The sequence below is a fragment of the Equus przewalskii genome, chromosome 2, assembly GCF_037783145.1.
Source record: "Equus przewalskii isolate Varuska chromosome 2, EquPr2, whole genome shotgun sequence".
NCBI lineage: Eukaryota > Metazoa > Chordata > Mammalia > Perissodactyla > Equidae > Equus > Equus przewalskii.
In genome coordinates, this window is record NC_091832.1 from 29,117,696 (window position 1) to 29,249,471 (window position 131,776).

Genomic DNA, 131,776 nt, shown 5'->3' on the forward strand with positions numbered 1-131,776 from the left:
CCATTCTGCAGAAGGAAGGAGACTTAGGACCAGCTGGCCAAAGCCCAGGAACTGTCCCTGAAACAAGAGTCACAGAGTCCCCATGTTGAAGCAGGGATCATCTGGTCAAACTCTTTCATTTTACCTATGGGGGAACTGAACGCATAGAGAATAAAGTGACTTCTCACACATACACTCCCACACATACCCCATTTCTCAAAGCGATGAAGCTTTGGAGTCAGATTACACAGGAAAGGAGTCAAAGTAGGAGAATTCCCTCCTGTTTATTGGCCATACCTTCTGCCCTGCCCCCAACCATATCGAGGGGCCCAATCCCTTGGAAGAGCTTCAGAGATGGGAAGAGAAGGTGGGATGAGGACGCAGAGCTCCAGGCTCAGTGGCCACACTCCTTCCAGACAGTAGCTGTGTCCTACATGGGTTCCATCTTCACCTCCAGCCTCTCTGGTCCCTAACAAGAGGACAGACTACTTGCCTCTCCCTAACTCTTCCTCCAACCCACCCTTCCCTCAGGCATCTAAACTAGAGGCCAAGGGCTAGAGTTGGGAGAGCTGTCTGGGTAGGATTTAACCCAGCATCCAGCCTATCACCATCAGAAGAAATATAGGAATCCAGATTCCTGCAGGAAAGAAAGAAATCATTATAAAACAGGATTAGGAGGCTCTGGGAGCCTGGGAAACTTTTTAGGCTTAGATATTCCACTTTGGGGGATTATTTAGTAATCCATTCCTGCATTCCTTCAACAAAGCTATCCTGGGACTGACTGTGCCAGTCCCTCGGTTAGATTAGGGGCGAGGCAGATGGAGATACAGAGATGAAATGCACTCTCTAGGGGCTGGCCCAGTGGCACAGCGGTTAAGTGCACACGTTCCACGCCAGTTTGGATCCCGGGTGCAGACATGGCACCGCTTGACAAGCCATGCTCTGGTAGGCATCCCACATAGAAAGTAGAGGAAGATGGGCACGGATGTGAGCTCAGGGCCAGTCTTCCTCAGCAAAAAGGTGAGGATTGGCAGATGTTAGCTCAGGGCTAATCTTCCTCAAAAAAATAAAATAAAATGTAAAAAAAAAAAAAAGAAATGCACTCTCTAGTTCAATGTGGACCCCACTCAATCCCCCTCACTTGCTGTTACCTGCCTGGCCTGTATCTTGAAATTTCAGTCCCTACTCTAATTTATTTCTGGATAGTCTCGGGTTCTGATGAGGTATAAAACTCTATGACTGACAACCACTCCACAATGACAACTCTGCCGTGTACTGCCAAGGAAGCTGAGACTCTGAGAGGGTAACTGACTTCTCCTAAGTCATAGAGTTGAGCAGAGACAGGATCCAAGACCAGCACCTGCCAGAACCCAATGTGCACCTGCAGACCCTGGAGCAACCACCAGAACTTCATCACAGCGATCCTGTGTACCAACCTGCCAAACTCCTGCTGCTGGAGGCATTGGACTCTAAAACCACATAGAAAGAAAAATTGAGCTTGAGGAGCCATCCTGACAGGACAAGGCCAGCATGTTCCCATCATTTCAAGATTGGGCAAAAGCGCTGACCACTTGTTGAAGCTGGGACTCAGAAGGGTGTGATGACGAACCTTCTGCCTCTAATAAGAATGGACTTACTAAGGAGATAGGTTTTCCCATGAGGGTTGGAGTTTTGGAGGACTGTCATGGAAGAAAGAAGGGAGAGACTGTTCAGACCAGCAAGGAGGATTTACAAAGGCAGGCTGTCACAAGGGACAAACAGACTGGGAGAAGAGTGAGCTGGTGTGGCAGGAAAGGTGGGAGGAGAGAAGCAGAGACAACTCAGACCAGAAGTTTAATAAGTTTAATAAGTCAGAAAGGACCGGGTGAGGGGAGGGGACCTCTCCTGAGCAGACGGGGAGTCCAGGGAAAGCCAAGGGGGAGCCGAGGAGGATATGGGCTTGGGGAGGAGACTTGGATTTAGGAAAGAATGTGAGGGCATGAAGGGAGGAGGGGGCTCAGTGAAGGGTCGGGGTCTCTGAGCAGGTCAGTGGGAGGCTCTGGAAGACAAGTCAGGGAGGCCCCCAAATGATCCAGTTACCGCTTATTCGGATGGGCCCGAACACCATCCAGAGGGCTCTGTTCTCCATGCCCTCCTGCTCTCGGATCTCCCAGGCTCGATTCCTCCCGGGCGGACTCTTCTGACTACAGGTCTGTGGGGACACGAGCATAAGGGTGACAAGACCCCCGACCTCGGGCGGGCCTATGCAGGAGGCCCCAGGTAGATGCAGGCCGTTCACCAAGATCCCGCCCTTTAGGTCAACCCCAGCCTCCTCACCCCCACAAGCCACGCCCCCGGCAGGTTAGGCCAATCCCCCGCACCGCTGTCCCCCAGGTACCGCCTTAGTCCCGCCCCCAGGATGCCGGCATTGCCGGGAGGTGGCTCGCCGGCGCGGCACCCCGGAGCTGCCCGGCAGGCACAGGCTGCGGCGACGGGCGTGGGCCCCCGGGGCTGCCCGCTCACCGGCTGGCACGGGCGCCCCGCCCGCTTGTCGCTCAGAGTCACTCGGCCGTGCAGGTAGAGCGTATCGCTGGTCAAGAAGCGGAACAGGTTGAAGGCCGGCGTCACCTCTAGAGAGACCCCGTTGGCCCCCAGGCCCTGGAGCAGCTGGCTGCTGACTGGGCAGCTGTGGGGAGAGGCAGCGTCGTCAACTGTTAGGAGCCCCGGCTCGGGGCCACGGTGTGGATGGACAAACAGTGATTTCCCCCTTTCTGCTTGTCCTGTATGGGTGTAGATGCTGGGTTTCGCGCTGGGAACTTTACTTGCATTATTTCATTTCATCCTCAGATCAATCCTAGAAGGAAGACAATACTTTCCCTCCCTTCTTTCCCCTTTCTTCTCTTCCTTTTTTTTTTCTTTTAACATCTTTTCTCTTCCTCTTTCTTTTCCTTTCTTCTCCTTCCCCTCCTCCTCCTCACTATTATTATTTTGACAGTGTGGTGCTAGTAAATTCAAGGTGAGATGACCTTTTATTTTTCTTCACTTTCATTTTATTTTTTTCTTTTTCTAAGTCTCTTTCCTTTCAATAAAGTTTGTTTCCTTTTTTTTTTTTAAGATTTTATTTTTCCTTTTTTCTCCCAAAGCCCCCCAGTACATAGTTGTGTATTTTTAGTTGTTGGTCCTTCTCGTTGTGGCATGAGGGATGCTGCTTCAGGATGGCTTGATGAGCAGTGCCATGTCCACGCCCAGGATCTGAACTGATGAAACCCTGGGCCACTGAACCAGAGCACATGAACTTAACCACTTGGCCACCGGCCTGGTCCCTAAAGTTTATTTCTTGACTGAGCCTAGTTTATCAGTGATTCCTTATTAGCAATAACTGTTCCAAATTGAAAAAGGAAAACTCAGTTACCGGTGACAATGTAGGGATTGATGGCAAACCGTGACAGACATGGAAAATTCTGAGCTAAAGGATTCAGAGCTAAGGGTCTGAACTGTCCACACTATTGTCACAGTAACTTTTTTTGAGATGACAATAACCTAAATGTAACTCTTTCACTATAACTGGTAATATTTGGATAGGCCTGTGGTGTAGGGTCCACGGGCAGAAAGAAATTCTTACTGTTACATAGGCTCCTTTCTAGGTGCTTAGGAGAATTAGGGAACATGAGTGAATAAAACAGAGCAAAACCTCCTATTCTCTTGTGGGTGAGGGGAGACGGACAATAACTAACTTAAAAATAAATGATCTTGTGTGATACAGTGTACAGTTAGGAGGTGATAAGTACATAGAAGAAAGGAATCGGGATCTAGAGTGGATGAATGGAACATAGTTTGCAATTTTAAATAGCATGGGTGGGGTGGGCTTCATTGAAATGGTGACATTTTAGCAACGACTTAAAGGAGATGAGAGTTTTCCATGTGAGTGTCAGGGAGTTGTGGGTTCCAGGAACAGAAACCAGCCAATGCAAAAACCTAAGGGACAGCAAATTACTTTCCCACCAAGTTACCTGTCCACACAGATGCTGCCTCCTGTAGGTATTAGGGAATTACCTCTCTGATCTCTGCCTCTTGTACTCTTCAAATCCCATTTAGCCTTTTTACCCCAGGGCCTTTATTCCAGGGCTCAAGTTCACCATCAATAAGTCCATTCTAGTTTCCCCCTTGATGGACCCTTTCTTTTTTAAAAATGAGGAAACTGAGTCTCAGAGAGGTTAAGTCAGGTGCCCAAGTTTCTTCAGGTAGCAGCCTGGCTCCATACCCTTAATCAGTAGGTTCTATTTCCTCCTGACAAAGGAGGAATTACATGCTAGGGCGGATTTGGTGGTGTTTCAGAACCTGGACTCTGGACCATGAATAGATCAACAGCGTGTCTGGTTAAGTCATTTACACTCTCTGAACCCCTCTTTAATCCCCTCATCTATACAGTGGAGGAAATAATACTTCAGAAGGTTGTTTTCAAAAATAAATGAGGCAATTAATGATTCACTGTGCTCTGTGAAGACTTGTTGTTAACATTAATCAAATACAACCTAGAAGTCAGGAGACCCAGCTACTTCCTTAGACGGTGAGCTGTTGAGGGTAAGGACTTAGTCTTACTTATTTCTATGTCTCCGGCACTTAGCAAGGTTTGCCACTTACCAACTATGTGAACTGAGCCTCAGTTTCTCCATCTATAAAATGGGAATAAACATATAACACTCATACAGTGTGTTGTGAGGCTTAAATGAGTTAATATATGTGAAGTGATTCGAACAGTGCCACGCATGGAGTAAATGCTATGTCGGAATTAGCTGTGATTAGCTATTAAATGTAATGCATGTCAAATGTATAACATAGTGTATAGCACTCAGAAATGTTAGTTTTTGTTTTTTACTTTTATCATTGTAGACCCTCAATAATTGTTTGAGGAAAGAAAAAAAGGAATGAATGTCATTTATTGGCTGTAATCTTGGACAGGTGTTAATCCCCCTGTACCTTAATTTACTCATCTGCAAAATGGGAGTGATAATAATACTTGCATTAATTCAATAAACATTCACCCAGCATGTACCTTCTCCCAGTGCTTAGGTACCATGGATACAGAGAGGAGTGACAGGATCTGTGCACATGGGTACAAAAGCACCTGGCACAAGCCACAGTCCAAAAGATAATATGGCACTGGCAGGATGTTACTGAGGCCTTATAGACACTTACCTCTCCTTCACAAAGTGGTAGGTGTCCTTAACAGTACCCATCCTGGAGATGTTGGAGCTGGCAAAGACCTCATTGGCCACAAGGGCAAATCTGTCTGGATCACTGCTTGTGGCTCTGAGGACCACGTAGAGAGGCTTGCCAAGGGGAGCTGGTCTGTTCCCAAGTGGAGATGAGAGCTGAGGGTCCGTGAAGATGCCCAGGATGACGATGGTGTCCCCAGTGCCTGGAACATGGATGGTGATATATCTGGAAAGGGATAGGAGTTAGACCCTCACCACAACACCCTAGAGGGAGGGACACTCACTCACCTTCTGCCTTGCACCCAAGGTCACGAGCACTGGTAGCCATAGAGAATAAGGGGAGGAGAGGAGCAAATCTGCTAACCTGCCTCCGGGACCTCCTAAAAAGTGAGGGCCCACCTCACTGATCCCCAGACCTAGCGCCCTTGAAGCCATCCAAGCCATCCTACTCCATTTATATAAGCAATCCATAATGAATTGTGTCATAGAAACATCTTTTTTCTTCCACTAATGCTTTGAGTCTCAGTCTAAGAGGTACCTATGATTAGTGGGGTGAGCATGGGGAGGCCAACATCCTGAGGGTTTTGACCACTTTTGCCTGGATTTGAGGTAGCACTAGGAACTCAGGAGTTTCCGCAGGGCCCAGCCTGAGAGGGAGATAGAGCAGAACTGACAGGAAGGAGACCACTGGGTAAGGGTCGCTCTGGCTGACATTCACCACCAGAGGATACGTGCAGCTTAAGCACAGCATCGTCAAGTCAGTATTGGTGAAGCCAGGGAGAACCTGCAGAAGCTGCACCTCCAGAGAATAAAGGGCGTGGCTGCTGTTGGTCTAGAAAAGACAGGGAGGGGCCGTTACCCTCAGATCTCCAGGGGAAACCTTCGCCCATACTTGTTGGCTGCAAGTGGTTTATTTAAAAGCAATGGCTAAAGTTTACTAAGCATGGGCTGTATGCCAGGTGCCGTTGCCTAACCACAACTTTCTGAGGAAGATTCTGTTATTAGTCCCATTTTACAGAAGAGCGAACTGGGGCTTAGAAAGTTAAAAGATGCCCAGAGCAAGTACAAGAGCCAGAATTCAACATCTCTCTGATTCCAGAGCCCGTGTTCTTAACCTCTGTGCCAGTGGTTCTCAAATTTCAGTGTACATCTTAGAATCCCTTGGAAAAAAAATAAAAGAGTAAGCATTGGGGTGCTTCTTAAAAGTGCCACGTCCTGATCCCTAGCCCAAGATTTGGATATCTTTTTGGTATTTTATTGTTTCCTCAGGATCTTTTAAAAGAATCAAAAGATTTGTTGCTGTAAATAAAGCACTTTATTAAAAAGAACACTGATAGAGATTTCTAGGGGCATAGCCATGGACTTACCTATCGCATGTTGAAACTGCCAACTCTGTTCCAGGACCTAAGCAAGAGACCCCATGAAGCTCTGTGTGGCAAAACTAGAGATAACGGTAAACACTGAAAGGAACTAAATCACCCTTTTAGGACAAACTCTAGTTTTCAAACTGAGCCTGTGGGACCCAGGGCCTCCTTAAAGGGGCGTAACCGCCCACTTAGGTGTTGGGGGGACAGCTAACCCAGTGAGGCGATCTTCTTCCTCCCCCATTCAGTCAAAACAGCTCTGTTTTTCTATGTTTATGTTTATATTCGGCTTTTGTGTAAGCTCTCTTCCAAAGAAAGGAGGCAGCAGCACTGGTGAGTAGTCAGGAGCACAAACCAGCTCTGTTAAGAGCTAGCTGTGATACTTGGGAAAATCTCTCAACTTCTCTGAGCCTAAGATTGCTCATCTCTAAAATGGGAACTTCACAGGACTATTGTGAAAATTTAATGAGATGATGCATGCAAAAAAGATTTTGACGCATGGCACATGGTAAGAAATTAATAAATATTGGTTTTGGTTGTGGTTATTTTTTTTTTTTAAAGATTTTATTTTTTCCTTTTTCTCCCCAAAGCCCCCCGGTACATAGTTGTGTATTCTTCATTGTGGGTTCTTCTAGCTGTGGCATGTGGGACGCTGCCTCAGCGTGTCTGATGTGCAGTGCCATGTCCGCGCCCAGGATTCGAACCAACGAAACACTGGGCCACCTGCAGTGGAGCGCGCAAACTTAACCACTCGGCCACGGGGCCAGCCCCAATGGTTGTGATTATTTTAAAGGGTTCTGTGGCTGACAGATTTGGAAACCAATATCCCAGTCCATCAAACATGGCACCATCTATAAGGGCAGTCCCAGTCTGATGGGGTACAACATGGTCTTTTCCCCCAAAAAAAGACTGGTTTGATGGCGAAGACTTGACTCCATTCTGGAGAATTATTCCTCAGTCAGATGGAAATGGTCGCTGAGGCCAATCGCTCATTTCCCAGGCCCCCCACACCACCACTTATCCCCTCTTCCTATCAGGTGGTCCCCCCAGCTTGCTTACAGAGAGGTGGAGTCCACAAGTTGACCTCCTTCTTCTCCATTCTGAAGACCTGGACGCGGTGACCTTCCTCTATCTTGCTGACACTGGAGCATCCTGAGAAGGCACCTGAGAAGTTCCAGTGGTGAGTCTTCAGGAAGCAGCTGATCAGGACCACCTCAATTTTCTGCGGCTGGCAGTGCAGAGCCACCAACAACGTGGACAGTTCTGCAGGAGAACAACAGCCAGGACAGGGGCCTCCTGAGGCTCCTGGGACAATGTTATGGGAAGGGATACTAGTTCTAATCCGGGTGGAAGAGACACTGGGGATACTAGCCCAACCCACAATGACTCCCTGAAACAGAGTCCCCTCACAGGAGGTGAGACGCCCACACCATGATGGCACTGGGGGACCCTGATCCCTGGCCTTCACCGATCCACTCAGAATCTCTTTCCCAGGAACTGAGCCTAAAAGGAGGCAGTATAAATCGTGAGTATTGTGAGGCAGCAATTTTCGGTCACGTGGGCTGAGAGGTAGGACAAACCAGTGTGTGGAGAGAGGAACAAAGCAGGTGCAGGTGCAGAATGGGGAGAGCAAGATGGAGAAGAGAGAAGCGACTTCCTGGTTCCTGCCATATCCACCGTTCCAAGTCCCAGTCCCTGGACATCCTTGTTGGAGCCTACCCTTGGCCTCCACAAGACACCCTTATAATGAGTTCTCCTGTTTTCCCTTAGCCAGCCCAATTGGTTTCTGTTACTTATCTGGCAAGATTATTTTTGGAGGTATTGATTTGTTTTGTTCTTTGATTTCCCTCTCATTCCAATACGTAGCCTGGGCCTTGGGGGTTTTGGAGGGGCCTAAACTGCTTCAGTCAGTGGCTCTATCTCGTAAAAGCCTGAACTTGAGAAAGACAGGCCGAGGGAGGGGAGGGAGGGGGCGCCTTTGAGAGCCATGAGGGAGAGAGGTCAGTCTTCACGTCCTCTTTAGGACATTTTAGTTTCATGAGCCAACAAATTTTGTTTTATTTTGTTTCATGTTTTCAATTTTGTTTGTTTGTTTTGCTCAAGCCAGTTAGAGTTGCTTTTCTGCCCCAGCACCACAAGGTGTCCTGCTAAATGTCCAACACGAGTGCTTTTTTGGTGTTGAATGAGAAGGTTAATACTTAACCCTCACCCCTTCTTTCTGTGCCTGCTGTTTCCACACTTTCTATTGAATTTGGGATGACCTGCTTAAAAATTAGCCGTTAAAAAGGAAAACGGAGCGGAAATAGTAGCGTAAGACATTTCTGGACTTGTTTCATTACTTTGAATGTAAAAATTTCTTTTCCTTTGCTCTTTTAAAAAGCTCACTCTTTATATCTTGGCAGGCGTGTTTGGTCAGAGTGACGGGCTGCAATTCAAGGGCAGATGCTTTGTACCAGTGTGTGTTGCAGGGGGAGCTGAAGTCAATCACAGAAATTTCTGCTATTGTAATCCATAGCATATTGTGATACGGAGCGCCAAATGATAACATTAACAATAGCTAATACTCAAACATTAATGCTGTGAGGTACATGTGCTCTTATTATCCCCGGAAGAAGAAAAGGAAGCATAGTTCAAACCCAGACAGTGTATCTTGCAGAGTCCCTGTTTACTCACAGGGGAACAAATTAACACAGAAAGAAAAGCTGGCTCATCCTCAGTGCATGAAAACACAAGCATAGACTTTATATTTCCTGTGGAGGGACACATGCAGCGTTTTACAAGTGGGCACGTAACCCCCATCTCACCAAGAGAGGTGGTTGAGATAGGTAGGGACAACCCTCTAATGAGCCAATACCTACCCAGGGTTTGACTAAAATGCCCCCGGGCTGGACGGGTCATCCCAGTCACTTCTATCTCACCCAGCCCCACTCAGCTCTCATCTGAATTCTCCTCCTCTGCAACAGGGTATATTCCAAGGGGCTACATTAATGTTCCTCAGAAGGAGGATTCTGGGGACAGACACTCCTGGAAAACTCCCGCTACAATCTGCTTTCAAAATCTGACTTAAAAGTCACAGTGGACAGTGGAATATTAAATATTGAAGGCTCTGAAAAGTCCTGCAGTCAAGAAGCAGTTTTGTTTAATCCAGTGTTTCCCAAATATATTTTTTGACAACAGAACCCTTTTTTTTTTAGTGTAATGTCTATTGAAATCCCATAGCACTGGCGTCCCACAAAATACATTTTGGAAAATACTGGTCCATACAGTAAGCACTGCTTAGTTTTGAATGTAAGAGAAGCTTTATCCCAAGGCTGGATCATCCAACAGACCAAAGCAGGAATGCCAAAGAAATATTTTTTGAAGGAATTTGATATTTAAAACAGCAGAGCAGTCATTTTAGGAAAATCGGGATTTTGTTAAATTGAAATGTTTTGGGGGAGTTAGAATTATTTTGACTGTAGAGGACATGTCGGGGGGACAACATCATCTTTTCGGTTCCCAGGACCCAGCTTCCATGCGGCTAGCGTGTGGGCCTGGGAGATTGCTGCAGCACCTAGGGGAGGCCCTGTGAACTCCGGCTTTCTGAAATATCTGCCACACTGGTCTTGCCCCAACAATAAGATTTCTGCCTCAGTTTCCCTGCCTAGCCCTCCAAGCCTCCGCTGGCGCTACAGCCTTTGTCTTTGGTAGATTATCAACTCCTCTCTTGAGGAAGTTTTAATCTCTGGCCAGCAGTTGGAGTCCTGGGGGTTGGGGGTCGATGAATTGTCTGTTCCACTTCTGCTACAGACTGAATGTTTGTGTCCTCCCGAAATCCATACGTTAAATCCTAACGCCCAATGTGATAGTATCAGGAGGTGGGGCCTTTGGGAGTTGATTCGGTCATGAGGGTTGAGCCCTCATGAATGGGAGTAGTGACCTTATAAAAGAGACCTCAGAGAGCTCCCTTGCCCCTTCCACCATGTGAAGACACGGTGAGAAGATAACTGTCTATGAACCAGGCAGGGGACCCCCACCAGACGCTGAATCAGCCAGTGCCCTGATCTTGAACTTCAAGCCTCCAGAACCATGAGACATTTCTGTTGTTTATAAGCCACCCAGTGTATGGTATTCTGTTATAGCAGCCTGAACAGACTAAAACAAACTCATATGCGCAGTTGCCTGTCCTCTCATAGACATCACCTCTAACCGGATGGACTCTTTTTTTTTTTTTTTTTTTGAGGAAGATTAGCCCTGAGCTAACATCTGCTACCAATCCTCCTCTTTTTGCTGAGGAAGACTGGCCCTAAGCTAATATCCATGCCCATCTTCCTCTACTTTATATGTGGGATGCCTACCACAGCATGGCTTGCCAAGTGGTGCCATGTCTGCACCAGGGATCTGAACCAGTGAACCCTAAGCCGCCAAAGCAGAATGTGCAAACTTAACTGCTGCGCCGCCAGGCCAGCCCCAGGATGGACTCTTTAGGTGTTAGTGTCTGATCAACCTCACGAGCCCTCCCGTACCCTTTGGACGCACATTCCTCTGGGCCTTCACAGATTTATGAGGTCCGCTCTGGCCCCCATCTCTTCTTTGCTGTACTGACATGAGTTCCTTCAGACTTACCTGAGTGAGCGTAGTAGCTGTCATTGCACATACAAACACCCCTGCTAGCTGGGTACTCATCCAGAGCACAGACTCCTGCTCTGGGACTACTGCTCTGGGTGTGTTTAGGGGAAGCTTGACTGGCCCCAGTCTTGGCAGAGGATTTTGTTGTCCCTGAGGAGCTGAGGATACGGGCTGTTGAATGAGCAGCTGTTGTCTCAGGTGACTGAGCTGTTGCAGTGCCAGTACTTGGGGCTGATTCCAGTAGATGGGAAGGTGTCTGTGTGGCGGTGTTGTGATGTGTTTCAGACAGCGTTCTCATCGTGGGGGCTGTTGCTGGGGTTGGAGGCGCAGCTGTAGTTTCCCCTTCCTGAGTTCCAGACATGGTTGTTCCAACACCAGTTGTCCCCAGGGTGGTCATGGTTAGTGAAGTGGTGCAGATAACTGCACTGGTTGTCACGGGTAGAGATTCTTTTGCCTCAGTGATTTTGTTCAATGTGGTTGGGGATATTGTTGTAGCTGACTCCTCAGAGACAGTGGCTGTCATGGACCCTGATCATGTAACATCATTGCCTGCTGTGTTTAATGCTGTTGCAGCTGTGATAGTGGCTGACTTCTGTGAGTAAGTGCACAGTGATGATTCCAATCCATTGACTATGGAGCTTGATGCTAATGCGGCTGCAGTTGGAGCTCTCTGATTTTGTTTCGGGGTCTCAGCTGAAGTGGCCATGCTGGATGAGGCCGTGATTCTGGATGTCCCTCCCTGGTCCTTCAACAGAGAAGTCATCGTGGAATTTGACAGTGTTGTGCCCTTGGGGGTTGTGGTGAAAGTTGTATTTAATCTCTCCTCCTGAGCCTCATGTCCTGGGTTGTCTGCTCAGTGGACCCAGCGGAGCTGCTGCCTAGTGGTGAAGTCAGAGGAGTAGCTGGTGTATGCTTCTGGGACTCAGACTCTGTTGTCCTCCTGGTTGCTGGTGAGGTATGAGGTGGAACTGTAGGGTCGTTGTCTCTCCCATTCTTGGACAGAGCTGAAGTTGTGGATGAATCTACAGTTCCCTTAGGCGCAGAGACTTTTGTGGAGGCTGTTGTATCTGACTCCATCCCCCAGGTTGTAATAATGCCTGTAAAAACAAAAACAAAGAGAAACTAATACACCTGTTCCCTCCACCAATCCAGATTCTCAGATGTTCTCACTTACCAAGTATCCTTATTGGAAGATTCAATAAAAATAATATCAATACCAACTCCATTATTACTGGCTCGCATTCATTTATGTGCCAGCTTTGTGCTAATAGATCTCAGCTAATGCGTGCCAGGGAGAGTGGGTTTAACTAGAGCTGGCAACTATGTCTCATTCGCCTCGATGATTGTCCGAGAAGGAGAGTCAGCAAAAGGCAGAAATCTGTTATTGCATTTAGTCTCTGCTTTCTTTCCTTTCTTTCTTTCTTTTTTTTTAGAAAAATTGGCCCTGAGCTAACATCTGTTGCCAATCTTTTTTTTCTTCTTCTTCTCTCCAAAGCCCCCCAGTACATAGTTGTATATTCTAGTTGTAGGTCCTTCTGGTTGTGCTATGTGGGACGCCTCCTTAGCATGGCTTGATGAGCAGTGCCATGTCCACACCCAGGATCCAAACCAGCAAAACCCTGGGCCACTGAAGCAGAGCGTGCGAACTTAACCACTCGGCCACAGGGCCGGCCCCTTGTTGTAGGCTTTTAATTAATAGAGGCCCTGATATGGGTTCCCCTACATTAAACTCAGCATGTATGGGGTTAAAACCAAGAGCACCCATCCCCTTTCCCAGCTTCATTAGTTACACTCATGTGTATATATCTGTTTCTTTAAACTTTGACTCCCTGAGCTTTACAACCAAATTGAAGTTACAAATTGTGAAAGCCCAGGTGGCCTCACTAAAGTTGACTCACACTAAAGTTTTGGCTCATCACTGGTCCTTGAAGTTTATTACAGCAAAACTAATGTCCAGAGAATATCAAGAAGCTAAAGTTTCCCAGGCCCCAACTCCTTGGCTTCCTGACACTGGAATCTACCACGGAGACAGACTACCAAGGACGTCCACCTTATCTCGTCACCCTCCTCCCTGGGAACAGCCTCACAAGGCCAAATGCAGGCTGGGGGAAAACACTGACCAGCAAGGTCACAGGCTCTCCCCCACCCCATTCCTTGCAAACCTTTAAAACTCTTTACCCATTTCTTAACGAGGAGCCAGTAGTTCTCAAGGTACTAGCCAGCTGCTAGCTCCCCTTACGTGGTAAAGAAAGTAAAGCTCTTTTTCCTTTTCACCCAAGACTCTGTTCTTGTTATTTGGATTGGCACCGGATTCAGAGACTGAACTTTTGGTAACAGTCTCTGGTTTCTTGATGCTTTTTTTGGTGTAAGTTTCCTACTGCATTGAATATGATTCTCATATTTAAAGATATACAGCTTTTTTGTAGAAAATGACCCCCAACTGCAAGCCAAGTACTTCATTTAGTGCAATAGCAGTCAAGGATAGTTTGTCATTGTTCGATTTTCACCTTGTCTGAGTAAGGTGCCACTCCAACCCATAAGCAATGGCGCATTGAATCCTCACATCCAACCTGAAGTAAAGATAATTATTTTTATTTATCAGATGAAGAAACTGAGGCTCAGACAGGCGAAGACACCTGTGCAAGGTCACACAGCCAGGAAGTGGTGCCACTGCATTTGGTACGTGGTCCATGAGACCCCAGAGCCCAATGTCTTCCCTGCTGCACTGCACAGCCTCGCAAAAACAGCTTCATTCTCATGACCGAGCCAGCCATTCTCTCCAGAGAGAAAGGTTCAAATCAGGTACACTGAGCTGGATCCTGGAAATCTTTCTCTTTCCCCTGGGCAATGGGCAGAAATAGGTCCATCACCTGATGCCCTGTCCTTGCATTTTTGGCAGTTATCAAAGAACTAATTCAGGAAACTCAAGGTGACCCAGCCCAGGTGGTGAGCTCCTCCTTCCCATAAGCTAGCTCTGAAGAGGCACTGACCTTTGTCCCTACCCCTGCCCCTGTCTGGCACCTGCTCCTTCCATATGCTACTTTCTTCTAGCCTTGGGCAGAGTTAAGGGGTCACAGTAGGGCAGGAGAGCTGTCCAGGAGAGAGGCCCCACCTCTCTCGGTGCCTCCATGTCCCCCTCAGCACAGTGAGGGACTTGGCTCAATATCCCAGGAGTCCTCTAAACTCTGGTGATACATGGGTGGGTTTGCAACAAAAGTCCAGGCTGAAATGAACAGATGTCTTGTTACAGCGTCTCAAATTTTTATTTGCAAGGAGAGATGTTTCCATTGGATGTGATTTTGTGTTTTTTCCATGTAGTTAACCAGTTGTCCCTGCCCCCTTATGGAAAAGTCCATCCTTTCCCCACTGATTCATCATGCTACCTGTCATTATGTATCCAGACCAATTTCCATGCTTTTCCATTCCATTGGTTCACTTCTCTGCACCAACACCAGATTTACTTTAATGTAAATCTCAGTATTTGTTAGGGTGAGTCTCCCATCTTGCTCTTCAAAATTATTTTGGCTATTGTTGGCCTTTTGTTCTTCCTTACATATATTGGAACCCATTTATCAAGTTCTACAAAATATCCTATTGGGATTTTGATTGAAAAGTGTGCCACAATTACAGATTTGGTGAGAATTTGATATTTTTATGATATTGAGATATTCTGGACACAACAGCTCCTTTGAGAAGCAATGAGGTGTGTGGCCTGGGCTCTGAAGTCAGATCTGAGATAGAATCCCAGCTCTGTGATGGGGGACAAAGCACTTCATGACTCTGAGCCTCAGCTTCCTCAACTGTAAAACGGGGATGATGATAGTACCCACTTCACAGACGGTCATGAGGATTAAATGAGATAATGCACGTGAAGCACTTAGCACAGGGCTTAGCATATAGTAGGTGCTCAATAAGTAGAATCTGCTCTTGGTAATGATTATCCCCTTCTGCTTCTCTCATCAAAATTGGTATCTGCTTCCTGGGTGCTTTGCCAAGGAAACTTCTGTCCCTGGAAAAAGTCATGGACTTATGGGAGAGATGAGACAGGCAATTTCTTGCCATCTCCCAGTATCTTCCCCCATACTCTCCTAGGAGCTCAGGATCCAGCACTGCACTCCAACTTCAGGCTCAGTGAGGCATTAGAGGTGGCGGTTGCTCTTTGCTGGAGTAGGGCAGAGGAGGACAGCGGAGGTCCAAGCCCTTGGGCCCTCAGTTCTGGGCCACCTTGGGTGGGAACTAGCCTGTTGAAACCCTAAGCTGTTGGCCTGGCCCAGATGGAAAGGACAGACAGAAAGGCGGAGACAGCTGAGGTGACAGACAAAATGGAGGGAGTAGACAGACAGAGCGCATCCCGGAAGAGTACGGATGGGCAAAGCCTGAAGTCCCTTGGAGGTCATCTGTCATGCTCCTACCTCCAAACTTATTGGTGCCCCAAGCCTTTCAGACAATTTAGGGGTGGGGTGGGCGATGGCTGTGCTCATGTTATAAGATCTTCCTGGGGACACTATCTAATCTTCTACCCCCTTCCTCCCCTCTCTGACCAGCCAGAAGTGGGGCTCTGAGAGCCTCCAGAGAAGGATAGATGGGAAAGGTATATGTGGCTACTCACCAGGCAGATTGAGGGCTCCATCCCCAACAAATAGCAGCAGCAAAAGCCACTGGCTGCCCATGGCTCGGCTAGTTGATGGTCCTGGAGGGCAGTGGGAAGGAGTCCTGGCCAGAACAGGGGAACAGACAGCAGCTGAAGACAGTGAGGCGCTGCTGGCACTGGTGTCACCTCTCACTTGCCCGCTGAGTATACCACCTTGTCCCCCGTTGTCCAGGTTCTTTCCTAGCAGGCCCCAGGGGGCTTTTCAGGGCTGGAACCAATGCTGACGGGAGGAGGATGGAGGGTGGAGTTTCCCATCAGCTGCAATCAGTGGGCCTCTGGGGATTCCCGTTCCAACTGGTGAATATCCCCAAGGACCCTACTTTCTAGCCTTTGCTGAACTGCTGGGCAGAACTCTGCACCTTCCAGCCTTTCCCACACAACACCAGGGAACCTGAGTCTCAGCAACATGGCTGATCTCATCTGTCTCCCAGCTCCCGGCCTGAGAACTGGCCATGTTATTTTAGAGCTGGAGATCAATCTTATCATCTCTCCATCGCACTGATGGGGAAAATGAGGTCCAGTGACTTGCCCAAGGATGAGAATCCAGGTCTCCTGTCCTCCAAGGAGGCTCTTCCTATTGCCCTTGACTGCCATAGCTTTCTCATATTCTGCATTGCCTAGCTCAGGAACCTTCTGTGGCTCTCAATGGCCTTTGGTGTGAGGGTCCCAAAGAGTCCTCCCAGGTCTCAAGTTCCCCACCAGATTTCATTCACCTGACCCACAAACTCCTCCTGCTGTCTTCCAGCAAGCTTCTTCCAGTGCACCTCTCCTCCAGAGAGCCTGCCAGGACCCACCCTTTGCCCACTCATTCTCCATTGCCCGGATGGAGCTGCCTGTAACTGCATGACTTGGTCAATCAAGCCCATCAGACTAGGGCTCCTCAGAATTAGGACCAGTCTCCTCCACCTTCAGAGAGAGAGAGAGGAGAGGGTAGGGCTATCTCCTTCATCAGACAGGGGATCCCAACTATGAGGACCAGACTTTCACCCCCAAAATTTAGGACCCTAAGGACAGGAATTATATCTCTACCATTAAGACAGAAATTTTCAGGGTGCAGATTCTCTCTCCCATTAGACTGGAAGCCCTGGAGAACAGTCACTGACTTTCCAAGACAAACAGGCTTTTGAGGCGCAAGATCAGTCTTGCCTATCAGACCTGGGGCAAGGTTGCCCCAAGGGTCTGGAGATGCACCAGTCAGACACATTGATCTCAACACAAAACTTTATTATCAACACACAGATGCCCGGCCCCACTGGCCTCACCTTTCTCCTCTTGGTGCTTGGGCCCACTTAGGCCCCTTCTAGCTCTGGCCTAGAGCAGGAGGCCAGGAATGCCCATCCTTAGGACAAATCCTCGCTGCCTTGGCCAGTACCCCACTTCTGTGCTCATCCTTGCTGCAGGGCTCCCACACTCATCCAGCATCCTTCTCCATCCTGGCTCTTCTGGACCTTGCAGGCACAAGCCCTAGAGAGGCCTTCCCCTTCACAGCCCCAGGCATCTGCCCAGGCATAAGGGAGAGGACAGGCTCAGGCCAGGCTGTGCCAAGTCATGCTAGGGATGCAGGAAGATGCAGCGGCTGCGTGTGTGTGCACAGGTCCCTTGGCTCCCATCCTGCCCTTTCAGCGGCTGGCCTTGTGTTTGTTAAGGAGTACGTTTGTGTTGGATTCCTGAACCTGCAAACCAAGAGGTCTTCTTGTCAATCCGCCTACCCTGACATGGCAGACTCTCCCTTACTGCCCTCCTCCAGCTTCAACAGCTGCCTATCCAGGCCTCTCAGGGAAGACCTTCATATGTCTAACTTTAGTCTGCATAGTATCCTCCAGAGTTTGGGAGCCCAGGCTGTGGACATTCACAAGGCTCCGGGTCATTCTACTCCGGTCAGATGGTGTGGGAAGCAGACACGAATGTGAGCGTCCATTTTTCTCCTTAGAAGCTTCCTCCCTCAGGAGGAGGCTGCTCTTATGCACCCTAGACAGGACCCAGGGGTCTTCTGCCACCAGTGAGCCTAAGTATCTGCCACTAAACAGGAACTGAGCTGGCTCACCCCACACTGAGAAAGCGTAGGTTTGAGAGAGCCAGAAACAGAAGCGACTCAATGGGCGGAACCTGACAGGAGGGGGCGGGGCCTCTCGGAGAAGGAAATGGTGGAACCTAACCGCATTGGCGGCGACCGCTGGGGTGCGTGGGAATCTAGGGGTAGGCTGGGTGGCGGAGTGAGCACTGATTGGGTAGGAGACGGAAGCTGCACCTTTTCCCTGGTGACGAGTGCGGTGATCAAGTCTTGCTGGAAAGTCACTTCACGGATGTCCAGGGAGGACCCGCTGTCCATGGACAGGCTCAGCGACAAGTGCTTTTGCAGCAGCTCCTCCTCCTGCTCCTGGTTGAAGCGGATGGAGCGTACTTCGTCCACTATCCTGAAGGCGGAGGGGTGAGTGCGTTCCAGGGGACGGGGCACAGGGGGAGGGGAATGGGGTAGCCCTCCCACCTCTTCCCTGCTGTCCGCCCCTCTTCACCCTCCCGCTTGACTGTACTAGAGACCCAGGCTGAGCTGTGCGCTCCGTAGTGTGAGATGGGAAGACCCTGGAGGTCTGGATTCCAGCTCCTCCACCAACAGGCTGGGGGACCTTGAGCGAGTCACTTAACCTGTCTGGGCCCCGCATTATAAAATGGTGAGGGTGTGAGGCCAGAAGAATCTGAGGCTCCGCTCAGCCCTGACTCACGGGACTCGGCGGTACCCCCAGTACCCGCCCTACGTGTTGAGCTCCTCTCGGATCTCCTTGTACTGCATCAAGTTCTCCTGTATTGCCTCGAGCACCAAGCAAAAGTTATCACATGTGTTTTCCGAGAGGTTCGGCAGGGGGCCCCCCATAAGCGGCTCCTGGGGGAGGCCAGACATTTCCAAACGGGCGACCACACAGTGCACCAGTGGCAGCTCGTTATTCCCGTCCTTCTCCTCGTCGCCTGTCTGGGAATGGGGACACAGAGAGGGGATGGACAGCTCAGCCGGCACCCCTCCTCCAGCCGCTTCCTGCTTGGCTTCAGGGAGGATGAATGTCTTAGGACACCGGGGTTCTAATGCCCCTCATTTAACTCCAACCAATCTTAGCCTCTCTACCTTGCTGTGGGAGCTCAACTTCAAATGCACAAGCCCTTCTCCCACCTCTTTGGAAATTCTCAGTCCTTTTCAAAACTCAGCCCCTCCTCCCCTCATTTCACTCCTGATAACTCCTATCCAGCAAGCTTCTAAAGCTCTGTCTACTCTCAAGTCACAGCCCACAGCCCTCAACACTTTGGGAAGTACTCCTCCCGCCCCACCCCTACCCTTTTGGAAGTTCTACCCCCAATGAATGGTACTGTAGCTAACATTTGTTGTTCTTAGTATGTGCCAGGATGGTTCATTTACCCGTGTAATTCTCATAATAGCCCTTGAGGTAAGTGCTATTATTATTCTCATTTTACGGAAGAAGAAATTGAGGCTTCGATAGGTTACATGCCCTATGGTCACCCAGCTGCTCAGCTTTGAGTTGCCATAGAAACAAGACATCTAGGAAATCCACCCTCCCTCAGAAGCTCCAATTGGTGAGTTGGCACTCAAGGTGGGGGATGCTGCCTCCCGGTCTCAGGCTTGGCTTTCTCCAGGCCCTTGAGTGTGCAAGCACACACACACATACACATATGCTCAAGTCAGCACTCATGCACACACTCCCTCTCCTCCCTTCTGCCCTCCCCATCCCACTCACCTTACTGAAAGTTACTTGATGCTGTTGGCCCACCTCTCCTGCCTTCATCATTTGCTCCAGATTGGTGGTCACCACGACAACCAAGAGGTTGACACCAATGAAGGCACCAATTGTGATGAAGATGGCAAAGTAGATGGCACCCCCAATCTCCATTGCGTACTCCCTCGTCTCCATCCTGGAGATGGCAGGCAGGGGTCCCATCACCTCCCTGGCCCTTTGGGCCTCAGTTTCCTCATCTATGAAATGGGGAAATTATCTCAAGGCCTACTGGGACTTCTGCTCTTCCCTGCTGTTGTGCAGATCTAATACCTAACTCCTAACTGTCACAGCAGCTGCTCTTTCCTGACCACCTGCTGTACTGCCAGCAGTGGCAGTCCTCAAGCCAGCCCTCAAGGTGGGGATTTGTACATCAGCATTATGAAGTTTAATCTATTGGTGATACTCTTTATTCATGTTTTTCTCTTTTTTTGCTAGGAAAGATTCGCCCTGAGTACATAGTTGTATATTCTAGTTGTGAGGCTCGGAAGAGAGATGAAGTAACTTGCCCAAGGTTGCATGGCTAGTGTAGTGGAGCAGACTTGAAAGCGCAGCCCACCTTTATTGCACACTTTATGATTTTTCCACTGCCTACATCATGATGGATAATGACTGCAGAAGCCCTTTACCATCTGGCATGAAGGGAATAAAAAGAAATCTCTCTACTCTCACATGAAGGGGATTAAAAATAATCAGTCAGGGGGATCCACTCCCTGGAATGGACTAGAAACAAATAGGCTTTAGACTTAATGGGAAAGAGGTAAAAAATGACCTTGGGCAGTGGGTCTAAGAATGAATTAAATGAGACCCTAAGTTCCCAGGAGTCCAGGCAGTTTGGTGAGCTCCAGTGTGGGCTGGGAGGTTGCCCTGGAACCCAGGTGCAACTGCAGACCGGCTCCCTTGCCCAAGGCCTCATTACCCAGCTGTTTAGCATGATGGGAGAAATCATGAACAGGCCTGCGGGGGGTGGGGGGGTGGACTTTGAAGAGTGGAGTTTCAAGGAGGACAAGGCTTCAAGCAGACCACAAACCCAGAGGCCCCCAGCCCCAGAGGTCTCCTTCTCCCCCAGTTTAAAGCCCCGGGCACCCCCCTCCTGCTGAGCCATCCTCATCCCAAGCCCTGGAGCCGAACTCCTGCTGAGAGCCCTTCTCCCTCCCCAGTCAGTGTCTTGCCCCGTGGGAACCCAAGCCGCTGCCCTGCTGGGCTGGGCCAGTCTGGGGGCCTGGAAGTCCCACAGGCACTCACTGAAAGTTATTGTAGATGTCCACCCAGCCATCCTGGGTGATGCAGATGAAGAGGGTGTACAGGGCAACCTGCATGTTCTGGAAATGCATAGGCACGAAAGCACCAAAGAGAGTGACCCCAAACACAGAGAAGACCTGCCAGAGAGACCGAAGACCACCCGGACTTCACGCAAGGGCCTTGGAGACAGGACATGCAAATACCACGCAAATGAATGCTGCCAAGGGAATCACAGGGATTCAGGCCCATAGGCTTCTCTTCTCCAGACACTCTTGTATCCCCAGTCACCCAGGGGCCTGTTCAGGGAAGGGGCCTGTGAGGGTGGGGGGGGCACTGACCAGCATGAAGAAGAGGATGAGAGCCATGATATTGGCCATGTCGGGTACCGACTGCAGGATGACGCGGATGATCCGGGCCAGAGGCTCCACCGCCATGCACACATGCACCAGACGAAGCACCCTGTGGCAGAGCCTCTCAGGGGTGCCCCTCAGCCCTTCCCAGATCCTCCTCCTCACTGCCCCCTCACCTGCCCAGATAGGCAGAGCTGATCCCCACCCAGTAACAATCCCTCCATCTCTTTCCCAGGGTCCAGACAGGTCCCCCTCTTTTCTCCAGAGTCCCCAGCTCACCTGAGGGTGTAGGTGATAGCGATGACACTGAGTTTATTAATGAAGAACCCCACGAGCAAGATAAAGATGATAATGAAGTTGAGGATGTTCCAGCCGTCCTGGGGGGTGGGCCAGCCCCAGCAGGGTCTGTCAGGCCCAGCCCACGGGAACATCCTGGGTCTGCCCTCCCCACACCCCAGGGATGGGGGCTCAATATTCCTCTCAGAGCACGGCCAGTCATCTGCCATCCCCTGCTGTTACTCATCCTGCTGCCCGCCTAAACATGCCACCAAACACACATGCACTCGCTCTCTCATACATGTGTCAACAGCCAAGTGCAGTCTCGGAGGCACACAGCAGAGACTCTCACATATACTCAGCTAGTTCCTAAGCCGGGGCCCACCTTGGCTACTGCACTGCTGATAATGGCCTTGCCCTACAGTTAGGTGGTCTGAGAGTGTTTGGATGCTCCAGCCTTTGTGTGATACACACTACAAATAATAATAAAATGAAAATACTAATGAAAACATTAAGGAACGCTGCTTAAGTAGCCAGCTCAGAGGTGAACAAGCTCATACTGTACGAGAGAGAGAGACAGGCAAATTTTTACAGGCCCTTTGTCCAATAAGACAGACTCATATAGGAGTTAGGATAGGGGAAGGAAGCTCACATGTATGATAAATTCAAGCATAACCACTAAAGAGGGGAATTTACTCTATCTAAGAAACAATAGATGCATTGACTTTTTGACCAGTGAGCCTACTTCTAGAAATCTGACCCACAGAAACTCTGGTGCAAGTACAAAATGACATTTGTTTAAGGTTGAAAGCAACCAAGTGTGGAGCAATTGGACACTGGTTGAATAAACTACGGCACATTCATTCAATAGAGTATTGTGTAGCCTTAAAAAGGAAAATGAGAAAGACCTCCATGCAGCGACATAGAAAGGTTGCCAGCATCCATTAAGTGACAAAAGCAAAGTGCAGAACAGTGGTTGTAGGAAGCCACTGTTAGGAAGGGAGGACTAAAAATATATACATATTTGCTTATGATTGCAAAATAAACGCTAGGAGGATAAACAAGAGACTATAAATACACAAAGATTACCTAGAGAGAGTAGGGGGAGGGGAAGGGATGAAGGCGACAGGAGTGGAAGCAAGAATTCTGTGTGTACGTTTCAATATAGTTGTGACCAATATGTACCTGCAATTAAATACTTAAAAAAGAAAACTTTTTAATGGAAAAAGTGTTCTTAAATTTGTTGGGCAGTCCAATAAACACAAGCCCTCCTGGTGTCCCAATTCAGAGAGTCTGTCTACACGTACACACGGGGATATGAGTCTGCCTGTCTGCAGATCCGTCTCTCTATCCATCCAGTACTAAGCTCCTACTGTATGCCAGATCCTGAACTGGATCCTGAGGATACAGGATTTCTGCCCTGCTGGGCTCACAGACTATTTTGAGGGAGGTGGATAAACAGTGAACTTTAACTGCACATGAGAGAGAGAAGCACGCAGTATTAGGGAGACACAGAGCAACACCTAACGGAGCCCGGGAGAGACAGGAAGACTTCCTGGAAGAGAAGACATCTGAATGAGTCTTAAGCTGTAAAGAGAACTAAAGCAAGTGAATAAGTGGCAGGCAGCTAGAGTAGACTAGGGGTCAGCATGGTCGAGGGTATAGAGGTGAGAACAGCAGTGCGTGCGTGCGTGCGTGTGTGTGTGTGTGTGTGTGTGTGTGTGTGAATGTGAATGCAACTACAAGCTGTTTGGTGTAGCTGGAACACAAAGGGTAAGGCCAGGAGTGATGAGGCTGCAAAAATAAGCAAGGATCACATCATGGAAGGCCTTAGTTAAGCACAATAAGGCATTTAGACCTAATCCTATAAACAACAGGGAGCCACTGGAGTTTTTTAAGGATGCATTGTCTTGTGCCTGGGGAAGGTTACTTTGATGGCAGGTGGGGGACACAGGAAGCCATATAAACATCCTGGTGAGAGAAGACACAGCAAGAGCTAGAACAGGGGTGGCAGAGATGCAGAGGCGGCAAGAAATTTGAGAAATATTTAGGTGGTGAAATAGTGATAAATAGGCTGTGGAGATGAGGAGGAGGGTGGAGCCACGTGAGGGCAGTAGAAAAGGGAGAGCTGAGCACAAAACTTCGGGGATCTCTGTGTGGCTGGGTAATATTTAAGGTATTAATTTACAGACTTTCCTCCCTTCTCAGCATTTTCCCTTTCCGTCCCCTCCCCTCCCCCACATCCATTCAACAAAGAGCAGGCTTTGTGCCCCAGGACTGGGGAAGGGATGGGGGTGGGGGAGGAGGAGGCAGAAGCAGCCTGTAATAAGCCCCGGCTTTTGGCCTTGGGAGCCTGGCCCCACATGAAGGTTAGGTTTTGGGACATTAGTGCTCAGCCAGGGGTAATTTTGCCCTCCAGGGGACATTTGGCAATGTCTGGGGACACTCTTGGTTGTCACAACTATGAAGGTCCTAATGGAATCTAGTGGGTAGAGGCCAGGAATGCTGCTAAACATCCTACAATTCGAAGGACAGTCCCCCACAACAAAAGATTATCCAGGCCAAAATGTCAAGTGTTAAGGTTGAGAAACCCTGGTTTAGCGGACAAGCAGAGTGCCTTGGAGGAACACGAGATTCTTAGGCTTGCTTCAGTTCTGTTGTGCTAAAGGAACTCTGGGGCTTAACCTTGAAAGTGCAGGTCCCTTGAAAATGCAGGCCCTTCTAACTGCTGCTGAAAGGAATCTCAGGAAGATATGAAGGAGGAATGTTCCTTCTTAGGGAACAGATGTCTGCTGGCATCCTGGAGCTAGTTCTGATAAAGTGGTATATTGAAATGTTCATAAAAATCATGGTACCTACTTTCTTCTTGAGTGTAGAGACATGTAAATATGCACCATCCCAGTCTAATTTGTTAATAAACATCCTTGCAAGTGTTGTCTGCACAAAGCAGTTTTTAAGACATCCAGATCTCAGAATTTTTGTTCTAGGTTCTACATTCTTTGTTCTATGAAGTGAAACCTGTAACCCCTGGAAAGCTTGTAACTCTAATCGGTTGTCCTGGTAATGGTATTTAAATAATACTTTGTTTTTATGAAGGTTTGTTGTGGTTCTTGTTGTTTGTTTTTGAGGAAGATTAGCCCTGAGCTAACATCTGCTACCAATCCTCCTCTTTTTGCTGAGGAAGACTTGCCCTGAGCTAACATCCGTGCCCATCTTCCTCTACTTTCTATGTGGGACGCCTACCACAGCATGGCTTGCCAAGCAGTGCCATGTCTGCATCCGGGATCCAAACTGGTAAACCCCGGGCCACTGAAGTGGAACGTGTGCACTCAACCGCTGTGCCACCGCGCCGGCCCAGGTTTTTTTTAATACATTTTTTTTTTTTTCAAAGCCTCTTCTTGTACAAAATAAATCCCTTGACTCCAGAAGTCCTATTCAAACAAAGAGTTTTAGTCTTTGTCTCATTTAATGTAACTTTAAGACCCATTCCCACCCAAACAACTCTTTGATACTCTCCAGAACAGGGGTCAGCACACTACAGCCTGGGGGCCAGATCTGGCCAGCAGCCCTTTTTTTTTGTAGGACCCTCAGACTAGGAATGATTTTTATATTTTTATAAGGTTGTAGGGGGCTGGCCCGGTGGTCGAGTGGTTAAGTTCATGCGCTCTGCTTCAGCGTCCCAGAGTTTTGCAGGTTCAGATCCTGGGCAGACCTAGTGCTGTTCATTGAGCCATGCTGAGGCTGCGTCCCCCACAGCAGAGCCAGAAGGACCTACAACTAGAAGGTACAACTATGCACAGGATGGGGGCGGGGGGAGGGGCTTGGGGCTTTGGGGAGAAGAAGAAGAAAAAAAGATGTTAGCTCAGGTGCCAATCTAAAAAAAAAAGATTGTAGGGAATAAATCAAAAGAAGAATATTTTTGTGACGTGAAAATTACATGAGGTTCAAATTTCAATGTCCATGAATACAGTTTATTTGGAACACAGCCATGCTCATTCGTCTGTGTGCTATCTACAGCTGCTTTTGTGCTCCCACAGCGGAGGTGAGTGTTTGCAACGGAGACTGTATGGCCCACAAAGCTTAAAATAATATTCTGGCCCTTTACAGAAAAAATTTGTAGACCCCCTGCTCTTGAACCCAATAAATTAAGGTAGATACTCTCAATCCCATTTTTCAGATAAAGAAATCAAGGTTTTCCCAAGATCACAGAAGTGGGGAAGGCTGGAGCAGGAACTGGAACCAGGGAGGCTGCACTTCGAGTACCAGTTACGTTCTGTTGCATCACAGACATCTCAGAAGTAGTCAGTCTCTATCTCTACGCATGCGCACACACACGTGCACACACAAACCCCTCAGTTTGCAAGGCCAAGAGCACAAGGGCGGGGACTGGATGGGGTGCAGTCCCTAAGGAGGAGTAGGGGCCGTGGTGGGGAGGGCCCAAGATCTCACCTTCCAGAAAATCCAGAAGCCATTTAACCAGCCGAGGAACAGCTCACAGATAAGGATGGTCAGCACAATGTCATCTATGGTAGAGAACAACTCATAGTGTTTCTACATGGAAGACAGAGAAAAGAGAGGGACAGAGAGGTCAGTGGAGCAGGGCCCGGGCGAGACCAGGGAGAGAGGATGTCTGCCGGGGAGGGAAGGCCCGTATTCCCGCTGTTCTTCATCTTCAGCATCTCTGTCGCTCCCTTAGAGCACACCTGCCATGTACATGCCAGGCACTGGGCTAACACCACACACGCACCATTTCATCCTGCCATCACCACTGTCCTACAAAGTAGGTTTTACTCCTATTTTACAGATGAAGAATCAGAGGGGTGCCCACAGTCAGACAGTTAGTTGATAAAGACTGTTGTCTGACTACAAACCTTGGCTCCTAACCTCTAGAATAAGGATATTTGGAAAAAGGAGGTGGGGGAGGGGTAGAACAAGCTCCAGGACTGGGAGGAAAAGCCGTGGCCCCTGAGATGGAGGACACCAAGCTGCAGCCTGTCTTCTCTGAGGGTCCCAACCACTCCTGCTGCTCCAGCTCTCTGAATCCCCCTGGTCAGGCCTGACCAAACCCCTGGGTATCTCCCCATTCATGACTCCAGGACATGGACTTTGGGTGGATGGATTGACAGATGAATGACTTGAATCTGCCCAAAACCCAACTCAATTTCACCTAACCTAGATGGTACTCCCTTAGCTTCCATTAAGCTGTGACACTGCTGTAGTCTGTGACCCCATTAGCATCTCTCGGCCCCCCGACTCCAACCTGGCAGTTACTGAAGTCACCTTGACTCCTGCCTTTCTTCACCTGCATGGACAATAGACTCAGTGCCCCAAGGCTCGCTGCTACACATGGGGGCCTCTTGCTACCCACACCTTGCCACCACCCCAGCCACCAGCCTATGTGAGGCTGGGCAGAGCTTCTTAAACCCAGGTGGGAAGTTAAGGTTTATGAGATTCCTGCTCATTCCAAATTCCCAAAGGGCTGTCATTGGACCAGGGATGTCTGCTTATAATAAGAAAGAGCTTTCTTTCCCCTCATCTGTCCCCTCAGCTGTGCCCTGCTGGCCACTGGAGGCAACAGGCCCTCCTCACTATTTTCAAAGAGCTTCCTAAATAGTCTGCTGCCTTCTCCAATTCATGGGCATCTGTGGCTAAACCAGAGTTGCCTTCCCCACCCACAAGCCTTCCATGGCTCCCTATGGCCTGCAGGGTAAGGTTTAAAACCAGTCTGGCATTCACAGGCCTCTAGGGTTTGACATTCCTGGACATATATCCTATACCGGGGCTTTTAGCATTTTGACTGGGACCCATAGTAAGAAATATATTTTACATTTTATTTTATACCATAATGTTATTTCTCCCCTCTCTCTCTCACACACACATATGCACAGACACACTATTTCTATTTCACTCTTTTTTCATATCAAAATGCTGGTATCTGCACTCTGAACTAATTTCATGGTCCATTGTTGGGTTGCAGTGTGCCCTGCAGTCTAGTCATTCTGCAAACCTTGGCGATTGGGCTTCTGCCTCCACCACATCTGAGGCAGCTCTTGTCAAGTCACGAGATGCCTCCATCCCTCAATGGGACACAAGCCACAAACCATTTTGCTTCCAGCTCTTTAGGAAACTGAGAAAGAACTCGCTTTCCACAGCGCTCTTACGGCGAACCGCGAACCTCTCATACAAAGGTGGCTGAAACGCCGATTCTAAAAATCCAGAGGATGCTTCAATGTCCTTATCCTGCCTCATCTCTTGGCTACATCTGATCCTGTGCCTGCTCCCTTGATGGGACACTCTTCTCGGTTCCCTCCCACTCCTCTGACATGCCTCCTCAGTCTTCCTTTGCATCTCCTCCTCTGTTTTCCGCCCTTTACTTGAAGGCTCTCCTCAGAGTTCTGTCTTGGTCCTCTTCTCTTCTCACTCAGTGTTCTCTCCCCAGGCAACCTCATCCATTCCTTTAGCTTCAGCAACCAACCACCTAGATGCTGGCAACTCTCACAGGGCCATCTCCATCTCAGAGCTCTCTGCAACATTTCAGATTTGACCGCCAACTCCCCACTTGACATCGCTATGTGGATACTGCATGGGCACGTCAAACACTACACAAGTCAAACTGACCTCATCATCCCCCTAAACCTGCTCTTCCTCCTTCATCCCCATGTCCCTACAACAGCACCATCTCCACACAGTTGCTCAAGCCAGAAACGTAACTTCTTGTTCTCCCTTTCTCTACATGCGTGAGATGATGACGTATATTAAACAATGGAGGACACAATAAGAGATTACTGAGTGTTCGCTATAAAGAGAATCACTCAAGAAGGCTATGGATCTCACTCTAGAGAGCTTCAAGTGAATGTGACCTCTTTTCACCCACTGCCATCGTCCTGGTCCAAGTCTGATCATCTTTTACCTGAGCGTGCGCAACATGGCCCTGCCTGGCCACTCTTCCCCTACTCTTGGCCTCTGTCTTACATGCAGTTTAAGTTTTCTAAAACATGTGTCCAGTCTTGTCACTTCCATACTTTAAACCTTTCCCTGGATTTCCAATGACATAGGATAAAGGCCATCCTCCTTAACATAACTTAAAGACCCCGTGTGATCTGGCTGCTGACCACCTCTCTGAATGCATCAGCTGCCATCCCAGATGTTTTTAAAATATTGATTTTAAATAGCACAATTCATGTATGTAGTTTACTCCTTATAAGAGACAACATCAAGGATAAGACCAAAGACATACTAGACTTCAAGTTGGACATACAGAACTCACTCAAATGCTGTTCGTCTGCCCAAAATACTCTTCCCCACCTCTCTGTGCCTGGCCAACTCCTACTCATTCTTTTCTCTCACCTTCAGTGTCCGTTTCTCCAGGAAGTCCGCCCTGACCACCCAGATTAGGTTCAATGCCTCCTTGGAGCTCCCATGTACTCTGTGTGACACACAGGCATTTGTAATGACATGCTTGTGTCTGGCTGAGACAGAACTTGGTCTGTTGTGTTCATACCTGGACACCTGGCACCGAACACAGTACCTGGCCCAGTGTGATTCTTGCCTAGCAACTACTGGGTAAAATGGAATACCTTCCCCACGAGGTGCCCATTTGCCTGCCTCTGCTCACACCATTTTTCTCCTGCCCGTCCTCTACAAATCCAATGCATTCCTCAAAGCTGGGCCCTTCCACCATGAAGTCTTCCATGATCTCTAGACCCCTGGAAGGTCAGAGCTGATAGGCCCTTGAAGAGCATCCAATCCAACCATCATGGACAGATGAGGAGCCTGAGGCCCAGAGAGGGAAGTACCTTGCCCCAGGCCCTCGACTTCGATCAGTGGGGGCAGAGGTCAGGCTGATGTCCCACCTGGCCAAGGAAGGAGTTGGTGCGGAGCGCAATCGTGATGGCGTTGACCAGCAGCAGCGTGGCCAGCAGCAGCTGGAAGGCCGGGTGTCGGAGCAGCTGCTTGATATACATGCGCGTGATGAACTCCTGCATGTCCCAGGCATCCTAGGGGAGGGCGGGGGATCGTCCTTTAGGCAGGTGTCACTGTACGAGGCCTCTGCCTGGATGTTTGCTCTTGGTGAATGGGGGTCCCATCCCTGGGAGGAGGGGGACACTCTGGGTGGAGAAGTTGCCTGAGAGGGAATCATGGAATGGGGCATCAGTGTAGAGGTCACTACCTAAATGGCCACTAAAAGTCCATCACTGCTGGGGGATCTTTGTGGGGCTCTTTGCAAGGGAGACTTTTGGAGTCTCTGCTGGTGAGTGTCACTATATAGGGGTTCCTGTGGGGGGCTCTGCCAGGCGGTTAGTAACATATCACAGGGAGTCACTGCAGGGCTCACTGCTGGGGAGGGTCCTGTTGGGGGACGTTTAGAAGTCAGAAGGGGCAGAGTGATTATGAGGGCCTGTTGCCCCATGGGCACAGCAGCAGAAGGGTCACTGTGGGGCGAGGATCCCTGTAGCCCCACCTCATTCTTACCTTCGTAGGAGTGATGTCTCGGCGGTTGATGAGCACCTGCTCCTCTGGTCGTACGTAGGGCTCGTGAGGGACCCTCTGCAAGGGTGAGCAGAGGGTCCAGCAATGCAGCCAGTGCCCCTCCAGACCCAGTACAGTCCTCCTGTGCCTCCCCTCACCCTGGGATGCTCAGCTCGAGTGGTGACACCAGGCAGGGGCCACCTACCATGACATTCAAAGGCTTGATATTGGTGATGTCAGTCCAATACTGCCACCAGATCTTCTGGTTCTCGGTCATCGTTGCTCAGTCTCCTACCACTTTTCAAAGAAACTTCATTCCAAGCGGTCTTGCTCCCTCTCGTGGTGATATCATAGAGGCCTCTGTGACCTTAAACTGTCTGCATTCCACCAAGGAATTCCAATCCCAAGAAAAGCTCCTCCCACTGACCCCCTTCTGCACTCCACAGAGGAAGCTAGGGACAGGAAAGGGCTGGGCTGGGGTCAGAAGTCAGAGGCTGATGGGAGCAGGTCGTCTCCTGTGCAGCATGGATGGAGACACAGGAGCGTGTCTCTGCTCTGGGTCCAGGAGTTGAAGGTGAGACAAGGCTAAGGAGGGAAGAGGAGAAAGGTGTTTCCTCCCAAGCCCCTCCTCCTGGCAGATCACAACCTGTACCCACCCTACCGACTGCCCCATCCCACCACCCCAGTCTCCAGGGCTGCTCACCCTGCCCTTCCATGCAAGGTATGTTACCCATCTATAAAGTGAAAGGCTGGTCTCTATTTCTTACTTTGTTCCCCCTGGGCATGGGGCAGGAGAGCATCCTCTGGTCTCCAAAGGGCTGGGGAGAGATGTGCATGAGTAGAAGCCCTCACTAGCCATGGATCAGCATCCATCATCCTGGCAGGCGTGGAGCTTCAGGTGCAGGGCCCAGGCCAATGGACCTCGCAGTGGGCTGGTTATCGAGAGCGTTCACTCCCATCTGACAGCTTTTCATCCCAGTCCCCCTGGGGAGCAGATTCCTGATTCTAATATGGGAATCAAAGGCACGCGTAGATTCATGTTATAGAAACTGACTTTATTTGGTTGAAAAGTGTCTCTTGTGTAAAGTGAAGAATGCCTGTACAGACTGGTTTGGGGAAGGGAGAAGTGCCAAGGGACTGAGGGCGGCAGGTCTGTGCTCCCACGGGTCAGAGGATGGGGTGGGAGAGAGTTTCTTTCAGCCCAGCCTCCTGCTCCTTCCTTGGCGAGGGAGGAAAGGGTGGCACAAAGCTCACTTCACTTCGCCCCACTCCAGGGAGAGAGGAGCAGAAACGGTGGCAGCGCGGGCAGAGGGGATCAGCTTGGGGTGACATGGACTAGCACTATTTCAACCTTGAGCAGAATCCAGGGATGCTCTGCCCTACACATGTCAGAGGCTGGGGACTGAGGTGGTCCTCAAGACCAGAGGTCAAGAGCTAGGGTACTGGCCAGGGTCAGAGGTCAGGAGGTTGGAGGTTGCTCTCTGGGGTCAGGGGGCAGAGATGGGAGTGCTCCTCAGGGTCAGAGGGCAGGGGGTGGGAAGACTGTTCTCTGGAGTCAGAGGTCAGGACTGGGGAGCTGCCCTCAGCCTGCACCACTCCCCAGGCCTCCAGGCCCTCTGAGTAGAGCTCCTGGTTCTGTTCCTTCCACTGTCGGAACTTCTCTCCAGTCAGCTCGGGGTCGCCTAGCACCTCCTCCAGGGCCTGCAGCTCCTGCAGCTTTGCCTGTAAGAGGAATAGGGCTAAGGGACCATGATCACCTGGGGAGAGGGTGGAGCCTGAGCCAAGAGCTAACTCTGGAGTTCAGTGCCTAGAACCCCAGCACCTGGCCCAGTCCAGCCCTGATCTCTAGATCCAGAGCCTGGCTCTGGGAACCCAGAACTTGGCCCAGTCCACAGCTGAGCCCAGAGGTGAGGGCCAGTCCCTTGCCATGCCCAGTGCCCTCTGGCTGACCTTGAGTGTGCTCTGGAGCGCCCGCACCCGGTGCACTCGCTCATTGAGCTGGGGGTCTCGGTTGCGCCGCATGAAAGAGCTCCGCCATTGTTCATGAGTGAGGGGCTGTAGCCGGCCCAGGAGGGACACGCCACCCTGCCTCAGCCCCCGTACCATTCCTTCCAGTGCCCCTTCACTGCTGTCTGTGGGAGGGGGGAGCAGGATGAAGGTGTACCGTCCCAGCCAGCAGCCCCCCATCACAGCTCCCAAGCCCAGCACAGCACCTGTCAGGGAGCCAAAGGAGGTCCGTGGGCTGCCCCGCGTGGGGGTGGCTGCAGGTGATGTGTCTCCATGGAGTGGACTGCAAGTGTGGGCCAGGCTGGGCTGCAGGCAGGGTGGAAGGAGAAGAGGGTATCAGTCTGAGCTCCAAGCTCTGCTGCTCACCCCCCACCAGTCCCGTACTCACCGAGGCTGAGCGGGACCCAGCCTCGTCGTCAGGGTCTTCTGCTTCTGTCTCACTGTAGCAGTCTGGGGTGACAGGAGCAGTTGGGGAACTCACTAAGCTTCATGGGGTTTTGGGAGGCCAAGGAGTGGGCTAGGGCATTTGAGTGCCCAGCTCCCACCTCAGGAAAGGCAGAGGCTCAGGTGAGATCCCGCTCTGTGAGACACTCACCTTCCTCTTGGGGTAGGGGGGCCCGGCCTGGAGACTGGTACTTGGAAATGCAGGTAATGAGATGGCGTACCCACCTGTGGAGGGGCAGATGGGTCTCAGAGAGTTCCCATCTACTGTCTGCCAGGGACTTTCCACCTATATCATCTTCTAACAATCCTCAGAGCAACTCTGAGAGGTAGGAACTCTTATTAGCCCATTTTATAGATGATGAAACTGAGGCTTAGAGAAGTGAATGCCTTGACAAACCACTATCAGAGAGCTGGGATTTGAACCCAGGCTCCTGAGCCCAGGCTCCCAAGAACTCACGTGGGAGCTGGGAGGTGGGGGGTGGCACTCACATGCTCAGATCCGCCAGGGTATCAGCAGCGAAGATGAAGGGTTTGTACACGTCATGGGTGAGCTGGAACACACTGCCAGGGAACAGAGGGCCTCACTCAGCCTGGGTGTGCCCATCCAGAACGCAGAGAGGCTAGCCTGGGAATCCCAGCCACCTGCTGCCCCCACCCCGCCCCTCCTGTCACCTTACCTCTCCCTTTCTCTCCCCGCCCCCTAGCCTGTCACACTCCCGGACTTAACTATTTCTTCTTCTGATCCTGTCCACTTTCCAGACTGTAGTTGGAGACGTTGATGAGGCCCTCAGCCTTCTCATCCTGGGGGAATCACAGTGTGGAGGTCAGCATGAGGCCCCAAAAGCCTCGAGGCCTGGTCAGGCTCCTGAGGGCAGGGGCGGGAAGAGGGCATCTCCTGGGCTCTCTAGCCAGAAATCTCTCAGTGCCCAGAGCTCAGGGCAGGAATCTGGGGTCGGGGCAGAGGGTGTAACCGAGGGGTACCTTTGAGCCAGGAAAGGGGAGCCAAAGATATCCAGAGAAACAGCCACAAAAGAGAAGCCTGCTCTGCATTTGTTCCATCAACAGACACAGATGAAGCTGCTTCACACCACTGAACTTTGCAAACACTTGCCCTTCCTCGTCTTGCTTCCCTTTTCTATTTGACTAACCCCAAGGCAGTGATTTCTCAGGAAGCCTTTGTGACTCCTCAGGCTGGACTGGCCACCTCTGCTGGGCTCCCACCCACCCCCTGGGCTTTTCCTTCATTCTAGCACGTGTTGCTCACACTGTCTACAAGTGTGTATTCATCCTGTCCCCTACCAGCCTGGAGTAGCAAGAACTGTCCAAGTCTTCCTGGTATCCCCAGTGCCCAGCCCGGAGTTGAGTACAGAGTAGGCACCTGAATGTTTGTTGAATGAATAAACAGTTGAACAAATGTCCCATCACCAGGATGGACGGAAAAGGAAGGAAAGGTGGGCAGAATAAAATTGATTCTCTCTACACGGCCTCTGATACCTTTTCCAGACTGCTTTTACACACCTTTTAGCTCATTCCTCTCTGAAGAGTGCCCTCATTTTACAGATGGGAACACTGGGGCTCAGGAGGGCCTGTGACCACAGATGGGAGTGGATGGTGGAAGAGGGACAAGAACCGTGGCTCTGACTCACTTGCTTACCTGTGTTTGTGTACGGGGTCTCACCTGGGGCTGTCGGTACCAGTAGAGCTTGTGTCCCTTAAGCACAAACCAGCAGCGGCGCCAGCGTGGGCCCATGAAGCCGCCGGGTACCTTGCGCAGCAGGAGCCAGCCGTCGCAGTCTGGCTGGCCCAGCTCCCGGCATGACACCCGCCGGCGGCTCAGCCGCGTCGCCACACCTGCAGCAGCACAGCATGGCCCAGTTGGTGAGGGGCTGGCAAGGCGTCCCAGACCCCCAGCCTCGCTCCCGTGCCCCTCAGGAGCATCTCCAAGCCGGTGTTTTGAACTCATACTTTGTGCTCAGACTGTTACAAGTATCATCTCTGAGGGCGATGATTCTTCCCATTTTAGAGATGAAGAAGTGGAATATCAGAGGATGAGCTGTTTGCGCAAGTCACATAGCTAGAGAGAGGCCCAGGGTGGGAGCACAGATCTGTCTGACCCCAGAAACAGAGCTGTTTCCAGGAGAGGCTGTGGATGAAGTGCGTGTGGGGTGGTCTTGCCCAGCACTCTAAAGACTTCTAAGAGCTCCTCATATTGGGGGACCCTCACCAGTCAGATGCATCTCATACCTTTTGATTTCTTCCGACCAGGGACAGGACTCTGAAAGGACCACAGAGGTTAGAGAAGGCCTGGGTCGAGAGCCACATACTCCTCCTTGCTGAGGCCCTGAGCTTACCTCGTCAGGGTCTTCTGAGGGCTTCGGAGTCTCTGCAACCCCTGCTAGGAGTGTGGCTGGGGATGCAGGGGGGATGAGCAGGGGCTCAGAGTCAAGGGAGGAAGAGTCTGTCAGGGAGGGAGGAGAGAAAGGAGGTCCCATGAGGCCAGCCCCAGGCCCAGAGGTCAGTGAGGGCGTCAGCATCTGAGGGTCAGAGCCAGGCACCCCACATGCTTTGCCCGGGTAACCCGCCACCTGGTGGGGCTTGGAAACTGCCTGTCCAGGCAGGGCTGGGTCCAGGACTTGGATCTGAGGTCAAGTTGAAGGCAAAGACGTCTTCGGACGGGGTCCTGGGGAGAGCAAAGGGAGATGAGATGAGCCCATGGCTCCCCCACCAAGATGCACCCAGTACAGAGCCTGTTACCTAGGAGACAGTGGGGCCAGAGCCAGCGATGAGATCCTCAGCTGTGGGGAGCCCAGGGCTTGAGGAGAGGTCTGGGGAACAACCAGAAACAGGGTGATGCAGCTGATGACAGGGGTCTGAAAGCAGGTTCGGGCAGGGTCGGGGGGCAGTACCTGTGGGGGGGTCTCCGGCACGGGGACCTTCTTCAGCACTAAGGTGACTCCAGCCGACTTCTGCAGTAGCTCTCTCACCACATTCTTATGGGGCCACCCCACCTTGGGGATAGGTCAGGGACACCGGGCTGGATCAAGCTGGGCAGGAGGCTCTGAAGCAACCCAAGAGCTCTCGCCTTTGGAGTCCTCTCTCAGCCTCCCGCTCTGCCTCACCTCCTCCTCCTCCGGGAAGCCTCCATGAGCCCCTCTGCCTTGGCTCTACCAAGGCTGCTCTGACCCGTGTGAGCTCGTTCATCTCACAGAAGGCAGCACCCACAACCTGGTCTCCCCAAGGGGCCCTCCCTACCCACTGGCCCGGGGTTCTACTCAGCACCCTCTTCACTCCCACCATGTCCGTCTCCTCCTCACTCACCACCACCTGCTCATTGATCTGGACAATCTCGTCTCCAGGCAGGATCTGCAGCTGGGAGTCAGTGGGGACCTGGTGTGGGGAGTGAGGCTCAGAGGGTGCGCCCTCCTGGGCCTGAAGCTGGCTTGGCTGGCAGGCAAGAGGGTCTTGGGGGTGGGCGGCTGAAAAGGGTGTGGGGCCCTCACCTGGGTGCCCACTTGAGACACAAAGTGCAGGCAGTTGGTGGTGGTGTGGATTTCCAGGTCCTGCCAAGGCAGAGGCTGCAGTCACTGAGGGTGTGGGGGCAACAGGGCGAGTGGGCACACCCCTGCTGGGCACCAGGATTCTTGGGCGGGCAGAACTGGGAACAGAGCTGGCCCCAAGTTGGCATTGCCCAGCTTGCTGTGTGACTTTGGGTTTGCTACTCCTCTCTGATAAGGGCCAGAGGGAAGCTGGGGTTGCTGACTTCTGAGGTATGAGATTGTCAGCAACTCTCCCCAAGGGATGAGCAGGGACAGGGCCGGGACAGGCACAGGGCTGGGGGCTCTGGTCTTCCCAACTGAGCAAAGGTTAAAGCAGAAAAGTTCATGTCCCCTCCCATCTCCCCCAATCTGCCAGGTCTGTGTCCCAGGGCTAGAATGTGTCACCTGAGACCATACCAGTGGCAGCCCCTCAGGAATGGAGGAGGTGCTCCATTCCTCACTGTCTCATGATGGTGAGACCCCAGGAAAGTCCTCTGGACCTTTAACATTTGTACAAAAAGGGCTTTCCAGCCATAACAGTACAGCAGTCTGTGGGATCCCAGAACCAGATTTCAGGGCCCCGGAGAGGCTGCCGGGGGGTCAGAGGTGAGAGATGAGAAGTCAAGGCTCACCAAAGGATTGTCCAGCTGCACTCGCTCTAGCACGGCCCTCTGCTCCAGCAGCTCCTTGGGGCTGTAGCTCAGGATGTTGTGGCAGATTCCAGCCACATGGCTGCACTGGGGGAGGGGGAGCAGGACGTCTAGCCTGAGCGCCATCCCACCCTCCATCCCCACTCCCTGCTCACCCCACAGACTCACAATCCTCAGGACTTTGCTCTCCTTCTCAGCCGCTGCACAGTCCTGGAAGCAGAGAGAGAGCAGGGACCTACCCTGAGTACCGGGTACTGCCTTCTCCCGACGGCAGGGTGGGATTCCTGTACCCTGGCCCCCTTCCCAGAACTCCATGGCCTAAGAATTTGGCCCCAAGGTCTCGTCCCCCTGACACCAGGCCCCCAGAAGTCACCACACATGCCCTCCCCTGCTCCGCTCCCTCCTGAGAGTCAAGCTTCCTGAGCTCCCCTGCCAACCAGGAGACCCCTTGCCCCCATTGCCCCCTACCCAGTGGCTGGGCCACCTCTCTTCCTGCCCTTGCCTCTTCCTGCCCTCACACCCGATCCTGTGCTGATTCACAGGTTATAAAAAGCTCTAGCCTGACTTGGTCTCTGCGGCCTGGGCCAAGCCCGGCCCCTGGTTCTCCTACCTCCTGCAAGGCCTGGCCCAGCTCCCCGCACAACTGCCCAATCTCCTGGCAGGCCGAGAAGTCATTTAAGTGGGAGAAGAGGTACCTGGCAGGGGGAAGGATCGAGCAGTGGTTAGGGGACTGTGCTTAACAGTCAAGTCACAGGACCACTTGGGGCTGACTATTCATCTGAGACTTGGGGATAATACCTGCTCTGATGGGTTTTATTTTGGGGTAAAGGAGATGATTGATACCTCTCAGGAGCTTAGCAGAGGACTTATTTGTCAAGCAGCTAATACAAGCCAGGCCCTGTCCTAGGCAGTAAGCAGACAGACATTAAACACATAATTACATCAATAATGATTTGATTTCAACTGCTCTGAAGTGTCAGGAGCTCTGAGAGTGTGTAAAGGGAAGGCTTCCCTGAGGAGGTGACATTTGAGCTGGGACCCGTGGGACCAGCAGCAGCCAGTGAAGGGGGTGGAGAAGCTCTCCATGCAGTGTTGTTGATATGACTGTTATGATGATGTGCTGGGGGTGGGGTGGGAACCCAGGCATCCCAGTGCAGCTGCACAGACCAGCTACCCTCCTTGCCCTGCTCCGCCATATCTGAACAAGAGCCAAGCTCTGTTTTTCTCTCCCAGACCCTGAAGAAGGCTAAGGATGAGAAGGGTGCCCTCACTCGTCACCTGGACCCTGGGAGGAGCCTGAGGTACCTGTTGAGCCAGAAGAGGAGGGTACGCGCCTCATGTACCAGGTCCACAGCTGCACTGAGGACATCGGCAGGGGGCTCGGCACAGCCCCCCAGGTGGCCTTGGACTAAGCTCCGGAAGGCATGGGTCCCCTCCAGCAGCCCCTCTGTCAGGCTCTGCAGGTTCTCTGTCTGTAGGCCGGAGCTCTGTGCCAGAGAGGGGGCAGGTCACCTCCCTGGCAGTGGCCAGCCCCCTATCAGCAACCCCCAGGGGGTGGAAGCTGCAGCCAGTGTGGCCACCATTCACTTACCAGGGCCCGGAGCTGCTCCACCCCTTCCAGGATGAGCTCCTGGTGGACCAGAGGCCACACAGTTAGAGCCTCAAGGCTGCGGGGACAGAGCTGGAGCAGGTACTTGCCAGGCAGCTCCCAATCTTCAAAGCAATAGTCCTGCAGGGAATCATCGAGGCCTGGAGGGAGAGGAGGCGTTGGCACAGGGGCAGCCAGGGAATGTCATGGCCTTTTTGGCCAGTTCTTCACTCCCACAAAGCCCTTTTCCCTCCCATTTGTTACTAATGACAACCCTGAGACCCGGGCTGTGTTCTGCCCATTTCACAGATGAGGCTACTGAGTTGAGATGTAGGAGAGTATAGGGCAGTGGCTCTCAAAGGATGGTGCCCAGACCTGCAGCAGCAGCAACCTCCCTGGAGAACTTGTTAGAAATACAACTTCTGGGCCCCATGCCATGCCTGCTGGATCAGAATTCAGGGGAAGGGCCCAGCAGTTTGTTTTAACAAATCCTGCAGGCATTTGATGCTTGCTGAAGTCTGAGAAGTACCGATACAGGGCATAAGAGCATGGGGCTTTGCAGTCAGGGAGACTGGAGTGCTAGCACTTGAGCAAGTAACTTAATTGTCCTCAGTTTCCTTACCTGTAAAATGGGGATAATAAAAGCACCGACCTTCTAATCATCTGTGTGTTAAATGACATGACACATATCAAGCACTTGGCCCATTCCCTGGCTCATGGTAGTCCGTCAACAACCACCATATGATTATCGCCAGACTCTTTACCATCATCTACAAGGCCCGGAATGATCAGGCCACCGCCTGCCTGTCCAGACTCCTCTCTTGGCCCAGGCCCCAAACTCAGCTCTTCAGATCCAGAGCACTAACTCCCTGTAGCATCTGGAAGGCTCTTTTTCCTCAGGGTCCTCACATGCGCTATTCCTTCTGCCTGGACTGCTCTTCCAGCTCCTTCACTCCCTTTTTCATCCAACTCCCTCCAGGAAGGCTTCCACAACTCCCCAGGCTAGGTCGGAGGCCTCTCCTGCTCCCACTGCACCCTCTGCCTCCACAAACCCCTGCACCTGGGCCTCCGCCTCTCCCACTTGCTCACGAGCTCTCCAAGGGCTGGGCCTGAAATAACTTCATCTCTAAGGCCAGCCCATGCCCAGCACAAGGGAGACACTCAAAAACAAGAAAAATATCTATTGAATGCTTACTATGTGCTAGGCAGAATTTTAAGGGCTTCATACATATTAACGCGTTTGATCCTCACCAAATCTAGGAGGGAGAGACCACTGTTATTCCCATTTTGCAGATGGGCAAACTGATACAAATAGAGATTAATAGTTCGCTTGCTCACTCTGAAGAAATTCCTCCCATTCCAGGCCAAGTTCCTCCATGGGGTATGTGCGTGTGATCAGTAGCTCTCCCTCATTCGCTGTGTGACATTAAGAGCACTGGACTAGGAGTTCATGAACCTGTCACTCCATGGCTACGGGCCCTCAAGCAACTCCCTTTCCACCTACAGTGAAAGTGCTGTGCTGCGTCCCTCCCAACAGACCCTGACACTGAGCCACACATGCTGGCACTTGTCACAAGTGTCTCATTTTGTCCACCTCAAGAGCTCAGAGTTGGGCTGGCCCGGTGGCACAGCGGTTAAGTGCGCACGTTCTGCTTTGGCGGCCCGGGGTTCGCCGGTTCAGATCCCGGGTGTGGACACAGCACTGCTTGGCAAGCCATGCTGTGGTAGGCGTCCCACATATAAAGTAGAGGAAGATGGGCACGGATGTTAGCTCAGGGCCAGTTTTCCTCAGCAAAAAGAAGAGGATTGGGAACAGTTAGCTCAGAACTGATCTTCCTCAAAAAAAAAAAAAAAAAAGCTCGGAGTTGCTTTTCTCATTGTGGATAGGGAAACTGAGACCCATGGTCACAGAGCTGGTGAGGGGACGGGCTGGACCTGGAAGCCAGCCTGGGAGTCTGACTCCAGCCCTGAATCGCTGCTTTTACTGGGGGTGGTCACCCTGAGCCTGCCGGCGGTGTACTCCTGCTGCCCCCTCCACTCCAGCTCCCCTCTCCAGGAGGGATGTCCTGACTCACCTCCCCCCTCCCAGCTGCTTGTCAGAAGGTCCTCATTTCTCTGAGTCTGTCAGCAGTCTGGGCCTTTGCCACCCCTCTAGGCTCACCGAGCCTGGGGAGCATCTACCCTGGAGGCCCCTAGGGTAGGGCTGTGCCAACTCCTTCAGTCTGGCTGGGGCTTGTCTTCTCTCACTGGGAGCCTCAGGATGGGGAGAAGGGAAAAGACACCAGGGCCGGCCCTACTGCAAAGCCTGAGCAAATCACTTGCTGGCTCAGTGCGCCAGTTTCCGCTTCTGAAAAATGGGTTTAATAACAGCCCACTGCACCCTAGGGCGGAGGGAAGATGGAGGAGATAAAGTGGGCGTGGGCCCCCCGCCCCCTCCCCACCGCTGTTTTCTTTACACAACCACCGCCTCCCCGCAGCCTCTTGGGATGCTGGGGCGATGGGAGACCCCTTCTGGGTCCTCAGCCCCGCCGGAGTCATTTCGTCGATCTTTCTGCCTAGCACGGTACCAGGTTTATAAATACTTGTTGACTGACTAACCAACTGACAGTCTCGGCAAGTCCTTTTTCCTTTTCCTCTCCCCGTCCCAGTACCCCTCAAGCCCAGCTCTGCCCCAGCCCTACCCACCTCTCAGCCAAGCTGCCACCTTTCCAGGGGTCCAGGTCGCTACAGGCTCCATAGCCGAGATCGGCCCGCTTGGATCGACGCCCGCTCCTCCCGCCAGCGCAGGAATTTCCGCTCCCGGAGACCAGGCCTGGGGAGGGGCTGGGCTGGGCCCTGGGCGGAGCCACCGGCATACCTAGGCCCATGTGGCTGGCCAGGTGAGGCGCTGGGACAGCCATTGGCCCACCGCTGGTCCGCCTCCTACCTTGGTCTTCAGGCATCCTAGGCAGTTGGGCAGCCTGACTCTGAGGGTGGTGCCACTGGTGTGTGACCCAGGTGACCTCAGAACCAGTCTGAGATCCCGCCCCAAACTGGCCTCAAATCTCAGGGCCAGACCTTGACCTTCAGGCTCCCTGCAAAGGGGCCCAAAGGTGAGCAGTGAGCACAGCCGCAAAGCCCAGAGGTCAGGGAGCCAGAAGGCTGGGTGCAAATCCCAGCTGTGCAGCTCTTAGCTGTATGACCAGGGGCTCACCCTACCCACAGTGCATCAGTTTCCCTGTCTGTAAAATGGGCTGCTGTGCAGAGTACTTGACTCTGTAGCTTTAAAACCTTTAGAACAGGGGTTTTTAGGCCCTTCTTTTTTTGCACAGACCCTTCTGGCAGTCTGGTGAAACCTATGGACCCTTTCTCAGAATAGTGCTTTTAAAAGCATAAAACAAAATGTCAAAGATTACAAGAAGGGACAATTATTATCAAAATATATTTTAAAAAACAAAATTTATGATATAGTAATATGTAACAAGACTGGCAAGTTAAAGTTAAGTTTTCCTTTTCTAGAGACATCAGTGTATTGTCACGCAACTTGAATAAGAACAGTGAACTGTGGGGTGGTCTTTGAATCACCTCTTCTCACACATTGATCAGCAAACAGCTGAAGATTGGAAATGCAGGCGAGTAATGGAGAAGCCTGGGTCACCGCATGAGAACAGGCGGATTCACCATTTGGTCACTGACTCTCTACTGGACACGGAGGTGCCCGATCGAAGGCAGTTATGTTGCAGAAGTGTCTGCAACTCTGTGTGATGTAGTGGTGGGTTAATAACTATCACGATTTTGAAATAGTTATGAGTATAGATAATATTTTGAGGTACTTGCAATAACTACAATTTGATATAAAAATATCTGTGATTCCTATTGGTGAGAAAGCCACAGATACTGCTAATACTTCAATCCATAAAAAAGGAAATGGTAAATTTTCATTAGATGTTAGTGAAAGTAAATATATATATATATATATTTTTTCCCATCCAAGTTTACGGGTCCCTGAATTCTGAGGCCCAGGTTAAGAGCCTTCCTCTTAGGACAATATCTGAAACACACCAAGTGTTTTATCTTCGTCATCATCATCCCAGGCCAGGGGACTCCCAGGACTTTGGAACTGGACAGAATCAGTTCCACTTGCTGTGTGACTGAGCCCAACCCCTACACCTTTCTGAACCTGTTTCTTCCTCTCTAAAAGAGGAACACCTAGACCTTAGTGCTGTGAGGAGGTCCTTTAAGCATTTTGACATCTGTAACATGGGGTAGATCTGAATTATTATTGCTTTAATTCTGTGAGAAGGGGCCCAGGAGACTTTTCCAGAGCCTGCACCTCCGACCCGGTCACCTAATTCAGAATCTCTACTAGCACCCCAATACTCAGTCTTCAAAGCCTGTCACAATCTTGCCTCTAACCCAGAGACCCACATTCTGAATTTGGCCCACAGATGGCCAGCGCAGTGCATGTGTTTTAGTTGTCATCATTTAATAATTTCACCTACAAACTGAGTTCTCTGGAATTCAGCCAGCTCTGCTGACCCCCTCCCACCTTCACACGTGGCATCAAACACAAGTGCAGATCGAAGGCTACTTCCTTCAGGGGGACTCCAGCTCACCAGGTCCCTGCAGGCCTTGCTCCTTTGTTTGTGAACCAGTAGGCTCCAAATTTGCAACATGGCCCTCACCTCTCTGGCTCCATCCTTTGCCTCACGTCCTCACATACTGCACTGTGTGTGTCCCTCCAACGCTCCTCCGTGCTGCAGCCTCCTATAATGTTTTTGCCTCTTCCTACAACAGCCTCCCTGTGGCACTCTGGGAAAGCCCAATAAACAGATCTGTCTCCGCCATCCTGATTTCATCAAACAAATACCCTGAGCTGGCACAAGATACAGAGGTGAGAAGACAGCCAGCCACTCTCTGAATTCACCAGCCTGTAGAGGAGAAACAGACCAGAACTCACCACTTGTACTCAGCTACTGCCCTAAAAGGACGGGGGCCTAACAAGCACAACCGCGCCTTTACTCTGTGCCTCTCGCACCTGGCAGAGCTAGCCACGTAGGGGGACAGTAAATGGCAGCTTCTATTTTAAAGGTAGTTTTATGAGTTCCAAAAGTTCTTTCTACATATTTGCTGTAAAAATTTCAAAGGCAACAGTAGGTCACTAAGTGAAAGGAGGGCATGCCCTTTTCCCAGCATATCCTTGTTCCATTCCCCAGTGGTGGCATCCGGCAAGTTTTCTGGGTGTTTTTCCATTTTTTAAATATGCAGATACTGTACATACTATTCTGCAAATACGCTTTTTTTTTCATTTTTATGAGCTAATCAATACCAAATAAAATAATACACGTAAAGTGCTTAGAATAATGCCCAGCACAGTCAGCTACTATTTTTTAGCACACCAGAGACAGCCTTCTTAATCAGTATATGCAAATCTTTTTATTATTGTCCCCAAGCTGAGGGTAAGGAAGTCCCTGCAGGAACTCCGTCTTGTGGAAAGGGGTGAAATGTGCCCTCCCCCAAGGTAAGGGTGGTTGATGTAACAGAAACCAAGTGAAAAAAGCACACTCCCCCTCCTTTGCAGAGAGCTGATTGGTAACATCTAATCATCTGAGGTGGGGATACAGCTGGGACCAGCGCTGGGGAGGCCTCCCAGTACCTGGTCCAGGCCTGAGACTCCTGAGAGCTTCTAGGCAGGCCCTCTCCTGCCTACCCAGCCTGGCCTCCCCGGTGGGTGGGGGAGGTGCTGCTCAGGCCTGATGCTGATCTCTCCTGACAGCTGCTCCTAAGGCTGGCAGTGCGGGCAGCCGGGCGGGGGGAGGGACAGATTTAAAGGTCCAGTTGCCCCACCCCCTGCCAGATGAGAGGGCACACGCTGGTGAGCATCCTCTGAGCGCATAAGAGAGGTCAGGACCCTCTATGCGCTGATTTCCGTTACTTGGTACCATGAACACCACTGGTCTTCATTCCTGCTTCCACCCCGAAGGCCGCTAGGGAGACCAGCGACGCCCACCATGCAATTTCGACGCCTGACCCCTGGCTACTTCCGGGTGCTACAGGTAAGTACCCCTCACCAATGGCTTTTGGCATCGACCCCTTAATCTCCCTACCATGGCTGGGTTGACACCCCAAAAGCCAGGCCGTCACGTTCCCTGCCGCCTGAGCGGCCAAGGCCCAGATGGGCAGTGAAGCGAGAGGGATTGGGGTGGAATCTCCCTGGGGCAGCAATGGCATTGGTATCTCCTTCACCCAGCTGTACTTTCTCGGCCCCTTCCCCCACCCCCCACCTTCCTAGAAGTCTTGACTGACCCCTTAGGTGCTACTCTCCTTGCACGTCCAGATGCAGGTGGCCGGGAAGCTAAAGGCAGAGCCCCGGAGTCCACTGGCTGGGGTTGTGGCTACACTGCTGGCTGTCCTCGGGCTGGGCGGCTCCTGCTATGCTGTCTGGAAGATGGTGAGGCAGCAGCGGCCGCCACAGGCCCCATAACAGGCCCTAGGGGTAGGTGACTCAGAGGGGGCTGCAATCTCAGGAGCCTACTTCTTTTCTGGGGGTCAATCCCTGCCCTCATGGGAAGCAGGACAGTATAAACCTGACCCTACTCCCCCCGCCCCGCACCTGGGCTCTGTCTGGGGCCTCCAGTTCAGATGTCAGGACCCCTAAGAAAAGGCAAGGATGCATGTTCCAAAGCTAGGCCAAGTGAGGAATAAACACCCTAGGCCCCTTACACAGGAATAGTAAAGAAACCCCCGCAGGGCAGAGTTTGGGGGAGTGGCCTGGAGGTTAGAGTCAGAGGCAAGCCCCCTTCATCCAGTTCCTTTATTGGGGGGAAGGGACCCAGAGTGGGCCATCCACTCCTCAAACCCAGAGCCAAAAGCGGATGGCACAGTCTCTCCAGCCTAGCGCTTGCACCACTGTCCATGGGCAGCTCCTCTGCTTTGCATCCTCAGGCCATGTCAGGTAGATGTGTCCATCTCAGGCACCTCTGTGGACACTTCTGTGGGCACTGCCAGCCGCTGGGGGGGCACATAGGAGCCCATACCCGCTGCCCTCTCGGCCTCTTCCTGACTGTAAGGCTCCACGCTCAGCTGCTTTAGCCTGGGAGAAAGAAAAGTAGGAGTTGGGAGCCGACCAGATGCGAGCCCTGTCTGCCTGACACCCATCCCTCAATCCTCTCCTTACTCCTTCATACCTTTTCTTGTGGTCTTTGGATCGGAAGTGGGTCTTCAAGGTGGCGGAATCGATGAAGTACCTCCTGTAGGGATGGGGGTAAGAGGAGAGTGAGGAGGTGATGCCTCTCAGGTACGCCTATCTCCTGACCCTAGCTCGTTCCCTGACACCAGGCTCCGGGTCTGAAGGGATGGGAGGCCAGCAGACCCACGGGTCCCAAGAGAGGAGACCCTTCGCGCCCCGGGGCCCGAACTCACACCCTCCGCCCATACCGCGGACCCTTTTCCTCCTCAGGCCGGGTCCGGCCAGGACTCACGCGCAGGCCAGACAGCGATGTAGGCCGCCCCCTGGCAGGTCGGGGTCAGGCTCGGCGCCGGGGTCTGGCCGGGGCCGTGCGGAAACCTGGGGCCGCAGCTCGCGGTGAATCTCATCCAGGTCCGGCCGCCGCCGCTTCGCCTTCATCTGGCGGGCCAGGGAGTGCGTTCGGTGCGCGCCCGTCCGGCGGGAGCGACCCATGGCCGGTGACAGCGGGGCCAGGACCCAGAGCCGAGCTGCGAGCACACGTGCGGGTGCTTCCGGACTGCTCAGTGACGTCATGCGACACCCGGGAGCACAGCAGGCTCCGCAGACCGCCTCTGATGACGTCACTCGCACGGGCCGCGCCTTGAGCGCCCCCAGGCGGCCGCTGACGTCAGTGACGGGGTTTCGGGCGGGGTCTGTCGAGGCGTCCTCACCCTTCTCCGTGAGGCCGCCTCTGAGGAGCGGCCGGGTGGTGGCTGCTCTGGGGGTATTCCGGCTAGTTCCGTGGCCCTGCCCCCTCTGCCTGGCCCAGCCTATCTCAGCGCCATCCTCTGACCCTGTCACCCCTTCCTCGTTCCCAGACCTCACACTCCACGGCGGAGGGGGAATGCTTTAAGCATCTCTGGGAGGCACTGAAAAATGCCTGTGATGTGAATCAATTAATAAATGAATGAGAGTGAATCAGCTTGGGATCCTGGTCCCGGAGAGGGCTTCCCAAGATACCTCCAAATCCCTAACAAAGCCCTCACCACTTCTCCCAGCTCCCCAGTTATTCCCTCGGGTCTCCATCGTCTATCCGAGCCCGGCCAAATCTGTGAGGAACGGTGTTCCTCCCAAAGATGACAGTGCTCAGGCGTTCTGCCAGACAGAAGAGGGGTCAGCTCCTCTCACAAGAAGAGGAAGTGCTCATCGAAGGACCTCCCATCTTTGTCCCCTTTCTCTGAGTTCTGGACTCTCAGGCATGGGCTGGCAACAAAGGCAGAGATACAGCCTGGGTGTTGTGTGCTCAGAGTAGGGAGAGGACCAGCGAGCCATTCCCCATTTACCAGAGCCTCGAGCCTTCCGGAGGAGCTCAGCAATAATTCAGGGGCTCCAGCTCTTTGGGATCTATTGCCAGGAAAGAAGGAGGCAGGCACGTGCGTCCCTGGGGAGAGGAATCAGTTTCCAGCCCCGACAAAGCAGTGAAATGCAAGCCGGGGGCACCGACTGGAGTCCTTGGGAACTTCCTGTTCCAGTTCGTAGAGGCTGAGTGGGGACACAGGATGGGGCCCTGCTGAGGGCACAGCTGCTATTGGCTACAGTCACAAGGACTTTGTAAATAGACTTTGCGAATGGAAGAGAATTTTTCTGAAGCCATTCCAAGAGATTAAATTCAAGTACTCCTAGGCCCAGGAAGGAGGCCTCTGTGGAGAGAGATGTCTTCGTTATTCTTGGCCAATATGACAAGGGGCTGAGGCAGCAGAAGCCTACTCTGTCCCACCCCCACCCCAGACCCCTTTGGATCAGGTTCACTTGCTGGGCACCCTGCCAGCTAGGGATGCTGGTGCATCTTTAATGAAGTCACCCGATCCTGGGACAAGTTCTTGGCCTCACCAAGTTCCTGGAGCCAGACCACTGGGTGCCCACTGAGCCACAGCCTTCACATGCCTGTATGCCAGGCCTGTTTCCCCTACAGCCATGAACCAGGCCTTCTGGAAAGCTTACAAGTCCAAAGTGCTACAGACCCTGAGTGGGGAATCTGAGGAGGACCTGGCAGAGGAGGTGGGTACCAACCATGCTTGCTGAGTGGGGCCTGGGCAGAGGGGCAGCATGAGTGTAAGGTACAAAGAAGGGCAAGGGACAGGCTCAGAGAGAGAGAGGGCACATTTGTGCAGAAGCAATTGGCACATTGAGGGATGACAAATGGCATGGTGCAGTGTCAGAAAGCCAGGACATTCAAGAACACTGAGGAAGAAAAGAAGACCTGAGGGCACCAGAGGAGTGGTTGCTGTCTCCAGAGATCTCAAGGGCTGCCACATGGAAGAGATCCTTCTAGGACCAGTGTGCAGTAGCCACACGTGGTACACTTAGCTCAACACAACTTTTTAATGGGCAGAGCTGAGCAGAAGCAGGATGGCTTGCCTTGAGAGGAAGTGAGCTCCCTAGTATTCAAAGTAGAGGACGTGGCCCTTGTACTCTGAGGGTCACTGTAGCACCATCAGATCAGAGCCATCCTTGGACCGTGTTTGTCCTGACATCAAAAGGATTGAAAAGGCTCTGAAACAGCCTTAGGTCTGGAGGCCGTGATAAGTGGCAGTTGTGCAAATAGATGCGGCAGGGGCAGGAAGTCCTTCTGTGGCGTGTGTGTGAATAAGTGTATGTCTAGACAGGTGGGTGTCCAGGGCCGGGCTTGTGTAGAAGTACTTGTGGGTCAGTATTAGGACTGTGGAATCTCAGTGAAGGTGTATGTGCAGCTATGAACTGGGTATAGGTATTTTCAGGTGTGTACATTTTGGGCAGAAGTCTATGCCAGCATACCTCTGTGCAGGCATTTGCAGGTGTTATGTTTGTATGGTGCATGTGTTTGGGTGTGTACACATCTGTCTCTTGGTGTCTGTGGATGTGTCAAGAGGTTTTGTGTGCCATGGGTGGGCCTCTGTGCATCTGTCTGCAGTTGTGTAAGTGCACAGGTGTGAATGGTATGTGTCTGTGTCCTTGTGTAGTTTCCTCATAGTATGAACCTCGATGTACAGGTGAAGAGCAGTAGCCATGGGGAGGCATGGTCATGTACAGGTGTGTGCCTACATCAGCGTGCATGCCCTGGTCCACATGTTATTGGGTATATCTGGAGGTGTCTGTGGGTGGGCAGGTATGTGTGCTTAAGGCCATCTGCAGGGATTTACTATGTGGGTGATGGATGTGGCTAGTAGCTTTGTGTAGAGGAATACCTGTATGCGTTTGTGGAGAGTGCAAGGGGACTAGATATGTGCTTAGTTCTGTGGGGTTTGGGGTGCCTGGTCTGTATGTACCAGGCTAGCAGTAGGAGAGGGAGGTCCCATTCCTCTGGGGTCTCTCTCATGCTGGGTGGGGGTCTTGTGTCCCAGAGGGAGAACCCAGCCTTAGTGGAGTCTGAGACAGCGGAACCCACTGAAGAGGCCTTCAGTCCCATGTCACAGCTGGCCCGCCGGGTAAGTTCTCCCTTCTTCCACCCCAGCCCTGGGAAGCGTGGCAGAGGCAGCTGGGGGTGCTGGGGCCCCTCTCTCACTCCAAGCCCCTCCCTCACAGGTTCAGGGGGTCGGGGTAAAAGGTTGGCTGACAATGTCATCTCTGTTTAACAAAGAAGATGAGAACAAACTGCTACCACCGGAGCCCTGTGCTGACCAGTATGTATGTGTGTGTGTGGAGGGTTCTGGGATGGGCCTGGGGTCCCCCTTCTCCCATGTCCTTTCCATCTGGTCTATTTGTCTGTCTTTCTGACCACAGAGAGTTAGGGAGGGCCAGCCCCCGGGCTGTTTCTGTTTCTCTCAGCAGGAAAGAGGCCAAATCAGCATATCTGGGAGATTATGTTAGATCTCAGGAGGAATTTACCAGCTGTTGGGATTGAGGTGCTAGAAGGTATTATGGGCTCTCTCTCCCCATCCATGAGGGAGGGGTCATCTCCCTAGAATCAGGGAACCAGGGAGCCCAGGAGAGAACCCTTAGGTGTCTGGAACAGAGGGTGGTCCAGATCAGTGGCTCCCAAATATTGGTCTAAATCCTCACCCTCCCAGGGAGCTTGTGACAAACACACATTTCCAGACTCTCCTTCAAAGACTCTAATTCAGCAGGTGTGGGCTGAGACGTGGGCTCGATATTTTCAGCAAGCACCCTCCAGACCCAAGGCACAGTAGTTTAGGACACTGTCTTAGAAGGTCTTTGATGCTGGGGGATTGGCGGGTGGGACCCAGGACCTCAGTTTTCCTCCTAGCTCTATCTCTGGCACACATTCCATCTCTGCCCTTTCCTCCAGCCTAGTCACATCCCCTTTTTGACACTCCCCTGTTTCCTTCTCCCCAAGGGCCCCCCTGATCCATCCAGATCCTGCCCCAGGGTTTCCTTTCTCTCTCCCGGCGTCCATTCCCCGCTCCCTCCCAGCTCTCCAAGGACTCTCCCTCAGCCCTAAGGCTCCCACCTCAAACCTCCTACCTCAAGCCTCCTCACCGCTCCTTGATTGCCGTTCTCCCCACATCTTCCTGCTTCCTCCCCAGTGCCCCCCTCCCCTAAGCCTCTGATCCAGGCCCTCCTTCTTCCCTCGGGGTCACTCCACCGTTCTTCCGAGTGTTCCCCCATTTTTCTGGTCCCCCTAGTCCTCCATCCCAGAACCTGATACCCGTCCGTGCTCCGCCTCTTTCCCCAGGGCTCCACGCTTGCCTTCTCTTCCGGGCCCCCGCCTCCAGAGCCTGACCCCGCCCCCTCCGCGGGTCTATCCCCCCCACCCTCGGTGTCCTACTCCTCCCACGCATCCTTGGGCCCCGCCCCTTTCAGGGCTTCTCCCCCAGATTCCCGACCTGGCGTCTCAGGCTTCCCTCCTCTGGCCTCATCCTTCTCTCCGAGTCCCTTCCCTGACCCCAGCTCTCTCCCCAGGGATCCTGATCCCGGCCCCCTCTTCCCAGATCCCTCACCTAATCCCCTGCCCCACCCCAGCCCCTTTTCCCAGTGCCTCAGAGCCCTCACGTTGCCTCCAGGCCCCGCCCTGCCCCCTCTTTCCCGGGCCCCTCTGGTCACCTGACCTCGCCTTGACTCCCCTGGCCCTACTACTGGTCCCTTGGCCCCGCCTCCTCTCCTTCGTCCTCTCTGGGGCCTCTCGGCCGGCCCTTGACCTCGCCACTCTCCCGCAGCCCGCTGGCTGCGCGGCCCTCCTCGCAGGCTGCGGCGGCGGCGGAGGCGGAGCCGCGCGGGCCCGGCTTTTGGGACGCGTTCGCCAGCAGGTGGCAGCAGCAGCAGGCCGCGGCGGCGTCCATGCTGCGCGGCGCCGAACCCACCCCGGAGCCGGACCCCGAAGCTGCGAACGAGGCCGCGGAGGAGGCCACCGAACGCCCCGAGTCGCCGGAGGCCGACGCTGCGACCGGCTTCAAGTGGGGCTTCCTCACCCACAAACTGGCCGAGATGAGGGTGAAGGCTGCGCCCAAGGGCGACTAGCAGGCCGGCTGAACTGCGTGCCCGCTCCTCCCCTCCGCTCATAAAAACCCTGGCCCGACACCCCGTGTGACCGCGTGCTTTTGTGTGGACAGCGGGGAAGACTGCTTTTGGGTGGGCATACTCAGGGCGGGGCCCATCTGGAGGGGTCCTCCCTCCCTTCCCCCACAAACGTACAGGGAGAAAGTGACCAGAGACAGCCCGGGTGTCAGGATAGACTGTTAGATGTAAGGTGCAACTTTCCACACACCTGGGGAACCCCAGAGGACTGGCCCCGTCGTCCTGTCCAGCCTCTTTTAATTCGACAGACGTTGCCTGGGGTCCTGCCGCTTGCGCCGTCGGTGTACTAGGGGAAGGGCAGAGACTAACGAGAGAACTCAGACTACCAGCAGGTCCCACACAAGGCGACAAGCTGAGGCACAAAAATAGGGCTGTATTTGGGGGCTCAGAGGAGGTGAGCCCGACTGGGGAATTCGGGAATTCCTGAGGGAGAATGAATGTGCATAATCTTAGAAAGATGAGTGGAGAGAAAAGGGAAGGTAACCCAGGCTAGGGAGGAGGACCGTGAACAGACTTAAAGGTGCGATGATGTGAGGACGACAGGTGGCTTTGTGTGTCTTTGAGGGAAAGGAAGAGAGTGGCAGGATGTGAGGGTGTGGGTTGGTATATGTGCTGCCGAAGCGAGCACTGAGGGTACGGATGGGCAAAATCCTGGTTTGAAGGGTCCCTTCTTTTACTGTCCTCAATTCTGGGTCCTCCATGTCTCAGGCCCTTCATACCTAGTAACCAAAAGGGGGCAGCAAATCTCCAGGAATGGGGGCCTTTTAGGGACCAGTGGACCCTAATTTCTGGAGCAGATCTCTACCCGAACTCCCCAAACGCGCTATTCCGGGCCGCCAGCTCTGGTTTGGACCGACCTGGGGGTCGATGGAGGAGATGATCATAATAATGAGAGTACTAATTTGATAGTGGTCCTAGCAGCTATTGGTTATTGAGCACTCGTTATATGCTGGACACTTTTGCCATGCGCTTTACGACCATTTCAAAAATACTTTGATCGCCGAGAGGTGCAGCTGCGGTCCCGAGAGGTTGAGTGCTTGCCCAGGGTCACAGCCTGAAACCACACTCCAAAACCCTCGCGTGTAACCACGCAAACCCGCCCCGCCCCCTTCCTCAACTTCTCTCTAATCCAACCTCACGACTCCTTTAAATAAAGTTTTGGCTTTATTCAGCAGATTCTTTGATCTCCCACCCCAGTCTTCGATCCCCAGACCCGGCCTCCACAGGGGCCACGAGGCGGCCACCTCCCCTTCCGCGTTCTGCGGTGAGAAGGGCCTCCGAGATTTTGTCCCATACCCCCACGGTTCACTTCGGGAAGCCGCGATCCAGAGTGAAGGGCTTGCCCAAAGGCACCTTGCGCTTCAAAGGCGGGGTATCCCTGCGTGTGCCCAGGTCCAGTCCCGCGCTCACCCCTTGCCCCTCCCCGGACCCCGGACTCCCCGGGACCCCGCTCCGGAGCGGCCGATGTCACACTTCGGACTCGCGGGGCGGGCCGCGGGCGCGCTGGCAGCCATACAACCACTGGATGACGCGCGCGTTGCGCTCCACCACCGACACAGGCGGGCGCCCATCCCGCGCCGAGCCCGCCGCTTCCGAGCCCCCGCCGCCGCCGTCCGCACCGTTCGGGCGATCCGTGCCGCCGTCGCTGGACGTCCAGTCGCTGGTGTCCCCGGATCCGGGCGGCAGCGACGATCCAGGCTGGGGGCTGGCGTCGGCCCCCCAACTCTGCGGAGAGAAGCGCTCGGCGCCCAGCACCTCCACCAGCGCGCGCTCCAGGCCGCAGTAGTTGAAGAAACGCTCCTTCTCCGATAGGGGCAGCGAGCACGTGGGGCACAGCGCCCTCTTTCCCGCCGCTTCCGGGGCATCTTGGGGCGCAGACCAACCCCCAGGAGCCGCAGGTCTTTCCAGTGGGGCCGGGCTGCTCGAGGCGGCGTCTCGGGGGGCTCCTAGGAAGAGGCGCCGCACCAGCCCCTGGCCCTTGGCGTTCTCTTTGTTCACAGAAGCCTTGCAGTCCCGCTTCTGGCGATAGAAGATGAGAGAGTCAGGCCTTGGCAGTCGCCTGCCGCTGCCTCGGCGGGCGGGTCTGGGCGTCCGGGGCGATTCAGAGGGCCCCAGCTCATTGCAGGGGTGCGGCGTAAGCGGCCCGGGACCCCCGCGCAGAGCTGGCTCCTGGCGTCGCGCTATCACCTGATGCGTCTTGACATACTTGGCTTTGTCGGCCTCTAGCCTCTCCACTGCGCTGGGGGTCCGTCCCCTGGACGGGGTGGAGGGAGAGGCCTGGAGCATCTTAGCAGAGTTGGTCAGGACAGTGCCCCATAAGCCACTGGAGGTAGGCAGCTAGTTGAGGAGTGGAGAGCAATTGGCTGGAGCTCCCTGGGGCCTGCAGGGAAAGAGGAATGGTCAGGGGGAGAGTAGGAGATGTCCCTGCCCCTCTCATGCAGGCATTCCTGGGAATAGGATCAGCCAGCCACCCCTCCCCCATCCAAGTCAGCCGGTACCATGCCCTTCCCCTCATCCCTCAAAGACATTCAACAGGGGCTCCCTGGCCACCCAGAAACGTATGCTCCTTTGAGGGTGCCACAATCTGGCCAAAGGGCCATGCCAAGTAGGCATCAGAGAGCAGGGGACTTGGAAAAGGAAATGGGGCTGGTCCCGGCCCGATTCCCGACAGTGGCCTCAACCGGAAAAAATACCTCTTCCCAACCCAGCAACTTTGAGTCCAAGACAAGGAGGCTTCCCAGCCACAGGCTGGCTCCAGCAGGGCCCACCCTTCCCGCCCCCAAGCACAGAGGTCAGGGATATAACCACAGGGTAGGAGCCTCCAGTAATTGCAGCCAACTGCCCTGCCCATGCCCAGCAGGGCCATCAGGGAAGGAGAGGGAGGTGGTCACCAGGTCACGTCAGCCAGCTGCCCGCCACCCCCCTCTGTGCCCCTGCCAAGGGAATTCCAGATTGCCCACTGTCAACATCACCTTGTCTGCTTCTGCTTTTCCATTTCATAGAAGAGAAAACTGGCCCGGAGAGGAGGGGGCCTGCCCAGGGCTTACTGAGAGTTAGGGGCCTGGACTGGAACCCGGGTTTCTTGCCTTGCAGGCCAGAACTAGTTCAGATTGGATCTCTTGCTTGCCTATCAGAACTTTCTCTGGTGTTTTGCCTCTATTCCTGCTGCTATAAAACCAAGCAATTTCCATTAGAGATGGGCCCCTTGCCTCACTAAAAAGTTCCTTCCACTAATTCTTCCTGGTAACCTACACTCCTAGAAATCTGCCCTCAGGGTCCCTGCCCCCTTCTCATCCTAAGACCCTGTGACCCTTCTCCTCCACCTCCCTTCTGCTGGGGAAGGGGGCCAGGAGGGGTTGTAAATCAAGAGCTGACAGTTCCCTTGGCAGTAACAGAATGGGCCACCCACATGGCTCAGCATGCCCCACCCACCCCTTTCCCCTTCTCCCCCCATCCTCTATTCAGCTGAGAGTGACACATCAGTTCTGGGGGCTGCAGGAACCTCGGAGACTTCGGATCTGGAGGCAACAAAGGAACAGAATTTTCTAGGAATGGGGTCAGGGGAGCCCCGATGATGAGGGCTTGGGGCAGAGACCTTGCCAACTTACCTACCCCAGTGCAACCAGTTCAGCTTTACACACACACACACACACACACACACACACACACGCATACCCCTCCATCTAGTGTCTAGTAAGTCAGCCTGGAGGTAGTTGGTCACTGGGAGCCCAGGCATTACGGAGAGCCTGGCAGTGCCCTCCTTCCTGGCTCCCAATGACTAGACCAGGTGATGGGTCAGATTCCAAGGTCCCAGGAGGGCACTGTGCTTGTCTGGCCTCATGAGTACCCTCCCGTCCCCTCCTCCTCTTCTCAGTCATGAGCAGTGAGACTATAAAAAGTCCCTAAACACAGGGACCAAAATAGTCTGCCATCCACTGCCTCTTCCTTGCCTTCTCGGCTGGCCTTGATGCCTAACCACAGACGTTGCACCCTAGAAGCCTGGCAGACATCCTTGTACCCTCCATCCTCCCCTTGCCACCCCTTCTCCCAGTCCTGGGGTCAGTGGTCCAAACTGTGGCTAAGGCTTTGGCTCTGGACTGGGCTGGGGGACTGTGCTTACTGGCTTGGTGTCAGCTCCCTGCCCTTTTGTCCCTGGGTGCCCTCCCACCCCAGCCCTGGGCTCAGGATGTACTCACCTCTGTGTGGAGAGGCTGAATGCAGGGGTCCCGGGGCAGGGCCAGACTAAGGGCAGGAGGGACAGCAGGGACTGGAAGTAACTTTGGTGGCAGCCAAACCTCACTCTCCACAGGAAAAGCTGTGAGAGCCTCCACCCCCCAGATTAACCCTCACCTTCCTGACCCGGAGCCCGGCCTCCCTTAACTCCTTCCTGGTCAGTCTCAGCGCTGGCGAGGACCTACGCACCAGGTCCAGCTCCTCTACCTTACAGATGGTCACACAGGCCCTGACAGGCTAAGTGATTTGCATGGAGGCACAGTGAGCTTGGGGCACAGCCAGGACCCCAAACGAGGTCTCCTGTTTCCCAGGTTTCCTCCAGAGGCTTGGGGTGAGGATGTGCTCTTCCCCGGGGTCAGCCCCCTCTGCTGGGCCTGGGCGACTCCTCTTGGTTCCAATGGGAGGGCAGAGCAGAGTCTTGGCTGCGGTGCTTTTTTTCCCTCTAGGGCAGGTTTAGACCTGTCGTGGTCTGGGTGTGTGGATGGTGTCAAGCCTCTTCTCCCTAGGGGTGAGGCCAGGAATCTGCAGCCTAAGGGTGGGTGGGGGCAGTGGTGCTGCAGATGTGCAGGGTGAGCCTGCCCCAGCACGTCTCGGCACGAGGGTCACCCGGGAGCCCACTGGAGGTGCCTTTGCCCGACGTCCTCTGACGGCAAATGGGATTGGCTGCGAAGAGGATGATGAAGGAACGATTCTGGGACCCAGCCTGGGTCCTCTGGCCTCCTTCCTCGTCTGCTCCAACTTGGGGGCTTCTAGAGCTGGCACAGCATTTTTTGGATACCTCATGTCTCATGGGGGAGCCCTGGCCCCACAGGGCTGGCATTGGGAGCACTCCTCCCCGCTGCTCAGCAGGTAAACTCTGCAGCATCCAGAGCTCAAAGGCCAATGCCCCTGCCAAGGGGTCCCTGCCCCCGACTAGCTGGCCACTTCCACAAATCCCTTCCCCTCCCTTCTAGCAGTTTTTAACGTTTGCAAAGCACATTCACATCTGTGCTTTCAGATCTCCTTTGTCCCTCCCAAGGACCCTGGACAGGGGGCCCAGCAGGGGTGACCCTCCCCCTCGATGGGTAAGGAAACAGAATCAGACAGGGGAAGACTTGCCACAGTCCGACTCCAAATCCGCTCTTTCCCCTGCACCGTTTGCCTGTCGAGTAAGATAACGAGTTTGAAAATCAGAAGGCCTGTCTCCTGGTAAGAGATTTTTATTACCTAGTTAAACGGAACATTTTTTTTTCCCATGATAGTTCCCTCTTGTGTTGTTACAGCACTTTACAAAACGCTTTCATGTATATTATCACAATTCGTCCCCAGGATGACCTTTGGGGACTAGGTTTTATTATTTTCCCCATTTGACAGCTGAAGAGACTGAGGCTCAGAGAGGTGAAATGACTGATCCAAGCTCACACAATTAGGAGCAAGAGCTAACTTTTATTGAGAGACTGATAGATGCAAAGTGCTGTTCTGAGTACTTTACACAATGAGTAGTACTTTTAATCCTCAAAACAATGCAATGAAATAGGTACTTTCATTCTCCTAATTTTTTAGATGAAGATTGGGGGTGCAGGCCGGTAGGCCTGAGATCTGGTCACGAAGGGGTTAAGCACAGAGGCTGGGCAGGGCCCAGCTGGGATGCTGTCAATGGCAGGAAACCTGGCCTGTGAAGGAGGGGGAGGATGGGGCTGTTGTGTCTGACTCTTCATACAACCCCCATCCCTTTGGTCTTAAAGGAGCATCCAGGTTGAGTGGAAGGACAGGCAGGGGCCCCCTTCTCGGCTCTTTTCTAGGGACCAAGGACAGATGCTGGGCCACAGAAAAAGTGGATTCAGAGTGGAACGCAGGTGCTGGCCTGCGGCACCCCTGCTCTGATGAGAGTGACTAGAAGTGACCCCACCTCCCCGAAGGAGCAGCGCTGGGTCAGAGAGGGGAGACACAGCCCCAGCCTCCAGCCCTGGGAGCCCCCAAGTCAGAGGGGAGAGACACAGCTCTGCCCTTAGGAGTCTGAAGTGGGGGGTGGCCAAGAGCCTTCCTCTCAGGAGCTCCCAGTCTGAAGGGTGACAGTACCCTGTCCCGCGATGCCAATGGACACAGACCCCTACCATACCGGCAGAGAAGGTCAGGGAGGAGAGGTCAAATGGGATTGGCTTTCTGGGTGAGAGCGCCCTGAAAGAGCCAGCAGGAGCTGGGGGAGGTAATGAAGTGGGGCTACAGGGGCCTGCCCCGCCTGTCTCTCGGCCACACTTGCTGTGAACCGGATCATCTGTCTTTCTGGTCATGTCCCCCGGGAGATCTTTAAAGTGGTTCTTTCCGGCCTCAGAACCAGGACCTCAGGCAGGGGGGAGGCTAAATCTGAGAGACGTTTCCTTCCTATTTCTGAGCTCATTCCCGGATCACCTTGAGGATCGATCGGAATGGGCCTGAGTCAGAACCAGCTCCTTCCAGGAGACAGTGGTGGGAGGATGGGGGAACAGCTCTGGTCAGTGTCCGGAATAATGAGACGGGTCAAGGAGGCCCTTCACATCCAGACTCAGACTGCAGACCATGTTGTCACAGAGGAAAAATGTGTCACCCCCCCTTACCAGTCAGCTACAACCCCACCACCACAGCCAGCCACACCTTGCCCCACCTTTGATTCTAGTCCTGGTCTACCACTCGCTGGCTGTGTGGCCTCGAGCAAGAACATAACCTCTCTGAGGTTCCTTCTGTATAAAATGGGAATGATATGACCCAGCTCTTGTGTGGCAGAAAGATGTGCTGGCTGAGAAAGCGCTGGTCCCCCAAGGTGCTCATACATGCTAGATGAATCTGCCTCTTGGCTCTCACCCTCCACCAACACCTTCCTGACACCTCTGCCCGAAATCTTTTTTCTTTCTAATCCCACAGTTTTACTCTCAGCTGCCGTCAACAAGTCATTTTGAACTCTGCTCTGTGCCATGGGGTCAGCAGATGGTCAGACTTGGTTTTTGGTCTCAGGGAGCTCAGCCTGCTGGGGGCGGGGAGGGCAGTGCAGCGAGGCATGAAGCACTGGTCCCAACTCACACAAGAGCAGTGCTGCTGCGACAGCCAGGACAGAGCAGGGGACGTGGAGGCATCTGTCCTGCCTGGGGTTGGGTGGGAAGCTTTCAAAGAGGACGGGGTACCTGAGCCTGGAAGGGATTTCTGATGGGGGTGGGATGGGAGGTGGCGGGTGGGAGGTTGGAGGGGATAAGGTGGGGGTGTTGGGGGAGGGATGGTGAGCACAATAGGCCAAGAGGACAGCAGGAGCCAGGGTCTCAGTGAGGGCAAGAGGCTAGGGCAAGGGCTGCTGAGTGGAGGGGGAGCGGGAGAGAGAGAGAGGGAGAGAAAGGGAGAGAGAGGGAGAGGGAGAGAGGGAGAGAAAGGGAGAGAGAGGGAGAGGGAGGGAGAGGGAAAGAAGGAGAGGGAGAGAGAGAGGGAGAGAGAGGCTCGGGAGCCATGAGAGAGAAGATGGGGTGCAGAGAAGGGAGGGGTGCTGTGAGGAGACGAGTTCAGTGAGGTGATGGGGACCCTGAGAAAAGGCAGGCTCAGATGAGAGAATGGGGCTCAAGGAGGCTCAGAGAAGAGACAGGGGCTCAGTGAGGGGTCTGGGATTCAGCTAGAGGAGGAGAGGAGGAGAGAGGGAGGGAGCTCAGCGCTGGCGTCAGGGGGAGGGCCCGCTCCGAGGCCTGTGAGCCCCCACAGAGATTAGAGCAGCAGTCCTCTAATTCAGGGCTTCCCATTTCGGAAAGAGTCTCAGCCGCAACAATAGCCTGGCTCCCGCTCACCCTCTGAGGGGCGTGGCCTCCGGGCGGAACCAGGCGCCCAGCACCCACTACCCAGGACTCACTGCGGGGAGGGGCGGGGGTGGCCAGAGTGAGGAGCAGGCGGTGGGGTCGTGGAGAGAAAGGTATCATGAAACTTTTTTCCTGAGCACCTCCATGTTGCTAATGAACAATGAGGATAAGAGAAAGGATTTCTGCTCTCACAGAGTTTAAAGCCTAGTGTTAGAATAACAAAACCGACTACATTTACTGAGTGTTACCAAGTGCTAGGCACTATGCTAAGTGCTTTATGCTCGGTACCCCACTTACTTCGTACAAAACCCTTTGTGAAGTGGGTGAAGAAACAGGCAGAGAGAGGCAAAGTAACTCAGCCCCCGGCACACAGCTTGCGGATGGAAGAGCTGGGACTCCAGAGCGGGCTCCTAGCCACTGTGCAGCGCTGCCGGCCTGGATCCTACCGCAGGCAGGCTAGAGCAAGTCTGCCCTCACCGCCCGCTGGCATTCCTGCCTCGCTTGCCGCTGGCTCTCTGAATTTCGTCTTCTGGAGCGAAGCAAGGGCTGGAGTGAGGGCAGCCCCGATGGCACTCCTCCCTCCAATCTCTGTCATCCACATCTCCACCTTCCTCCATTGTCTTCATCAAGGTGGCTTTAGACTGAGTACAAGGAACAAAAAGCATCCAATGTAGACTAAGTAAAACAGGGTGACACACGGAAAAGAAACAGAGGCTTCTCATGTGGTGGCCAGAAATCTATCCTCTTACCTCGACAAATACAGCTTCCTAATGACGTGTTGAACAATATGTTTTGATTTTTTTACACAAAGTCATCAAAATATCAAAGTCGACTGAATTTAATTGTCATTGAGCAAGTTTGGGTTTTTTGTTAAAGGGCTGGCAATGTTGAATGAGTAAGGAAACAAAGATGTGAATATTTCATAAATTATATCTTTATTCCATAAAACCTGATTTTCTTGCCTTGATTTCAGCAACATTACTAATTGTGTTGCTATAATTAAAAGTTCCATATAATTTGTATTCTACTGACAGTAATGCCTAACTAGACAATCTTTCTTCAGTCTTTTTTTAAAGTTTTTTAATATTTCAATTTGGTGAAACTTTGCTCTGGTGAGGTAGTAGCAAATAGGATTGGAAATGAAATTTTTACAGCAATGCTTAAATTTAGAGATGAACTGTGGATGTTATATAACATGCTCAAACATTTAAATGCGGTATATATGATAAATTATCATTAACACAGATAATATTACAGTATATTTTAGTGGCATCATACAAATCTCTATCTCTTATATCACCATTTTCCCCATTTTTTTTTTTTTAGAGGAAGATTAGCCCTGAGCTAGCATCTGCTGCCAATCTTCTTCTTTTTGCTGAGGAAGACTGGCCCTGAGTTAACATCCGTGCCCATCTTCCTCTACTTTATAAGCAGGACGCCTACCACAGCATGGCTTTGCCAAGTGGTGCCATGTCTGTACCCGGGATCCGAACCGGCGAACCCTTGGCCGCTGAAGTGGAATGTGCGCACTTAACCGCTGCGCCCCCGGCCCCTTAGTTTCCCCGTCTCATAAAGCAATGTCTAGGTTCATGACAGTAAAGAATTGGCACCATGCTTCTTGCATATTATGCCTAGCCTTGATTTACAAATTTCAGAGTAAATGCATGGTTTAATATTGCAGAAGCTTCCTCAGCCATCATTTGCTACTGTTGCAGATGCCATACTACACATTGGAACATGAAGTGCAATGAGAAATTGGATGCTCAGCACTTGCTGGGAAACAATACTTCCTTGTGCATAAGTCTCCGGGATTCGTGCTCTCTGAGAGGAAGGATTAGACAAGTTAATGAATTGTCTTTTCTCTTACCTAAGTGCTTCCACCACTCAGTCTTCACACCCCAAACGGAAGCTGTCTGCAGTGTCAGCGGCAGCGCAAACCTTCGTGGCGTGTGAATGTAGTGGCCTTTTGTCTCGAGGACACAGGGCAAGAGGTGCGGAGAAGCAATTGTTTCCCTGGGGCTGAATGGCGTTAGGTCTGAGAGCAGATGTGGAGGGTTACGGCTTACGCTGTACAGTGTTGAGCAGTGGGTCCCGAGTGAGAGATGCCAGTGTGGGCTTCAATCAATGGCTTTTTGGGTGCTTTTGATATGGAGACCCTTTAAAGGGTAGGGACCCTTCTAGCCAATTCTAAGGCACTGAACTATGGCCAGGGAGGTGTTATGTCACATTGAACATACCTGACCGTGGGGATCTACCCTTTCGTATGTGAGGAAAGCAATTCCCAGAGAAGGTGGAAGTTGAGGGCTGGGCAGATACCCCAAAAAGTAGGTATTGTAACCACCATCCCTAATATCACCATAGCATTTTAACTAACACCTTAATCTTACCACTGGATTATAGTTGTTACGTTCTCTGCTGTCATCAAGTTCCCCATCGTTCTGAGCACTGTGAGCCTCTGGGGGTTTTGCCATTCAGCAATTACTCGTCTTTCTTTCGGCAGTCTTGCCCTGGTCTTGGCCCCCTTTCTCCCACACTCCATCCCTGTGCTCCCAGAGGGGGGAGCCTGGCTCAGGGTGGGGCATTTGAGCTAGGCCTGGGTCAGAAAGCCTGTCACATTTCTCTGGCCCCAGTACTTCATTTAAAGATGGACATGTAACTCAGTTATAGCCAATGTGACTTTTGCTAGGACTGCTGAGACAAAGCTTCTCTCTCTTCCCCGCTGTGCGAGACCCTGGGAACGCAGAGCCAGCCTGAGGCCTGAGTCAACAGACAGTGGAGACAGTGACAACCAGGCTTGATGAGCGGAGCCTCCGTGTCTAGTCATGACTGAAGCAAACCTGTATGTGGTCTTTTTTTTTTTTTTAAAGATTGGCACCCAAGCTAACAACTGTTGCCAATCTTCTTTTTTTCTTCTTCTTCTTTTTTCTCCCCAAATCCCCCCAGTACATAGTTGTATATTTTTAGTCGTGGGTGCTTCTAGTTGTGGTGTGTGGGATGCCACCTCAGCATGGCCTGATGAGCAGCGCCATGTCCGCGCCCAGGATCCAAACCGGCGAAACCCTGGGCCGGAAGTGGAGTGCGTGAACTTAACCACTCGGCCATGGGGCTGGCCCCATGTGTGGTCTTTATAGCCGGGTAAGCCCATACATTTCCTTTTGGCTTGACCTTATTGGGTTGATTTTTCAATCACAACCACAATAAACCAGAAGGAAATACATCGTTCTCTCCAAAACTGGGGCCACCTGCATCACAGTGTCTGCAGCATTGAACATGTGCAACCTCAGTTTGTTCACCGTCCCAACTCACCTCCGCACTCATTTCTCAGGTGTTCTGACCAAGTGCCTCAGTCTGTTGTAGAGAAGGCTGGAAGAGCAGGAGAAGTTCCCATAAAGAGTCGAGAGACCAAAGCCCTGGTCCTGACTTTGCCGTAAACTCATTCTCGGTCTGGAGCAAGTCACTTTCTCTCTCCAGCTTTAGATTCTGATCTATTAAAAGGAGAAAAGTAGATTAGACCAGCAGTTCCCAAATGTCTTTCCCTGGATGGATTCCAGTTGGCTACATAAAATTTACCTGGGGCGCTTGTTAACCAGACAGGGGCCAAGTGTCCACCCTTGAAGAAGCTCATTTAGCAGATCTGAGGTGGAGTCAAGGAGGAAGGAAGACAACACTGGATCAGACTGATTTTATTGATATGAGTGCCTGTACTAGAGATTCTAGAGTTAATGTGTTACCTCTTTTAGCTCAAAGTAGCTCTAATAGTTTACTTGTTCAGTTGACTGAAGCTAGTACTCAACATGACCTATTCAGTGAGGTAGAGATGTCAGTGTTTCCCTGGTTAATGTGTCCAGCATCTAAGAAGATGGGAATGTTGGGGAAGAGTTATCACATGAAATTGTATATACTCCCTAGTCCCACTGAGTGCATTCTCCAAGAGGGCTCAGAGGGTGGTTCTTCCCCTAGGTGTTGGCATTACTGAGACATACCATCAGCATACCATAACTTTATGGCAGATGTCCTCTGGAGCTTGGGTATATTGGAGGAGAGAGCACTGAGATGGGCTCCCTGACTTCACTGGGGACGACGGGGTCCTAGAGAAGGAGCGGCCAAGTGCAGGGCTGAACTGCCAGTGTCAAGGTGGGGCCTTCACTGTAACGCGCAGCGGGCTGAAGTGACAATCAGAACGTCTTAACTTAGAGGGATCTTTGATCAGAGTGTCCCTAGGAATGAAATAGATGAGCAGCTTATTAAATATTATTGAGTTAGATAACAGAAAAACCTCCAAATCTTATGGCCAGAAGCCTAAGATGAATTGTTGTCACAGTGGAGCATCTCAGCCTTTTGGCTAATTTCTAGATCTAAGTCAGTTCACAGACATGAATAGGAGGCCAGGTTCCTTAGGAGAGGAACTTTTTTTTTTTTTTGAGGAAGATCAGCCCTGAGCTAACCACCGCCAATCCTCCTCTTTTCGCTGAGGAAGACCGCCCCTGAGCTAACATCCATGCCCATCTTCCTCTACTTTATACGTGGGACACCTACCACAGCATGGCTTTTTGCCAAGTGGTGCCATGTCCGCACCCGGGATCCGAACCGGGAAACCCCGGGCCGCCAAGAAGCGGAATGTGCACACTTAACAGCTGCACCACTGGGCTGGCCCCTTAAGAGAGGAGCTTGTAGCACTGCCACAAACATATACTGTAAATCTTCCTCCAAGGAAGGGGGAGGAGAAAACCCAGACCTTTTAGGAATTACTAGACATTAGCTTTGAATCGATGCTAATATCTGGAAACCCAAGATTCAGCATGTCCGAAACCAAACTGCTGATTGATCTCCTGACCCCCAGAATCCCTTCCACCATGGCCTTTCTCACCCCCTTCTTCATCTCAGCATCCTTCCAGTTGCTCAGGCCAAAACCTTGGAATAATCTTTGACTCACTCTTTCACATTCCACATTCTAACCCATCAGCAATGTCTGTTGGCTCTGTCTTCAGAACACATCCAGGTTTAGATCACTTCTCTTCCACTCCATTGCTATCACCCTGGTCCAAACCATCAGAATCTCTCGGCTGGATTACTGTAACCATCTCAGATAAGTCTTCCTTCTTCTAACCTCATCCCCCGATAGTCTATTCTCAACACAACAGCTAGATCAATCCATTAAAAATATGTCAATCATATCACTTCTCTGCTCAAAACCCTGAAAAAGGCTCCCTGTTTCACTCAAGTAAAAGCCAAAGTCCTCAGTGGCTTGCAAGGCTTTACGTGACCGGCTCTGTTAGCTGTCTGATCTTATCTCCTATCCTTCTTCTCACCCACTTTGCCCCAAATACATTTGGCCTCCTTGCCTGTTCCTTGAACACACTGACCATGCTCCACCTCAGGGCCTTTGACTCTCTGCCTGCAATATCTTTCCTCTAGTTCTCTGCTTTGCTAACTCCTTCACCTCCTTTAAGACTCTGTTCAGATCTCATCCTGATGAGATCTACCCTGACTGCTGTATTTATTAATTCTGCCAGCCCCTTTCTGCAGCATTCCTGAAACTTTTTACCCTGCTCTACTTTTTCTTTGCATCTTCCTGATTTTTTAGCTTATCCGTTCTAACGCACTAAGTAATTTACTTATTTACACTTATAGATGTGTCCCCTGCTAGAATGTGAGTTCAGTGAAGGCAGGGATCTTTGTTCTGTTCACAAATATATCCCAAGCCCCTGGAACAGCACCCTGTGCTTAGCGGGTGCTCAGTATATTTGTTTCATGAGTGAATTTTGAAGAGACCCTGGAGACTGGGGAGGGGGCTAGAGAGGGTCTCCTGAGAGAGTGGGTCCTGGACCAGAGTGATACAAACTTCGGGCCCCAGAAGGCCTTCCAGGACCATAAGTTTCCTTTTCTGGCCAGTGAAACATGAGGGAAATCTGCTGTGGTGCCCTAGGAAATGTTTCGTTGCTCTCAAGGAGACACAGGAAGAAACAGCCCCTTTCCTCCTCCAGATGAGCTATCTAGAAGTGATTCTTAGAACTATTCTGGTCATCTTGGGACCGTGAGGAGAGTAAGTTTAAGAAAAAAGGCCTGGGCGAGCACAGGGCATGTGGGTAATCTGGGTCCTTTCCTCATAATGCACCTTCACGGGAGGGCTTGCTGCCCCCATCTGTGGGCAGTGCTGTCAGCCCACTGCCTATGGCCATTACCTCCTTCAGGGTCTGCCTCAGCTGCTGAGAGCCCCTTACCCAAGGTCAAGCTCTTCTCAGGGTGGTCCACATCTAGTGATTGAGAGAGGTGAGAGTATAGAGGTCTGGCCTTTTGACACAAAGTGGGAGTCTACTGGGCAATACTTCCTCCAATGCACTGGCTGACTCAAAGACCTTTATGTGGCACGGTGTCCCCATGAGGAAGAATAGAGGAGTATGGGAATCAAGGGGTGGAAGCAGGCGTGACCCCACTTCCCACTACTCTGATAACCCCTGGAGACCGTGTCCTTCCCAGCCCTGCCACTCTGGGCTCTGCAGGGTTAGAGGTCCTGGTCCTCAAAGGGGCCCATATTTGCCGAAAAGAGTTGCACTGAATCATAAGCTACATCTGCCTCCTGGGTGCTCGGAGCTCCTTGTATCCAGGGACTAGCAGTCAAGAAGAGGGGCACTGTCCTAGCAGGGGAGTTTGACCCTGATTATAAATAAGGCTGCTGTTACAAGACGGGGACAAGGAGAAATACGTGTGGATCACAGGTGATCTACTTGGGTGCTTCTTGGTACTCTCTGGCCCAGTTGTAACTGTAAATGATCAGGTGATCCCACCCTGGCCTGAGAAGGGCATGGTGACCAGAGCTCAGGCTCCTGGAGGATGAGGGTCTGGATCATGCCACCACGTGAGCCACCGAGATCAGCAGCAGTGGCAGCTGAGGGTGCGGGGAGTCTAGAATGGATAAAGGAGGAGGGAGACGAGGAGTATTGACGGCAGCCCTGAGACCAGCTGCAGGGCGGGGCTATCGTTCCTCCCACTAATATCCTAAGTTTCTCCTCAGGAGGAGGGCCAGTGGATTCCTGAACGAGCTGCTGCTTGAGTGGGGAAGTGGATTTGAGCCCTCCAGGGTGCTCTGTGGTAGACACCAACTTTCAAGGCAGGGCTTCCTGCCCATCTGTGGCAAGTGCCGACAGCCTGCGGCTGAGCCCCCTCACCCGAAGTCACACCCTCCCCAGGGCAGCCTGTCTCTGGTGACTGGAGCCTCCTCCAGCGGTGTACAAAGGTCTGGCTGTTCCAGCCTAGTGGAGGACACCGGCTGACAATTCTCACTCCAGAGCTCCAGGCCAGGGTGGTAGAGCGGAGATTCTCCAGGTCTGTGTCGTACTTCAACCTCTTCCTCTGCTTGAGCCTGGGTCCTTGCCCCTTCTTTCATACGAGTTGTTTTCTAATAAACAGCTTGAGCCCCAAACTCGGTCTCAGTGTCTGCTTTCAGAGAACCCAGCTGTGACACCAGCAACGTGTCACTCTCTGGACATGCTCAGCCCCCAGGAACAATTCCTCCTGTTCCAGCTTCCCTGCAGAGATAGCACGGCTGTCTGAAGGGGGTTCTGAGCTGTTCCTCCAACACATCTCTTTCTACTCTTTGAAATTTAGATGCTGTTTCCCACCTCCTCCCTTCAGCATTTGTTCAACAAACAATATTAAGCACCCGCTGGTTCCAGAGCCTTCATAACTTGTAAATGCCTTCAGGAGAGAGTGGGAATAAATCTTTGTGCCCTAAAGGGCCTAGATCCTTAGTCATGGGTTCTTTGGCCTCCTGAGGTTCCAACCAGTACCTTGCCAGCGCTAGACTGGTCACAGGGAGATAGGAACCTAGGCCAACTGTTGTTTGGGGAGGCACTGTGGGATCTGTGGTCAGTTGCTTACCCCTTAGAGACCACGCCTAACAAGACTGAGATTAGGTGAGCTTGGCCCCGCGAGGCACAGGCCACCACGATAATTTTATTTCCAAATTTCCCCACCCTACCCTACAACGTCCACAGGAAGCAAGTCCGTGGGGATGTAGAGAGCAGACTGGGGAGTGGTTTACCCCAGGACGGCGGAGAGCGCCAATCTGATTGTCTGAGCAAGGTATCCATCCACCAGGGGGCAGTCTTCACCCTTCAAGAAGCCTTCCTGATTCGCCTTCGCCGGCGGGCTCTCTTTTCTGAGCTCCAATAGCCCAAGGGCGGGTACTGCTGCCTGGCGTCACTGTGCGCTCCCTGGACATCCTTAGTGCTGCTGTTCCACTCGGTGACCACTCTGATGGTTATTGACCTTCATACTCGGTGCTTTGTAATACCAGTTCGCCGGTAAGAGTAGTAATTCCTTCATTTATATTTTTCCCTGTAGTTTATGAAATATCTTCGCATACATTATTCTCATTTGGCTTGCAAAGCAACTTGGAAAAATAATTTATTTATGGCCACTTTTTAGAATGGGTAACTGGGACTCAGTGGTGAAGTGGCCCCACTTAGTGAGGTCACATAGTAAGTTACTCTGCTGCAGTATTGCTATGTGCCAAGGATGATGTTAAGGGTTAATTTATTTAATTCTACAGTAATTAAGACAGTGGAGTACTGCCGGTAGGGATAAACGAAGAGATAACATACAGAGCTTATGAAATATATGGTTTGAATCTCCCGTGTCCTTACTGAATTTTTGTTTGTTTACTTGCTCTATCAATTACTAAGAGAGGTATGTTAAAATCCTGCGATGGGATGGCGGATTTGTCCATTTCTCTCTGTCGCATTTTGAGGCTACGTTATTAGATGCATACCATTTGGAAATGTTCTCTCTCTCTCTCTGGTGACTTGAACTCTATCATTATATGTAGTGACACTCTTTATCTCTAGCGATGCTTTCCAAGTCTCAAGGGCAATGGAATGGCTCAGAGTGTTGAAAGACGGGGGAATGAGCAACCCTACCCACCTCAACCAGGGTAGTATCTCCTGAGGCTGAAGGAATGGACAGGTGGCTGATTCTGTGAGAACTAAGCTCAAGCAGTGACACTCCGCCCCCCCCCCCCCCCCCCCCCGCCCTCCCCCAGCAGCAAGACTTCTGAAGGAATGGAATGTGATTAAGGTCACAGGGTTTGAATGGGGCGTGAGGAGGACTCTGTGAACAGGAAATGCTGGACCATGTGGACTTGGTCCATAAGCATCTCAGTGGACAGAGTGAAGACCAGAGGCCTCTCTCCAAGTCTTATGGATGATTCTGGAGAAGTTCCTTCTAATCTTGGCTGTTTGAAAAGGATAAAGAAATGTGATGTTTCTTATACCTTGGTGTTTTGGAGCAAATTTATGGTGTCACATTGTGTGTTTTGTTTTTTCAAACAAAAACAAAAGTGCAGGGGCCGGCCCTATGGCCGAGTGGTTAAGTTCACGCACTCTGCTTCGGTGGCCCAGGGTTTCGCTGGTTCGAATCCTGGGCGTGGACATGGCACTGCTCATCAGGCCATGCTGAAGCGGCATCCCACATGCCACAACTAGAAGGACCCACGACTAAAAATACACAACTATGTATGGTGGGGCTTTGGGGAGAAAAAAGAAAAATAAAATCTTAAAAAAAAAAAGTGCAGGGGTGTGTGACATTCCTTTGTAACTTTCACAATCCTTTCATTAGTAATTTTCCATCATGGGTAGAATCGTTGAATTTTAGAGTTGGAAGGGCTCTTAGAAATTATACCTAGTTAGTGCTGAAGGTGACTACTATGAAGGCCAATGACACCACTCTGTTGAACCCTTTTGGTGCTATGTCCTTAAAAGAAATCCTGAAGTCAGGAAGTTCCTTCTCTAAGGACTGGCCTAGGCTGAAAGGTAGGCCTAGATAAACACATAATTTAACCCCAAATAATACTTTCTTCTCCAGAGCCCATTGTAGCCCTCAGGCACTGACGTTCCTTTGGGAAAGACTGGAAGAACCAAGTGTCCTCCCCCAGCCACTGGTATTGATATGATTAGAGCAGAGGGGTGAGGGTCCACCAGATGTCATTAGCTTCAGGAAATCCTGTCTGCTTAACTGGGAAAGGCAGGGCCCAATCCAGCCTCTGGGGCAGGCTAGTTAGTTTGTGAGCCAAGCTGGAGAACACCAGAGACACAGGTAGTGGTGTGGTGTTCTGACATGTAGACCTGGACAAGAATGGTTGCCTCTCAGGAGACAGCCAGTAAACGCCAGACTGCCTGGGGCTAATCTGTGACTTGGCTTTCCAGTCCCTTTGGTGTCCATTCTTTTCCTTTCCATATCCACCTCGTTAACCCTGCACCCAAAGCTCTCATGCGATGATTCCTCACGTGACTAGAATAGTGATTCTTAGTCTTTTAGACCTCTTGAAGGATCTGCTAAAAGTTATGAACTGTCTCCATGGAAAAATGCATATACGTGTAAAATTTTGCTTACAATTCTAGCAGGTCCACTGACAATCCTGGATTCCTTTGTTGGATTCCTGCTTAAGAAGCGCTGCCCTAGACTAAAATACCTGATAGTGATTTAATGCATTATCTCTTCTTTCTGTTTCTCAGAAACACAGCTGAATTCTAACATGAGGTAGAAGGAGTCTGAGGGTGACGATAGGGCCTTGAGTTTGGGGGGCATAGGGGGCGGTGCTGAAATGGGGCCTATGCTGCTGGTTGGTAGGAGGGAAGCACATTTAAAAGATGCCACACTATGACCTTTCTACCCGTCCCACAGTCTGACCAGTTCTGTTTCAATTGCAATATGTTACCCTGTTTTCACATTACAATCATTAATACTTAAAAAATATTAATGTGAGGGCCCTATGTACTGAAACTCTCATTTAATTAATATGAGATGGACCCTGGGAATCAGTTTTTAAAAAATTTAAACAGCTTTATTGAAGTATAACTGATGTAAAATAAAACGCATAGATTTAAGTATATAGTTTGGTGAATTCTGATGTTTGTATGAAATCCATGGACATACTCATCTTCCCCAAAAGTTTCACCATGCTCCTTGTTAGTCCGTCTTCCTACCACCTACCCCACTCCATCCCCAGGCAACCACTGATCTGCTTTCCGTCATACTTGTTCTAGATTTTATTAACATAAAATGAAATCATATAGTATGTACTTTTTGGGGAGGGGGATGGCTTCTTTTACAATATCATTAAAGATGCATTTATCAATAGTTTGTGCCTTTTTATCACTTAATAGTTATAAGGAAGTTTAGACAAATTGCACAGTCTGAGGGACCATTCCATAAGACTGCCCTCACTTCAGACACCACCTGCAACTTTAGAGAGTCCTGGGGCCACCCTCACTTCAGAGGAGCTAGCCCCAGATTCAGGAGTTCCCGTGACATGACCACCCTCAGGTTCAATGATTTGCTAGAACAACACACAGAACACAGGAAAGTGCTATACTTAACGATTATAGTTTTATTATAGCAAAAGGATGCAAATTAGAACCAGACCCATTAGAATGTAAGCAAAGGTAGAGACACTTAGGACATAGCTTGGGAAAGGTCCAAATGCAAAGCTTCTGTCATCGCAGTGACACATTGTCTTACCAGTGTCAAAGTGTGACAAGACACAAGGAGTATTGCCAACCAGGGAAGATCACCTGAGCCTCGGGGTCCAGAGTTTGAATGGGAGCTCCATCACATCCTGCCTGCATTGCTGACCGTTAGTCTCCAGGCCCTCCTGGAGGTTCAGGTTAATACCTTCAGCCTCCAGTTCCTCTGCAGGTTGGAACTGATATAGTTTGTTCCGAAGCCTCCATTATAAATCACATTGTTAAGTCTACTGTGTTGATATTGGTCTTATTTTGCATTTTTTCTGCCTTATTTTGGATTATTCATTTTTTTTAAAGATTTTATTTTTTCCTTTTTCTCCCCAAAGCCCCCCAGTACATAGTTGTATATTCTTCGTGGTGGGTCCTTCTATTTGTGGCATGTGGGACACTGCCTCAGTGTGGTTTGATGAGCAGTGCCATGTCCGCGCCCAGGATTCAAACCCACGAAACACTGGGCCGCCTGCAGCGGAGCGCGCGAACTTAACCACTCGGCCACAGGACCGGCCCCGGATTGAGTATTTTTTATGATTCCATTTTATCTCCTTTATTGGCTTATCAGCTCCATCTCTATGTTGCCTTTTTGTTTTGTTTTGTTTTTGGTAGTTGCTTTGGGGTTTATAGTATGCAACTTTAACATATTACAGTCTCCTTCAAATGATATTAAACCACTTCACCTATAGTTTAAGAACAGAACAGCATAGTTCTCTCTCCTGGCTTTTGTGTTATTGTCTTACTTTTAGTTCTACATATATTGTAAACTCCACAACATTGTTATTATCTTAACTATTTTAAAGGAAAAAAGTATTTTATATTTTCACAGATATTTACCATTTCTGATGCTCTTCATTCCTCTGTGTCAACCCGGATCCATTTGCCATCATTTTCCTTCTCCCTAAAGAACTGCTTTTAACACTCTTGCAGTGCTAGTCTGCTGGTGATGAATTCTTGCAGCCTTTGTACTTCCAAAAAAGTCTTTATTTCATCCTCATTTTTGAAGGATATTTTTTCTGAGTGTAAAATTCTAGATTGACTATTTTTTTCCTATAAGTATTTAAAAGATGTTGCTCCACTGTCTTCTTGCCTGCATTATTTCCAACAAATCTGCCATCCTTTTAAATCTTTTTACCTCTGTATGCAATGTGTCTTTTTCATCTGGCTCCATTTAAGAGTTTCTTTTATCATTGGTTTAAAGTAATTGATATACCTTGGTGTAGTTTTCTTGTTCTTGGGCTTGTTGAGTTTCTTGGATCTATGAGTTTATAATTTTCATCAAATTTGGGAAAAAATTTGACCATTATTGCTTCAGATATAACTCTCTCCTCTCCTTCTGGGACTCCACTTATACATAGGCCACTTATTTCTCACAGCTCACTAATGCTGTGTTCATTTTTTTTCCAGTCTTTTTTTTTTTTCCTCTGTTTCATTTTGTATAGCTTCTATTGATATGTCTTCACGGTCCCTAATCTTTTCTTCTGTAGTGTCTAATTTCTGTATATGTTTCATCTCAGCAATTACATTTTTCAAGTCTCAGAGTTCATTTTGGAGTGTCTTTAGGGTTTGTGGTTGTTATCGTTGCCCTACGTTTAGGACAACACATCTTCTCTCCCTAGCATGCTCAAGCTTTCCTCTACTTTCAAATATACATATGAAGTGTATTTAACATCCTTGTATACTATTCTGTCATCTTGTGTAATTTCTGAGGTCTGTTTCTATTGATTTTTCTCTTCATCATGGGTTGTATTTTCCTGCTTCTTTGCATGCCTAATACTTTTTAATTGGATGGCAGACATTAGGAATTTTACATTTTTGAGGGCTGGAATTTTTTGCTACTCCTTTAAGTAATTTTGAGCTTGGTTCTGGCACATTAAGTTGCTTAGGAAAAAACCTAATCATTTCAAGACTTAGTTTTAAGCTGCGTTAGGCAGGTCCAGAATAACCTTTAGTCTAGGAATAATTTGGCCTCCCTGCTGATGTATGTACTTCTGTGACATATTAGGAGGTCTTTCTGTGACCTGGAGCTGGCCAAAGAAAAGGGTTACTGAGAATCTGATCAGTAACTAACATGGACTGTCAAATGTTTTCCAGATAAGGAGAAACTAAATGTCCTGTTTCTCAGAAGTTGACGTCCCTGTTTTTGCAGAGGTTGCCATCTTACAGTGAAACTTACAGGGTGGCAGCAAGATGCCTACAAATTGCTCCAGCTCCAAGTGTCCAAAAGTTACCAGGGACCTGTTATGTAATGGCATGTACCTTGAACTCATTATGTAATGGCCTGCTTACCTGCTGCACATGCACCCTGACTGAGCACAGCTGTTGCACAGCTGTAACTTATCCTCTGCACTCTTGTGTATAAAGTCTCCGCTGGCAGTAATCTCCGTGGGAACACTGCTTTGGGAACTATCCTCAGGGTCTTCCATTGCTTGTGCAAGCAGAAAAACTTTTCTTCATCTACTTTAGCCTTGATTGTGATTTTCGGCTCTACACTCAGCAAGAGATGAACCCAGTGAGTTCAGTTACATTTCCATTTTGGTTGGTGAGAATATCAATTATTCTTGGCCCTGTGTGATCTCTGAGGGTTGTTCTGCCTGATCCTTTTGGATGGTCTTTCCTGCTCTCAGGTCGTTTCATCTCAAGCATGTACTGATCTGTGCTCAGCCAATGTCTTGAAGAAAACTCTCTGAAAATGTCTGGAGCTCTTTCTTTCTTTAGCTCTCTCTCTTTCTTATATTTTGCCCCCTGAATTCTAGCTGGCTTGGCCTCCCTGAACTCTGTGTTCTGTCACCTCAATGCAGGAAGACTGCTGGTCTCTGTTTAGACTCCCCTTCCCTGTTTGGCAGCCGAAAGATTCTCTCCAGGAAGTAAGTGGGGGCAATCATAAGGCTCACTCATTTGATTCTCTTCTCCCAGGGATCACTGTCCTGCACTGCTAGTTGTCTAAAGTCTGGCGTTTTAGTTAAGGCAGGATGGGGAAAATCTGGACCCTGCTACTCCATGATAGCCAAAGCAGAAGTCATCAGTTCGTTTGTTTTTTTAACCTCCCCAGGTTAAAATTCTGCTGTGCAGCTAGAGTTGAGAACCTCTGCAATCTAATTCCATTCTTGTTATCCGAGTTTTCAACACTGCTGCTAGGTTCTTCTCCCTCTCTCTTGCAGCTATGCTTCTACCGTCGTCTCTCAAATCACACTGGTTAACTAACTCTCTCGACCTTGTATCTGAAGCTAGGCGAGATGGCATGTCATTCCATTATTTGGTACTTATTAGTACTCCAAATTTCCAGGCAGGGTAGTCTATGTCAGAGAGATAGCAGACATTCTGAATTATGGTTAATCATGTTGTCAGCAAACAGAAAGAGGAAAGAAAACTGGGCTACAGAGATTACTAGTTAAGAACTATACCTGTGGAGGGCTACAGGGCAAAGGGCCAGGCAGGATATCATAGTCATGGAATATAAGATATTTTTCGGGAACTGGCCCCATGGCAGAGTGGTTAAGTTCGCACACTCCACTTCAGTGGCCCAGGGTTTTGCCAGTTTGGATCCTGGGCACGGACAAGGCACTGCTCACCAAGCCATGCTGAGGTGGCGTCCCACATGCCACAACTAGAAGGACCCACAACTAAAATACACAACTATGTACTGGGAGAAATTGGGGAGAAAAAAGCAGGAAAAAAAAGATATTTTTCAAATAATTGTGGAAAAATATAAGCTAAATTAAGTAAAAAACAAACAAACCTGCTGTCTATCAGGGGTGTAAATCAGCTGTAGAGGCAGCTCGGAGTCACTCCCTGTGAGTCCTCTGAAGACAGTGGGAAGCAGTCACTTGTTGAGTGTGCCATGCATTTCAACATGCATCGTCTCACTTCATCTTCACAGGGCTCGGAGTCAGGTATTATTTTTTCTATTTTATATATGTGGGAAACTGTGGATTTGAGAGGTTAGGGAACTCATAAAAGTCACACAGCTAGTAACAGAAAAGTGTCTGATTTCAAAGTCTGTGTCCCTTCCCTCTGTGCCTCTGACAACAGCTGTCACGCGGGACTCCAGCCCCAATGCTCTTTTTTTTAAGTAAAATTTGTATTGAAGTATAAATACCTAGATAAAAGTGTACAAATTGTAAGTCCAGCTTGATGAACTTTCACAAAGTAAACACACCCATCTAAGTAGCACCCAGATCAAGAAACAAAACAAGTACCCTAGGATTCTTCTCATGTATGGCCTACTTTTGACTTCGGAGCTTTAGCACAGAGGTACTTAATGGAGCCTATGGCTCAGGTCCCTTAACTTGGGGTCCATGTGGGCTTCCATGAATCCCCTGAAATTACAGGCGAACATTTTCCTGAGAAAAGGATGTAGTGCCTTCATCAGATTCTCCTGAAAGAGAGAAGAATCAAAGGGATAGCTGAGGACTGGCTCATCGGGAATCCGTTCCTTCATTCAGCATATCATCCAAATTAGGATACAATAACAACAGCAGCTACTATTTGAGAACTTAAGTGTGCCAGGCACTTTGTGTGTATTACCTCTGACCCTACGAAAACCCCGAAATGTAAATACTGTCATCTCCATTTTACAGATATGGGAACTGAGGCTCAGAATGAAGTGATTTGCTCAATGCCACACATTAATTATGTAGGTATTTGTGAAAGCTAGTATTCAACATGAGATCTGCTACACCAAAGCCTGTGCTTCTGCCACTAGGCCACGATACCTTCAGTAATCTCAAGTTGCCTAACTTCTGCTCAGAGCAAGCTAAGCTTGAAATATCAGGGCTGAAAAGGAAATGAAAGAGTGAAGTCAAAAGCCCAGGCATCTTTTTTTTTTTTTTTGCAATTCCCTTCTAACCAGTGAAAAATCATTGCAAAAGGGAAAGTACTGCCTTAAAAGACACACTTTGCCCTCAAGAGGTGTGGCTGGTAGGTTTTCTCAAGTAGGAGTTATTATCTAACCGCAAACCAACTGTCTGTCATTACGCTGCACTTTAGAGGACATATCTGATTGGTCGTCCAAGAGAGCAACATTTGAATTTAAAGAAAAGACCAAAACAACCAAGGGTCATTACTTCAGTGAGAAAGATAAAGCTTTGTTATTAGAGAAAACTCCAACTGGTGTCAGAGATTAGGCACTAAAACCCCGTGTTAGGGTAAAACCATTACCTCAAGAACTGGTGTTATTTCTATTAATTTCCTGATCAAGAAATCAGCCCCTATTTTAAGTAAAATGCGCTGAAAAGATATGTAAAAACCACGTGAAGCCGCTTTGTAAACTGCAAAGGATTATGAAAAGGCTAGGAAATACAAATATTTATAGTTTAAGATTCAATTTTCTTAAAAAACTAATCTCTAAATAGAAAGCAAAAGTGGTCTGTTTACAAAGGCGATACCAGAAGGTGGCAGAGTCAGAAGCAGCCGCAATTCCTTGTAGCTAGATCACACGTAGAGTTAATGTTTTTTGTCTCCCATTTTGCCATCTGCTGTTCCATTGGACCACTAAGTGTACTGTATCCTCAGTACTTTCTTTATTCTGGAGAGGGCATACATAATAAAACTTAGAAAAGAAAAAAGGGGGCAAGATGACTTCACAGAAAAGAAACCACGGTCTCAAGTTATAGATTACAAAACTGCATCCTCTCGGTACATTTATTACACTTCATTCCGAGTCTGGGATGCATCCTCAGCTTAATGAGAGGATAAATGAAAAAATCACTTATTTCAGGCAAATAAATTCCTCTGGCAAATACAGCAAGACAGTAAGCATTAAAATTTTAGAGAACTCGAAATGCTGAAACTCCTATAATTCAATCATCTTTCCTCAGCAATAGCTTCTATTATAGAAACAAAGTTTCACTTAACAGATAAGGCTGAAAATGACACAGCTTCAAGTTTGATACTCTCTATCTTATGTTCATGAAGGAAAGCACTACAGAACTGCTCAGAGAGCCACCAAAGCAGCAATGGGGACTTTTCAGGTTTTTTGTTGAAACTCACTTTATTAAAAAAAACAAAAAAACAAAACAAAACAGTCATGAACAATAAATTACAATCATTTCCCCCTTTTATAAATTCTTCATAAAATATATTTGACAATTTTAAAAGAAAATTTCAAAAGTTGCTTTCATTTTTGAAGTGCTGATGACATTTTTTTGACCATTTTGTCATGCTGGTGAATTATTTTGTAGCTGCTACAATAGTTTGATTGATAAACATTTTACAATTAAAAACAACAACAAAGAGGAAAAAACAGACCAGCAGAAAGAACTATTCAGTGTGCTATTTATCTGACACTTAACACTTCATCATAACGACAAAGTATCCCTTAGCACCAAAAGTCTACAGGAACCCCATCTTTCTAAGTGACATCTAGTGCAAAATAACATTCTAGGAACTAACTGTACAACCCCATATTTTAACTGGCGACAGCTGCCTATAAGCTTATTTGAAATATTTGGTCTTTTTTAAATTAAGACAAATTCCATAAAACGCTATAAACCATGGCAAGAGACTCTATGAGAAATAATTGTTTATTGAGTACCTATTATGGGCAAGGCACTGTGCACAAATTCTTGCTTTCATTTTTCCTCTAGCAAATATCCAGGAATTTCCAAGTATCACTAATCATCTTTTATTTCTTACTCCTGTCTAGAAAAGGCCTGTGGCTATATACCATTTTTAAATCATCATTTTATCACTGACCTTTAGTGCTGAGCACACAGTAGGTACTTAATAAATACCTCCTGACTGAAAGAATAAAGACAAAGAATTTACTATCATTTTGCTTGGTATCATAGGCTATTTTAGAATACAAGGACTTGAGAAAATTCCAGAAGAAACTTCCTGATCACCTCACACCCTTACTGCCAACGAAAGAAAGAACTCTCCTTCACAGGTAAAATCTTTCAAAATAAATGATAATCGTTAACTCTTTTAAATGAGGCAGGACCAAAAACTATGTGCTTAGGAAACCATGGCTCCAAGCACACAGATATTTGAAAAGCAAATAAAGCACTGGCATAATCTCACCTGAGTCGTCATGAGTTCTGCTGAAGTGCCATGTTACTGATGAGACATTATAATGATGCTTTTTACTTCCAGTAACTCAATCCGCTTGGCCAGATCTGTGTTACACTAATTTGGCAATCATGAGGTTCCAGTGCATTTCCACCTCTAGTTTCTGAAAGAATTCTTATACTTATTAGCTTGAAAATGATGTTAAAAGTGTATGGTTTTTTTTTTTTCATTTTAAAAGGCTTTATGTGAATAAAGCCTTTTGGTCCAAATTTTAAACTTCCAGACCAAGCAATGAATAGTCCAGAAATTTTACATACTCCAATTTTTTGTGCTTTTTCACATTCTGTAGTCCGCTGAACACATTTTAAATAAGGAAAAAATTATGATAGCAATATTCCAAAAGTTGGGGAAGTTAAAAGCTGAGGAGACTATGCAAACTATCAATCATTTCAATATTCTAGTACTTTTTTTTTTCACTTTTGACCAAAGATTCTAGTGCTTTATAAAGATTAACCTAGATACAAGGGTCTTCAAGTCTATTTAACCTTAAAGGCTAATGTTCTGTTTTAGGAAAATTTCCTTTCTTTAGATTTTAACTATCTGCATTTACAGGAAAACAAATTGGAGAGAACCATATAAGGCTAAAATCAAACTGACTTCAAGAAGAGTAACGGTCTACTGGATTTTGACACACACCATACCAAGTGACTGTATAAAACAGATACCTTTTCAACTTGAAAGATATAGTTGATGCCACAATATTTTATCCATTTGCCAAACTGTATAGGTATCATCTCCGCCTTTAGAAAAAGGTGATTGACATTTAATACTACAACCATATCACTATTTGACATATGACTGTGTCAAATCAGATAAGAGAAAACAGCTTTAGTGCCCAAATGAAAGGAATTCCAGGAATTAAACAAGAGACCCTATCAGGGCAGGCAATGTGAGGGCAGGGCTCACTTGGTTTCTTCAACTTTATGAAGCTTAGACAAAGTCTTGAAATCAAGAACTAATATATCAAGTACTATAGTTCAGATATAGCAAAGTTTTCAGAAACAGAAGAATCTTGTGTTCAGATTTATATCAGATTGCAGATGCTCAAGTGCAGACATGTCCCAATGCAGTGGTTTAACTGGTTAATTGAATGCTTGGCTACCTAAAGAAGGTCTGACTGAATCATCAGTGTCCTTGCCAACCTGCTACTGCATGACTGTGTGGCCAGTTGAACGCCTCCAGCTCTAGGGCACTGGAGAGCTCACCACAAACTTCAGCAGCTTTGGATCACTTAATTTCATTCACGTTTAATCAGATAATTTTAGACCCTCCAAAATGATGCCTAAAAAAAGCTATATAATATTACAAAAATAAAAAACTTAGGATGATTTCATTCGAGGGAGGGACAGGGTAGGAAGATGAGGGAAGGTTCTTTTATTTTTCATCACTGATTTCACCAGCAAATCTCAAAAACCCAAACCTACATCAAATAATTTAAACAGAAGTGGCATTTTCTTCATATGGAATGCAAAATGCACACATTCACATACTTACATATACATAAATATATACATATATGTTTCCTTTACAAAGCTTCAAAGGTTGCATTACCAGCATGCAAACCTCTCTTCCATGGAAATTCCTAATACTGACAAGGAATGTCTAAAATACTTAGAGACATATTTTCAGAAAACTGGACTCTCTTCTTGGCTCTTAGAGAATTTTCCTGCCAAACTTCTACCAATGATCATTTAAAAAAATTTACACCCACATTGGTAATACACATTTAAAACATATTAACAAAATGGGCAGCTTGGACTTAAGTAAAACGAGGAAAAAAAAACACCCCACAATAAAATCTAAACCCTTAGAAGGTGGAGTTGAGCTTTTTATATTCTTTTCAGCCACATTATGTTGCATCACTGTTAAAACAGAAGCAGCATATCATCCAAGATATTTGCAAATAATATGTGTCACGTTTCCCAGCTGCTATCTTTAAATGCAATTTGTACTAATCTGAGTTCTAGTTCAAAAGCATCTGGACGATCCTGAGGGTTTGCAGCCAGCATTTCCTTAATCAGTTGTTTCATTCGCCCATTCATAGACTTCTTCTTCACAGGAATGAGAAGTTCCATTTTGGGATTTTCCAGAAGCGCCTCCCCAACAGGCACAATCTCAGTTCCCTGTTTTACGTAACTCCCCAAGAGTTCCTTCTTTGTCTCTGTGTCTATGAATGTGATCCTTTCCAGCATTGCCCAGATGATAATCCCCAGAGCAAAGATGTCAGCTTTGGCTGTGTAATGTCCCTCCCACACTTCAGGAGCCATGTAGAAATCTGTTCCACATGCTGTGGAAAGGAAACACTTGTTTACACTGACAGGTTCTTCTGGGTTCTGCCCAGAGGCTGAACAAACTTTACTTAGACCAAAATCAGCCACTTTCAGTGTAGGTTCCAAGTCACTGGTATCCAACCTGCTTTGAGAAATCAGGATGTTATCAGGTTTAAGATCTCGGTGGATGATCTGGTTTTTATGCAAGAAAGCCAGGGCGCTGCTCAGCTGAAGCATGAAGCTGGTGTTAGTTTTACGATTGGGTTTCCTGGACAACAGATACTCATTCATATCTCCTCCATCACAAAAATCCATCACAAACCATAGATAATAGGCGCTTCTGGGATCAAAGGCAATTTCTCCTTTCAACGAAGTCTCTACAAGCTATAAGAAGGGAAAAAACCGATTACGGTCACCTGCACAGTTTATACAATTTAGCTGTAGAAGAAGGGAAACTGGTTAAATTAGTCTCCAATTTTAAGTGGAAATTCCATGAATCTACTATTTGGTCAGTGCCTTTATATGTGCATTTTATTTTAGACTTCAGTCCTTCAAATTGTCACTCTGTCCCACCAAATCTTTAAGTCTAGAGTAAACACTTATTTAAAAACAGCTTTATTTTGAAAAGTGTCCAACTGGCTATACGTTTTCTGCATGTGTCAGTGGAGCTGAACTCTACCCACATAGCTAATAACTTCATGAAAAGATCAAAGTTTCAGCGGCTAGACCTGGGAGACTGCCAGCTGGAGTATAAGTATCAATTAGGAAGTTCTATTCAGTGAAACTGCCTGAAAAATACTTCTTGTTCATTGCACATACACTATCAACATAATTTGTGAAATCAAGAGAAAAATGATCAAGGAACAACTAGTTGTTACAGAAATAAAGTGCTCCTGTAGTTACTAATAAAAATAAGACTAGCATCATTACTTCATAAACGTCTACAGGCAGAAGGCAAATATGTTGGCTATCTCTATCACTGGATGGCTTCTAAAAATCAATTTATAAAAATTATATTTGCATTTTGACATAAAAGTTCAAGTCTGAGCTTGTATATTTGATACAAGCTGAAAAAAGAATAAATCATTGCTTTATTTATCATTATCCAATTATTACTCTATTACCTGAAAATTCAAGAGTATTAATTACTTAACTGAACATGAACTACCATTCTAAAATATAGGCACAGGGTGCTTTGAAAATATTTGTCCCATGGTGTCCTTTCAGACCCACAGATTGAATAGAAACTCAGTAGGACAGCCAGAGTTGCTGAAGAGTGAGTTACGTGTTAACTTTACATTTAAACCTACTGGTACTTCCTCCTGTCATATTGCCAGGCAGAAGCAAAGAACACCTCTCCATGCCATCTCCTCCCATGGCAAACAGCAGTAATTGCAACCGTCTGCAGATGTCTTTTTTGCATGCATTTTCCTTGTTGCACGTGTTTGCCAGTGAGACAGAAAATAATAGAAAGGTACAGATCACACAATTATGTACTTGTGCACTGTTACTAAATATGTTGAGATTAAAGACCAGCACCACCACTCTTACTTCATTTCCTCTCTTCTTTCTTTACTCTTAAAAGCAGACTTTCTACATAGCTTTGAGCAATGAAGAGTCTCAGCGTTCAAAGAACGCTTTAGAGTAAGGCCAGATAGTGAAGATTTTAGGCTTGACAAGCCACGTAAGATCTCTGTTCCATATTCTTCTTTCCTTTTTTTTTTTAAACAATTTTTTAAAAAACGTAAAAGCTATTTTTAGCATCCAGGCCATACAAAAACAAGAAGAGGGCTATAGTTTGAGGGCCCCTGGTTGAAAGCTACAGAAATACAGAGCCCAATCTCTTTATTTTCACGTGCAGAGGATGTTAGTCATTGGTTCTCTTGCTTAAAGTCCTTCAACAGCTTCCCTGTTCTCTCAGGATACAGGCTAAGCCCTTTAACATGGGCTATGGGATCCTGTGTGCTCTGGCCTTTGCTGATCTTTCTCGCCTCATCTAAAACAAACTCTCCCTGTACAGTATAGTCTTACTATCTTCTTTCAATTCTTAGAATGCTTCATGTTTTTTGCTTCAAGACATCTCTATGTACAGTTCTTTCTGCTGGGGAAGTTTTGTTACTCCCTCACTTAGCTAAGTCCTTTTCACCCTACAAGTTTCAGCTGAAATAGTTCATAAGTCCTAAACCCCAGGACTGTCCCAGGTTCCCTATAATATGCTCCTATACCATCCTGTACTTTTCATTCATGACACTTATCACAAGTATACAGACTGGCCACTAAGTTCCTGTGTATGAGATTTGTGTCCTCTGTTAACTATTTGTTTTACATTTTCTTCCAGGTGATATTTTTAACTCTCAGGAACTGATATAATGATTTCAATAGAGAACAAGGAAGATATCTGGAAAAACATGGAGAAAAATAAAAACCTGTATAGAGAATGGAGAACACCATGCATAGGGACTCTGTGGTCACCCTGCAGATTTGCTTAATTATCTTTACTAAATGTAAATATTGGTCTTTACTAGATATAAATTTAGAGAAGGTACTTGCTAAATGGGTTGATGAATGTCTGGTTAACTAAATAAATCCATAGAAAAGACAATTTTTATAGAGCTATATTATTACTGAGCACTTCCTACGTGCAAGTATTCTATCTGCATCACCTCTAATTTTGACAACTCCCATGGAAGGTAGAAATTATTATTCCTATGTTAATTAGGAAGATACAGATGCTGGGAAAAAACTGGATTATTTATCCAAGGTCATACAGCTAGCAAAAAGTACCACAAGTCAAACACAGGTCTATTAGGCTTTAAAAAATAAAAGAGATTGCTAAACAAAAAGGTGCTTTAGATTAAAAAAACAAAATCACTGAATTAAGTCTGGGAGTACTTTACATCTTAAAACCTTGAGAGGCCAGCTAAGGCCTAGTTAACGTAAAAGTTGCTCAATCTGGACTCAAGGATACATCAGCACTAGGTTCTATGTGTAAATGACTTTGCATTTGTAGTCCGAAAGAAATTAGTCTTCAAAATCCATCACAAAATTCAGCAAGGTGCTAGCCACTTTAAGAGGCAGTGTGGTAAGAATGTTTCCAACATTTTCTACTAGTGCAACGTATATAATGAGCACTTTTAGAAAAGTAAGCAATAAAATGAATAGGAGCTAAAGAGTTGTGTTTTATACTCACTGTCTTTAGAGAGAAAACTTCAGGGCATAGCACGCTAAAATGCAATATAAATTAGGTTCTCCAGATTGATATTTGCTCACCATACAATGCAACTTGCAAGTTTCTAATTACACTTATTAATGCGCTTGTTTTGTTGTTCCTAGTCCAAAAGCTTTTGTTTTAAGAACAGACTTTTGCACCCTGATGGTAATTTCTGAATTTAGACACACTCATGGAAAGTTGTTTCCTTTCCAAAGAATGATCGGACTTAAGAAATTTTGCTCTCGTCTTTCACTAGCTATGTCTTAAGTGTCTTTTCTCCTCAGTGAGTATAGAGCTACTGGAGATTCTGATCTAAGGCAGAAGCCAACCTGAAAAAAAAGGCTTTTCTGTTTTCCTATGTTAATGCTTTCCCCAGGTCTACAAAAGAGTAATGTGGAGGTTGAGAGAGAAGTTTTTTTTCTTTCTTTCTTTTTTTTTTTTGGGTGAGGAAGATTGGCCCTGAGCTAACACCCGTTACCAATCTTCCTCTTTTTGCTTGAGGAAGATTGCCCTGAGCTAAGATCTGTGCCAGTCTTCCTCTATTTTGTATGTGGGAAACTGCCACAGCATGGCTTGATGAGTGGTGTGTAGGTGCACGCCCAGGATCCGGCCTGTGAACCCTGGACCACTGAAGCAGAGTGTGCAAACTTAACCACTATGCCACCAGGCTGGCCCCCAGAACACAAGTTTTAGCTGTGAGATAGTCCTAGGTTCAGCTCCCAATTCTGCCACTTGCTAGCTATGTGACTTTGGATAAATTCATTATCTATTCAAAGCCTCAGTTTCTTCATTTGTAATGATGATAATAATAGTACTTTCCTCATAAGATTGTTCTGAGAGACTGCCTTTAAGGCACTTAGCACAGAGCATGGAACTGAGTATTAACCCAAATGTTAGCTATTAGCACTGTTAATAATATGCAGATGCTAAGCTACCTAGTTCATGAAAATTAACTGGAATTGCATGGTTAAAAAACCACATAACCCTCTAAAAGAGCAGAGGCTTATGTTTAAATCACTGCTTTATAAAGAAATGCCTGATTACTTATGGGTGTGGCTATTGGTTGTAGAGTTCTTCGTTTTCTTCTGTCTTCAGTTCCCAAAACTCTGACTTAAATAAGTAAACTTATTAGACTCCAGTGTTGATTACTTCTGTAGCTCCTATGTTGCCCCATTCCTATGCAGATTGGCAAGTATCATGGCATAACAGGTGGCTTATGTTATTTTTAGGTATTTGCATCACAGGTTTAAATAAAACCTTGTTTTAAAGCAAACATCTACTCAATTCTTGGCACACCCCAGTCTACTCTTAACTATATAAACACCTGCATTTAAAGGTAGGGGTTCATCTGACTCCTGCATTCCCCTTCTTGCTGACCAATGCTATGTTCAAATCATTTCTATTTCCCACTCAACCACACATACCTGTAAATAAAGGGAAGAATTAGAGCCGTGGGACATCTTTTGCACCATCCCATCTTTTTGTAGGATGCATTCCTCCAAGTGAATCACATTTGGATGTTGGCTCTTGATACTGCTTAGTGCCCAGAACTCCCGCAGGGCTAGTTCAACATTTTCGGGTGCATGGCATCGAATTTTCTTCACTGCCACCCGTGCAGAGGTCTTTCTGATGACTGCTTCATACACAACACCGTAACTACCTCGGCCTACCTCCCGTATTAGATCGTACTTTGGCTGGCTACTCACCATCTTCAAGGTCAAAGTTTCTGGAAAAATCAACAAAGTGCTCTGTTGAAATTAAGGATATCCTACTGGCTTGTATTTCTTCTTAAGTATGATTTAGTTGTCATCTGTCTTACTGTTGGCAGTGCTTGAAAGATATTTGCTATACCTTGGGCAAATCGAAATATTTTAGTAGTGATGATAATATAAGTGCTAACACTTATGTTGTACATACTTACCACGTCTCAGGAACTGTTCCAAGCATTTTAGAATATTAAATTCATTTAATCCTCACAACAATGTTCGATACTATTATCGTCATTTTATAGATGAGGAAACTAAAGCATGGAGAGGTTAAGCAACATGCTGCTTAACAACAAGGTCAAAACAGCTAGTAACGGGTGGACCTGGGATTTGAAATCAGGACATCTGGCTCTGACGACCGTAATTTTAACCGCTATACTATACAGCCTCTTACATGAACTGCTTCCAAACACCACTGTTAAAAACAAACCAAAAAATTCAGTACTCTTATTTACCGATGAAGAAAAAACAAACCAACCCCTAGCTTCTCCTTAAAGCTGACACACACATAAAAAGGTCATAAAAACAGCAAAAACAAAAAGCCCTCACAGTTAGAAGTACAAATCCCTGGCTTATGCTTAGGGACTGAAAGTGAACCAGATCACGTATAGAAATGAAAACGTGTAGTTATTTTTATTATTTAAACGGCCAAACGGCATATGTTCCTATTTTAATTTTACGATATTTCCTTCTTTCTTGCAAAATAAGTGAAAATAAAGTTTGCAGAGAAAAATGTTCCTCTCAAGATAAAGTGAGCTACTTAGAATATGCTCACGTTTCTGCTGTCGAACAACAGTTGTTTAGATCTAGGTCATTTTTGCCGACAAGGACTGTCCTGCATATCAAGGGGCTCTCTGACAGAGGTCTTTGGAATTCAACTTGAGAAGTCATTTAAAGGCAGGAGCAACGGCCCTAAGAGAAACGCTCACGTGTGCAATCAAGAACGTCTAAAGCGTGCCTCCTCACTCTCCCAAGAATGTCAAGATTCTAAGGAGCTTCGGGAACAAGTTCCCATTTGCAGATTGCCACCAAGGGCGAGAAGAGTAACCTGAGACTGTACAATCTTCAAATTGCACGGTTTGGGGGAACAAAAAGCTACTCACCCTTGAGCCTGAAAAATTGGGCACAGCTACGTTAAGTCCGTAGAATAGACAATAAAGAGAATGAAAGCTGAGATTGCTTCCTAGGCCCGCGTCCTCTACTTGGACACCCACCCTTCAAACTCCCACTGCATTTCCTAGTGTCTGATTTCCTGGTCCAGAAGCCTCGGCCCCAGGCATCCGTGCATCGCCAGCTCCCAGCCGTCTCGGAGGGGCCCTGTCCTGGAAGCTCCCCCACATCCTCACCCCAAAGAGCGCCTGGGGAACGGGGAGGGCGGGTGTTTATGGAACTCCGAGATCCTGGGGCAGACACAGCACGGTGGTGCATCCCGCGCGAACCCAAGCGACCCCGGACGGCGTTCTGGCCCTCGTGCCTGCAGCGGCGACCCCGCGCCCGGACGCGGGCAGCGGGCCCTACACCTGCTGGGCGACGGACGGGAAGGGCCAGTCCCGGGCAGAGGTGTTGCCCGACGCGGCGGCGCAGGGCCCCGCTCATTGGCCGAGGGTCAGGCCCTCCCTCTCCTCGGCTGCGTCCAGAGCAAACCCGGAGGGGATCCTCCCGCGGCCCTTCGCCCCGAGGAGCCAGTCCTGCAGCTGCCCCAAGTGCTCGGGGCTGGCGGCTGAGCGTGGGGCCTGGGGAGGAGGCCCCGGGCGCGAGAGGAGGCCGCAGCTGGGGCCGCTGGCCTGAGGGAGCGGGCCGGAGGCCTGAGCAGCGCGGGCCCTCCGGGATGACTCCGCTGACAGGTCTGTGACAGGCCTCCAGGGGACTGAGGCACGGACAGAGCCCTCGGCTCTGCAGCGGGGCCGCTCTGCCAGGCCGACGGGCCGGATTTACCTCAGGGTAGCCGCCGCCGCTTCTCCCTCTCACGGCCTCTGCAGGCCGCCATTATCGGGCAGCTCGCGCCTCCGCCGCCGCGGCCTCCAGTCAGAGGCCGGCGCGCGCCCCCGTGGTGCGCGCGGACACACCCCCTTACGCCCGCGGCCACGCCCCCCTCCGGCTTTCCGTAGCGCGAGTCGCGACGCCCAGCGTCGTCCCCATTGGGCGAGCGCCCCGCACTCCGCCGGCCTCCTCCCGGCTCCCGTGGCTTTCAGGAGCCGGGAGTCGCGGAAGGTGTGCGCGCCCCGGAACGCACCACTCGTGCCCCTCCCCGTAGGGGTGGCCGGGCCCGGGAGCGGGGAGGCCACTCCACGCCTGGGGCTCGCTCGCTGTCCAGTCGCAGAGGGCGCGCACGGCCCGCGGCCCCGGGGCTGGTCTGCAGCGGCGGGGCTGGGCCTGGGGGTGCATGCGCCCGGCGCGGCCTCCCCGCCCCCCTCCCGACCTACCGAGCTGCGGGCAGGTGTGCGGGGGTCGCTGGGGTGGAACGCCTGGTGCATCTTCCTCGGCGCGGGCCTGCAGTGCTTGCTGGATGCTGGGCTCTTCTGCGGACCCGCGGGGAGGCGCGGCCCGAAGCGGGAGGCCTGGCGTCCGCGTCGCCGGGAGGGAGGCTGCACCTTTTGTCAGAGTCACTGAGCCATGTTTGCGGGCGGTGCAGTTGCCGAGGCGGCGGCGGCGGCGCGGGGCAGGGTGCGATCATCTGGGAAGACACCGTCCCCTGCCCCGCCGGCGCGGTGGTATCTCCCTTAAAGAAGCCGGCGCCTCATTGTTCCCGGACCGCAGCCGCGGGGAGTCTGGGGCTCCCTGCCCTGCGCGAGGAGGAGGGGGCGGCGGCCCCCGCACCCCCTGTCCGGCGGCGGCACCTGCGGGCTTGTCGTGGAGAGTCGGGATCCCGCAGGCGCGCGGCGAGAGGCGGCGGTCCGAGTCGGCCGGGGCCGGGATTGACAGCGAAGGCCTGTGACAGCTAGCCCGGGACTGTCAGTTACTCAGAGACCGGGACCAATCGGTCATTCACTTAGTTGCGCAGCTCAGTAAGCATCCGCCAGAAACGCCCATTTCTTCACCGATTCTGCACCTACTATTTGTCAATACAGTGGTTGTTCCTCCTCCCCGTGCTGTATTAAGGCACGATGTGCAAAGAATCCCTGTGATTGCTTTCAAGGATCAACTAATTACCCATTCTATTTTCTGTTCTCCATTTGTGGACCTTCTTCTGGGAGTCTAGAACTGGATTAGGTCTTTAAATTCTCTCTCCTAATCCTAAGAAAATCCCACAAAGGCAAGCTTTATTACTAACCCTGTTTTTACGGGTGAGGAAACAGACCTCTGTCTTATTTGACCAAAAAGTGTCTGGGTTGGGGGGGCGTGGCTTGCCTTAAATACCGACTCCCCTGGTATAACCCCCTCAACACCCCCCTCCCCTAAACCCTCCTCTGTAATCTGTTGAGACTTTTGTTCTGAGTACTATGCACTAGTCCTCAGCGATCTGCTAAACCTTGTCTGTAATTCATCTCTGCAGCCTCCTCTATCTGATATGGTACCAAGATACACCCGAGGAGAGCGTTGTCATACATTGCTGGTGGGAACGCAAAATGATGTAACTCTAATTAAGGAGATTTGGCAATATATAGCCACGTTACGTATGTATTTACTCTTTCACCCAGTAATCCTAGGTCAAATCCTAAACTAGGAATCTGTCCTAGTGATATGCCGGCAAAAATATAAAAAGTTGTATACACAAGGCTATTCATTATGGCATTATTTTTATAGCAAGATTGGAAACTGCTCACATGTCAATAAAGAACTGGCTGAATATAGTACATACACAGGATGGAGTGCTATGCAGCTGTAAAAAGATCAGGAAGATTTCATATATATGCTAATAAACATATGCTAATATGGAGTAATGTCCATATATTGTTAAGTGACATAAGCAAGGAGCATAATAGTGTTTATAGCATGTGTAAGTAACGGAGAGATATAAATATACATTAATTGCTTATATTTAAAAGTTAAACAATGGAAGAATAAACTGTAATCTTCTAAAAATGGTTTCTTATATGGGATGGAAGGGGTACGGATGGAAATGAGACTTCTGTCAATGTACCTTATTATATAGTTACTATTTTGGAACCTTGTAAATGTTTTGCATATTTATAAAACAAAGTTCAATAAAAAGAATAAAACGTCCCATAAAAACTAAAAACAAGTGGAAACAAATGAACCATCTTTATATCAGATTGGTGGCTTAACTACACAGAGAATCATTTCCAGTGGCTTTGTAAGTATTTTGACTGCCGCCCTGATGAGATGTAGTCTAAAGACAAGGTGAACTGCATAGAAATATTAAATGCGTTCGTTTGTTTTATTGTTAGTAGTAATATTGATATTGCTGTTTTGAAACTATGATAGGTATATTTTTGGATAAAGCAAATAATTGTGTTAATGGCATTAGGAATCAAGATTTTCAAAGTATGAGAAAAAGAGTTACAAGTATTAAAGATGCTTAGGCTAATCTTAGACCTGAGTTAGATATCAATGAATGAAGTTTGTATTTTTGCCTTAAAAAATGTATTTTCTAGCTGTCTCCTGAAAAGGCCTAGAAGCAATGACCAACCCAATAGTAATGAACACTCATAGTGCACAGATTTGGTGACTAAACACTATTTTCCAGTTGAAAAAGAAAATTAAGAATTAAACAAAGAAAATCAAGATTCCTTTGATAAATGGCTGGTTCCAGACCTGGAGCAGGAAGGATAAGGTTGGGTCCTCCTGTTCCTGGAAGCCAGGAAGCTATCAAAGACTATTGGAGTCCTGTAAAAATGACTGAGGAACCAATACAAAGGGGCCCCACTGGCCAAAGAAGAAATAATTTGAGGATTAAACAAAAAATAATGACTTCAATAGATTACAACATATAAAATACATAAAAATCCATTAATCAATAACAGTACTTAAGGAAAACAACACATTTGTGATCAATGGAGTTTTATAGGGAATCAACTAATTGCTCTGAACGTTAATAAATAAAGGGAAATAAACATTTTTCTGGTTTTTCCCTGATGAGTTATATCGCAGGTAACCAAACAGTAGATAAGAAGTTTTTTATGCACGAATTCCAACCAATAAGTGCAGAAGAAATGATAGAATTGGAGAAGCACGATTTTGCAAACCTTAATGAAATAATGAGCCTAAGCAGCAATCGTGAAATGATGCTAAGACAATTGGATGAAAAGTTCTGAGGGAGTTTTGTAAGGAGAGCCTAGGCTGACGCTGCCAGAACCCACTGACCAATCTTAAAATCACTAAGAGAAGGATACTGTGTTCTCCATGAAATATTCTTGCCCCCCCAAAAAAGGAAAGAATCTAATCCTAATCAAGGCAAGATCTAATTACCAGTTTACCAGAAATATATGGGGGATAGATAAACAGCACAATCAGCCAAACTCAAGATGTGGGATATTCCACGGGACAAGTGACCTGGTTTCTACAACAAATTCATGGCATGAAAGTAAAAAAGAATGTTAAAGGATAAAACTCAAGACACTTATAAAATGAGAAAACCTTATGTGGATCCTAATTCAAGTGAGCCAACCGTCGAAAAAGGTATCTGATTGTCTCAAATTAGAACTGCACGCTGACGTACCGTTGGTAAAATGAAATGAGGTCTGGGATATGCTTTAAAATACTCCACAGGTAGCAAAGCAAGCAAAAAGAGGAAGACTAGTAAAACAATGATAGTTGTTGAAACTTGCTTCTGGGAACGTGGAGTTCATTACACTATTCTACTTTTGTGTATATTTGTTTTTCATAATAAAAAGTTAGACAACCATGCTCATGATCTTGGCTAGCTGGGAGTTTGGATGTAGCAACCCTGCCACCTGGTGGCACATTAGTGCAGCTGCTGCACAGGCCTAAGGCAGGTCTGAATTCCCAGACCTGTCTAGAGCCGCGTCATTGAGAAATTTCACAGGAACTCTAGGATGTGGGTAGTATTAGCATACCATTTTACACTTGGGGAAACTGAAACTCAGAGAGACTCAGTAACTTAAGTTCCTAGTAAGTCACTGGTGGAGCCAAGACTCCAGGTCCCAAGTGCCATAAATTGCTGTGTTTCTGGACTTTTCCTGTCTGAACAAAGGGGTCATAGGGGAAGAAACAAGTGGAGATGCCCCCAATTAGAATGAGTCCACAGGAAGCAGATCACCAGGGAGTAATTTCACCTATAAACTACAGATAAATATAAATAGGTAATACAAATGTAAATAAATAATAGGTAATATTCATATTACCTCCTGTGCCAGGCACTTTGCAAAGAGCTGTTTATACATTATCTTTTTTATGCTGCATTCATCCTGTGAGGTACACGCTATTACTACTCCCCTTTTACAACTGAGGAAACCGAGGTTCTAAGAGGTGAGAGGACTTATCCAAAGTCACACAGCTAGGAACTGTCTGAATTGGGACTTGAACCCAGGTCTGACTACAATGCCAGTGTGTTCTGTAATTAATTTCTTTGAAATATAGTTTACATACAGGGAAATAAATGCTCACATCTTCAGTGTATAATGCTTGTGTTTTTAACATCTAGTAACTATTAAATACTGCTTGCCTCGCTTTAGCATGAATGCAAGTATTAATTTCTTCCTGGGTAGTGTACTCACATTTTCTAAGTCTGAATGGGCCACGGTAAGGTCAGAGTTCACAGTTCTGCCCAGAGCTGACCAGGCCTCTGATGATGTTCTCTTCTTGCGGAAAGAGGTGGCTCCTTGTATTTTTGTTTCCTGTGTTCTTTTTGAGGGATCTCCATCATGCCTACCCAGCCACTTAAACGTACAGTTAAGTCAGTGGTTTGCAAAAGGGGTGATCTTGCTTCTCAGGGGACATTTGGCGGTATCTGGAGACGTTTTTGGCTGTCACGACTGGGAGGGTAGGTGCTACAGGGATCCAGTAGGTAGAGACCAAGGATGCTGCCAAACATCCTGCCATGCACAGGACAGTCCCCCCCAATAAAGAATTATCCTGCTCAAAATGTTAGCTGCGTGGACATTGAGAACCTCTGATCTAAGTAACCACAGTAGACTTGCTATGCAAATGCTGTTTCAAGGCAAGTCTCTTCATCACCTTTCCCACCAGATTTATGGCCCTAAATTCCTCCCCTTTAGAAATTCTGGAGGCATCATTGATGCTTTGTAGAGGCTTAGTACCCTCTGAAGTCATCTCACCCTGGGCCAGCCACCAGGTGTTATCAAAATTCCAGAAAATTATTAAGGAAAACTCACCAGGCCTACCAGCGACTGTCTGTGGGAGCAGCTCTTACCTTGCCATAGCAGGGAGAATCCCCATCAGTGTTCCCTGCCCTCTCCTTCCAAAGCTGGGGGAGTCCCAGCCCCATCTTTGCAGGGGGAGGCGGATAGAGAAACTCCTTTAAGGAGAGTGCCAGCTCTGGCACTAATGAGCTGTGGTGACCTTGAACAAGTCTTCTCCCTGCTCTGGGCCTCAGTTTCCCTATTTGCATAATGAGGGGTCTGACCAGCTCATCTCTAAGGATCCTTCCAGTACCGACAGTCTGATTCTTCAATCCTACACCTCCACTATTCTCATACCAAGAACACTGAAATGTTTATTTCTGGTCCAGCCTCCCGACAAGTGATTTAGGGGCCCAAGAAGGTCATATGCCAGGTACAACTTGAGCTGTTTTGTCTTTGGATGGGTCCTAGTTGTCCCCTGGGTGAGGACTGAGAACAGTTGGAGCAGTTGATAGTTAAGATCAAGCTCCATATCCCCTGCCCTTGGCGCCAACAGCTGCTGCTGGGTGGTGGCCCCATCTGAGAACCACAGTGGATAAGAGTTGAGGGCTGCAAGAAAACGTCACAAGAGCATTCCACACAGAGCATTCGCTCAGCTCCTCAGCAGGTACTGAGATGATAAAGCTTGGGCTGCCTCTGATGCTTCTGGTTGCTTCATGTTATAAGAGCAGAAACCCAACTCAAACTGACTTAGAGGAAATGATTGGCATGCTTGCCTGAGAAGAATGGCTTTGGGAGGCTTCAGAAAAGGTTTGATTCAGCTGCTCACATATCACCAAAGACCCAGCTTCCTTTGCTCTGCCTTTAATGATGCTGACTTCATCTTAAACCTGGCTTCTCTCAAGGGCCCAGGTGGTCAACAGTGTTCCTGGGGATTCAGCCTCAGGAGTTCGCATCCCACAGGAACAGGAAAATCAGCTTCTCCATTCCTCAGACAACAGTCCTGGAACTGAGTCTTTTTAGACCTGATTGGTTCATCTAGGGTCATGGGCCCTTGCTTGACCAAGCTCTGTGTCCTGGAGGATGGGGCTTACTCACGCTGGCTTAAATCCAGAGGCTGGGGAGCAGCTAGCAAATGTCACTGCACATACCCCTCCTGAGGAGTCAACTTGTGCCTGACACACAGTGGGCACTTTATTCATTAAGTCAACAGCCATTTAGTGAGGACCTACTATGTGCAAGAAATTATGCTAGATGCTGGTGAAAAAGCAGTGAAGAAGAAGATAAGGCCCCTGCCCTCATGGCCCTCGTAGTCTAGTAGGGGAGACAGACAGCTAAACAGGTAAAGACAGTACAATGTAATTAGTGCCTGAAGTGGGTTACATGAGCCCGGAAGAGGGGACCCTAAGCTGTTCTTACATGAAGGGGGTGGGGGGTCAGGGAAAGCTTTTGAGAGGAGGTGGCATTTAAATTGAGACTTGAGGGTCAAAGTGAGAAGCTTGGACACTCCTTTAATTAATTAATTAATTAATTAATTAAATTTTGCTGAGGAAGATTCACCCCGAGCTAATGTCTGTGTCAGTCTTCCTCTATTTTGTATGTGGGTCACCACCACAGCATGGTCCACACCTGGGAACTGAACCTGGGCTGCTGAACCGGAGCATGCTGAATTTAACCACTAGGCCACAGGGCCGGCCCCTGGACACACCTTTAAATTGACATTCTTTGAATACTTTGTCAATGATTATTTAGAGCAGAGGTTGCGTGCTGTTTGGGTGAAGGGCAGAGAAGGAGGCCCCAGGTAACTGCACTTAGCTTGTCGATGGTCCTGAGTAATCGGGCCCCGGACAAACCTGTAGACCCCATTCAGCAAAAGACTAAAGGCCTGCTACTCAGCGTAGCCCCGAATGTCATCTTGCTGCTAACCTCCCAGCCCCAAAGCCTTACCCATGTTTTCCTCCCAGCAGTGTACAGAGCTCCCTGAACAGTGCTAGTAAATGTAATATTCCCCACCATGTATAGGAGCCTAAGAGGGAGGCACTGCCCCAGGCACTGGGGCTGTGGCCATGAGCAGAACAGGCACAGGGTCTGGTCTCACCACGGAGCTAACCTTCTTATTTACTTCCACAAGGATCATGGAAAGAGACACATAAACACAGTGGTGGAAAGTGCCATGAAGAAGAAGCTCTAGAGCCCACGAGGCTTGTTAGTAGGCAGGGAGTAGAGGTCAGAGGCTGGAAGCTCTCTCTGAGCACGTGACATTTATGCTAAGAAATGACTGATGAGTAGCAACTAGCCGAGTGAGCAGTGGAGGGAAGAGCACCCTAGGCAGCGGGAATATACGTGCCCAGCTGCTCTACCCAGGATTGAGCTGGAAATTTAAATCAGGAGTTGGGGGAAGCAATGCAGGGGGAAAGTTTTAGGAAGGTCCATGGTGGCTATAGACACAAGCCTTGTCTCCAGCCCAACTTTACCAATAATAAAGCCCCTATCTTTTTTCTTTTATCACTCCTTTTTTAAAAAAAATTATTTTATTGTGATCATATTGGCTTATAACACTGTGTAAATTTCAGGTGTACATTATTATATATCAGGTTCTGTATAGACTGCATCGTGCTCACCACCAATAGTCTAGTTTTCATCTGTCCCCACACATATGTGCCCCTTTACCCCTCTCACCCTCCCCCATCCCCTTCCCTCTGGTAACCACTACTCTGTTCTCCTTATCCATGTGTTTGTTGTCTTCCACATATGAGTGAAATCTTACAGTATTTGTCTTTCTCTGTCTGGCTTATTTCACTTAGCATAATACCCTCAAGCTCCATCCATGTTGTCGCAAGTGGCATGATTTTGTCTTTTATTATTGCTGAGTAGTATTCCACTGTGTATATATACTTCATCTTCTTTATCCATTCATCCATTGATGGGCATTTCGGTTGCTTCCACATCTTGGCTACTGTGAATATTGTTGTGATGGCAAAGCCCATATCTTTATCTCCCCATCTGTCTGATGCCTGTTCCTATTTCCTACCAGGACCAGATCCCAATTGAAGGGGGAAGAGGTGTGATGATCAGCCTTAAAATGCCAACACAAGGGAGGGGCCAGATCCTGGAGGGTTGTGTAGACCATGTTATGCTATGTTATGTTACGGATTCTGAGATAAAAGCAATGGATCATCAAAGGTTTTTTTTTTATGTTGTGGTAAAATATACATAATGTAAAATTTGCTGGTTTAATCCTTTTTAAGTGTACAGTTCAGAGGCATTAAGTACATTCACACTGTTGTGCAACCATTGCTACTCTCCATCTCCAGAAGTTTTTCATCTTCCCAAACTGAAACTCTGCACCCATTAAATAATAACTCCCCATTCTTGTCCCCTCAGCCCCTGGCAACCACTATTCTACTTTCTATCTTTATGAAGTTGACTATTCTAGGTAACTCAAATAAGCATTCTATGATATATAACAATATTTGTCGTTTTGTGCCTGGCTTCTTTCACTTAACACAATGTCTTCAAGGTTCAGCTATGTTGTAGCATGTGTCAGAATTTCTTCATTTTTAAGGCTGAATAATCTTCCATTGTATGTATATATCACATTTTGTTTATCCATTCATCCATTGATTTTTTTTTTTTTGAGGAAGATTAGCCCTAAGCTAACTGCTGCCAATCCTCCTCTTTTTGCTGAGTAAGACTGGCCCTGAGCTAACATCCGTGCCCATCTTCCTCTACTTTATATGTGGGATGCCTACCACAGTATGGCTTGCCAAGTGGTGCCATGTCCGCACCCGGGATCCGAACCAGCAAACCCAGGGCCACCGAAGCAGAACTTGCGAACTTAACCACTGCGCTACCGGGCCGGCCCCTCATTGATTTTTGTTTATCCATTCCATCACCAAACACTTTCATCACCAAAGGGTTTTAAGTACAGGTTTAAAACATGATCAGATTTCCAGTTTAAAAGATCACTTAGCTGCCAGCTCGAGATTGGACCAAGGATGTGCAAGAAGGACGTAGGGAGGTCAGTTGCAAAGGTCTAGGTGAGAGATGAAGGTGGTGCGGACTAGGCTGTGGTCAGGGAGAAGGACAGGGAGGACATTGCAGATTTGGAAGTCTGCGGTGGGAAAGAGGAATCATTCAGGAGTACTGGCCAGAACTCAGTTTTCCTTAAGGACCAGAGCAGAGGGAGTCCATTGAGCTGCAGATAAGATGCCCTCTCTCCACATCTCAGCGCTTCCTTCTCATGAGCTCTGCTTTGTGGGGAACTCAGACTGAACCACCAAGAAACTTTTTGACGTTGTAAAGCTGAGTCCCAAACTCAGGACCAAGAGAGGTTCTGTCTTGTGAGTTCTTCTCATGCCAGTCAGGCTTGTGGAGACACGCTGTGTACCACTGCATTATCTCCTGAAGGTTCTAGCTCAAATTCTGGCTAAATTGTAGGTGATTCTAGCTAAGAAGGCGGGTTACCGAGCTGGACTCTAGTTATGCTGTGCGCTCATAGCTTGCTTCTCCCACTGCTGGCGGAGCTATACAACCTTTTAGCAAAGCAATTTGTCAATATTTACCAAACACTCTTTCAAAAATCCATCCCACTTCTGAGAGTCTAGCCTAAGGAGATCATTAAAAATGTGGCATTCCCTGTAGCACTATTGATAGCAGTGAGAAACTAAAAGAAAATATGCGTCCAGCAATATATCCTTAGGATGGGATATTCTGCAGCCATTAAAACATAGGCATTCTCATGCCACAACTAGAAGGACCCACAACTAAGATGTACAACTATGTACTGGGGGCATTTGGGGAGATAAAGCAGAAAAAAAAAAAATTGGCAACCATTGTTAGCTCAGGTGCCACTCTTTAAAAAAATATAGGCATTCTCAAAAGAGCAAATCCTGTTCTTAAACAGGTGAAACTAATCTATGGGGAAGAGGGGTGGTTATTGATGGGGAAAGTGAAGGAGTCTTCTGGGGTGATGGAAATGTTCTGTATCTTGATCTGGGTTATATGGGTAGATACGTATGTAAAAGTTCATTGAACTCTACGCTTCATGTTTGCGTTGTCTGCTGTATGTAAACGAGACCTTAAAGTAAAAGAATGAGTTCTGAAGGCAATGTAGGATGCCCACTAGAATGTAAGCTCCCGGAGAGAAGCGGTTTGTCTGTTCTCCTGGCTGCTGTGTGCTCAGAGCCTAGAACAATGCTCAACACACAGTAGACCCTCGGAAAAAACCTATTGGCTTGTTATAGAAAATGCTTAGGATAGGGGGCTGGCCCCGTGGCCGAGTGGTTAAGTTCGCGCGCTCCGCTGCAGGCGGCCCAGTGTTTCGTTAGTTCGAATCCTGGGCGCGGACATGGCACTGCTCATCAGACCACGCTGAGGCGGCGTCCCACATGCCACAACTAGAAGAACCCACAACGAAGAATACACAACTATGTACCGGGGGGCTTTGGGGAGAAAAAGGAAAAAATAAAAAAAAAATCTTAAAAAAAAAAAAAGAAAATGCTTAGGATAAAGCATTAAATGAAAAAAATTCCCAAATTTGCACAACTATTAAGTACATTATGATTACAATGTTGTAAAAATGATGGACAGGAAAACAATCAGAGGGAAATGAAGTGAAATGGTGTTGGTTGGGTTAAATGGTGGGATTACAGGAGGTGATTTTTAGTTTCTTTGATGAATGTCTTCTTTCCATCCTGTCTGTGATTCTGTGTGTAACATTATTTGCAAATAGCAGCTAACATTGAGTGAGTGCTTATTCTGTGCCAGGCTTTACACTTCATAAATGTACGCTTTAAATTTTTTAACTTGGGGCTGGCCGGGTGGTGCAGCGGTTGAGTTCGCATGTTTCGCTTCTCAGCGGCCCGGGGGTCGCCGGTTCGGATCCCGGGTGTGGACATGTCGCCGCTTGGCAAAAGCCATGCTGTGGTAGGTGTCCCACGTATAAAGTAGAGGAAGATGGGCATGGATGTTAGCTCAGGGCTGGTCTTCCTCAGCAAAAAAAGAGAAGGATTGGCAGTTGTTAGGTCAGGGCTAATCTTCCTCAAAAACAAAAAAACACGACTTTTTTTAACTCATTTAATTTTCACAACTCTATTAAGTAGGTGTTTATCCCTATTTTACAGGTGGGGAAACTGGCTCAGAGAAGTTAAAGAATCTTACCAAAGCCACACAGCCCTAAGTGGCAGACTTGGGAGGGAGGCCCAGCAGCAGTCTGGCTCCAGTGGTGAAGCAACACTATGCACACACTGCCCCTCAAGAGCTAATGTCAAAAACCTGAATTCAAGGCCTTCGTGACTGTGAGCCCCTGGACAAATGGGCCTCTTTGCTCCCCTCGCCCTGTGGTTGACCCTGTCTCCTGGGAGGCCCCAAATGGTCAAGCACTCGAAGGAATGGAGAGGTGAGTGAGGGATGGAGGCCAGAACCGGAAGAGAAGAGGTGAGCACAGAGGTCAAGTCCTGCTCCAAGCAGAGCCGTGTTTTCCCCGGGCAGGAACAGATGTTCCGGTCACCCTGTTCTGCACTCCAGAAGCCCAGGGAGAGCCCCTCTCCCCAGCTGGCCCCGTCCCTGCCCCCCCGGGGCTGTCACGAGGCCTGGACCAACAGGCCTGGTTCTGCTGTCCACGGGAAAGGCGGCTTCCTGGAAGCTCATCCCCTCCCCCACCGCATCCAGTCAACTCTGTTCCTGGAAGTTGAAGGAACTGGGCCACAGTGTCACCATGGCCGGAGCCCATGCCTGTCTTTGGCTCTCACCACCCACAGGAGGGCTTGGTGTTGCTGGCAGATAGGATTTGAGTTCCTGCCCAGCCACTCACCTGTTGTGTGGCCTGGGGCAAGTTACTTGACCTCTCACGAGCCTCAGTTTCCTCACATATAACATGGAGATAATAAAAGTACCTGAAGGAATTGAACAATGTGGGTGATGCATTTGGCACCATGGCCTGGCACCCCACAGCGCTCAAAACAGGGTAACTGTTGTATTATTATTATCCAGCTACCCTCATCCTCTTCAGGGCCATGGAAGGCTTGAAGAGATGGACCGACGAGGCATTCAAATGTCTTGGCTGCCAGGAGGGAATGCCTTTCTAATCAGCACACACGTCAGAGTCTAGTTATTAATACCCAGCCGGCCCCACCAGCTCTTGGATGTAGCATTCCAAAGACGAGGTGGAGAGGTGGGGAGGATGGGGCTGGGGAACAGGTGGCCGAGGCCGGAGGGCCGAGGGCCGAGGGCTGGAGCAGGAGCCCTCCCTCTGCATGGGAGCAACCCTTCCCAGCCTAGCAGGCAGCACTTGGCCCTTCTCCCGCCAGACAGCCTCCACCTGCAGTCTAGGGTCTGGGAAGGTGCGAAATTCCGGCCTGAAGTTGAGCTCCTGGCAGTCAAATCCTGAGTCCCCTGAGGGCACAGCACTGTCCTTCCGGGGATCCAATGCCCAAGTGAGCAGGGTCCCCCACAAGAGACAAATCAACTCACAGAATTGTGGAGTGTCGAAGGTAGCAGGGGGCTGAGAGAGCCCTCACCTGCCCTGGGGCTTCGAGCCCAGCCTCTGGGCTCAGACAGACCAGGGTGACTGGGAACATCTGTATTCCTCAGACTCGGTTTCCTCACTGTTAACCGGGAATTATTATTATAATTTTCTGCCCCTTCCTGTAATATCAACATTTTTATTTGGCTGTTGAAAAAACAAATTCCTATACAGCGCAGAGCTCTGCGTGCAGCAGGCGTTCAACACCTTCATTTTACACTGACTTCCTTCTGTTCCTTCCCGTGTCAGTGGTGGCAGACCTCAAGGAACAAAGATCTTCCAAGAATTTCCCATTCCCCAACCTGAGCTAACAATTGTATCAGACAATGCTTCTTTGCTTTCTTATATTGATTTTAAAAAGATTAACAACCTTATTTTTTTTAGAGCATTTTTAGGTGCACAGCAAAATGGAGCAGAAAGTACAGATAGTCCCCATATACCTCCTGCACCCCCCGACAGCCTTCCCGACCGTGTGCACCAGACGGGTACATTTGTTACAATCAGTGAACCAGCAATGATATGTCATCACCCAAAGCCCATAGTTTACATTAGACTTCACTCTTGGTGTGTATGGGTTTTGACAAATGTGTAGTGGCCTATATCCACCATTATAGTATCATACAGAATATTTTCACTGCCCTAAAAAGTCCATGTAATTCACTTCTCCATCCTTTTCTGTCCTCAGATCCCTGGCAACCTCTGAACTTTTTACTGTCTTCGTGTTTTTGCCTTTTCCAGAATGTCCTATTGTTGGAATCATACAGTATATAGCCTCTTCAGATGGACTTTTTTCAGTTAGTAATACGCGTTTAAATTTCCTCCTTGTCTTTATGTGGCTTGATGGCTCTTTTTTTTAGTGCTGAATAATATTCTATTGTATGGTTGTACCACAGTTTATTTATCCATTCACCTACTAAAGGGCATCTTGGTTGCTTCCAAGTTTTGGCAAATATGAATAAAGCTGCTATACAGATTCACGTGCAGGTGCTTGTGTGGACGTAAGTTTTCAACTGATTTGGGTAAATACCAAAGAACATGATTGCCGATTGTATGCGAAGAGTATGTTTAGTCTTGTAAGAAATTACCAAACTGTCTTCCAAAGTGGCTGCACCATTTTGCACTCCCACCAGCAGTGAGTGAGAGCTCCTCTTGCTCTGCATCCTCCCCGGCATTTGGTGTTGTCAGGCTTCAGATTTGGGTCATTCTGATGGGTTTAGTGGTATCTCCTTGTTGTTTTCATTCGCCATTCCCTAATAACGTATGATGGTGAGCATCTTTTCATATGCTTATTTGTCATCTCTATATCTTCTTTGCTGAGCTATTCAGATCTTTGACCCATGTTTTAATTGGGTTGTTCATTTTCTTATTGCTGAGTTTTAAGAGTTCTTTGTATATGTTGAATAAGAGTTCTTTATCAAATATATCTTTCGCAAATATTTTCTCCCAGTCTGTGGCTTGTTGTCTCATTCTCCTGATTGATTTTTTTTAATGATTCAATTTTTTTTCCTGTTGTTAAAAAAATATTTTTATAAGTATATGTCACATGAATAGCAGAAAGGCTTGACTTTGCCAATGCCTTCATTCACAAGGGGCCCACTTTTGGCAGGTGTACCAGCTGATGTGGCATCCTGCAAGTACAGTATTGTGGCCCAGAGAGGGAATGTGACTTGCTTGAGATTGCACAGCCTGCTTCACTAAGATGATATATCCATGTCACGTGCATAACCTGCGAGTAATCAGAGAACTGTCTTGTTTGGTCTGTATGAGACTCCTGGAATGCTGCTTCTCTTTTCTTGACTTTTGAAAAATTGCAGAAAAATAACGTGACAACAGCAGATATTTTTTGAAAAGGAAAACATTGAAAAAAAACTACCCATGATCACACCACCCCAATAAATTAACTATTTCACTTTTCTGAGAATTTTGTCTCTCTAGCAAAGGTTGGGACAAGGTACGCAGTTATTGTAACGGTTATCACCTTAGTGTCTCCTGTACATTTGCATTTTACTTTTTTCCAGATTTTAGTTTTCAAAATGATATTTTAGAATGGCAGCATGATATTCTGTCTGTTCCTGAAAGATGCCCAGCTTGCTGCTGCTCTGTCTCGAATGGGCTTCCCCCAGGCTGCCACACGCCCGGCTCCTCCACATCGTTTGGGTCACCTCCTGGGGGGGCCTTCCTTGAATGTCTTATCTAAAACAGTCCCCCTGATTGCAAGTCTCTCTCCATCCCATTATCCTGTTTTATTCTCTTGAAAGCATTTATGACTATCAGAAATTCTCTTTGTTCTTGTGTCTGTCTTCTCCCACTACAATATGAGCTTCATGAGGACAGGGAACTCTTCCGTCTTGCTTGCTCTGTATTTCCAGTGCCTACAACAATGCCAGACACATGGTAGGAGCTCGATAAATCTTTATTTAAATGACTCAAGAATTCAGAAGACCACAATTTTCCAAGTTGGTCATTGACCATCCATTTTTTTTAACTTATTAGTCAATGCTGCAGTAGGCATCTTGGAGATTCAGTTTATCAAGGGTTTTGGGAGGAGGGCTTTGGCAAAAGCTTTGGGTTCCTCTCCCATCTCTGTCATTTACTCACTTTGTGATGTTGGCCAGCATATTTAACTTCTCTGACTCTAGATTTCCTTATTTGGAATGAGGGTAATATTAGTGCCTACCTCGTATGGTTACTGTGAGGATTGAATAAACATAATACCCATAAGTGCTTAGCACAATGCCCATGAAATACAGAGCAAATAACATTGGCCATCTGTTACCAGCGCCCTAAGTACTTTCTGGGTTTTGTCTCATGTCACCCTCAAAACCGTCCTATTTGCTGGTCACTTGACCAGGCTTATCTTGTGAAAATTCATCAGGCTGCAACTTATTTGCATGCTTTTCTGTATTTGGATTATAGTTAATAAAAAGTTTGCTTAACAACAGCAACAAAAGCCCCATGAGGTAGGAAGCTTTATCATCCCCATTTTACAGATGAAGAAACTAAGGCTCAAAGAGGTTAAGTCACTGGCTCCAGATCACAGAGAATAGGTGGTGAGGCTGAGGCTGTGGAGCCCCTGCTCTTAACCACAGCTCTTCATGCCCTGCTCACAGCCTGGCCTGATCAAACACTCATTAACCAGTACCTTTTATTATTGTTATTAACATTTAACATTTTTGTTGTTTAAGTTTTTTCTTCCTTTTTTTGGTGAGGAAGATTCGCCTTGAGCTAACATCTATTGCCAATCTTCCTATTTTTTTTTTGCTTGAGGAAGATTAACCCTGAGCTAACATCTGTTTTCCTCTATTTTGTATGTGGGTCACCACCACAGTATGGCACTGATGAGTGCTGTAGGTCCTTGCCTGGGATCTGAACCCATGAACCCAGGCTGCTGAAGCGAGTTGTGTTGAACTTCAGCACTGCGCCACAGGGCCAGCTCCTTTTTCTTCTATTTTAGATAATGCTTCAAAGAATGTCTTTGGGCATTTGTGGCTTTTCTCTGCTTTTGGATTATTTCACTTAGATACAATCCCAAGGGTAGAATTAACTGGGGGAAATGGGGCCCAGAGAGGTGAAGTGATTTGCCCAAGGTCACATAAAAGTAGTTGTTCTTGGAGCAGGGCCGTCATGCAGAGTTGCATAGGTTGTTCATTTCACAAGGGAACTTGGTCCAGGGGTGAGTGGGCTTCCTATAGGAGGCAAGAGCTAAGCCTTGGGCAGAGTGTGAATGGGCAGAGGAGAGAGAGGGCATTTCAAGTGGAGGCACACAGGAGGGGAGACTGAGGAGGGTGTGATGGGGGAAATAACGGGAAACTAGTCTCAAAGGAGTAGAGAATCAGAAAAAGGGGGATATTAGGAAATAGGTGGGGCTGGACCATTCACTCATTCCGCAAATATTAGCTAGGCTCCTACTGTATGCCAGGAGCTGTGGATATAGCAGTAAACAAGGCCATCCAATCCCCCTACTCATGGAACAGATACTTTCTTGGGTGATACTTTCTCCACTTATAGACAGATAATTGATAAGGAAATTGAGTAAAACAAGTATAGATTGTGATAAATATAAAGAAAGAATCAAACAGGTGCTGAGTCCAACAGGTGCTGAGTCCAGAAGTAATGAGATGGGGACTTATTTAAATAGAGCAGTTAAAGAAAGGCTCTTTGGAGAGGTGATGTCTCAGTTGAGAAAAGGAAGACTATTCCAGGCAGAGCAGACAGCACATGCAAAGGCCCTGAGGTGGGTAATACAGAGAGGCCACTCAAAGCCATGCAGAAGAGGGTCTTGAGGGGTTGTAAGTTCAGAAGTAATTTCAGACAGTCAGTTTTGCAAAGGACTCTTCCCTCCATTCCAGGCTGACCTTTCTTCTGCGTTCAGTCTTACTTTTCCATATGTCTGCTGGTTGACCCCACAGAGCAGTCACCTTAAAGTCATGTGTCTTTCCTAACCAGCTCCCTATCTCCAGTTGTCTTTCTAGTTCTCCACAGTCATCTAGACTGTTGCCAAGCTCCTTGGTCCTTCCTTCCTTATTCTCTCACTTCTGTCCCTTCTTTGGCCACCTTCCTAGACCAGGGAGCCAGCCAGGTACTGTGGTGCAGTAGGCCATGCAGAGTAGGCACTTTAGGGGCACACAGACCTGGTTCGCATCCCAGCTCTACCATTCAGTTAACTTCCCTGGGCCTTAGTTTACTGGTCTATAAGGGGAGTTATACCCTGCTGGGGGTGGGGGAGTGAAATGAGATGATGATGTCAGTGACAGCAGCTGGCACACAGTAGGTATTTTCTAAATGACGGTGTCTTGCCCTTCCCTATCAATCTTGAGAACTGTCTTAGTTCTTGTACCTTGGCTCTTCATATTTGGGAAGCAGAGAGATGGTAAAGATCTGGGGTAACCACCGACTCCCTAATTTTCTCTCTGGAGGAACCAAATCCCCAAGAATCCCCTTTTTCAAAGTATTTTAAACAGATAGCTTAATTTGTCATCATAATACCTATCTATCATTAACTGAGGGTTTGCTACGTGCTGGTTCCTGTGCGAAGTGCCTTATATGTGCTCTCTTTTCATCCTCATGACAGCCCTATGAAGGAATTTCCATCATTATCCCCATTTTATAGTTCAGGAAACTGAGGTTCAGGAAAGTAAAGTTACTGGTTTAAAAATCGCATAGCTGGGGCTGGCCTGGTGGTGCAGTGGTTAAGCTTGTGCGTTGCGCTTTGCTGGCCCAGGGTTTGCCGATTCGGATCCCAGGCGTGGAACTAGCACCACTTCTCAAGCCATGCTGTGGTGGGCATCCCACATATAAAATAGAGGAAGATGGGCATGGATGTTAGCTCAGGGCCAGTCTTCCTCAGCAAATAGAGGAGGATTGGTGGCAGATGTTAGCTCAGAGCTAATCTTCCTCAAAAAAAAAAAATCACAAAGCTACTTACGGGATGAAATTGGGACTTAAGCCCACATTTTTCTGGTGCCAAAAAATCCCAAAAAACAAAAAACTCTGTATACCCAACCACTAGGGCATCCTGCCTCACAGCCCATTAGGCAAAAGCAGGGAGGGCCAACATGTTTCACTTCCTGGACGACAGGAGGCCCAGACTGGGGAGAGATTTTTCTGAGTCCCATAATGGACTGGACACTAAGCCAGGCTGTGGTGGGCCTGGCCCCAGACCCCAGACTTGCTCCAGCAGAGCAAACTGGGAGGTCTGAGACCTCAGGGTGGCCCAGCCCTTCCTCCCTGAGCTGGAACGCCTCCCCAGAGCAACGGAGCCATAAACACAAGCAGCTCTTTCAACGGGACACTGAGCCTGAGTCACGCAGTATTTATAGACGGGCCTCCTCTCCTCTCCTCAGCTTTGCCAGGACTTATCAGGTTCACTTGGGGCTCAGAGGGTGACAACCTGTTTATCATCCAAGGTGCCCAGGCTGGCTGTTGGGACATCCTCCGAGAACGAGGTTTGGAGGCCTGCCCGTGTTTAGACCTGACCTGACCCCCACACCAGACTGAGGCAACTCTCCCTACCGGAGTTGTTCCACCTTCTCCCCAATGTCCCTCAAGCCCGCCCCACCACAACCACATGCACGCCCAGTGAACTCATGGTCTTGAGTTAGAATGGGACGGAAATGCTTCTTCTCTCAGGAAGACCTCTTGGATTGATCTGAGAAGGTTAAAAACTTTCTCTAGTCCCATTGCTCTTTGGGAGTGCATCCTCTCATTGGTCAGACCATTGAATTAATCATCATAACATTGACCAAGGAAACTCTCTGTACCCAATATTGTGCTAAGAGTTTTAACATTACCCTTTTTAATCCTTACAATAATTTTATAAGTTGGATATTAATTTAATATCATCTTTATAGATGAGGAAACTGAGGCTCAGAGAGGTGAACTTGCCCAAGACCACACAGCCAGTAAGTAGCAGGGCCAGGCTCAAAATCTAGGCCTTCTTTGATTCTAGAGTCCAAGCTGTGGGTGACCTTGGGCACATTACTTCCCCTCTGAGCCTCGGTTTCTTTATCTGTAAAATGGAGACACTAATACCTACTTCTCACAGTTGTAAGGACTGAAGAAAACTGGTACACGGTAGGCTCACAACCACTGGCTGCTGCCCCCCACCTCCCGCCCCCAACGATCAGCGAATTAGCTGGTTCTAAGCTGCTCAGGACAATCAGCCAGGCCACATCTGGCTCTGACTTCAGGAACTTGAGTCCAGAACCCAGGCTGTTCCAGCCACTGCGCCCACCCTTGTTTCTGCCCAATAGCCAGGCTCCCTGTCCCAAGGGACTCAGAGCCCAGTGGCTGGGGTGTGTGTGGGGGGGTGAAGGGGAGAGGGAGTGAGGGGGTGGAGAGGGAATTGGGGGCTTAAGGGGTGGCTGTGTGCAGAGGCACAGTAGACTGACCAGGCTCTCACCCCTGGGATCGATTTTGGGTGGTGCCAGCCCAGGGGGCCGGATTTAGTGGTTGAGCTTTGACCCCAGCTGGGTGGCAAGGCTGCAGGAACTAGGCAGAACCTGCTTGTGTGATTCCTGGAGGGCTGGGGGCTCCCGAGGCTCTGAGCCCTGCAAAGACCTGTGGGCTGGGTTTCTGAGTCTTTGCCAAGGGCAGCCTGCTCCTCTCTGCCGTCTTCACCGCCTCCTCCGCTAGCCCAGTGCAGAGCCACTAACTTGGGGTTCAGACTGATTTGGGTTCAAGGCCCAGCTGTTCTATGTACTACCTGTGTGACCTTGGGTGAGGTACATTACCTTGGTGTCCTGATCGAGAAATGGAGACAATCAGCTCCCTCACAGGGCTGTGATGATTAAATGGGGTCCCTGGGTAGGGCTGTGCCCCCTCCTTCATTCTCCCTTCCCCTACGGGGGCCCATGAGGGCAGGGCTTGTTCTCCTGTCCTCACCCTGCCTTGTAGGGGCCTTTAAATGCATTCCCTCCGGCCTTGACCTGGCTGCTCCAGGGTCTCACGGTGCTTCCAGAAACCCTAAGTCCCCTCTGGCCTCCTGGCCAGGGCCCAGCTCACTCAGCTGTGGCTCAGATTTCCTACTGGGCTCGTTAGAGGGCCTCGGTAAGGAGCCCCAGCCCTTGAGTCCTAATCCGTAGGAACAGTGACTGTTTAATAGTGGGGATTTCTTTCCAGCCACTTTCTACGCCTGTACAACATGTTTGATAGATAAATTTATTTACATACACGTTATTTTTTTAATAGAAAAGAATCAGAAAACATATAAGTGGTGTATATTTTTCTGTTTGTGCCTAACAATATATTGCTGACATCTTTCATATTGGTGTTCAATATAGAAAGCTCAATGTCATTTTGTTAATTGGAGAAATATTTGTATAAATGTTTAACAATATATTGCTGACATCTTTCATATTGGTGTTCAATATAGAAAGCTCAATGTCATTTTGTTAATTGGAGAAATATTTGTATAAATGTTTATTCATTTTATGCACGGACAGGTGGAATGCTTATTGGGGTATACTTTTGTTTTCTTTCTTAATAAACTTTTAAAAAAGTATAATATACATTCAGAAAAGTGCACAATTCATCAGGGTACAGTTTTCAAGGGATTTTCACAAAGTGGCTGTGCCTGCAGAGCCCACCGCCAGGTCAGGAACCAGATCATCACCAGCGCTCCCGGAGCCCAGCTTACCCCGCGTCCAGCCCCCCAGCCGAGGGTAACAGGACCCTGACCTCTAACAGCCTAGGTTAGTTTTGTCTTCTTTGAACTTTATGCAGACAGACTCATACAGCATGTAGGCTTTTGCTCAACATTCTTTATGAAATTCATCCATGTTGCTGCAGGCGGCAATATTTATTCATTCTTGTTGCTGTTTAGTACATGATGTGAGCACACACAGTTTAGTTATTTGTTCCATTGGTGGACACTGGGATTGTTTTGAAAGTTTTGCACTACAAACAATATTGCCCAAAAGTCCTTGTATGTAAATAGACCTATATATCTGAGTATCTATCTATCTATATCCAGCTAACTAACTAACTATATCTTTCTGTCATCTTTCCACTTTTTTGATGAGACAGATCCTTGCAATATAACAGCTGAGCTGCTGAGTCACATGTATGAATATTTTACATCTTGATTTTGTCAAATTGCACCCCTTCCCCCAAGGTCAAGAGGAGCAGCAATGTCCGTTTCTCTACACCTTCACCAACCTTGGATATTATTAATCTTTAATATTTTTATCAGTCTGATGGAAGAAAAATCAGATTTTATTGTGGTTTAATGGGATTTTTTATATTAGTGAGGACGAGCACCTTGTTTTGTTTTAGAGGAGAGGGCATCGGCACTTATTCCTTTGTAAATTGCCTTTTTGTTTTAGGGGAGAGGGCATCGGCGCTTATTCCTTTGTAAATTGCCTTTTTGTATCCTTTGCTTATTTTTAAAACTTGCATGTATTATGGGTATTGACACCTGATCTTGACGTGTGTTTCTACTGTTTTCTCCTAACGGTCACTTGTCTTTAGCTTTGTTTATGGAGCAACTGCCGGTTTAAATATAGTTTGTTTTCCTCCTGCTTACTGTTATGATCTGGATTGTCCTGAGGGTGTGCGTGGCAAACCCAAGGTTCAAGCTGGTGGGGGCAGGGAGCAGCAGGCCAGGTGGGTGGGCAGTGGGCCCCCAAGACTGTCTCTCTGGGGTGTAAGCACAGAGCCCCTGGGCCTTGACTTTGCCCCAAGGTTTCCTCCAGTCCCTTTTCCAGTCTTCTCAGTGCCACCCGGGCCTCACTGTCAGTGAAGAGAGTCTCTGCCCACAGGCCAGGGGCCAGGCAGGGATCAGGGCACGTCAGGGCCAGTGTTAATGGGGCAGTAGAGGGAGTGGAAGTTTAAGAGCGAGGGCTAAGCAGCTCGACTCTCTGAGTTCAAGTCCTGAACTCAACATGCGTTCGGTGCCTGCCTTAGTCTGCTCAGGCTGCCATAACAATATACCACAGACTGAGTGGCTTAAACCACAGAAGTTTATTTGTCACAGTTCTGGAGGCTGGGAAACCCAAGATCAAGGTGCTAGCGAGGTAGGTTTCATGATGAGGCCTCTTCTCTTGGCTTGTAGATGACTGCCATCTCACTGTGTGCTCACATGTCCTGTCCTCAGCATGTGTGCGTGAAGAGAGAGAGAGCGAGTGGGCTCTCTTGTGTCTCTAAGGGCACTAGTCCCATTGGACTGGGGCCCCAACTCATGACCTTATCTAAGCCTAATTGCCTCCCAGAGGCCCCATCTCCAAATCCCATCATATTGGGGGTTAGAGCTTCAACATATGAATTTTGGGGAGACACAAACATTAAGTCCATAAAAATGCCTCAGATCGTTTTCTAGAAGGGTAACCTTAGGCAAGTTACCTAATCTCTCTGTGACTCATTTTCTTATCTGTAGAATAGAGATGATAATAGTATTGCCCTGATGAATTAATAAATAAGTTAATAGCTATAAAACACTTAGGACAGACTGTGATAGCCTGCCTCTGAGATAGTCCTCAATAATTCTTGCCTCCTTATGCAATCCCCTCCCACACTGTATCCGGGTTGGTCTGTGTAATCAATAGAACACAGTGGAAACGATAGTGTGTGATGTCTGAGGCTAGGTCATAAAAGACATTGCCACTCTGTCTTGCTCTTTTGGATCACTGGCTCTGGGGGGAGCCAGCCACCATGCTATGAGGATGCTCAAGCAGCCCTATGGAGAGCTACATGTGCTGAGGAACCAAGGCCTCCCATCAACTTGCCAACTATGTGAGTGAGCCACTTTGGAAGTGGTTCCTTCAGGTCCAGTCAAGCCTTAAGATAAACTGAACTGCAGCCCCAGCCAACATCTTCATTACAACATCCTCAGAGACACTGAGCTGGAACCACTTGGCTTAGCTGCTCTTGAATTCCTGACTCACAGAAAATGTGTGAGATAATCAATGTTTATCATTGTTCTAAGCTGCTACGTTTGGAGGAAATCTGTTATGCAGCAATAGATAATACACAGACCATGGGATTATCCATAGTAACTCTCCAGTAAATGCCAGCCAGTATTAGTCCCCTGACTGTGAAAATATTAACAACAATGTTTGCTGAGTGTCTGTCATGTGCCAGATATGTGCCATGTGCCTGGGCAAATGGACTCCCACTTCTGTGCCATCAATTTTCGGCAAGGAGTAGAGTGTTGGGGGCAGACACGGAACCTTAGCCTCTCGGGGCTAGAAAGGCTCAAAGAGATCATTACTCCACCCAACTCTCATTTTACAGATGAGGAGACTGAGACACTGGTTACCAAGGTAACAGAGCTGATAGGTGGAGGAGCCTAAACTTGAACTCAGATCCATTAGTGCCCAGGGCAGCCTCTTGACTGTTGTTCTGTACTCTCAGGGCCTTAAAGTAAGGGTCTATTGCATCTCATAGTTTATAAAGCACTGTCAATACTTTATTTCAGGATCATTTGATGTAGAGCCCCCTACAGACCCTATTGACACCCATGTCCCCTGGGGTAATCCCTTTCTCTAAGGGCCACCCACACCCCAGAGCTCTTGTAGCTGCCCACTATGGTTGTCTGGACCTGGGGACAGCGGGAACAGGCCTGTGGGACTCCTGGCCCTGAGTGGTGAGATCCTGAGATGCTCCGCGACCCTTCCATGGCACATGGGCCAGGCCCAGTGGCCTTTGCCCTGGCATCTGGGGCACTGCATCATGCCCCAGACCCCATGGACCTGCCTCTACCAACTGCTCTGGGTTTAGCCTCTGGATCAAATGACCTGTTGGTTTGATCCTGTGATTTGGGATGATTCTTCAAAGAGGATGTCATTGAAGCATATGACAGGGATCTCAAACTATGAAAAAAAATAGTCCCTTCCCTTCCCCTCCCCCTCCTTTCTGAGGGTGCTGGAAGGGAAATACAGAGGAAGAGGCAGGGCAGACTCCCCCCTCCAGGGGAGTCATGAGGGCAGGGGGAGAACAGCACACACGTGGAAAGGATCTCCTCCATGATGTACTGAGGAAGCACTGAAGAATGCCTGAGCTTTGCGGCAATGAAAGGGGAGATGGCAGTGGTTTCCTCTCCAGCATCACTGCCCCCATGCCTGCGTCATCCATCCCAGGAGGACTCTGAGAACCCAGCCGCTGGGGAGGGGGAAGGACCCTCAGGAATCATCTCTTACAGTTGCTCTGTTTGGCAGATGAAGAAACTGAAGGTGGGTGGGGCTTGCTGGGCATCACATTGCTTGTCTCTGGCAGAGCCGGAGATGAAGCCCAGGTGTCCGGGCCCTGGGCCAGGGTTCTCTCCTGGAACCAAGAGGCCTCAAAATCTCAGGTTTCTGAAAAGTACCCTCTCTAGTGACTATCAAAAAGAGCCTAGACTTTGGGGTTAAATCAGCCTCTTCCAGCTCTGCCTACACTAGCCGGGGGACTTGGGGCAACTCCATATACTGATCTGTGCCTCAATTTTCTCATCTGCAAAATGGGGATAAATATGAATTACTCATGGTTTTTGTGGGGACTGAATGAAATAGTGCTATAAAGCTCTCAGTAGATGCCAAGCCACTTGTAAGCATTAAATCAATCAAAAATAATGTTGTAATTACCATTACCTTCCATCCCTCCCTTTTCCTTGCGAGGCCCAGACCATTCTCCTTGCTGCTTTGCCTGACACCTGGGACCCCCTCTGGCACTAAAGCTCCTCCCACTAGTAACACAGACATTGGGGGCAGTCCCAAATGAGAAGTCTGTCTCTTAGCTGGGGGATGTGAAGTCACTTCACCTCTCTAAACTTCAGGTCCTGATATGTCAAAATAAGAACCGTAACACCCAGAATCTTCCTTTGACAGATCGAGGGCATAGAGGAATGGGAGGGAAGGCGACTGCTATAGATTAAAAGAGATTGATGAGACAGAAACAACAAAATTTGCCATGTATAAGACTTTATTTGGATCGGATTTAGACAAACTAACTGTCAAAAGATATTTGAGACAATCAGCGACCTCTGAAAATGGTTTGGAAATTAGATAATATTAAAAAATTCTTATTTTTGTTGGGTGTGATAATGGCATGCTGATTATGTAAGAAAAAAAAAATCCGTATCAGTTAGAAATGCTTACTGAAGTATATATGGGAGAAATGACTTGATGTCTAAGATTGGCTTTAAAATATTCCATAAAAAGAAGTGTGGGGGGCCAGCCCCATGGCCTAGTGGTTAAGTTCGTGCACTCTGCTTTAGTAGCCCAGGGTTTCGCCGGTTCGGATCCTGGGTGTGGACATGGCACCGCTCATCAAGCCATGCTGAGGCGGCATCCCACATGCGACCACTAGAAGGACCCACAACTGAATATACAACTATGTACTGGGGGGCTTTGGGGAGGAGGAGGAGGGGGAGGAGAAGAAAGATTGGCAATAGATTTTAACTCAGGTGCCAATCTTTAAAAAAAAAAAGAAGTGCAAGGGTGTATAGATGAAATAAGATTGTTAAAATATTATTAAAAGTTGAGGGTTTGGTTACCTGAGTTCAGTATACTATTCTCTCTACTTTTGTATGTTTGAAATTTTCATTAATAAACAGTAAAAATAAATAAACGAGAAGATGTGTAGAGAGGGAAGCAGCAAAATGTAGCAGCTAAAAGCTCTGGGCACCACTGATATTCCACGTTTGTCTCTTCATCTCTTGGCCTATAACTTTACAGGATGCTCCAATAACTGGTAATGACACTAGTTTATAACTTCCTGGTTCTGATGCTGGCTCTGCCACTCACTGGCTGGGGGACTTTGGCCAAGTGACTTAATCTCTCTGAGCCTCTTAGCTCAGCTGCAAAAGAGGGAAAATCATGAGCCATACTTCACTGAGTTATTTTGAGGACTGAGCAAGAGGATGGATGGAAAGGGTTTGGCACAATGCCTGGCATGCAATAAGCACTCAATAAATGCTTCAGTGCGAGGAACATATGTTTAGGAGTCAGGCTGCCTTGGATGTGAACCCCAGCTCAGCTCTGCCTCTTGGGGCTGTGTGACTTTGGCCAAGCCAATTAACTCTCTGAATCTCATTTCCTCCTGGGGAAAACGGAGATCAGAATATCTTCCTTGCAGAACTGTTATGAGGATTAAATGACAAGACATGTTTTGATGGCCAGCACGGCCCATGTGGGAATTTCCCTCCCTTATCCCTTGACTTTCAGCAGTGCTGGGCTTGCCAACACCCAGGCTGGAGTCGATCCCACTGTCCATTTGCTTGGCTTTTGCACCTGGACTGCCAAGCATGGCCGGAGACAGTCAACAGAACCATGTGAATGGCTCCTTGCAAATGGCAAATCAGTGCTGGGAAATATCAGCGAGGCTCTTCTGCTCCCAGACAGTCCTTCCACCCCTCTCTAGGGCACTTCCTCCTGTGTTTCACACTGGCTGGTCCACTACCTGCTCACAGTATGCTCCCCCTGCCTCAGCTTCAGAAGTTGACCTCAACTCTCTCTTAATCAAGGTCATCAATATGAGCACATTTCTCTCCAACCCCTACACCTCTGATTCTCACCTCCATCCTTTCCTCTCTCTCCTATCCTCCCAACTCAAAGGTTGGAGTGTCCTTCTCCTCCCCAAGTCTTTAGAATTTACTCCATCAACACCTCACCCACAATATTCCACTACTTTCTCTCCACTGGCTGCACTGTCTCAGCTAAAAAAAAAAAACTTGCTCAAGGACCTTAATCTCCCCCAACTTTGACAGTGACCTGCTGCTTCCATATTTAACTCACTCATCCACTTGTTCACTCATTTAAGAAATATTTGTTGAGTTCCTACTATGTGTCAGATATGGGGGGTACAGAGATGAATAGAGACAGTCTTTGCCCTCAAAGTCTTCAAAATCCAGAGAGAGAATCAGACTCACAAACAGATGATGGTAAGATGACAAGTGAGATGAAAGGTGGACCCATGCTTGATGCTGAGATTGGTTGAGTGGTCAATGGGAGGAAGGGGGAGCCCAAGGATGGCTCTGAGCTTCCTGGTCTGTGCAAATGGGTGAATGGTAGTGCTGTTCACTGAGACGTGAGACAAGGAAAACAGAAGGGGGAGTTAGGTGCAGGGAAAGATGGGGTGTTCTGTTTGGGGTATGACGAGTTTCGGGTATTATTGGAACATCCCAGTAGAGGCTTCCAACAAATCTTTAGCTTAAGGGAGACAGAGGTCTGAAATAGAGTTAGAGATTGAGGATCATTGGCATATAGAAGTTGGAATCATGGACGTACATAGAGTGCTCTCCGCTGCAAGTAACAGTATTCTCACATCTTAAGTAGTCAAGAGGTGGGCAGTTCCAGTGGTGGGTAAATTGGCAGCACAATGATGGCATCAATGACCCAGGTGCTTTCTATAGCTCCTCTTTGCCATTCTCAGAGGTGGATTTCTTCCTCGGTCTTGTCCACTCTTGGTTGCAAGATAGCTACCCTCCTCTCTCACAAGCCCATTCAAGGGCAAGAATGAAGCTTTCTTCTTGAATTTCTCTTTTTATCAGGAAAGAAATCCTTTCTCTGTAGCCCACCTCCACCAGCCCTTGGGTCTCCTTGGCCATAACTAGTCACTTAGGCAAAGGAGGATGGAATTCTGGTGATAGGTTTAAGGCTTTGTCTCCTGTGGCAGTGGAGAGGCCCGCCTTCCAGGAGAACAACGCTGCCTGATGCCTGAAACTAAACAGAGGACATGTGGGCGAGGAAGAAGGGATGGCTTCTTTTCAACCCTCATCCTCTTCCAACCCTTGGCTGGCCTGCCAGTGTTGACCTGCAGTTCAACAGAGACATAAGGATTTTGGGCTCCTGAGTCAAGCATATCTGAGTTCATGTCCTAGAGCCACATCTTGCAAGCTGTATGACCTCATACACGTTATTTCACTCTGTGCCTGAGTTTCCTCATCCGCAGAATGGAGATATAGTTGTTCTTATGTCGTTGGCTGTTGAGATGTTGAAATGAAGCAATGCATGATGTGCTTGGTGCAGTGTGTAGCACATGGTAAATGCTCGGCAAAACTAGCCATTCACATTTAGGGGGGCCACCCTCTCCTTGAAATCCCCCAGCCCCTTGTCCTCCATGCCACCTCCTCTTTCTCTGACTGGTTCCCCTTCTTCCCCTTCTCCCTCCCATTTCTTCCCCGTCCCAAGGTTGGCTCCTCTGCCCTCACTACTCACTAAGTCTTCTCCAACCATCAACTCTTCTCCAGGCTGAGGTGATGAAACCTACCCTCCTGCCACGGCTCTTTCTTGAGATGCTGGACACTCCTCCCATACATTCTATAGCCTCTTAGGCTCATCCTGAGGCCTGATGTCACTCCTCCCACTCTCACCCCAGCGCCTTGTACTGATGGCCCCAATGTCCCTTTGCATGAGATTCTACCTAAAAAATAACTTGGAACTACTCCAATGCTACCTGCCAACAGGGAAGATGTCCGGAAGGACACGGAGAAAAATTCAAGTTTGTACAGAGGGCAGAGGAGAGCATGTGGATAACTTCTAAGTGCCTAGGTAGGCATTACATAATAGTTATTTCTGTCTCTCTCCCCCCCGAGACTGTAGGAATCTCAGGGCAGGGAAAAGGAGGACTCATCTACCTGTCACCTTGGCGTCTGATGTATAGACAGTACTGAGAAAAATTTCCAATGAATGAATAAGATTCCTGGCTTTGCCACTTACTTTCTAAGTGACTTTGGATAAGGTCTTTTCCTTCTAAACCTCAGTGTCAAAATCTATACAATGAGGGCACTGGACCATGTCTCAAGGGAGCCCTTTCAGCATTAAAATACAGTTAGTGGCCAAAGGACGGAGAGATGGCCTTGACGGGGTGGGGGTCTCAAGGTCTCCAGCAACGTGCTGTGCTCAGGGATGAGCTCAGAGAGAGGGGCTGGCCTGACCCCTCATCTTGGGGGCTGCCCAGGACTCCAGAGGGGGTGGACCTGATTTAGGTCAGTGAGAGGGCACTGACGATTAACTCCACAAATCCCAGTGGCCCACTTGCTGGGTTTCATCCCTGGCTTACCAGCCTGGTATGGGAGGAGACTAATTTCTGGAGGAAACTCTGGGTGGCCAGTCCTCCCTCAAGCCTGCCCACGGACAGGCTGTTCTTGTTTACGACCCCCGTCCCAGGGGAACAGCGATTGCTCATCCCTTCATGTGATTTGAGAGGGCGGAGCTTTCAGGCCTGGGGGAAACTCAAGCCCCGCCAGCCGCCAGCCGCTTGGCATCGGAATGCTCAGCTGGTCCCCTCCTGGGGCTCATGTGACCAGGGTCCAGCTATAAATATCAGAGGGGCCTCAGCCAAAGACAGAATTCAGGCGCCAGGAGAAGAAGGCAAAGAAGCTCTGGGTGGGTGTTTTGTGACACAGGCAAGACCCCAGGTCTGCTTAGAGCGAGGCGAGTGAAGGAGGCAGCCAGGTAGAGGCCCACATCTCCCGACAATATGGATTATAAGTCAAGCCTGATCCAGGATGGGAACCCCATGGAGAACCTAGAGAAGCAGCTGATCTGTCCCATCTGCCTGGAGATGTTTACCAAGCCAGTGGTCATCTTGCCCTGTCAGCACAACCTCTGCCGGAAGTGTGCCAATGACATCTTTCAGGTCAGTGCCGGGCATGGCCTAGTTCCAGGGCCCCAGGTGGCTATTCAGTTTTCCCATGATGAAAGCCCTTCTCTCCTAGCCCAGGATCCTTCCAAACCAGGGCTGGTTTTTCCCTCTCCGAAGTGACCCCCTGCCACGGCCTCAGGACAGGGCTGAGGGGGGCTAGGGAGGCGGCTCTGGCTGCCTCATTCCTTCTCCATGACGCATGTTTCCCCTCCCCGCCTCACCCACACCCTGAGCACCACGGTTGACTCTCCAATCAGGAGTCAAATGCCTCAAGCGATAAGTGGGAGAAGCAGGCAGAGGAGAGAGAAACCAGACCCCAGGGTTGGAGCCAGCTCCATGGTGGCAGGGGCCCCAGAGCTTTAGGAGGACGGTGGCTGGGAGGGACAGGGCAGTTGAGGGATCTTCCCTTTTGAGGCTGTTCCCTGTAATACGGGGCAGGAGGGTCTCCATCTTCCTAAGAAAGGAATGGGAATGGAGGTCCCGGCTGGGAGGCAGGACTCAAGTTTCCCCAGAAGCATTTTACAAAATGGCCTCTCGCTATTTTATCTTTAAAGTAGCAGCCCCAGGAGCTGGCTCTAAGTATAATGCTCATTTCATGAATGGGCAAACTGAGGCTTGGAGAGTTAAGGTTGCTTGCCCGAAGTCATTCAGAGAAGAACGGTGACTTGAACTTAGGTCTGCTGACTCCCAAACCTGTTGATTGCTTAGTTGCTTCTCAGGCGCTCCCTTTGTAACTGAGCTGGCTCTCATCTCAGGATGGGCAGCTCCAGGTTGTGTGATTTGACAAGAATGGTTGGGATGGGGCCGGCCCTGTGGCCGAGTGGTTTATTTCGGATCCTGAGCATGGAAATGGCACTGCTCATCAAGCCATGCTGAGGAAGCATCCCACATGCCACAACTAGAATGGACCCACAACTAAAAATATACAACTATGTACCGGGGGCCTTTGGGGAGAAAAAGGAAAAATAAAATCTTTTTAAAAAAAGAGTGGTTGGTTAGGGGCTGGCCCCGTGGCCGAGTGGTTAAGTTCGCGCGCTCCGCTGCAGGCGGCCCAGTGTTTCGTCAGTTCGAATCCTGGGCGCGGACATGGCACTGATCATCAGACCACGCTGAGGCAGCGTCCCACATGCCACAACTAGAAGAACCCACAACGAAGAATACACAACTATGTACCGGGGGGCTTTGGGGAGAAAAAGGAAAAAATAAAATTAAAAAAAAAAAAAAAGAGTGGTTGGGGTAAGGAGGGGGAAGGACAGCCAGAGATTAGAAAGGGGGGGTCTGAGGAGGGACCCCAGGTCTCACCTCTGCCCTTGCCACCCGCAGGCTGCAAATCCCTACTGGACCAACCGAAGTGGCTCAGTGTCCGTGTCTGGAGGCCGTTTCCGCTGTCCCTCGTGCCGCCATGAGGTGATCATGGATCGTCACGGAGTGTACGGCCTGCAGAGGAACCTGCTGGTGGAGAACATCATCGACATCTACAAGCAGGAGTGCTCCAGGTCAGTTCGCCCGGCTGCTGGGAGCCCATCGTCCCTCCCCTGCTGTTCCGTGCCCAGCTTTCCCAGGCTCCTTCCTCCTTCACCTGCTTGGGATCCAGGGCCCTAGCTGGACAAGAAACACTAGGCAGTCCAGAGAGCCAGCCCCCTCTTCCTCAGGCAGGAACAGAGGCTCATCTCTGTCCTCCAGCCCTGGCTCTCAGTGTCACTCTGTGAATGGGAAGGGGCCCAGATATTAGGCTGCCCTCCCTGGAGATACTGACACAGAAACCAGGGAAAGATGAGTTATGAGAAGGAGAGAGGACTGAGGCCAGCAAAGTGGCCCTGATAAGCAGAGAAAGTGCCCAGTGAGACCACAGCCAGTTTCTCTAGTGATAGCAACGGCTATCCTCCCACGTGCTCCAAGGCACAGCCCTGGGCACCCCGGGCCCCCTGGGCCCCAGGAACGCTTCCTCCTGCTGCTTCACACAGTCCTGTGGGCCAGGCATGACTTTTATCATTCCCATGTCACCAATGAGGAAGCTGAGGCTCAAAGAAGTGAAGTCAGCTACCCAAGGTCTGGAAAGTGGAATCGCTGGGAACGAGCCCAGTAGATTTAGCTCCAAGTCTCCCTGTTTGCAAAATAGCAGCTCAGACTCAGGCGGAATTTGTGAGTGGTGGACATGGTGCAGCGTTGGGCCTCCAACTGGAAAGAGACACAGCTACCAGGGAGATCTTTACATATCAGGACATCCTGACAAGTCTTCCAAGCTGCTGACCTCACAGTTCTTAAGGTCCAAAACCTCCACCAAGTGCCTGCCTGCAGGCAGTGTCCTGCCCAAGGAAAGGCAACAGACCAGTCCTAGCCAGAAGGAGCCTGACCTGGGGAACCGTGTTTGCTGGTCTGACTCTGTTACTAATGCATTGTAGGATCTTGGGTAAGTCTTTGGGCCTTCATTTCCCCTGTCTGCAGAAGGGGACAGTAAGATTTATTGTGACTATCAAATAGGATTTTGGTTGGAAACATTAAAAATGTCAAATATTTATTGAGCACCTACTATGTGCAGGCACTGTGCTAAGTATTTTCCATGTGTTGTCCCTTGTTTAATTCTCACCGTAATCCTCTAAGGCATTCTTACCCTCATTTTACGATGAGGAAACGGAGGCTCAGAGAGGGTTAGAGATTTGTCCAAGGCTAGTCAGTTGAACGTGGTGAAGCTGAGAGGGAGCCTGTGTGACTGACTCTATGGTGAACATTTCACCTGCTATTGCCTCTCATCTTGCTGGAGTTTGAACACTACAAAAATACAAAATATATTGTTGATCACTATAATAGTAATAAAGTCAATATTGCACAAAAATATTAGCCCACCCACTGTTGACCTTTGAAGAGAATGTTGTATTTGAACCCTTCAAGGCCTTTCCACGGAGTTGAATGACAGCGATAGCTTCCCTTTATTGAGGGTCTGCTCTGTGCCAGGGCCTACACATTCATTACAGACAACTCCTGCCATGATCCCACTAGCTCTGGGATGAAACCAAGGCTCAGAGAGGTGAAATCACTTGTCCAAGGTCACAAAATAAGTGGCAGAACAATCTGGATTTGAACCCAGATGCTGATGCCTGGGCTTGGGAGGATGGGCATCTGGGATGGCAGTGAGCACGGGCACCAGACCTTCAGGATCTTGCCTCACCTCTGCACCTACTGCCATCCCAGAGCTCCCTTCCCAGGTGATAGAGACAGGTGAAAAAGGGTGACCCCTGCCAGCATGGGGTGGGGGTGGCCCTGGGCTAAAAGATACAAAAATAAAAGTCTGGAAAGGGGCTTATTTAAGAAGTTGAAATGATCAGTCATGCAAGGCTATTTGAAGATGGGGGGTTAACATTGATGGGGACAGTCACGATTTGACATTTAGAGATGCCTGCTGTGTTGGGGGTGGGAAATCAGAGGTGGTGTAGACATGGTGTTGGCTCTAAATAAGTGTATAGTCTGGCTGAGGGAAGACCTAGACTCAAAAAACTGAATCTCGGGTAGGAAGTGACCGATGCCCTGAGAGGTGCACAGGTAGCATCCCAGAGACGCTCAGCGCAGAGAGACGAGGGGAGAAAGGCGTTCTAAGAATGCGCATTTCGGAAGAAAGAAAAGGAAGAGACTCTGGACCCTGGGAAGAATCTCTGGACTAGGATTCCAGGCTCATGCTGGGCTGTTGGACAGCCCTGGGCTGCCCATGTTCTAGTTGTGTGACTCGGGGCACACACACTGCATCCTTCCCTGAGCCTCAGGCACCGTCATGGCGTGCTTACTGGTTTTTCCTTTCTACCTGTATTTAATTACCACCTCCTCGATGCCGGGCACTGTACACTGCAGATCCAGGGGTGAAGAGAACAGGCAAGTTTCCCTGCTTTGATGGAGGTTACAGTCTGGTGGATTAAATATAGAATTCAGTGTGGCCACGAGTATAACTTGCTTTGCCCAGAGCCCGACCTGCAGTATCCAGGAGCTATGGGGACTATAATTAGAGCAAATGAACTTGAGCCTCCCTTGCCCTGACTTGCTGGGTGACCTTGGGCAAGTCAATTCACCTCTCTGGGGCCCAGTTTCCTCTTCTAGAGATTGCCTCCAGCTGTGACTCTGAGATTCTACAACCCTTCCCATGTCCTGCACTGGCAGGGCCTAAGGCCAATTCCATCCATGCAGTTTGAGTCCTAGGATGTGGGGACAGCCTTGGTGTCATTGGCTTCCCTGGTCCTGGGTCCCCAGAGGATGAAAAGAAAAGAATTGGGGACCGCTAACCACTAAGAGCTCAGGTCATAGATCTGGGGTGGTCTCCTGGAGCTGGGGGAGGACACAGGGACCAGGGACCCCTAGCCCATGACTTATGACTCTTCTCCGCTTCAGTCGGCCCCTGCAGAAGGGCAGCCACCCCATGTGCAAGGAGCATGAAGATGAGAAAATCAACATCTACTGCCTTACGTGTGAGGTGCCCACGTGCTCCATGTGCAAGGTGTTTGGCGCCCACCAGGCCTGCGAGGTGGCCCCGCTGCAGAGCGTCTTCCAGGGACAAAAGGTACTGGCCCAAGCCACTTCCAACCCCAGCCTGGGCCTGCTAGGCACGACCCAATGATTCAGGATGTGGATTTGATCCCCGTAGATCTGCTGAGCCGGCCTTTCAGGAATAGTCCCTCTGGAGGGACTTCCTAGGCTGCGGGGACAGCAGCCCTTGCCTTCCTGGGGGAGGTGGCTGAGCTCATGGGTTATACTTAGAGCCACTTGAGAACACCTGGGTGTGGCCAGAGGGGAGAGACCAGACCCCAGGGCCAGGCCACCAGGGTTCTCTCAGGCCACGACTTCTACATCCCAGTGTGCTTTGGGCCCCAGATGCCTCTTCCTGTGTCGGTCACCCCTCCAAGTCTTCAAACTCCCCTGCAGCAGGAGGCAGCTGGGAGCCCTCTCCCTGGGCTCCTGGGCCTGTGGCAGCCCTGCCATCCTGTCCAGGCAGTAGGCTGTGGTCCCTCATTCCGTATTCTTTCCTCCCTACCTCCCTCTCTTCTCTTGGTCTCTCTCTTCTAGAACTCTCCAGCTCTATTTGTTTTCTGCAACCCTTCTTTCCTAGAAACAAGCCCTCCTCTGCTAGTACATTGCTGTGTATTTTGGGCAGCTCATTTCCCCTCTCTGGGCCTTATCTGTAAAATAAGAGATGCACTATCTCTCTGATATTCTCTGCTCTGGACCTGAGCTGCACCTCAGAAAGGGGCTCTTTCTAGCAGAGAGGGGAGTGAGGTTGCCATTTTGCTGCCACTCCCAAGAGGGCAGGCCCTGAGACTATTTCTGTCTCTCCTCTCCTGATTCCCCACCCCTCCTGTCTAGACTGAGCTGAGTAACTGTATCTCCATGCTGGTGGCGGGGAACGACCGTGTGCAGACCATCATCACTCAGCTGGAGGACTCCTGTCGAGTGACAAAGGTGAGAGGAAGAATAGCTCTGCCTGGGGCTTCGAAGCCTCCCAGTGTGGCCCGGTCTCTGGGGTGAAGGCTCACCCATGGGATGTAACTAAAGGTTGGGGCCTGGAGCCTGGAGTGTTCAGGCAGGGATGGTGGGGGAGGGACTGACTAATCCACTCATCCACTCACTCAACAAATGCTTCCAGAGCACAGCTGTGTGTCAGGCCCTGCCAAAGGTGCTGGGGATGGGGTTGTGAGCGACACACCCAGCCCTGACTTCAGGGAGTGTCCCACCAATAATTCCCAGCATTTATTCAGCACTAGTAGTTTTTAGAGCATTGTTCTCCAGGGTGCTGTAGACCAAGGCTTCTCAAATCACCCTGGGGTCTTGTTAAAATTCAAGTTCTGATTCAGTAGTTCTGGAATGAGCCAGGAGATTCTGCCTTTCTAACAAGCTCCCAGCGTTTGCCAAGTTGCTGGTCCATGGACCACACTTCGAGTAGCTTGACTGTAGAGGCAGAAGGAAACTTTCCTATCCTTGCAGAAGCATCCAGGATTTTCCATCTCTACTTGGAGGGGGGACCTGGAGATGTGATGGGGGGAGGGACCATCACATGTCTGGGAGACAAAGAGTTGTGTGAAAGATAGGTTCAAAGGAAGGTAGGAGGACATTGTTTCCACCCCTGGGGGCCCCCAGGCTGATAGAGGGTCTTAGAGACCTCAGTGTGATGAGACGCCACTATTATACCCGTCTTACAGGTAAGGACACGAAGATGTAGCATCTGTGTTAGAGAAAAGGGACCCTCAAAGAGGAGGCCACTGGGGGAGGAGCTGCTTCTTCACCTCTGCTGGGACCAAATGATGCAGAGCTTTCTGAATCCAGTCTTGGTCCTAAAGTAGGGGGAAGAGTGTGTCTTGGGGACACACAGGAGGCCCAGAATATATCACCCCATCTGACCCTAGAGTCTCTTTCTCTCTCTCTCTCTCTTTTTTTTTTTTTGAGGAAGATTAGCTCTGAGCTAATATCTGCCGCCAATCCTCCTCATTTTGCTGAGGAAGACTGGCCCTGAGCTAACATCCATGCCCATCTTCCTCTACTTTATATGTGGGACGCCTGCCCCCACATGGCTTGATAAGTGGTGCCATGACCGCACCCAGGATCCAAACCTGTGAATCCCGGGACACAGAAGTGGAGCGCGCCAATTTAACCACTACATCACCAGGCTGGCCCCTAGAGTCTCTATTTTAGAGGGAGAGGGTAGCTTTCTCCATGACGCCAGCCTCCAAATGTCACTGGTGTACTAAGTAACTATGAAACTTTAGCACGTGCTTTCTTCTCGCTCAGCCTACATTTCGTCTTCTGTAAAATGGGGGTGTAGTAAGATCTCTTCCAGCTTTAGAGTCTGTATTCCTAGCACACCCATCCTGGGAAGGAAGTGTTGGGGATAGGGAGGAGGATCCCACAGGATCTGACTCCAAGATTTCTGTCCCCAGGAGAACAGTCGCCAGGTGAAGGAAGAGCTGAGCCGGAAGTTCGATGCACTGTATGCCATTCTGGACGAGAAGAAGAGCGAGTTGCTGCAGCGGATCACGCAGGAGCAGGAGGAGAAGCTCAGCTTCATTGAGGCCCTCATCCAGCAGTACCGGGAGCAACTGGACAAGTCCACTAAGCTGGTGGAGACAGCCATCCAGTCCTTGGATGAGCCTGGTGGAGCCATCTTCCTCTTGGTGAGCAGGACTAGGAAGGTGTGGGCAGAGTCAATTCAACTCAACAGCTCTGTCTAAGGTTCAAGTTGTGCTCCATCATTGATCACCTATGTGCTCTTGGGCAAGTCAATTTAAATCTCTCTGAGCCTCAGTTTCCTCATCTGTAAAATGGGCATGTTACACACCTACCTTCTTTCTTCTTAACTGACTTTATGAGGATCAGATAAGAGGATGTTTGTAAAATAGCTTTGGAAGCTGCAAAATGCAATGTCCATGTAGAGACTATTAATTGAGTACCTACTGCAGGCCAGCCACTGAGGTGGAGACACAGAGATGAACAAGACACAGCCCTGCCCTAGGAGAGCTTGTTGGGGGAGACAGGAAGGGACCAGATATAAGATTTCACAGTTCATGGGGCTGGCCTGGTGGCACAGCAGTTAAGTTTGCACGTTCCGCTTCGGCGGCCCGGGGTTCACTGGTTCAGATCCTGGGTGCAGACATGGCACTGCTTGGCAAGCCATGCTGTGGTAGGCGTCCCACATATAAAGTAGAGGAAGGTGGGCACGGATGTTAGCTCAGGGTTAGTCTTCCTCAGCAAAAAGAGGAGGATTTGCAGCAGATGTTAGCTCAGGGCTAATCTTCCTCAAAAAAAAAATTTCACAGTTCAGTTCAATAAAAATTTCCTAAGTACATACTGTGGTCTAGGCTTTAGGTAGATGTTGGGTATAAAAAGGTGATTAGAATATGATTCTCATCTTGGAGATGTCAGGGTTTAAGGGTGTTTAGACTGACACCCCTAGAATCCAAGCTTCCTGCCAGGATGATGGGAGGGTCCTAGAGTGAAGACCAAGACCTGTGCGGACGAGGACGGAGGGAAAGATCCAGGTTCTGGTCAGCTCAGGGCGGGGAGCAGGTCACAACTGGGCTAGGGCCTGGCACCAAGCACCCATCTGTGGCCCCCGGTCACTGGTTTTGCTGATTTCCTGGGGCTCCCCTCCTGCAATCCTAACCCTTTGCTCTCTCTCTCCCCCACAGAGTGCCAAGAAACTCATCAAAAGGTCAGTGTCTCTCCAGGGCTAAGATCCAAGGCCTGAGCTCCCCCCTGGGCCTCTTGCTTTCTCCACTGGGCCTCCCCCTTTGCATGAGATCTGCTGGGAAGGTCTGGTCTCAGGCTATCTTTCCTGACCTTTGCATCCCCTGCTTTCTTGGACCATCTATTCTGCTGTTACTGGAGAGGAAATATTCCACCTCTCCAGGGAGAGCTTCCAGGTGTAAGATCTGGGTGTGGGCACAAGCATGTGCACTGGTGTGAGTTGGAGCTAAGATACCCTCTTCCTTCACTGAGCTGTGGGGATCTCACCCTGCCTCTCTCTCTCTCTCTCTCTCTCTCTCTCTCTCTCTTTTTCTCCCCCACAGCATTGTGGAAGCTTCCAAGGGTTGCCAGCTGGGGAAGACAGAGCAGGGCTTTGAAAACATGGACTACTTTACTTTGGACTTAGAGCACATAGCAGATACCCTCAGGGCCATCGACTTTGGGACAGGTAAAGGAGGTGGTTGTGTCACTTATCTGTTTCCCCTCCTCGACCCCTGGAAATCGGCTTCCTTCCGACTGAGCCCCACGGGGAGGCAGACACATTAGCAAAGATGCCCAGATATCAGTCAAACTCATACAGCTAACTTCTGGATGGACCCAGCCTAGCACAGTGCCTGGTACATAATCATTGCTCAATAAATTATGTACGGATCCACTGCAGGAAGGAGTCTTGGGGCAGTAGAAAGAGCATGGCAAGTGGAGAGGGGCAGGCCTAAGTTCAAATCCCGGTTCCACCACTTGTTATCTGCGTGACTTTTGGTGAGCCTTTCCATCTCTCTGAGCTTCATTTTCTAACTTTAAAAATTAGGTTAATAGTGGGCCTGCTAATAACGACCACCTCATGGTGCTGTTGCAACAAATAAGATAGCAATACAGAAGAGTTTGTAAGGTACTAGATATATACTAGTTATTGCCTAGAGCTAGTCTTAGCTTCAGCTCCTTAATGCTACTATCTATGATACTCAGGCACCTTAATTTATCTTTATTATATCCTCATTTCTGTTTGTAATTACTCTTTCATAGATTACCTGTAATAATATAACCATAACAATAATAAGGGAAAATGAGGAAGCCAGGTGAAGAGCAAAGATGTTAATAATTTGCTGGAGGTCACACAGTTGAAAGGTAACTATTTAGCGACAGAGAAGGAGAGGGAGGATCTGGTTTTGCTGAATGTTGGTCTGAGAGATGTTGCTCCAACGACCAGCTGAGGGGGTGAGGGCACCCCGGAACAGGGAAGAATTGTAAGCAGACCAGCATGAGAAAGAGAAAAGCTTCTTGGCGCCTCTTGTTTTGGCTCTCCTGCAAGCTTGCAGAATCTGGTGTTGAATCTGTTCTCAGAACCCCAGATATACCCCATTCATAGCTAAAGACAAAATGCATCCCAAAGCCAACAGACTGGGGGGTTTGCATTGCTGTAGATTATCTGTTCCACTGTCACCCTCCCTAAGCTAAGATATTCACGAGCGGACCACACTGTGTGAACGATAGGACATTGTGAAGACCTACGCTGCCTTCTGTCATCTCCCTGAGCCTCAGTTTCCTCATAGCTAAATAGGGAAAGTACCAACAGCTACCATTTCTTGAGCACTTTCTATGTCTCAGCCACTGAGCCCTTGACATAAATTCTATCATTTACTGCAACAAATTGATGAGGTAGTTTCTGTTGTCTTCTCCATTTTGTAGTTGAGGAAATAAAGCCAAAGGAAGGTGTTCGATTTGCTAGAGGCCACGCAGCTTATAAGTAGCCCACACGGATTCCATCAAGGGCCCCCTGGCTCACAAGAGCCTTGTGAGGATTATATGAGACCAGTGTGTACAGCTTAGCTCAATACTTGGCATAGTAGGTCTTCAGCAAATGCCACTGAGAGTGGTTAATTGTGATAACGATTAAACAACAAAATTCTGGATTACGCACAGATCCCAGCTACGTGGCTGGAATTTTGGCTGTCATTTTGGAGGCAATAATTCTTTTAAGCCTCTCCCCAGACACTCTTGACAAATGCTCTGACTCTGTGGTGACCCCGTCAGGGATGTTCCCTGATAGTAGAGCTTACAGATGATATCCCAGGACGGGAAAGTGAGGACACAGGTTGCAGCTCAGTCACTCTGTCTGGGGCTCAGTTTCAGAGAGCTAATCAGCAGGTGGCCCCAGAAGCGCTCCACCCCCACCCCATATCCACCCCTCTGTAGGCTGAGGAATGAGGAAAACTGGACAGGGAGTGCTAGGCAAGCAGATTTCAAAGGCTGAGCAACTTGCTTCAGGACAAGGACTCTGATCCCTGAGAATCAGGACTTTTTGTCCCATTCTCCCCAGGTGATGTTTATCTGTCTGAGAAATGTAGAGAGGCACAAAGCGTGCTTCCCCAAAGTCCTCTCTCGTCACGGGTAGATCAGGGGATAGAAGCTGCTGCTGCTACTGGAACAAAGGAGCATCTTGACCCTCTCTCCCTTGGAGGGGTGTGGGCAGGAAGGAGGAGGAAGCCAGCCTCTGTGCAGCTTGGGTTTGGCAAGCCCATCATCTCCCAGGCCACTGATGTCACTGTATGGCCCTTTGACCCCAACGGGGCATGGGAAGGAGTTTGGATAAGTGCTGTCTCTTGCCTGGTTCTGCTTGGAGCAGCTCCTCTGAGAAACCGGCCCCATTCTAAAACACAATTGTTCTTTGTCACATACAGATGAGGAAGAGGAAGAGTTCTTTGAAGAAGAAGATCAGGAAGAGGAAGAGTCCACAGAGGGGAAGGAAGAAGGTAAGAAGTTCACCTACCTCCATTCATTCATTCATTCATTCATTCATTCGTTTATTCCACAACAACGTGAAACGCAGACTGTGTGCAAAGTGCTGTGCTGGACACTGGGGATGATGCCAATATGGGCTCATGTTCCCACTATGTGGTTTTAAACCTTTTAATGGTAAAGTCCTGTTCCTTTTACCCTTAGAGAAAAAAACTCCAAACTATTCATAATAAAAAGCTCCCAGTTTATGTCTAAATGACCTTCCTAAATGGAAAGCGATACAGCATAACTGTATTGACATTTGTAACTGTATTGACATTATTGTAAAAGCAAGGGCACTCATGAGCCAGGCTCAGCCCACCGAAGTATTTTGTTTGGCCAGCACAATGTTTAACATTTTTTTAATTAGTTGCCAACCTTTTTAAAATTAGGAGTTTTTTTAAGGAGTTCTTATTAAAGGAGATTTCAACTCAGAATCTGGATTTCCACCTTCTTGTGAAAATTTAGAAAGAGCTAACAATGTTGGGCTTGCCCTTCTCCCTAGTCCCAGAGAGCTGGTGCTGGGCAGTGGCTGCCCTCTGTGGATGGGTCATGCGCTTCCCAGTTTGCCCAGCCCCACCACTGTCAGCCTGCCTGCTTTGCCCATTCATGTCATCTGCTAGCCCCTGTAGGAATGTGCGTTTGCCAACCTGGCAGAGTATAGTTAAAAGCCTAGATTCTGAATCACAACTTTACCACGGGCTAGTGGAGTGATCTTGGGCAATTCACAACTTTTCTGAGTCTTGGGTTACTCATCTGTGCATGAGGGCATAATAGTCTGACCTCAAAAGGTTATGGTGGGCAGTAAATTAGATATTCATCTAACACGGTGTCTGACACATAGGGAGGTTATGTTTGCTAGTTAATACGTTTGCTAATGTTATTATTTTTCAAGCCCAGTTATTATTGGAACTAAATTCCAATCCAGCTGAAAAATACAGGGTAGTCTTGGAGTTTTGTATTGGATGTGAGATCCATAGTGTTTTGGCAACCAAATTCTAATTTGATTTAAAAAGGAAGAGGTTGGACTATTACCCAGCCATAAAAAAGAATGAAATCTTGCCGTCTGTAACAACATGGATGGACATAGAGAGTATTACGCTAAGTGAAATGTCAGACAGAGAAAGACAAATACTGTGTGATTTCACTTATATATGGAATCTAAAAACCAAAACAAACAAACAAAATAAAATAGAAACACATTCATAGATACAAAGAACATACTGGTCGTTACCACAGGGGAGGGGAGTGGAGGGATGGGTGAAACAGGTGAAAGGATTAAGAGGTACAAACTTCCAGCTACAAAATAGGTCCTGGGGACGGAATGCACGGCATGGAGAATATAGTCAATAACATTGTAGTAACTTTATATGGTGACAGATGGTTACTAGACTTGCGTGGTGACCCTTTCGTAATGTATATAAATGTCGAATCACTATATTGTACACCTGGAACTGACACAATACTCTATGTCAGCTATACTTCAATTTTAAAAAAATGGGAAGAGGCCAGGCAGGAACTGGAGTTTGAAATTTTATCATGGCAGCTTGGTGAGCCCTGGATGCCCTGAGTCCCTGTCTCACCTCATGTTTCTTCATCTTTTTCTTTCAGGACACCAGTAAGGAGCTGGAAGAGGGAGAGACCCTCGACATGCAGAGAGACTGGGGAGGGTGGGGATGGGCCCAGCTGCCTCCGTGACAGGCCCAGGGTGGGAGGGGTCAGGGCCCCTGGCGGGGCAATGGGAAGGTGTGTCTTCTCTCTGCTCAGAGAGCGGGGACTAGCAGTAGGACCCCCACTGCTGTGTCCAGCAGTCACTCAACCAGAATGGGAAACGTGCTTGAAACAACCACACAGGACATTTTTCTATGTTGGTGCAAAATGGAATATTTTGTACATTTTTAAAATGTGATTTTTGTATATACTTGTATATGTACGCCAATTTGGTGCTTTTTGTAAAGGAACTTTTGTACGATAATGCCTGGTCATTGTGTGACTGCAGATTGTTAGGAAGAGGGGAAGGAAGCCAGGTTGACAGCCACCCACTTCCTTCCCTCAGTGGGAGGGTGAGTAGCACTCACAGGCCTAGAAGGAGATAACGTACTGTATTTCCATGCCCATCCCTGACGTAGGGGCTGGTAACTGAGTTTGTGATATATGTTGTTTTAATAAATGCACAGCGCTCTCTTCCTGTGATTACTGAGGGAGTTGGGGTTTCATTTGGCTTCTTTTTCGGGAAAGTTCAGAGTGGACGGAAAGAAGGCCTGATAGAAAGTGTGCGACAGGGGGTAAACGGTGATGGCAAGGCTGGGCTTCTGTCCCACCAAAGAAGTTCTTTAAACCAGCATTGCCCAATGACAGCTCCTTAGAAAACTGGCCCTGAAATGATCCTCAAGAAACAGGTTCAGTGCCTTGTTCTCTGGTTCTCCAGAAAACAGAGCCTGAATTTTGCAAAGCCTCAGTGCTTTAGTCTAGGACAGTCCCGGGGAGGCTGCGTGAAGGAACGGGAAGCCAGGGAGCAAACACAAAGTGTCACATCACTGAGCCGGCCACAGCTCCACCCAGAGACCCAGCTGCGTGCTCAGTCCTGTGAGATGTTTCTAACATGTTGTAAAGAACACAGCAGGACTCAAAGCAGCTCATCAGAGGGAAGGAGGGAGAGGGCTCTGTCTGCTGGCTTCTTGCAGCTCCTGTCTCTCGCGACTGGAGTTTGCCTCCCAGAGCTTTAGAATGAAAGAATCCTTGCCCTTCCAGGTTGCATAACTTGGCCCCTTCGGGCAGCTGCTGCGGACGCTAGGTGGCGCCCCCTCAGTTGCCTCTGCAGGGGGTGGGAGGAGCAGCGCCTCCGAGGTCCGCTTGGACTGGGCGTGGGTGCTGGAGCTGCCGCTGCCTCCGCCGCACCGGGCACAATGGCGGCTCTGCCGGAGCCCAGACTTACTCCAGGACAGGCCGAGACAGCCACCAGTGCTCGGGGATGAGGCTGACCCAGGCCGCAGTAGCATCCAGGCTTTCCATGGACAAGGGGCCAAGGGGCTGGGAGAGAGGTGAAGCTGAGCGAATCTGAGGCGGCACGTTAACTGGGTCCGAGACACCCGGAGCTGATAAATTTGAGGAACACTGAAGAGTCTGTCCCACCTTTTCAACATTCACAACACAGTAGCAAGTTAAGCTATGTCACTTCATACAATGACTGGTCCATCGAGTTCATGGTGTTCGGAACACTGTCTGACCTGTAAGGCTCTTCATATTTTTTTGTGGATTGAATATTTAACCCGGCATTTCCCAGCTTATTCATTCACATGACATCCTGCAGAACGGGCGTTCTGTGGAACTCACTTTCTGAAAGTGCTTGAAACCCTCCCGCCTCTCCCCATTTTCAATTCTGCGAGTTTTTCCAAAGCTCAGTCCCTAACTTTAAATTTCAGGGAATCAGATTTTGGTCTCATTTCTAGCCCTTTCTCAAGTTCTGAAGCATTTCTTTTTTAATTTTTAAAGAATTGTGTAATATAATACACACACAGTGCATAAAACTAGTTGTAAAGTTTAATAAATGACTGTAAAATGAAATCCTGTGTTGCTGCCAGGCAGGTTAAAAAAAAAAGAACATTGTCAGGCCCCAGAAGCCCTCCATGTGTCCCTCCCATCATAACTTCTCCTGCTGCGTGGCGGTAGCCATTATCCTATCTTTTTTAATAATCACACACTTGCTTTTCTCTTCTTTCCTTTTTTTTTTTTCATGCTTTTTGGTGAGGAAGATTGGCCCTGAGCTAACGTCTGTTGCCAATCTTCCTCTTTTTTTTTCTCCCCAAAGCCCCAGGACATAGGATAGTACATGGTACATAGGATAGTTGTATATCCCAGCTGTACGTCCTTCTAGTTCTTCCATGTGGGACGTCACCACAGCGTGGCTTGACGAGCACTGTGGAGGTCTGCACCCAGGATCCGAACCTGTGAACACCGGGCCGCCGAAGCAGCGCACACAAGCTTAGCCACTATGCCACCAGGCCGGCCCCTACGCTTGCTTTTCTTTATAGTTTTGTCTTCTAAAGTAGCTCCCATAAAAGACTGAAGGAATTTGAGGCCAGAAAGAGAGAGGCTTTCATCATTCTGAAATCACAAGAATCAGTATTGCAATCCGTCCACATTCAGTCTCTAGATTTCTTCTCCAGGTTACTGATTACCTGGGAAACAGGCACGTCAGTCTACTGTCTCGTCACTTATCAGAAGGAGGAGAGAGGACAGTCAAGGTTCTGTAGTCAAAGTTTAAATTCCAGGGAGATATCTGTTAATTGCAAATAACCCCTTATTTGTCTCTACTTTGTTACACGAACAGCTCTGC

At 49.0% G+C, this 131,776-nt stretch overlaps 9 protein-coding genes and 1 long non-coding RNA gene across 18 annotated transcripts; 4 read left to right on the forward strand and 6 right to left on the reverse strand.

Annotated features, from left to right (window-relative positions):
• Positions 1 to 1,806: 1,806 nt before the first annotated feature.
• LOC103556782 (uncharacterized) lies at positions 1,807 to 12,518 on the reverse strand. The gene is made up of 6 exons (XM_070610622.1): positions 12,321 to 12,518; positions 11,144 to 12,243; positions 7,598 to 7,801; positions 5,155 to 5,377; positions 2,482 to 2,644; positions 1,807 to 2,170 (listed from the first exon to the last, which is right to left on the reverse strand). The coding sequence occupies exons 2-6, from the start codon at positions 11,667 to 11,669 to the stop codon at positions 2,030 to 2,032; spliced, it is 1,257 nt and encodes a 418-aa protein (XP_070466723.1). The 5' UTR covers positions 11,670 to 12,243; positions 12,321 to 12,518; the 3' UTR covers positions 1,807 to 2,029.
• Positions 12,519 to 17,004: 4,486 nt separating this feature from the next.
• On the reverse strand, positions 17,005 to 30,949 carry CATSPER4 (cation channel sperm associated 4). Of its 3 annotated transcripts, none has more exons than XR_011537523.1 (12): positions 30,678 to 30,949; positions 30,116 to 30,495; positions 29,914 to 29,988; positions 29,295 to 29,438; positions 25,891 to 25,992; positions 21,445 to 21,542; positions 21,154 to 21,274; positions 20,819 to 20,952; positions 19,538 to 19,712; positions 18,542 to 18,762; positions 18,046 to 18,211; positions 17,005 to 17,470 (listed from the first exon to the last, which is right to left on the reverse strand). XR_011537523.1 is itself a non-coding variant. In XM_008529047.2 (12 exons), exons 2-12 carry the CDS (start codon positions 30,185 to 30,187, stop codon positions 17,417 to 17,419), a joined length of 1,353 nt encoding a protein of 450 aa, XP_008527269.2. In that variant the 5' UTR covers positions 30,188 to 30,495; positions 30,678 to 30,949; the 3' UTR covers positions 17,005 to 17,416. The 3 variants fall into 3 exon arrangements, 2 of the variants coding, with proteins under 2 accessions (XP_008527269.2, XP_070466726.1); XM_008529047.2 differs by having other exon boundaries at positions 18,551 to 18,762; XM_070610625.1 differs by lacking the exon at positions 21,154 to 21,274 and having other exon boundaries at positions 18,551 to 18,762; positions 19,538 to 19,773.
• Positions 18,087 to 21,932, forward strand: LOC139081965 (uncharacterized). The gene is made up of 2 exons (XR_011537524.1): positions 18,087 to 18,225; positions 20,012 to 21,932. It is a non-coding gene; the product is annotated as an uncharacterized lncRNA (long non-coding RNA).
• Positions 30,344 to 44,729, forward strand: ZNF593OS (ZNF593 opposite strand). Of its 2 annotated transcripts, XM_070610629.1 has the most exons (6): positions 30,344 to 30,484; positions 37,781 to 37,848; positions 41,634 to 41,845; positions 42,912 to 43,008; positions 44,098 to 44,170; positions 44,452 to 44,729. In XM_070610629.1, the coding sequence occupies exons 5-6, from the start codon at positions 44,126 to 44,128 to the stop codon at positions 44,596 to 44,598; spliced, it is 192 nt and encodes a 63-aa protein (XP_070466730.1). In that variant the 5' UTR covers positions 30,344 to 30,484; positions 37,781 to 37,848; positions 41,634 to 41,845; positions 42,912 to 43,008; positions 44,098 to 44,125; the 3' UTR covers positions 44,599 to 44,729. The 2 variants fall into 2 exon arrangements, with proteins under 2 accessions (XP_070466730.1, XP_070466729.1); XM_070610628.1 differs by lacking the exons at positions 30,344 to 30,484; positions 37,781 to 37,848; positions 41,634 to 41,845; positions 42,912 to 43,008 and having other exon boundaries at positions 43,990 to 44,170.
• CNKSR1 (connector enhancer of kinase suppressor of Ras 1) lies at positions 30,945 to 41,088 on the reverse strand. Of its 2 annotated transcripts, none has more exons than XM_070610623.1 (21): positions 40,821 to 41,088; positions 38,139 to 38,296; positions 37,853 to 38,034; positions 37,158 to 37,242; positions 36,716 to 36,757; positions 36,530 to 36,634; positions 35,862 to 35,921; positions 35,680 to 35,748; positions 35,268 to 35,369; positions 35,116 to 35,186; positions 34,947 to 35,041; positions 34,713 to 34,819; positions 34,606 to 34,636; positions 34,040 to 34,212; positions 33,089 to 33,162; positions 32,851 to 32,922; positions 32,513 to 32,586; positions 32,306 to 32,367; positions 32,124 to 32,223; positions 31,861 to 32,042; positions 30,945 to 31,632 (listed from the first exon to the last, which is right to left on the reverse strand). In XM_070610623.1, exons 1-21 carry the CDS (start codon positions 40,870 to 40,872, stop codon positions 31,363 to 31,365), a joined length of 2,166 nt encoding a protein of 721 aa, XP_070466724.1. In that variant the 5' UTR covers positions 40,873 to 41,088; the 3' UTR covers positions 30,945 to 31,362. The 2 variants fall into 2 exon arrangements, with proteins under 2 accessions (XP_070466724.1, XP_070466725.1); XM_070610624.1 differs by having other exon boundaries at positions 37,158 to 37,238; positions 37,849 to 38,034; positions 40,821 to 40,974.
• A 181-nt stretch (positions 44,730 to 44,910) lies between the features above and the next one.
• On the reverse strand, positions 44,911 to 45,876 carry ZNF593 (zinc finger protein 593). The gene is made up of 3 exons (XM_008529044.2): positions 45,596 to 45,876; positions 45,302 to 45,364; positions 44,911 to 45,207 (listed from the first exon to the last, which is right to left on the reverse strand). Exons 1-3 carry the CDS (start codon positions 45,874 to 45,876, stop codon positions 45,066 to 45,068), a joined length of 486 nt encoding a protein of 161 aa, XP_008527266.2. The 3' UTR covers positions 44,911 to 45,065.
• A 1,101-nt stretch (positions 45,877 to 46,977) lies between these two features.
• C2H1orf232 (chromosome 2 C1orf232 homolog) lies at positions 46,978 to 50,796 on the forward strand. The gene is made up of 4 exons (XM_008529043.2): positions 46,978 to 47,340; positions 48,663 to 48,746; positions 48,844 to 48,941; positions 50,436 to 50,796. The coding sequence occupies exons 1-4, from the start codon at positions 47,257 to 47,259 to the stop codon at positions 50,734 to 50,736; spliced, it is 567 nt and encodes a 188-aa protein (XP_008527265.2). The 5' UTR covers positions 46,978 to 47,256; the 3' UTR covers positions 50,737 to 50,796.
• A 1,142-nt stretch (positions 50,797 to 51,938) lies between these two features.
• Positions 51,939 to 55,110, reverse strand: FAM110D (family with sequence similarity 110 member D). 2 transcript variants are annotated; one of them, XM_070610626.1, is made up of 2 exons: positions 54,990 to 55,110; positions 51,939 to 53,173 (listed from the first exon to the last, which is right to left on the reverse strand). In XM_070610626.1, the coding sequence occupies exon 2, from the start codon at positions 53,077 to 53,079 to the stop codon at positions 52,261 to 52,263; it is 819 nt and encodes a 272-aa protein (XP_070466727.1). In that variant the 5' UTR covers positions 53,080 to 53,173; positions 54,990 to 55,110; the 3' UTR covers positions 51,939 to 52,260. The 2 variants fall into 2 exon arrangements, with proteins under 2 accessions (XP_070466727.1, XP_070466728.1); XM_070610627.1 differs by lacking the exon at positions 54,990 to 55,110 and adding an exon at positions 53,292 to 53,402.
• A 21,187-nt stretch (positions 55,111 to 76,297) lies between these two features.
• On the reverse strand, positions 76,298 to 87,241 carry PDIK1L (PDLIM1 interacting kinase 1 like). Of its 3 annotated transcripts, none has more exons than XM_008529048.2 (3): positions 87,066 to 87,241; positions 84,301 to 84,602; positions 76,298 to 80,049 (listed from the first exon to the last, which is right to left on the reverse strand). In XM_008529048.2, exons 2-3 carry the CDS (start codon positions 84,583 to 84,585, stop codon positions 79,309 to 79,311), a joined length of 1,026 nt encoding a protein of 341 aa, XP_008527270.2. In that variant the 5' UTR covers positions 84,586 to 84,602; positions 87,066 to 87,241; the 3' UTR covers positions 76,298 to 79,308. The 3 variants fall into 3 exon arrangements, with proteins under 3 accessions (XP_008527270.2, XP_070453591.1, XP_070453600.1); XM_070597490.1 differs by lacking the exon at positions 87,066 to 87,241 and adding an exon at positions 86,578 to 86,717; XM_070597499.1 differs by lacking the exon at positions 87,066 to 87,241 and adding an exon at positions 85,746 to 85,868.
• A 28,807-nt stretch (positions 87,242 to 116,048) lies between these two features.
• Positions 116,049 to 129,633, forward strand: TRIM63 (tripartite motif containing 63). Of its 2 annotated transcripts, XM_070610630.1 has the most exons (9): positions 116,049 to 116,445; positions 117,775 to 117,947; positions 120,823 to 120,991; positions 121,792 to 121,887; positions 123,360 to 123,593; positions 124,608 to 124,630; positions 124,989 to 125,113; positions 127,344 to 127,415; positions 129,052 to 129,633. In XM_070610630.1, the coding sequence occupies exons 1-9, from the start codon at positions 116,287 to 116,289 to the stop codon at positions 129,060 to 129,062; spliced, it is 1,062 nt and encodes a 353-aa protein (XP_070466731.1). In that variant the 5' UTR covers positions 116,049 to 116,286; the 3' UTR covers positions 129,063 to 129,633. The 2 variants fall into 2 exon arrangements, 1 of the variants encoding a protein (XP_070466731.1); XR_011537525.1 differs by lacking the exon at positions 124,989 to 125,113 and having other exon boundaries at positions 116,150 to 116,445.
• Positions 129,634 to 131,776: the final 2,143 nt, after the last annotated feature.

Excerpts from the sequence above, each read along its gene's own strand:
- LOC103556782 (XM_070610622.1), bottom strand. The coding sequence starts at position 11,669 with ATGACAGCCACTGTCTCTGAGGAGTCAGCTACAACAATATCCCCAACC. Across the intron at positions 5,378-7,597 it reads CTTGTGGACTCCACCTCTCT|GCACTGGGGACACCATCGTC; the intron begins GTAAGCAAGCTG and ends TCCATGTTCCAG. Across the intron at positions 2,645-5,154 it reads TACCACTTTGTGAAGGAGAG|CTGCCCAGTCAGCAGCCAGC; the intron begins GTAAGTGTCTAT and ends CTCTCCCCACAG.
- CATSPER4 (XM_008529047.2), bottom strand. The coding sequence starts at position 30,187 with ATGACCGAGAACCAGAAGATCTGGTGGCAGTATTGGACTGACATCACC. Across the intron at positions 25,993-29,294 it reads CCAACTCCTTCCTTGGCCAG|AAACACTATGAGTTGTTCTC; the intron begins GTGGGACATCAG and ends TCTTCCATGTAG. Across the intron at positions 21,543-25,890 it reads GCTTCTGGATTTTCTGGAAG|GACGGCTGGAACATCCTCAA; the intron begins GTGAGATCTTGG and ends CCCACCCCCCAG.
- CNKSR1 (XM_070610623.1), bottom strand. The coding sequence starts at position 40,872 with ATGGAGCCTGTAGCGACCTGGACCCCTGGAAAGGTGGCAGCTTGGCTG. Across the intron at positions 38,035-38,138 it reads TGGAGCAGCTCCGGGCCCTG|AGCTCCGGCCTACAGACAGA; the intron begins GTAAGTGAATGG and ends TCTCTGGCACAG. Across the intron at positions 32,923-33,088 it reads CAGGATCAGAAGAAGAAATA|TGTGTTCCAGCTCACCCATG; the intron begins GTTAAGTCCGGG and ends GTTCCCTGGCAG.
- ZNF593OS (XM_070610629.1), top strand. The coding sequence starts at position 44,126 with ATGCAATTTCGACGCCTGACCCCTGGCTACTTCCGGGTGCTACAG. Across the intron at positions 44,171-44,451 it reads GCTACTTCCGGGTGCTACAG|ATGCAGGTGGCCGGGAAGCT; the intron begins GTAAGTACCCCT and ends TTGCACGTCCAG.
- ZNF593 (XM_008529044.2), bottom strand. The coding sequence starts at position 45,876 with ATGACGTCACTGAGCAGTCCGGAAGCACCCGCACGTGTGCTCGCAGCT. Across the intron at positions 45,365-45,595 it reads CATCGCTGTCTGGCCTGCGC|GAGGTACTTCATCGATTCCG; the intron begins GTGAGTCCTGGC and ends CCATCCCTACAG. Across the intron at positions 45,208-45,301 it reads TCCAAAGACCACAAGAAAAG|GCTAAAGCAGCTGAGCGTGG; the intron begins GTATGAAGGAGT and ends TCTTTCTCCCAG.
- C2H1orf232 (XM_008529043.2), top strand. The coding sequence starts at position 47,257 with ATGAACCAGGCCTTCTGGAAAGCTTACAAGTCCAAAGTGCTACAGACC. Across the intron at positions 48,747-48,843 it reads TGTCACAGCTGGCCCGCCGG|GTTCAGGGGGTCGGGGTAAA; the intron begins GTAAGTTCTCCC and ends CCTCCCTCACAG. Across the intron at positions 48,942-50,435 it reads CCGGAGCCCTGTGCTGACCA|CCCGCTGGCTGCGCGGCCCT; the intron begins GTATGTATGTGT and ends ACTCTCCCGCAG.
- FAM110D (XM_070610626.1), bottom strand. The coding sequence starts at position 53,079 with ATGCTCCAGGCCTCTCCCTCCACCCCGTCCAGGGGACGGACCCCCAGC.
- PDIK1L (XM_008529048.2), bottom strand. The coding sequence starts at position 84,585 with ATGGTGAGTAGCCAGCCAAAGTACGATCTAATACGGGAGGTAGGCCGA. Across the intron at positions 80,050-84,300 it reads ATTCTTCCCTTTATTTACAG|CTTGTAGAGACTTCGTTGAA; the intron begins GTATGTGTGGTT and ends CCCTTCTTATAG.
- TRIM63 (XM_070610630.1), top strand. The coding sequence starts at position 116,287 with ATGGATTATAAGTCAAGCCTGATCCAGGATGGGAACCCCATGGAGAAC. Across the intron at positions 121,888-123,359 it reads ACTCCTGTCGAGTGACAAAG|GAGAACAGTCGCCAGGTGAA; the intron begins GTGAGAGGAAGA and ends TTCTGTCCCCAG. Across the intron at positions 124,631-124,988 it reads GCCAAGAAACTCATCAAAAG|CATTGTGGAAGCTTCCAAGG; the intron begins GTCAGTGTCTCT and ends TCTCCCCCACAG.